Source organism: Heteronotia binoei, chromosome 11 (assembly GCF_032191835.1).
Source record: "Heteronotia binoei isolate CCM8104 ecotype False Entrance Well chromosome 11, APGP_CSIRO_Hbin_v1, whole genome shotgun sequence".
Lineage (NCBI taxonomy): Eukaryota > Metazoa > Chordata > Lepidosauria > Squamata > Gekkonidae > Heteronotia > Heteronotia binoei.
In genome coordinates this window covers 24683639-24827190 of record NC_083233.1, presented here as the reverse complement: position 1 = coordinate 24827190, position 143552 = coordinate 24683639, and the positions used below count along the sequence as shown (strand labels likewise).

Sequence of the window (143552 nt, the reverse complement as noted above, 5' to 3'; positions counted from 1 at the left end):
TATTATAACTTAATTAAATTTGTTGCGATGTTCTTCCTTGTGCTTTGACTGGAATGAAGTCCAACATTAGTCTGACCAGTAACGCAGGCAGCGTCGGCCGGCACTGCTTGCATTACTGGTTGGACTAATGTCTCAGAGAGAGTGTGTTTGAGCAGTGGTTCCAAAAACAGAGAGCGATTTGAAGAAGGGAGAGCCTCTTGAAACATGTCATTATCCGGAGGCATGTCATCACTTCGTTCCAGTCAAAGCACAAGGAAGAACATCGCTACAAATTTAATTAAGCCCTGGAAATTAACCAGATGCCTGTGTTTGGAGTTTTGCATTGTTCAATGTAATGAAATTTGTATATTAAGACTGGGCTTTTTTTTTAACAGGAACGCAGTTCCTACAAGTTTGGCATCAAGGGGTGTGCGCTAATGTGCAAATGAGTTCCTGCTGAGCTTTTTCTACAAAAAAAACTCCCTATGTAAAACAATGCTGATGCCAGGGGGTGTGGCCTAATAGGCAAATGAGTTCCTAATGGTTCTGTGTATAGTTCTTGCTGAATATATATACTTTAAGCAAGTATTTACAATATGTTTAAATGTGGTTGCTCAACCTTGACAATGTAGTTTCATGTTTCACCAGGCACCCACCTGGAGGCTGGCAACCCTAGACAATCACCCTGCCATTGCCCTGAGATTGTAGCCTTTTGAGCCCCAAAGTCTGATGCATACTCAGGCTTCCCCAAAACCCCCCTCTGGGCAGGGGACCCCCCTTTCTGGAGCCTCCTCCCCCGCTCGCCAAAAATCCGGAAGCGGGGGAAAAATGGTGGCCCTTCCCTTCCCACCCGGCCCTGATCGCAGCAGCTTCTCCTCGCCACTTCCTTCCAGCCCCATCACAGCAGCTTCTCCTCGCCCCTTCCCTTCCCACCCAGCCCCATCGCAGCAGCTTCTCCTCGCCCCTTCCTTCCCACCCATCCCCGATCGCAGCAGCGTCTCCTCGCCCCTTCCCTTCTCTTCCCTTCCCACCCAGCCCCTATTGCAGCAGCTTCTTCTCGCCCCTTCCCTTCTCCTCCCACCCAGCCCCATCGCAGCAGCTTCTCCTCGCCCCTTCCCTTCCCCTCCCACCCAGCCCCGATCGCAGCAGCTTCTCCTTGCCCCTTTCCTTCCCAACCAGCCCCATCGCAGCAGCTTCCCTTTGCCCCTTCCCTTCCCCTTAGGCTTCCCAATCCCCAAGTCCCAGCCGGGGATTCCCGGTTTTACAGGCTTTCCCCAGCCACCTGGCCAGCAGGGGATGCTCCTCCCCCACAGCAACCCTGTACCTCTAGATCTTGGGTAGGACCTGCAAACAGGTATAGTTTTAAAATATGTGTGTGGCTTTAAATTGGAGCAGGAAGTACTTCATGGGAAGGGTTAGCAACAGCAGACCTCTGAGAGTGCAGCCCCTCTGTTTGTTTTGCTTTCCTTTCGGACAAGTGAGTGTGTGTGTAAAAGAGCAGCGTAGCCTCTGTACTTTCCAGACCTCGTTGTGGAGGCACCAGAGACTCCTGCTTTTTTCTACTGCTTCAGATCAACATGGCTGCCTACTTGCACCAGAGACAGTTAAGCGTGTGTGTGAGTGAGAGAGAGAAAACGGGGGGGAGGGGAGGGAACTCTATTATTCCCTATGGAGACTTATTCTCATAGGAAATAATGGGAAATTGATCCACGGGTATCTGGGGCTCTGGGGGGAGGCTGTTTTTTGAGGTTGAGGCACCAGATTTGCAGCATAGCATCCAGTACCTCTCCCCAAAATACCCCCCAAGTTTCAAAAAGATTGGACCAGGCGGTCCAATTCTATGAGCCCCAAAAGAAGGTGCCCCTATCCTTCATTATTTCCTATGTAGGGAAGGGATTTAAAAGATGTGTGGTCCCTTTAAATGTGATGGCCAGAACTCCCTTGAAGTTCAATTATGGTTGTCACACCCTTGCTCCTGGCTCCAACCCCAAAGTCTCCTGGCTCCAACCCCAAAGTCTCCTGGCTCCACCCCCAAAGTCCCCAGATATTTCTTGAATTGGACTTGGCAACCCTATACTCACTGAGCAGGTGCCCCTCAGGAAGGAGAGAAGATTCCGGCAAACTGGCAGCAGGATCAGCAAGCTGTTGAAGTTGATGCATTTGGCTGAAGCACGTGCCCAAGCCAGTGCAGACTGAAAACACAAAAAATACTTTTTAAAATATATATATATATTTATTTACTTAAAATACTGGTGTTTCCAAAGCTTCACGAGGGTTTCCCTACAAAACAATGGAGCAAACATAGGGTTGTCAGCCTCACACTTGGAGATCCCCTGGAATTAACAACTGAGCTCCAGACTACAGAGATCAGTTCCTCTGGAGAAAATGGCTGCCCTGAAAGGTGGGCTCTGTGGCATCAGACCCTGCTGTTTGTTTGTCAGTTCTTCCCTGGCCACTGGTGGGGGACAGAGTTGCCAGATCCAGTTTGGGAAACTCCCGGAGATTTGGAGTTGGAGCCTGGAGATAGGGACCACAGTGCAGTACAGGACCTGGCAACTAGTGGAACTACTTGAGACTGGGTTTTTTAGCAGACTTTATTGCTTTTTAAGACCAAACTGCTTTGTTTTCCCTCAGGAGTCCTTATTTTAATTGCACTTTATCTATCCCGGCATCTCCCACCCTCTCCTATGTTGTCTTCAATAGCTAGCTAATTAAGACAGCAGCTCTTTCTTGGGGGAAGACAATGGCAAACCACCCTATAAAAAGTCTGCCAAGAAAGCATCATGATGTGACATCACCCCATGGGTCGGTAATGACTCAGTGCTTGCACAGGGGACTACCTTTACCTTTGTAACAGGGAGGAAAGTAGGGTTGCCAGGTCCTGCTTGACTGTCGGAGGAGGATAGGGAGTAGGGTTGCTAGATCCAGGTTAGGAAACTCCTGGAGATTTGGGGATGCAGCCTGGGGGGATGATCTATAATTCTAGGGAATCCACATTGAGGCTGGCATCCCTAATTGTGGGAGTGATATTTGACTGGAAAAGAGCCAAAGGAGGAAGGATTAAGACGTCTGTTTCCCCTGACCTTCCCATTGAAATCAAGAGCACCCTGCAGTCCATACAAAGAACTGTTTCCAGGGCTTTTTTTGTAGCAGGAACTCCTTTGCATATTATGCCACACCCCCTGATGTAGCCAATCATCCCAGAGCTTACGGTAGGTCCTGTATTAAGAGCCCTGTAAGCTCCGGGAGAATTGGCTACATCAGGGGTGTGTGGCCTAATATCTATTTGTTTGTTTGTTTGTTTTCAATTTATAGCCCGCCCTTTCTCAAATGGGCTCTGAGCGGGTAACGACAGTCAATAATATGAGGTTAAAATCAGATACCTATAATAAAACAATATACAATCTAAAAACAAATATGCAAAGGAGTTCCTGCTACAAACAAAGGCCTGACTATTTCCATTTGGAAAAGAGCTTCTGTCATTTTATTCTTTTGTTATGGTAGTACACCTTGACCTGGATGGCTCAGGCTAGCCTGATTTTGTCATATTTCAGAAGTCAAGCAGGGCTGGACCTGGTTAGTATTTGGATAGGAGACCACCAAGGAATACCAGGGTCATGACACAGAGGCAGGCAATGGCAAACCACCTCTGAATGTCTCTTGCCTTGAAAACCCTACAGGCTCACAATAAATCAGCTGTGACTGGACAGCACTTCCCACCAGTGTGCCCTCTAAGCTGAGTCAGTGAGAGCTAGCTCACAGTTTTTTAGCTTTTGACTCAGATATTTCTGTCTTTGCTCTGGAAAATATAGTCCCAGAGCAAACTTATTTATGCAATAGCTCACAACTTTAATGCCGGTAGCTCATAAAGCAGAATTTTTGCTCACAGGACAGGAGTATTGCTTCCCACCGCCATCACATAAGAACATAAGAGAAGCCATGTTGGATCAGGCTGATGGCCCATCCAGTCTAACACTCTGTATCATACAGTGACCAATACACACACACACATATATATATATACTGTGGCTAATAGCCACTGATGGACCTCTGCTCCATATTTTTATCCAATCCCCTCTTGAAGCTGTCTATGCTTGTAGCCGCCACCACCTTCTGTGGCAGTGAATTCCACATGTTAATCACCCTTTGGGTGAAGAAGTACTTCCTTTTATCCATTTTAACCCGACTGCTCAGCAATTTCATCGAATGCCCACGAGTTCTTGTATTGTGAGAAAGGGAGAAAAGGACTTCTTTCTCTACTTTCTCCATCCCATGCATAGTCTTGTAAACCTCTATCATATAAACCTCTATCACCACCTCTGCAATGCTCCTTTAGACAGTGACTGCTATTTTATCTTCTCAAAGCCTTCAAAGAGTCATTCATAGAACGACATGGAATATTTTATTCCACCCATATATCCTCACAGGTTGTAATCTTCCCGAGCAGTCGGAGGGCAAAGTGAGTACACACATGATGCTCACCCCCAGGAGTTGTCTTGTGTAGTAGTATTTTTCATCCCTGTCAAATGTCAAGAAAAATGTCACAAAGAGAAAAAGGTTCAGCCCCAGCCAAACTGCCTAGAGAGAACAAACGGAGAAAAAAACGTGTGTCATGGTCTCATCTGCTACCAAAATAAGGGGGAAGTTGTAATGACATTTTTTTTTAAAAGACATAATTTAGCAAGAAAGAAGAAAAATAAAAATCTGTGGAAATATAGGGAGTTGCTGATGATCTGAGATCAGGAATGCGTTTTCTTCCACTCAGATCAAGTTAGTGGAGTGTGTTTCTTGCCTCCTTGTAACATCTGACTATTCTCTAATTCCACTGGATTGGAGGTGAAGGAGTGGGGGCTCAGTTTCCTGAGACTGATGATTTTTAGTCTTTTCCAACTGTCAACCCTTATAAGGTCATAATTACATTCCCATTTTACAGTGTGAACCTTAAAGAGGGGGAAATGGCTACAGTGGAAGGCAGACTGACTAGAAGGCAGACTGAGGCCCTCTTCAGGGTTATCAGAAACAGAGTGGAAGAGAAATCTCTCCTTGGCACTCCATTATTCCCTATGGAGACCAATTCCCATAGGGTATAAATAGAGAATTGATCCGTGAATATCAGGGGCTTTGGGGGGGGGGGTTGGTTTTTTTGTAGAGGCACCAAATTTTCAGCATAACATCCAGTGCCTCTCTTCAAAACATCACCCAAGTTTCAAAAAGATTGGGCCATGGGGTCCAATTCTATGAGCCCCAAAAGAAGGTGCCCATATCCTTCATTATTTCCAAACAGAGAGAAGGCATTTTAAAGGAATGTGGTCTCTTTAAATATGATTATTTTCCACCTTTCACTTTGGCTCAAGTTTTAAGTCTTCCTCCACTCTAAGGAATTAAGGTTGCCAACTCAATATTGGGAAATTCCTGGAGATTTGGAAGTAGAGTCCAAGGAGGGTGGGGATTGGGGAGAGGGCCCAATCTTCAGCGGACTGCAATGCCACATAAGAACATATGAGAAGCCATGTTGGATCAGGCCAATGGCCCATCCAGTCCAACACTCTGTGTCACACAGTGGCCAAAAAAACCCAAGTGCCATCAAGAGGTCCACCAGTGGGGCTAGAAGCCCTCCCACTGTGCCCCCCAAGCACCAAGAATACAGAGCTTCACTTGCCCCAGACAGAAAGTTCCAACAATAAGCTGTGGCTAATAGCCACTGATGGACCTGTGCTCCATATGTTTATCCAATCCCCTCTTGAGGCTGGCTATGCTTGCAGCCACCGCCACCTCCTGTGGCAGTGAATTGCCACAGAATCCAAAGCAGCCATTTTCTCCAGGAGAACTGATCCTTGCAGTCTGGAGATCAGTTGTAATTCCAGGGGATCTCACGCTGCCACCTGGAGGTTGGCAACCTTATGAATCTCCCTCGAACTTAAGTTTGCCAAAAAAGATAATGATTGGATCCACTTCATCTGGAGGAAAGCTACTTATGGTTGGGTCCACCCCAGTTTCTCAGACCCACGTGCCATGGTCCCTCCTCTGTCTTGCATCCCGTACATACATACAATGGCATGCCATTAAAAAAAAAAAGTTATTTTATTTCTTTCATCTCATGAATAACCCATATAACAGTGATAGACTTGTAGCTCAAACCCCCTTCCTTCTTTCTTGAACCCTCCCTATGTTTGAACCTTGTTCATGGGCTCCCAGTTCAATGGTCTTAGACTGGAGTAACTGTTTAGGATTACACATTGCTTTCCATACTATCCAGGGCTGGCCTTAGACTGTCTGGCACCCTAGGCAAAGCTAACTTCTGTGCCCCCCCCCCCATAACATCCCCAAATCACATGGGGGTGCTCAATTCAGTGCCCCAAGAAGGTTGGCACCCTAGGCAATTATCTAGTTTGCCTAGTGGCAGGGCCAGCCAGCCCTGATACAATCTCTTTTCTCTTTTAGTGGTTTTGTCTGATTTCTTTTGGTTGTTTTGCTTCCCATATTCATTAAACCTACTGCTGATTTTCACTGTAATCAAAGAGAACTGTAGTTATAATTCTCATTGTTGCTGAGTAGTGAGATATTCCATTTAAGTGGTCTCTCTTTCCCTCCAAAATAAGCCATTTTGGGGGTCAGTTATACTTTTCTTAAAAGATGTTTTTTTGTAAATCACTTGGGAACAGATCCAAATTCCATTTTTGCCAGTGGGCAAAAATGGCTGCAGACATAAGCAAGCTTGGAATTGTTTCTTGGACCATTAGCTGCATTACTACAGCTAGTAAATATGACATAAAATGCACAGAAGTGGCAGCCTTGGGTGATGAGAGAGCTTTTTCTTCAGACTAATGTTGCAACTGTCTTCCAAACACCCCAACTTGGCAAAGTTAGTGGAAAAAATAAAACCCTGGGAAGAGGCGAATCTGTCTTGAGATGCTGTGCTTTGCTTGTTTTTGAGGAGTAATTTGCATCCAGTTATCCAAAGAAGTGAGCAATGACCAGGGCCTTTTTTGTAGAAAAAGCCCAGCAGGAACTAATTTTCATATTGGACCACACCCCCTGACATCACCATTGTTTAGTATAGGGCTTTTCTGAAGAAAAAGCCCAGCAGAAGCTCATTTGCATATTAGGCCACACCCCCTGATGCTGAGTATGAGCCCTGTGGTGCAGAGTGTTAAAGCTGCAGTACTGCAGTTCTAAGCTCTGCTCACAATCTGAGTTCGATCCCCGGCAGAAGCTGGGTTTTCAGGTAGCCAGCTCAAGGCTGACTCAGCCTTCCATCCTTCTGAGGTCGGTAAAATGAGTACCCAGCTTGCTGGGGGGCAAGCTTAGATGACTGGGGAAGGCAATGGCAAACCACCCCGTAAAAAGTCTACCATGAAAGCGTTGTGAAAGCAACGTTACCCCAGAGTCGGAAACGACCGGTGCTTGCACAGTGTCATGGGTGCTGGGGACTCTGCAGAAGGAGCGGAGCCTGCAGAGGAAACTGTGCCCCTGCCACCTGCACCAGTGCCCCTGCCTCCTGCTGGAGAAGATCCCAGCCCCCCTGCCTCGCCCTCTCGGGTGGCTCGTGTGTGTGACCGCCTTCATCAGGACCTCAGGGATCGGAGGAGGGCGGCACGCTCACAAGCAAGACGCTCCCTGAGCCCTGAGTTTTGACAGGATTCTGGCCCTTCTAAGGGCAAGGATGCTTGAGTTGTAGCAGGATCCTGGCTGCCTCTCTGAGCCAGCAATTAGCCCAAATGGGCAACAGCCAGCAGAGGGCTATATAGCTGTGGGCTTTGGGAGGAGGCTTTGTGGAAGCAACTAGTCATCTACCTGACGTTCTAGCATCCACTCCGGCTTTGACTTTTGGACTCCCTGACTTCGGCTCTTGACTTCTGGACTCCCTGACTTCGGCTCTTGACTTCTGGACTCCCTGACTTCGGCTCTTGACTTCTGGACTCCCTGACTTCGGCTTCTGAACCTCTGACCTGCGTTACCTGGACGGTGATTCGGATTTGGCGCCTCGGACCTTCTTGCCTACCGGCTACAGACCTCGGCCTGCCCCTGGACTTTGCCTGACCCAGCCCCAGCCGTGACACACAGGGGATCTTTCCTTTCCTTTCTTTATGCCCAGCCAGCTGGAACTGCGTTCCTGCTCAAAAAAAGCCCTGGGCATGACTCATGAAAGCTCCAGCCCTGCCGCAAATTTTGTCAGTCTTTAAGGTGCTCCTGGACTCTTGCTCTTTTCTACTGCTACAGACAGACTAACATGGCTACCCATCTTTTTTTGGTGTTTTGTATTTTGTGTGTTTGTGTATGCCTGGAAGTCATGGCTACCTCTGGTGACTCCTACTGGGGCCTAGAGCATATTCAGAGAAGTGGCTTGATAGCCTGTCTCTCTGCCCTGGTATTCTTTGGAGGTCTCCCATCCAAATACTTGCCAGGGTCACCTCTGTTTAGATCTGACAAGATCCTCAAATCCCACCCCCAAAGATCCACCCCCAAAGTCTTCTAACACAGACCTGGCAACCCTACCCCTACGTGGCCACCATTTCCTTCCCTTTCACAGATCCCTGTCCCAAGGACATGGGCACCTAAACACATTTACACTCTTCTAAGCCCACTGACTTCAATGGATTTAGAAGGGTGGAGCTCTGTTTCGGATTGTTTTGTTCTGCTTATTGCATTTTGCCTACTCATAAGCCAAGAAACCAGGGTTGCCAGCCTCCAGGTGGGGCCTGGACTTCTGCTATTACAATTACTCTTCAGACTACAGAGATGTGTTCCTCTGGATAAAACAGCTGTTTTGGAGGGTGGACTCGATGGCATTATACCCCACTGAAATCCCCCCATTCCCAAACCCTGCTCTCCCCCGGCTCTGCCCACAAAATCTCCAGGTATTTCCCAACTAGATTTGGCAACCCTACAAGAAGCAGTACAACTCAATCTTTCCTCTCCTCCATTGGGCCCATACAACAATCCTGTGCAGGTTGCAAGGGTGTAAGTGGCCCACACTAAAACTCTATCCTTACAATGAAATAGGGTTGCCAGGTCCGATCCAAGAAATATCTGGGAACTTTGGGGGTGGAGCCAGGAGACACTGGGGGTGGAGCCAGGAGTAAGTTTGTGACAAGCATAATTGGATTCCAAAGGGAGTTCTGGCCATCACATTTCAAGGGACCACAAATCTTTTAAATGCCTTCCCTCCCCTGGAAATAATGAAGGATAGGGGCACCTTCTTTTGGGGCTCATAGAATTGGACCCCCTGGTTCAATCTTTTTGAAACGTGGGTGGTGTTTTGAGGAGAGGCACTGAATACAATGCTGAAAATTTGGTGCCTCTATCCCAAAAAACAGCCCCCCAGAGCCCTAGATACCTATGGATCACTTCTTCATTATACCGTATGGGAATCGGTCTCCATAGGAAATAATGGAGTGCCCAGTAGACATTTTCCTCTCCCTCACCACTTTCTGATGACCCTGAAGCAGAAGATACCTGGGGATTGGCAACTTTCAATGAAATGGCAAGGGAGAGGAAAAGGAGAGGAAAGTATCACCATCCGTTGAAACAACAGCAACTTAAGCATTTCTAAGTTGTTTGCTAATTAAGATCACAGGCTACAACGGACTCCAAAACATCTGGACCACCTCTAGCATGAACCTAAGATCTGTTTCTATGTAGAACATCTAGCAGGAACAGCAGAATAGTAAAACTTGATATAAAACAGAATAGGCAGCTATCCACCTTATCAAACAAATTACCACCCAAAGATCACTATAGCGCTTGAAATGTTTTGATATTTTTTGGTCTTTATGTATTTTTATATTTCATGTGATAAACATGAACATGTAAGCCGCCCTGAGCCTGCCTTGGTGGGGAGGGTGGGATATAAGTCGAACAAATAAATAATAAAATAAATAATTAGCAAACAGAAGAAAGAGGAGAGAAGGTGAGAGCACCAAGGGGTGAGAATTAAGCAAGCAACATATTATAGGTGTTTTTCAATTTCAGCTCCAAAAACATCCATAACTAACTTCCTTTGCCTCCCAACCATTCAGAGCTGGACAAAGGAAAGAGTCACTTACAATGACCAGGGCTGAAAACCAGTGGTTGACCACCCAGTTCCCCATGTTGGACTTCTGTCAGGAGGGAGTATATATCTTGATCCAGATGGTCTTCTGTGTAGTGGATGGAGGACCGTCTTGTTGAGACTGCTTACAGCTCCTTCTGAGTTCCTGGAGAGAAACTGTTGTCTTTCACTTTTTCATTTACTCTGTGAATCAGGGAGGAAATGGGGCATCCTTGGCCTTCCCTGCCCAACCCCCTGTGCAGTGCTAGGATTTCCCCTGCTGGCCTTTCTAAAAGGAAATAGGCTAAAAAGCTTATCTCTCCTTGAAATCTACTCAGATACTTTTCACTGGGCTCAGATGAGATTACTAGGCAAACCGCAGAACAAACAGAGCAGTCATTGATCTAATTAAAAAAAAATGGGAAGACTGATTTTAAAATGATAATGCTGAGCAAGAAAACTTTACACAGGCAACTTTGGACATGCCCTAGGGTTGCCAAGTCCAATTCAAGAAATATCTGGGAAAGGAACCAGGAGACTTTGGGGGCAGAGCCAGGAGACATTGGAGGTGGAGCCAGAAACAAGGTTGTGACAAGCATAATTGAACTCCAAAGGGAGTTCTGGCCATCACATTTAGAGACCGCACACCTTTTAAATGCTTTACCTCCATTGGAAATAATGAAGGATAGGGGCACCTTCTTTGGGGGCTCGTAGAATTAGACCCCCTGGTCCAATATTTTTGAAAATTGGAGGGTGTTTTGAGGAGAGGCATCCAGATACTCACGGATCAATTCTTCATTATACTCAATGGGAATTGTTCTCCATAGGAAATAATGGAGTGCCCAGCAGACATTTCCCTCCCCCCCTCCCACTTTCTGATGACCCTGTAGTGAGGGGAGGGCCTCCATACCAGAGGATCCCCTGCCCCACCTGGGGATTGGCAACCCTAACATGTCCGGTGGCTAATTTAAACTGAGCCACCAAATGTGCAGAGCAGCTATTACTCAACGCTAGCTCAGCAGGATAATACATACTCCAGCTGTGCATCTCTGTTGTACTAATATTGCACACACTGTGCCTCAGGGCCCAGTTTAAATGAGATGCTGATGGGGTTCCCAGCCCCCAGATATTGGCTGGAGACTTGGGATTACAACTGATCTCTGAGAGACAGAGATCAGTTCACCTGGAGAAAATGGCTGCCTTAGAAGGTGGACTCCATGGCATTATACTCCACTGAAGCCCTCCCCCTCCCCAACCCCTGCCCTCCTCAGACCCCACCTCCAAAATCTCCAGGTGTTTCCCAATCTGGAGCTGGCAACCTGAGATGCTGAGCACATGTAGCAGTACATAGCTATGTTCTTCTGTTTTGCCAATGTTATGTCTCAATCTGACCTGAGCTGGAGTTACCAACCTCCAGGTGGGGCCTGGAGTTTTCCTGGAATTACAATTGATCTCCAGATTACTGAGATCAGTTTATAAGAACAGAAGAGAAGCCTTGTTGGATCAGGCCAATGGCCCATCCAGTCCAACACACTGTGCCACACAGTGGCCAAAAACCAGGTGCCATCAGGTCATCCACCAGTGGGGCCGGGACACTAGAAGCCCTCCTGCTGTTGCCCCCCAAGCACCAAGAATACAGATCATTACTGCCTCAGACAGTGTTCCATCTGTACCTTGTGACTAAATACTGCTGACAGACCTCTGCTCCATAGGTTGATCCAATCCCTTCTTGAAGCTATCTATGCTTGTAGCCACCACCGCTTCCTGCGACAGTAAATTCCATGCATTCACTGGGTATAGAAGTACTTTTTATCTGTTCTAAATCCAGGGCATATTTGGTAGGAAAAACACAGCAGGAACTAATTTGTATATTAGGCCACACCCCCTGATGTCAATGTTGTTTCACACAGGGCTTTTTTGTAGAAAAATCCCAGCAGGAACTGGGATTTGCATATTAGGCCACACCTCCTGATATCAAACCAGCCAGAACTGCATTCCTGTGCGTTCCTGCTAAAAAAAAAGCCCTTTCTAACCCTAGTGCTCATTACTTTTCATTGAATGCCTACGAGTTCTTGTATTGTGAAAAAGGGAGAAAAAGTACTTCTTTCTCCACCTTCTCTATCCCATACATAATTTTGCAAACTTCTAGTTCCTCTGAAGGAAACAGCAGCTTCAGCTAGCAGGCTGTACAGTGCCACATTCCCGCTGAGCGAACCACCCCCCCTCCCTAAATCCCATCCTCTCCAAGCACCAGGCATTTCTCAAGCTGAAGATGGCAACCCTTGCCTGAGATGATGAATCGTATGAGTTTTAATTAAATCTGCAAATTTATGAAAACAGTAGTTCAGAAGGGGGGGGGGGAACCATTGTTTTTCAGATGATGTTTCGTTTGTTTACATATGCTGCTGGATTAATTAGTGGGCTACCTTTTCATTGTTTTATTTCCCACAGAGAGTTCTCGAGGATTACTGCTTGAATTAGTTAAGCAATGCAGCCTAATAATAAAAGAGCATATAACAGTTCCCAATTAATCACTGGTAAAACCTTCATCTAAACCAGTCAGTAGCGATCCAAGCAACACAGTCTGCTTCCTCATGGGCAATTTGCTCCGCCCGGCAAACTGCACACATGTGTGCGCACATGCACACACACACACTGTCACAGGGCTTTTTTCCAAACTAAAAAAAGAGAATGTTTTGGAAGTGATATACCTACTAGTGATGGCAGAGGAATAGAGCGTGTTGAGTGTGAGGGAATAAAGTGGGGGAATGGGATAATTGCCCCATAAGACAGGCAATTATCCCAGGAGGGCAAAATCTTCTCTCCATCCCTGGACCAAGGGAGGCCAGACTGAGCTCTACAAGGGCCAAAGCCTTTTCTGTGTCAGCACCAACATTATGGAACACCCTCCCGGAGGCTATACTGGCCCCGTGGGATTTGTCTCAATTCTGCAGGGCCTGTAAGAGAATTATTTCGACTAGTCTATGACATCTGAGTGGAGAAGGCTGCCACCCTTACAACTGAGCAGATATCAGCTATGAGAAATCAGATAATTTCTCAAGGATCACCGACAAACAGACCATCTAAGGAATTAACAGAAATTGAACTGGCCCACTGAAAACATCATGAACCGCCATGTTGTGAATAGCACCATTATGTAATATTTATAATTTTATAGTGTTTAGCATTATATTGTTTTATCGATTTAATATGTAATTTTTGTTGTTGTTAGCCACCCTGAGCCTGTTCACGGAAAGGGTGGGATACAAGTTTAAAATGAAAGAATGAATGAATGAATGAATGAATGAATGAATGAATGAATGAATGAAAAGAACTGTATGTTCTGTTTACACTGTGAATGACCCTGCAAGGAGTCCACATAAAAGATAGGGTTGCCAGGTCACCCTTTGCTACCAGCAGGGGATTGGGAGGTGGGGTTAAAGTTGCCAGATCCAGGTTGGGAGAGACCTAGACATTGGAAGATGGAACCTAGGGAGGACAGGGACCTCAGCAAGCTACAGTGCCCCAGAGTCCGCCTTCCACAGGATCCATTTTCTCCAGGGGAACGGATCTGGAGATGAGCTGCAATTCTGGGGGATCTACAGATCCCAGCTGGAGACTGGCATCCCTTGTCCACAATGTGCATAAGCGGCTAAAGCTGAAAAGGCATTTTGTCACTGATTGAGAGATACAAGATCTATGGTTTGAATGATACTCAGCAGCTATATTGTGTGAGGAACAACAGCTGAACGAACACAGCAGATGGTTAGTGGTGTACAGCCTGGTCTTCTGCAAGCTTATCTGCAAGGCTGGCCCAAAGGCATTTAGTGCCCTGAGCAACCTGTGACTTTAGTGCCCCCTCCCTCAATTCAACATACATACAGAAACATCATGAAACATCAGTTGTCTCATTCGAAATGCTACAGTCCTAAACTTCTAAGTAGGCATGGTAGATGCAAATTCTAAGGGTCTTACATGGATCCTCTAAATGCAATCTTTACTGGGGTGGGTGGAGGGAAGGAGTTTTTTACATTAACAACAACAACAATAAAATGTCTTCCTGAACAGCAAGCCGGCTGATTTTTATTTTAAAAGCAAGCCCATTATTTTAAGAACTTTGCATCCCTTAAAATTTTCTGCTGGGAAACCACCCTGTTGCTTACCAGAACTGGGCAGTATTTCCTCAAGGGCTGGGGAAATGGAGGCTGTCTAGCAGGTTTTCCCTTTTTTCTCTATAAAAAGGGTACTGGTACTCATAAATAAGGTTGCATTGATTCCCCCCAGCTCTCCCCTCAGCCTTGGGAGAGCACACACACACACAAAGGCACCAGTGCTCAGTACCATTGAGTACCACCATTAAATAAAAGCTCTACTGTCAACTATTGGCATAGGCTCATAGGGTGCTGCCATTCAACTTTTGGTGGCGCTCCAATAACAGATGCCTTTAGAGTAGCTAACACTATCTCCATATTTCATCAGTCAGTCAGGCATGACAAGCCACATTCCATCAGCTAATCAGGATCCAGGGTGTTGTTGTGACATAATGTATGCAGAAGGGAACAGAAGTATGTCTTATGTCCAGCTTGGTGAGAGCCGGTTTGGTGTAGTGGTTTGGTGTAATGAGAGCCAGTTTGGTGTAGTGGTTAAGTGCGCAGACTCTTATCTGGGAGAACCAGGTTTGATTCCCCCACTGCTCCACTTGCAGCTGCTGGAATGGCCTTGGGTCAGCCATAGCTCTTGCAGGAGTTGTCCTTGAAAGGGCAGCTGCTGTAAGAGCTCTCTCAGTCCCACCTACCCCACAGGGTGTCTTTGTGTGTTTGGAGGAGGGAAGGTAAAGGAGATTGTAACTCTGAGATTCAGAGTATAGGACAGGATATAAATCCAATATCATCATCATCTTCTTCTTCTGGAATCTGCATAACCAAATATCATCATGACATCCTTACAACACAGGCTGTTGTAAGAATGCAACACAGCACGCCACTATAGCATTTTAATCCATTTGCAAAGGTATGCAGATTAATTGAGTAAAAGTTGTACAATTCTTTGACTCAGGCCCAACTGAAACCGAAAAACTAAGCCACGCGACTTCGAATGTTTGGAAGGTCTTGTTTAAATTGGGTCCACACAGCTGTTGCACATGCAACATTAGTGCACTCCAGAGGTGAACTTATTCCTGTTTACTGCTTATCTAAGTCTATTTTATTAGTTTTAATTCCAGATTGCAGGTTAGGATTAAAAGTGGGCCTGTTGATCTGGTTGATTATTCCCGAATCATATGCAGCACACTGACGACAGCCAGAAGTTTCAGGTCTGGTCATCACATGAATGGAAGACTTTCTTGGGATCCTATATAGGGTGCCTTGAGTTCCATGATGACCAAAGGTGGAATATATAAATATAATAAATAGAACGATTGATTTAAGACATTCTAGCAAGGAAATAAATGCTGACATACATGGACCAATGCAAACCACAAAGGAGAAGGAAAGGTATTTACATCATACCTTTCAAGGTACAAGACTGAGGTCATAAAATTACTTCCCATCTTCTCCTCTGGCTTTGCAGAGGTTTCAGGTTTACAAATAAAATTGCCGACTTTGAGTTGGGAAATTCCTGGAGATTCAGGGGTGGAGCCTGGAGAGGGTGGAGTTTGAGGAGGGAAGTAACCTCAGCAGGGACGTGATGGCATACAGTAGCCCACCCCTCTGAACCTGCCATTTTTTTCAGAGGAAATGACCTGTTGTCTCAAGACCAGAGATAATGCCAGAAGAACTCCAGCTCCCAACTGGAGGTTGACAACGCTTCATGAAAAGTTAAATTGTAACCACTAAACTATTTGTTAGGAAAACAAAAACCTTCTTTATGTAGTTTTTCTCAGGGGAACGGAGAGGATAAGAACCTTGAAAAATGTGAAGCATACATAAGCAAATTCAGTTATTTATTAACCCACAGGAACTCATAATCGCAGATTCATAGAAGGAAGTTGAAAATCATGTTTTACAGTGGGCGCAGTACTTTAAAAGCATTCATAACAGTGGGGGAGGATGATCCCTTTCCCACTTCCAATGATGGATGAATCCAGATGTCCTCAAATGCTACTCTACATCACTGAAACGGTCTTTTGAACATAATTTTGGGCACTTTCACGCTCACTGAATAATGCACTTTCAATCCACTTTAGCTACCATTTGGAAGTGGATTTTGCCCTTTCACAAAACAGTCAAATTCAGGTGCAAAGTGCACTGAAAGTGGATTGATAGTGCATTATTCAGTGGGTGTGAAAGTGCTTAATATGTGCCAGCATCCGGCCAGAAAACAACTTCCTTGCTTTGCTAACCCGCTTGCCCCATTCCACCCTGCCCTAATACGTGAGGTCTGGTTTGATCAAGTTTGCCAGATATGCAAACACATGCATGAACATGCCACCTTCAAAAGCCAATACGCTGAGTTTTGGAATCGTAGCTTGTTAAGAACAACTACCTCCAGTTTGATTAAGTTTCTGTAGTGGACATCATGGTAAACTGACCAAAGCCTTCCTAAATGAGCAAATGTTCAATCAAGATCTGCATTCTACAGTAGGAAGATCAAGGGGAGTAGACAAGCACAGCAAGCAAGCTGGGTTCATGCCCTACGCATCCAGATGAACATATGAAGCTGCCTTATACTGAATCAGACCGTCGGTCCATCGAAGTCAGTATTGTCTACTCAGACTGGCAGCGGCTCTCCAGGGTCTCAAGCTGAGGTTTTTCACACCTATTTGCCTGGACCCTTTTGAGTTGGAGATGCCGGGGATTGAACCTGGGACCTTCTGCTTCCCAAGCAGATGCTCTACCACTGAGCCACTATCCCTCCCCAATGTTTAATTACATCTGAATGCTGCTTAAGTCTTTTACATTTAGCACACTTTTACCAGAAGTGTATTTACCAGATATGTACATTAGAACCTGTCCTATTTGTAAATTGGATTAGGGTCGTGCCGTATATGTCACGTGGAGATGTGGAGTCGATACCTTGCAATATCAATTGCGTTGTGATTTAGCAGAGGTGAATATCGTTCCAAACTCAGAGAGAAGAATGCATTTTTTCAAGTGGTGATCAGTTTATTGGCATCATGTGTGTATGTACAATGTATGTACGATGGTACAGACTGATTCCCCCAAATCATTCAGCCCTGAGTTGCCACAGTTCACTGTTTTTAACTGAGAAACCAGGTGACATCCTTGTCAGATCTCCAACATCTTTTGTGCTGTATTTCTGTCCTTATTCATAACTGACTGGTTGCAACTTCTTTTAAACTGGAAATGAAGAGCCAGGGTGTCACTGATGGACAGGCAAAGCACTATTGAGGGTCCTTTAAAATTCTATCCCTTCTCCTTCCAGCTTAATTCTCTTCTGCGCTTTTCCACATTATGTTGGTGCCAGGCCTCAGATTCAGCAGTTCACAGGAGTGCAGCTCCAGAACCTTTATGAGGGTTTCCCCCTCTTCCTTCTCACCTACCTTGTCCATTGAATAGTAGGTACAGTTGCATAACAATCCAGTTTGGTGTAGTGGTTAGGAGAGCCAGTTTGGTGTAGTGGTTAAGTACGTGGACTCTTATCTGGGAGAACCGGGTTTGATTCCCCACTCCTCCACTTGCACCTGCTGGAATGGCCTTGGGTCAGCCATAGCCCTGGCAGAGGTTGTCCTTGAAAGGGCAGCTGCTGTGAGAGCCCTCTCCAGCCCCACCCACCTCACAGGGTGTCTGTTGTGGGGGAGGAAGGTAAAGGAGATTGTGAGCCGCTCTGAGACTCTTCGGAGTGGAGGGCGGGATATAAATCCAATATCTTCAATCCCTGGATTAGGAGAGCAGCCAGCCAGCCAGGGACCAGGGGCTTTGCCACACCCCCAGCAGCCCTCATTAACCCCTGGAGAAGCCCACACCATCCTTTCTCCACTTCTTATGTGATTTTCGGCAGTGGGTGGCTTGCTGGCCTTTTGACTGGGTGGGGGGGGGGGCAGGAGAACCCCAGACAAGTGAGGCCTGCTTGGACTGGCTGGATCTCTAGCCAGCCCAAGCAGGCTTCTCTCACCCGGGACTCTCCTTTCTTGCATCGGGTTGCTTTTGGCTGGGGGGGCAGCATATGCTAATGAGTTATGCTAATAAGCTTCACCACCTATTTTTCTACAAAACAGCCCCTGGTTAGTGCATTCATAAACAGACAATTAAATACTAGCTCTTATTACACGGGAGGGACAGGACTTAAAGGGTTTCATTTTGTAATCAGAGCAAGCCAATTATCTTTAAAAGAAAAATTTGCATCCTGTATTATCAACAGTAACTTTGACTTGCTACAACATCAGCATCAGCACTTAACCTCTTTTCCCCCTGGGAACAAGAGCTGACAATAATTTATTTATTCTTGAATGGCTAGCCGGCTGGGAGAGAACAGGAAGTAATCAATTAGGCTACAAATGTAGGAACAAAAGGAAACCAGAAGCATAGTCTTTGCTCAAAGGGACTTCCATTCATATAGTGAGAACTTGCCTGGGGGTGAGGGGTGTGTGTGAACTTTTATGGGGACTAAATCATGAGATGAAGTATCTTGCAGTCCCTCCCTGTTTCTCTTCTGGTCACAAATGAATGCAGAAAAGAGATCTTTCAGCCAGGCCAAAAAAAAAAAAAGTGTCACCTTGGCACTTTCACGCAGGCTAAATAACACACTTTCAATCCACTTTCAGTGCACTTTGCAACTGGACTTTACTGTGTGAAATGGCTAAATCCACTTGCAAATGGTCACTTTAGTGGATTGCAACTGTATTATTTAGCATGTATGAAGGTGAGAACTGTCCACTGCCGCAGCCATCAAAACTGCTCAACTGTTGTAAAAGCAGAGACTGCTAGCCTGCCAGTATTTATAGAGCACACTGCATCTTGGGTGTGTACATGGAAAGGAACAGGCTGGGCAGGCATGTGCTTGCTCCTTAGGATTGCCAGCCTCCAGGTGGGGCCTGGCGTTCTCCCACTTTTACAACTGATCGCCAGCTGGCAGAGATCAGCTCCCCTGGGGAAAATAGCTGCTTTGACGGGTGAACTCTAAGGCATTGTTCCATGCTGAGGCCCCTCCTCTCCCCAAACCCTGCCCTCTCCTGGATCCATCCCCAAAGTCTCCAGGTATTTTCCAACAACCTGGCAACCGTATTGTCCCTTCATGAAATTATTGCTGGACTTCTGTCGCTGGGGTGAGATCTGGCCCCACAGTGTCTCAAGGAGAACTGAAGCAAACTGACTCCCCAAAACATTCCTCAGAATTTGAATTCTGATATTAAACGCTCCACAAATCATTCTCTGAGACTCAGATATCTGCCAAGTCTTTGCTATCTGTATTTGACAACCTGTGGCGTTTTATTATAACATATGGTATTTGACAATCTTTGATAGCTGACATATAATTGTATTTCATACTCGACAATATTGAGTGTTTTGCATGCAATGGCATTTAGACTGTATTTCATAGAAGACAAGATGTGATATTTAGCACCCAACAAGTATTTCACAGATTGCATGCCACGGCATTTGTTTATCTGACAGCATACGAGATTTCAAATCTGATGCTTGCCAAAATGATCGAGAGACATCAAGCCCCCAAATTCTTGAATCTGGGCGTTAAAAACTGACTCTCTTAAATGCAAAGTATGAACGGCAAAAATGGAAATGTTGGTAGATGTAAAAAAGTATTTCCAAATAATTCATGTCAGCTCTGCTAGCCAGCAAAACCTCTCTGGGCCATATGGCGTGGTCACATCTGCCACCCAGTGGCATCTTTCCCTCTCTGTGTCAGCACTTAATGGCCTTAATGCACAAATAGACCTGGTGACAGCAACCTTTAATTGCAGACTACTGGAGGCCTTGCCTCATAATTCTTCATCTCCGTGAAATATAGCTTCTTCCTTTCACGACATCCGGCAACTGCATCCTGTCACATATCTTACTCCACCCTTTGCCTCTGTAGCTGCATTGTTCCATCCCACACCTCAGCCTCGATCAGCTAACACCCAGTCGCTTGCCCTTCCACTGCCTCTCAGTTCCTGAGCTAAAAACCTGACTGTGCCCTCTGGAACTGTCCTGGTTTTGTCTTTTCGCTTGCTCAACCAAAAATCCACATTACATACGTGAACGTTACCATTGGTCGACCTGAGCTTGAAATGGACCAGAACTTGCTGAACTCTTTTGGTCTCTCTTCAAGCTAGTTATCAGACGATTGAAAAGTCCAGCTGAGGTCAAACCTCTCTAGGGGTTAAAGGAACCGATCTACCTGGGCTTGCTTTCTTTCTTAGCCATTCCTGGTGACAGCCAAGTAGGAGACTTTGACTGTGTGTTTTCCACAACTCTTTGGCCTCCTAAGTTGCCTCGCATGCAATGTGCTTCTTTGTGATGTGTTGCTGCATGAGAGAGAGAGCAATAGACTGCAATTCAGTGGTATAACTACGGCTGACTAAGGCAGCTGGTCCAGACTGTTCTCTCAGAGGAGCCTGAGCAGTGTCATGGCCCTGCCAATTTGCCTAGAGCTCTGGGCACACTGGATGCTGTCCCTTCAGAGAAGTCTTGTGAGGGGACTGTGGCACAGCAAACTGGTGTGAGTGGAAACAGGGGCAAGCCAACAGTGAGCTCGGACCCAAGTTGCAATGGGAGCAACATGATCATCAGAGGCACCGTTCACAAAAAATGTGTCTGGGTACAAAAACATCTCACTGCACCAGTTCATGTTGTCTGGAATCCCTTTCTGCAACTGTTTCTGTTCTGAACTTCAGTTCTCAATGTACGCGGCGAACAAAATTATGCATATCCTCGTTATGTATATATTCCAAGGGCGGAAAGGGTTGAGTGTGTGCATATGAGACAGAGTGATTGATTACCTGAAGAGGCCAGTCAAGTCCTGAACAAGAAAGGAAGTAAACAAAAAGACACGTTTTATCAGAGGAGAACTGTCGGGCAAGGAGTTGCTAAGCAGGCAGCAGAAACCGTGAATATACAAGAGGAACTGCCTCTAGCGATCTAAAGGCAAGTCTCGACCTGCCTTCCATAACGTGTACAGTCAGGAGCAAACCGGAGGGCAGCCAAGTTCCACTTCGATGTCACACTCCAGACTATGTCTGCCCAAGCTGGTTCCACCTGGGTCCCAGTTGGCCAGATATCAAGGGACAGCCCACTCTCTGAAACACGCATCAACTGCCAGGGCTTTTTTTGGGAGCAGGAACTCCTTTGCATATTCGGCCACACTCCCCTGATGTAGCCAATCCTCTTGGAGCTTACAGTAGGCCCTGTACTAAGAGCCCTGTAAGCTCTTGGAGGATTGGCTACATCGGGTGTGTGGCCTAATATGCAAAGGAGTTCTAGCTACAAAAAAAAAGAAGCCTGACAACTGCCATTTTGAAGCACTGTGCCTGACCCCTGAAAACTGCCAGCATTTAGATATCCTGTCCCCAAACAATACTGATTTAGGACTGCTCTAATTTATTTAAAAGCTCTCCGGTTTTAAATTATGGGTTTTGGGGCACAGGGATCATTAGCAATAATGAAATTGATCGAACTGGCCTAACAGGCACAACCACTGTAATGCAGGAAGACAGTTAACTTGGGTGGTTCCCAGTTGGCTCATATCACTGCTCGCCCCACGGTAACCAACATGGCTTTCTCCATACAACTGACACATGGAGTGAACAACTCGATCCCATTTATCATGCATTAAAGTGAGCTGGGGTTCTCCTCGACCTGGACCTCTCCACACTGGTGGTCCTGTTTCACGCAGAAGAGGGCAGCGAAAGAGGCAACCCTTATCCTGACCTCTCCCGAGAGGTGGATGAATTTTACAACCCAATGTGGCGCTACTGACCATTTGGTCAGCAGAAGGCACTTCTCCTCTGATTCTGCCCCTCGCCCATGACCTGTGGTACCCTCTCGACCTTTGCATGCCCTTTGATGCCCTTCCAGACTGACACAGCAGAAAGGAGAGCCGTCAAACGAGGAGGATTCTTTTAAAATGCAGGGTACTTCCCAGCACTTTGTATGTAAAAACGGTCCATTTTCAGTTCAACAAAATAAATAAATACACAGTTATAAAGGACAGGACGGCACCAGGGCTGGGGAAAGAAGAGGTCATCTCTCGAGCTGACTTGCTAACAAAGCAAGGGCGTGTTATCAGGCCACTTGGAAATGCCGCCCCCCCTCAATTTTACCCAAACTGAGGAAGACTGCAGCATCACAACGATGCTGAGTACGAGTGGGAGCTAAACATCAGCAAGGTTCACTGGCTTTCAGAAGCGCCTCCCGTCATGCCCTCGATAAAGCTAACTGGCAGTACTTTTCCACCAGGCTCGGTGGGTATTTTGCAGCTGGGTGCAACCAGAGCAGATGGGCCAGCAAGCCCCCATCATCTAGAAGTTATCTAACAGTCCTTCTATGGCTAGAGTGCTTCTCTCTACCAAAGTCATTCATTCTCAAGTTACAGTGGCCCCTACTGCACAGGCGTGTGATGCCGACCACCCCCTGCCTCTGCAGAGAAGGGAAACTGGTCCCTTCTTGTTCGCCCAGACCTGGCCCGGTGGAGCAGTTCAAGCAATACACCAGAAGACCACCCGTTTATAAAGTTTAGCACCATAAAATCAAGGCCTGTCCCTCTGGCGTAATTAGGTGGCAAGACAGGAGGCACTGTTCAGCCCACTCGTTTGGCAGGCTTGGCTTAGGATCAGCCGAGGTCTGTCGTCTCAGACTACGCTATGCCTCACTCCAGGCTCATAGGGGGGCTCCAGCTGACTGGCGCTGGCCGTTTGCCTGCACTTGCAACAGACACACTCCAAAAAGTCAGAGATGTTGTGTGTGAAGAGGCGGCGGCACGGGTGAAAGTACTGGTAGAAGAACAGCATGAAGGTAATGGCCAGGCAGTAGACCACGATCAGCTGCACCACCAGGAAGGGCATGCAGATGTATTCGTAGAAGTCCGTCTTAAAGAGGTACCAGAGGATGATCAACGCAATGTTCTCCACGCCCCGCAGCAAGTAGTAAAAGACCAGATAATTCCAGCTTTGTGACTTGGAGATCAAGTCTCGGTCGGACAGCCTGAGCTGCACGGCCGACCAGCAGAAGACGTTGATGCCGGCGTAGAGCAATGTGATGGAGCACAGGACGGAGATGGTGCCCACCTGGCTGAAGTTCTTTTCCACCTGGTCGGGCAGCTGGGCACCACTCCGCCAAAAATGGATCCACGGCAGGAAGAAGAAGACCAGGAAGTTGGCCACCCCGACGCCCAAGGCGTATTGCTTGAAGACGCTGCCGAAAAAAACCAAAACGGTGATACGGCTCGAGATCTCCAAGCTGCGCCAGAGGATGATGCAGATGAAGCCCAGCGGACGCAGGCAGATCTTGTAGTCGTCATACTTGATCTGGATGGCCAGGATGTTGCAGACCAAAGCTCCGTAGGTGACTGACACTAAACAGATGCTCATCAGGACCGCTAAAACACAGAGGGAAACCAAATGGTGAGCATACAGGGAAACAACCACCCATCGCTGATTGCCCATCACACAGTTAAGACTTTTGGGTTTGTGCAACATGGAAATGGGAGTGTTGGGATCATGGCCATGGTTGCATGCAGGGCTTTTTTTGTTAGCAGGAACTCCTTTGCATATTTGTTAGCAGGAACTCCTTTGCATACCCCTGATGTAGCCAATCCTCCAGGAGCTTTCAATAGGCCCTGTAAGCTCTTGGAGGATTAGCTGCATAAGAGGGATGTGGCCTAATATGCAAAGGAGTTCCTGCTACAAAAAATAGCCCTGGCTGGCCGTACATCACATTTCTGTGGAAGTCCAAACATGCGTAATTGGTACTGGGTCAGAACTGCAGCTGCAGAAGGACATATCAGGGCAATACCACCTATTGAAAAAATTTTCTGAGTAGCACCATAATGTAGTTTTAAATTGATTTTAATTGTTTAAGTTTATTGTTTTTAATACTATAATTCAATATTGTTATTTTTAAATCATTGTTAGCTGCCCTGAGTCAGCTTGTGGAGAGGGCGGGATATAAATCTTAAACAAACAAACAAACAAACAAACAAATTAGGGTTTGTAGAATCTTTCAGGATCAAGTGCCGTGTTCTACTGGAGAAAGTTTTCCTTCCAGATGTTTCGTTCTCAGCTGAGAACGAAACGTCTGGAAGGAAAACTTTCTCCAGTAGAACACGGAACTTGATCCCGAAAGATTCTACAAACCCTAATGATGTTACCAGCCGTCAAAACCTGAAATCTTTGAAAACAAATAAATGTTTTCTTCTTGAATATACTTAAAGGCAGGGCTTTTTGTAAAAAAAAAAAAAAAAAGCACAGCAGGATCTAATTTGCATATTAAGCCACACCCCTGACATCACCATTGTTTCACACAGGGCTTTTTTTGTAGAAAAAGCCCAGCAGGAACTCGTTTGCATATTAGGTCACACCCCCTGATGCTAAGCCAGCCAGAACTGCATTCCTACTCAAAAAAAGCCCTGCTTAAAAGGATGGAGAAGGGAAGTTGTAGGATGGTTCCTGTCCTGGATCAGTTAACACTTTATTGACGGAGCTCTACTGCATGTGCCCTGTTGATATGCTTCTCTCCCATGCGCCTCTCCTTCCTGCCAAATGTTCTTCCCTTCGCCAGCAGGAAACAGGTGTGCTTTAATCTACTTTTTGGTTGCTGCCTTATGTTTGCAAAGGGGGAATTTACCTGTGTGGAGCCATGGATGGGAGCAGGAGGAGAAAAAGGAGTGCCCAGTCACGCTCCATTTGGCCTCTGTTTCTAATCTTCCAGGGCAAGCCGGCAGGCTGCAGCTTGCCTCAGTGTGAAAGACAATGACCACATACAGAATGCCTTTGACTCACCAAATGAATAATGTCCAGGGCTTTTTTGTAGCAGAAACTCCTTTGCCTATTAGGCCACACACCCCTGATGTAGCCAATCCTCTGAGAGCTTACAGGGCTCTTCATACCCTGTTCAGAGCCAGTTTGGTGTAGTGGTTAAGTGTGCAGACTCTTATCTGGGAGAACCGGGTTTGATTCCCCACTCCTCCACTTGCACCTGCTGGAATGGCCTTGGGTCAGCCACAGCTCTGGCAGAGGTTGTCCTTGAAAGGGCAGCTGCTGTGAGAGTACTCTCAGCCCCACCCACCTCACAGGGTGTCTGTTGTGGGGGAGGAAGGTAAAGGAGATTGTGAGCTGCTCTGAGACTCTGAGATTCAGAGTGGTGAGTGGGATATAAATCCAATATCATCTTCTTCATACAGGGCCTACTGTAAGCTCCAGGAGGATTGGCTACATCTGGGGTGTGTGGCCTAATAGACAAAGGAGGTCCTGCTACAAAAAAAAGCCCTGATAATGTCTACCAAGCTCCTGTCCTCATCGTCCTCCAATTGCTGGGATTAGGTCTAATGCGGGTCCCCAACCACTGGACCGTGGACCAGTACTAGTCTGTGGCCTGCTAGCAACTGGGCCACAGAGTGAGGCAGAGCAGCCCCAGACTAAAGAGGCCGCATGGCCTCACTCCAAGACTGCCTCCCCTTGCAGGATCCCTGGTTGGCAGAAGGAACAGCGCTGCTGTGACCTTAGCCTACCCCTCATTTATAGACCTTCACCGATCAGCTGATCAGTGGGGGGTCTTTAAGGAGGAAGGGAGGCAGAAACAGCCCCAGTCTCCCTCCCCCATTTAAAGACCCCCATGGGGGGCAGGGATGTGGCATGGGCATGGGGGGCAGCCTGGGGTGGCAAAACTCCCAGTTCCGCCCCTCCCCCACCGGTCCGTGGAAAAATGATCTTACACGAAACCAGTCCATGGTGCCAAAAAGGCTGGGGAGTCCACTGGTCTAAAGGACCAAACTGGAAATGATCTCAGGGGGATGTAAACCCCAGAACCTCTTGGAACAGAATTTTTAAAAAATCTTGCACAGCGCAGGGCCAAAGGGCTAAGGGAATGGCACACAATACCCAAGCAGTCTTCAGCCCCAGCGTCTCTTACAACAAAAGGTTTTGGGGGAGGTCTGCAAAACAGTTAAAGAAGGGAGGCCTGGGCCTAGTATTTGGGGTGAATCTCTAGGCTGAAGAGAGAGAGTTGCTGAAAGTGTCATTCTGGCATTGTCCACTAAAGTATTAGCTGATCTCCCATGTACATACACACAGGGCTTTTTTTGTAGAAAAAGCCCAGCAGGAACTCATTTGCATATTAGGCCACACCCCCTGACATTGCCATTGTTTTCTGCGATGGACCATTTTACAAATACATTTTAACCCTTTTTGCAGTCTAAGAAACTATTGCAAGAATACGTAATAGGAAAGCACACATAATTTTACAGAATATAATTAGAAGATTACCTTGACTGAAAACCTGACCTCTTTCTCAGATGTGACTTCTGAGAAGGAATTTAGAACGATACATTTCCACTTCTCCATTACTGTCATGTTTAGAGGCCTCTCAGTTCCCTGCCTTGCAGCTGAATGAAACGTTATTACTGCCACTAATGAGGCTGTGGTTTTATGTTTGCATCATGCAAAGAATTGTTCAGTCAGATAATGCTACGTTGGGCAGATATGACCTTTCTGTTTGGAGTGGAATATCCATCACTGATTGCCATGAAATCTAGAGCCTAGCTGAGCCTTCCGGCACCAAGCAGTGAAAATCCAATTTAATCTAAATAAATAAATTATGCAGTTTTAAGGGGGGGGGGCAGCTCCCTACACAAGTGACCCAATAAGCCACTTTAGGTCCAGCAATTTGAGGAGTAAAAGAGCTCGGGAGGGGGGGCAAAAGATGTGGCATGTGCTTTTACTCCCTCTCAGACCTTGGACAGAAAATGCCTTGAGTCAGCCCTGGCTTTAAGCATATTGGACTTATATTTAAGCTTTTGCTTCTTGCAATTCCCCAACCCCCACCGCAGAATACCCCCATGCCTTCCTGCTATAATGATTCTGGCTACAGATCCATACGGCTTCATTTCATGCAGGACTTTTTTTTAGTAGGAATGCAGTTCCAGCTGGCTTGGCGCCAGGGGTGTGGCCTAATATGCCAATGGGCTTTTTATACAAAAAAAGCTCTGATTTCATGTGATTATAAAGTGTGTTTGGCCATGTGTACAATGCCCATCACGTCAAGTTACAAAAACCAATCACAGTCATGGAAGACTGTCCCTGCTTATGACTTATCTCTGAAGTTCATTTTGAAGTTATGAGATAAAATGTGGAGCTCCGTGGAGGTTTCCTTCACTTCTTAGAGAAAGAGAGGGTTACAAATACATTCCAGACAGAACTTGGTTTTTCTTCTTCCAAACTGATGGATCCCTCTTCCCTTTTTGTTGCACAGTGTAAAAAACAGCTGCTGCTCAAGAGGCTTCTGGGAAACAAGGGCAAAAGGCAAACTTTGACAGATGGTGCAGGAGAGATACCAGAAAGAGACTGCTCACAACAGGTGTTGGGTCAGCTGGTGCCAGAGAGTAAGCCCTCAAATAGCCAACGTGCCAGCAGTTCCGAAAGGGGAAAAGAATTTCCCAATGGCAGAGCACTGGGCTTGCCCTGCACAACCGAGCATGTTCCTTCTTGCACACTGACCATCTGATTTCTGCCCTGCTGAACAGTGTGTGTGTGTGTGGGTGGGTGTGGGGGGATGCATTTACCCCAGGGGTGTCAAACAGGGGCCAAACAGGGACCAAATCAGGCCTCCAGAGGGTTCCTATCAGGCCCCCGAGCAACTGGCTGTCATCTGCTTTCTTCTCCCTATATTTTGCTTCCTTCTGCTTAACAATTGCACAGGAGCTACAAAGCAAAACCTCTATTTTCTCCATTGACTGAGGCTCCTCCCTTGGGGAGGAAGGGGGGAGGAATAGCTTGCTTTGCCAGGCTCTCTGAATCGCACAGCAGAGCTACTGAGTGAAGCCTCTCTTCCTTATATTGGCTCAGGCACACATACCCCCCCCCCTCCCATCCTCTGGAGAAGGAAGAAAAGAGCCAGAGCTTCCATTGCCCAGTTCCCCGGATCCCATGGGAGAAATACAAAGAAAGCATCTTTAAGATCAATGAGTGCTAACATTTTAAACATGTTTTAATTTTTAAAAAATATATATTGGTGTTTGTGTTCTTCATAAAATTTATATCTCTGCTCCCTAATCTTAAATAGGTACGCACATAGCCCGGTCTGACATGACCCGGCCCAGCAAGGTCTCATTTATGTCAGATCTGGCCCTCATAACAGATGAGCTCGACACCTCTGATCTAACTCCTCTTTGCTCTGCGAAGGGGCCATGCGCAGCAGCGAGGAGCCAGGGCCAGCCCTCCGGATCAGGCCTGCAGATCCAGCAAATTGCTATTCTCATGACTTTAGAGTGACGGAAGCCTTTCGCTTCAGCTGATCACCTGCCTGCTCTGTTGTTCCTGCCGACTGTTGCTATGCCGAGTGTTCACGCAGCGACCGTGCAAATAAAAACCAGATGTACAGGTGGTGCCTAAGGAGCGACTTTTGATCTGCGCCTTTCATGCTTCCAGCCTTTATTTATAAGGCAGTTAAACCTGTTTCCTCCTGGAGACCCAGGAGGCTTTCCTCCACATTTTTGTGAAAAACATACGCAAGCTTTGGAAACTGCCTCTTTTCCTAGCACAAACACAGAATTAATTTTTAAAAGGCAAGTCTGGGTAGAAAAAGTAATTTAAGATCAGTCGTTCAAAACTGTTCAGGCAGTGAGGCTGAATTTGTTTGGAGTTGTGGTAGATATGCAGTGTGGGGTAGAGGCTGGAGTGTTGAAAGAGCATTGGGGAGGTACACAAGTCCACTGTGCGATAAAGTTCAGTGGGTGGCCCTGGGCTAAACCCACTGAGTGCTTTCACATGTACTAAATAATGCAGATTCACTCCATTTCAGCAACTGTTTGAAAGTGGATTTTGCCATTTCACACGGTACAATCCAATTGCAAAGTGAACTCAAAGTGGGTTGAAAGTAGGGTTGCCAATCCCCAGGTGGGGACAGGGGATCCCCCGGTTTGGAGACCCTCCCCCTGCTTCAGGGTTATCAGAAAGTGGGGGGGGAGGGAAATGTCTGTTGGGCACTCCATTATTCCCTATGGAAATCAATTCCCATAGGGCATAATGAAGAATTGATTTGTGGTATCTGCGGCTCTGGGGGGGTTGTCTTTTGAGGTAGAGGTACCACATTTGCTGCATAGCATCCAGTGCCTCTCCTCAAAACACCCTCCAAGTTTCAAAAAGATTGGACCAGGGGGTCCAATTCTATGAGCCCCTCAAAAAGGTGCCCCTATCCTTCATTATTTCCAATGAAGGGAAGGCATTTAAAAGGTGTGTAGTCCCTTTAAATGTGAAGGCTAGAACTCCCTTTGGAGTTCAATTATGCTTGTCACAACCTTGCTCCTGGCTCCACCCCCAATGTCTCCTGGCTCCATCCCCAAAATCCCCAAATATTTCTTGAATTGGACCTGGCAACCCTAACTGAAAGTGCATTATTTAGTGTGTGTGAAAGAGCCCATTCCCTCAGCCTAGGCTGCCTGAGGCACTTGTGGGGATAAAACAGAGGCTGGGAGAGCCATGTGTCTGCTGCCCGGAGCTCCATGGAGGAAGGATGGGAGAAAAATATACTAAATAAATAAATAAGTGCCTCCCTGATTCAAATTCTGCACTGCTCTCAAAATGGGTTATGCAAATGGGCCACTTCTGCACCAGGAAATAATAACCCTTCTCCCTAAAGAGGCGATGCCAACTCAATGATCTCAACGTACTAGATTTGCATAAGGTTTGTCCCTGCTTTAGCACTTCTTGTAAAAAAGAGGGTGGTGGCTGAACACCTGTTTTGCCTGCAGAAGGTCTCGGGGTCAGTCCTCTCAGGGAGTAACTGCTGAGAAAGACCTTTCTCTTTCTGTCAGTCAGAGATGATGTGCTTTGGCACAAGGCAGAGGTGGTCAAACTTGGTTAATGTAAAAGCCACATAGAATAAATGTCAGATGTTTGAAAGCAGGCAGGCAGGCAGGAAGGAAAATAGATGGGGGGAGGGGGAAAGAAAGCATCTTTAAGTGCATTCTCCAAGCTGCCAGATGTCTTGGAGAAGGGATTTAAAGAGACCAACACCTTCTCCAAGCCAGCTGATGGGGCAGTGGAGGCTTCAAGAGCCACATATTATTGTGTGAAAGAGCCACAGTTTGGCCACCGCTGGCATAAGACAACTTTATATGTTTCCAAGGAACTGGAAACATATGCTTCGGAGAAGGTTTCCTGACTGAAAAACATTCTGGGTCTTAGTCCATTCATTGTTCACTGGCAGCTTTTATCTTCTTGATTTCAAAATATCTGTGAGAAATACCGGCACTTTCTTTTCCACATGGGACTTTTAGCAAGGGATTGTGAGGCATCCGGAAGAACAGGTTAGAGCACCTAAAGATGCCTGTGATTGTTTCTTTCCAAAAACAGAAGAGCCAGGACTCAGGCCTGCCTCGATGCCCAGTCTTTTAGCCCAAAGATTCCTGCCCCATTGGTAATATTAGTCTGGGGTGCAAGGAACACATGCTGCCTTCCAGAGACAGAAGAACTTTTCCACATCCCAAGGCAGATCATCCAGCACTGAAAACCGATCTGTGGTCTTCTAATTACTTCTTTTGAGGCAGCGCCACAGCCATTTAGTGGGAACGCATTGCTTCAACCACACCTGTGGCAGGCAGCCAGAGAAGTCTGTTTTTAGCAAGGTCAACACTGAGCCACTCCTAGTTGGCTCATTCTGGGCTACACAGAAGCCCTTTCAAACCACATTGAGTGTGTAAAAATCAACAGGTGTAGAGGGGAAGTAAGCACATGCAAGGTGTCATGCCAATGGGCATGTTCAAATAACACACTTTGCAACTGGATTTTTACTGTGTAAGAGTAGCAAAATTCACTTGCAAACAGTCACCGTGTGAAAGCAACCAATGTGTATGAGCATGGCATGTTTGCGCATAGGCACCATCTCCATGATCAGGAACATTTCCAAGTTATGGGAACACAGTCTAGGCATGTACACTTTGTGTATGCAGAAACACCATGCCTTTTCAGCTCTGACCACAGTCTGGTGGAACAGTCTCCCAAGTAAGATCTGGGCTCTGAAGGACTTAAAGTTCTGCAGGGCCTGTAAAACGGAGATGTTCCACCAGGCCTACGGTTGAGGTAGGCCTGGTATTGTATTGGCCTCCCCCTGCTCTGTTCTATCCACACTGTTTTCATCTGGCACTGATCTCATCTACACAGCTTCAGTTACATCTACCTGTGCACGCATAGGGACGCTAGGACTAGATGTGTTATTAGTGCCAGGGCTTTTTTATGTAGCAGGACCTTGCATATTAGGCCACACACCTCTGATGTAGCCAATCCTCCAAGAGCTTACAGGGCTCTTAGTAAGGGGCCTACTGTAAGCTCCAGGAGGATTGGCTACATCAGCGGTATGTGGCCTAATATGCAAAGGAGGTCCTGCTTAAAAAAAAGCCCTGATTTGTGCCATCAATAGTGGACTATTAGTGTAGTGTAAACTTGAGATATTGAATTTTAAATTGTTTGTTATGTTTTAATTGGGTGGCACTACGTTGTGTGTATATGTTGTTGTAACCTGCCCTGAGCCTGCTTGCGGGAGAGGGCAGGCTTGAAGCCAAATGAAATGATGAAATCAGGGCAAGCTAGAAGCCAAATGAAATTATGATGATCATCCACACGTAGGTAGTCGATGGGGCCAACCCACTCGTGCCTGCTCCCTGCCTCTGTATGTCGGTTCAGCATGCCCATGGTCATTTGAAAAGGGCTACTGAGCAGAGGATTTCCAGTCCATTTATTTACTCTGACGGACCTCATCAAGCATACAAATTGCATCCATATGGGTCCATTACAACTGGAAAGCATTGGTGGTTGCAGGGGTGGAATTCTAGCAGGAGCTCCTTTGCATATTAGCCGCACACCCCTGATGTAGCCAGTTCTCCAAGAGCTTACAAGGCTCTTTTTTGTAAGCTCTCAGAGGACTGGCTACATCAGGGGTGTGTGGCCTAATATGCAAAAAAGCTCCTGCTAGAATTCCACCCCTGGGTGGTTGAGGCGGAACACTGGCATCAACCTGAATCCCGGGATACCCTCAACCTCACTTCTGACACTCTGGTTGGACCCTACAACTCTCCTCTGCTCCCACTTCTCTCTGGGAGCTACGGATGCAGCCCTCCACTGCAGAGTTTACTCCATCTCGCACTAAGCACTTCTGTTTGCTCAGTTCCAGTGTTTCCCAGTGAGCCACTAAGTGCCTAGAATGAGAGGAAGCTCTGTACCAGAGAGCCACCTCCTTAGTGCCTTGAGAGAAGAATGTGCAGAGCAAAGGAACAAGACCCAAGCCATTCTAATGGGAAGGAGCCTCCAATGGTTTAAGATGGCTTCATTCATTCAACCCCAAATTATCTAATCTAGACCTTTTACAAATCTGTCTTTCCAGTTTACTAGGAGGAATTTGAGGACTAATGAGATTTATTGCAGAGTTCAGATGCATGATTCATACCATCCACAGCAGCTATATATTATGCTTAAAAGTTACAGGAGACAGAAGGAAGAGATTGCAGAGATGTTACAAAGAGAGGCCAGTTTGAAACAATTACCAGCCAGGGAGAAAGTAATCCATTCAAAGTAGATAAGGGCCATCTTGTGCTTGAGGCATCAACAAAAGAATTTCAAAATCTGACATGCAAGTGCTGAATGACTGTTCCTCAAGAAATTAAACACTACGTGTCTCACTAGCTTGAATAAAGACTTGGGTCCCCTCACTCACTATAGCCCACCATCAGTGTTCCCTCTAAGCTGAGTTGGCATGAGCTAGCTCACCCATTTTTGTCTTAGCTCAGGAAAAATGGCCCCAGAGCACAATAATTTATGCAGTAGCTCACAGCTTTAATGCCAGTACCTTACTCTGACCTTCTATCAACAACTGAGAGTCCCTACCCATTCTGAGAGGATTCTGTAATTGGTTATTGTTTCAAACTGGCCTTCTCTTTGTAACTCCTACCCTCCCCCCTGCCTTTCCTTTGTTTGTAATTTTAGCCACAAATATATCTGTTTGATATATGCTCCATTTATGATGTACTCTCAAAAGCCTATACCTCCCCCCTCCCCCAAAAAAATCTCTAACATGCTACTAGACTCAAATATAGCTCAGTTTTTGTATGCACATCATCTGGATGTCAGGGGAAGAGTTTGTTCTGGGAATTATGTCATAGAGAAACAAAACTTGGTTTTGTTTCTCTATGATTGGTTTTAATGTGAATTTAATATGAATTTATTGTTTTATTACTGTGTTGTTCACCTTAAATGTTGTTAGCCGCCCTGAGCCTGCTTCGGCGGGGGAGGGAGGGATACAAATAAAATTTTACATTACATTACATTACAAAACCATGTGGTCTCTTCTCTGAAGTGGCACCACCTGGGAGGAGTCTGACTTCTGTTTGCATGAAAGAATTAGACAGAGGTTGATTCAAGCAGCATCAGTCAACACAGATCAACAATGACTACCCAATAAAGACAGTTCAGGGTAGGACACCCCAGAAGCCGCCACCTGTTTTATACCTCATAAGAACATAAGAGAAGCCATGTTGGATCAGGCCAACGGCCCATCCAGTCCAACACTCTGTGTCACACAGTGGCAAAAATTTTTATATATACACACACACTGTGGCTAATAGCCACTGATGGACCTCTGCTCCATATTTTTATCTAAACCCCTCTTGAAGGTGGCTATACTTGTGGCCGTCACCACCTCCTGAGGCAGTGAATTCCACATGTTAATCACCCTTTGGGTGAAGAAGTACTTCCTTTTATCCGTTTTAACCTGTCTGCTCAGCAATTTCATCGAATGCCCACGAGTTCTTGTATTGTGAGAAAGGGAGAAAAGTACTTCTTTCTCTACTTTCTCCATCCCATGCATTATCTTGTAAACCTCTATCATGTCACCCCGCAGTCAACGTTTCTCCAAGCTAAAGAGCCCCAAGCGTTTCAACCTTTCTTCATAGGGAAAGTGCTCCAGCCCTTTAATCATTCTAGTTGCCCTTTTCTGGACTTTCTCCAGTGCTATAATATCCTTTTTGAGGTGCGGCAACCAGAACTGCACACAGTACTCCAAGTGAGACCGCACCATCGATTTATACAGGGGCATTATGATACTGGCTGATTTGTTTTCAATTCCCTTCCTAATAATTCCCAGCATGGCGTTGGCCTTTTTTATTGCAAACGCACACTGACTTGACATTTTCAGTGAGTTATCTACCACGACCCCAAGATTTCTCTCTTGGTCAGTCTCTGCCAGTTCACACCCCATCAACTTGTATTTGTAGCTAGGATTCTTGGCCCCAATGTGCATTACTTTGCACTTGGCCACATTGAACCGCATCTGCCACGTCGACGCCCACTCACCCAGCCTCAACAGATCCCTTTGGAAATCCTCACAATCCTCTCTGGTTCTCACCACCCTGAACAATTTAGTGTCATCCGCAAACTTGGCCACTTCACTGCTCACTCCCAACTCTAAATCATTTATGAATAAGTTAAAGAGCATGGGACCCAGTACCGAGCCCTGCGGCACCCCACTGCTTACCGTCCTCCACTGCGAAGACTGCCCATTTATACTCACTCTCTGCTTCCTATTACTCAGCCAATTTTTGATCCACAAGAGGACCTGTCCTTTTACTCCATGACTCTCAAGCTTTCTAAGGAGCCTTTGATGAGGAACTTTATCAAAAGCTTTCTGGAAGTCAAGGTAAACAACATCTATCGAGTCTCCTTTGTCCACATGTTTGTTCACCCCCTCAAAGAAATGTAACAGGTTAGTGAGGCAAGATCTTCCCTTACAGAACCCATGCCGAGTCTTCCTCAATAACCCATGTTCATCAATGTGCCTACTCATTCTGTCCTTGATAATGGTTTCTACCAACTTTCCCGGTATTGAAGTCAGACTGACTGGCCTGTAATTTCCCGGATCTCCTCTGGAACCCTTTTTAAAGATGGGGGTGACATTTGCTACCTTCCAGTCCTCAGAGGCTTCCTTTACACAAAGCATTGCTTTTCTTGTTTATACAGGAACTTGATCAGTGCAGAAGTGCTCCAAGGAATTGGCTGTCTGGGAATGTACAAAGGGCTGACAACCTTAAGGGAAAGTTAAATGACAATTTGCACTCTGTGGCAGAATTTGACACCAAACAATGCTGCATATTTGTTAGGCTTCTTCTGGTTTTAAGTTTGTTTCTAAATCAGTTGCTTTTAAGAACATAAGAGAAGCCATGTTGGATCAGGCCAATGGCCCATCCAGTCCAACACTCTGTGTCACACAGTGGCAAAAAAAAAACACCAGGTGCTATCAGGAGGTCCATCAGTGAAGCCAGAACACCAGAAGCCCTCCCACTGTTGCCCCTCCCAAGCACCAAGAATACAGAGCATCACTGCCCCAGATAGAGCGTTCCAACAATACACTGTGGCTAATAGCCACTAATGGACCTATTCCATATGTTTATCCAATCCCCCCTTGAAGCTGGCTATGCTTTATTTGTAAGGCAGAAAGGAACTAGACTCAGACATGGCTGCCCTCCTTACAGTCTAAAGTTGGAGTAGTTTTTTCCATGCTAACATCCAGTGCAAAGTATAGAGGGAGTGTCATCATATTGAAATGCTAGAATGATGCCTTGTACACCAGTTTGGTGTAGTGGTTAAGTGTGCGGACTCTTATCTGGGAGAACCGGGTTTGATTCCCCACTCCTCCACTTGCACCTGCTGGAAAGGCCTTGGGTTAGCCGTAGCTCTCGCAGGAGTTGTCCTAGAAAGGGCAGCTTCTGTGAGAGCTCTCTCAGCCCCACCCACCTCACAGGGTGTCTGTTGTGGGGGGATAAGATATAGGAGATTGTAAGCTCTGATTCAAAGTCTCTGATTCATATAGAAGGGCGGGGTATAAATCTGCAATTCTTCTTCTTCTTCTTCTACACAAGACAGACAGGTAGAGAGGGGGAGTTGGAACATGTCTTTGCAGCTGATCCTGCCCCTCCAACCCACATTCATCCGAACATGACTGATGTATGCTGGCTCCACCCCCATGACCGGGAACATATGTCCCCAACTAAAGTGACGGATGCCAGTATCCATGCAGTAAATAGGCACTGTGCTTACCTTCAGGCAAACACATAATTAGAGGGAATGGGGCCAACGCATTCACACCCCATTCCCTCTCAGTGACTATCAGCCCCTTTAAGCAGCTGTGTCATTTGTACTAAGCTTATGACAGAGGAGAAAGACGAAAATGAGATCACCCCCACCCACCCCCACACACACACATATCCTGAATTCCATGGAAACAGGGTAGGATATTAAGATCAGCAGTCCTATATTTGCAATAGTCTTGAAGCGTGTGAGAGAAAAGGTGGGGAGGAAGAGAATCCAGGGGAAGTTTTTGGGTTTGTTTTGATTTCTGTAAGCTTTGGAACCTCCTGTTGAAAGGTCACTTTGCTAGTTTTTCTGGAACTGCAAAACATATGATTCCCCACGTAATTGTGTAATTCCATGCATTGCAGTTTGGAGATAAGCACTGAAGCACGCTGGGTTTGTTGAAAGCGCAAGTTGATGTGATTGGCGCATCATATTTTCCAAGACTATTTTGGAAAAAAAACCAAGGCTGATGTTGAACCCTCCACCTCCCCCTTCTTGCACAACATCTCTTTCTAAATCCTGACTCAGTAAAATTCTGCATTTTAAAAAGAGTATGTGCATGCAGGCAAAGCCCTATGAAATGTTAGCGATAATGGTTTTAGTGATTATCACTGCTGTGTATATACTGGATTCTGATCAGATATGGCTGAGCCACATCTGGTAAATTGCACAAGTCCTGTTCTAGGTTATCAGAGAAGTTCGAGACAATTTCTAGCAACCAGACACCTTCGAAGCACCAACACAGGCTGTTTGTTTTCATTTGGACAAAATGACAGATCAGAATTTTCTGTTATTCCAATGGTGCTAATCCCAGAGGGGTAGCTATATTAAATCTGTAGCAACCCAAATAAACAGGCGTTTATAGCACTTTAAAGACTAATAAGGTTTCACAGGAACTCCTTTGCATATTAGGCTACACATCCCTGATGTAGCCAATCTTCTTGGAGCTTACAGTACGCCCTGTACTAAGAGCCCTGTAAGCTCTTGGAGGATTGGCTACATCAGGAGCGTGTGGCCTATTATGCAAAGGAGTTCCTGCTACAAAAAAAGCCCTGGGTTTCAGCATCAACTGGAAGCCCTTGAAAGCTTGAACAAGAATACAATCTTGCTAAGTCTGTCAAGGGCCCAAAGGCTCCAGTTTATCTTTACTGTTTGTTCAGTATTATTATTAGGGCTCTTGGCATAGTTTCAATCAGGATCTGAAATCTGAGAGCAATCACATAAAGTCAGTCTTTCACACAACTTCCACCCCTTGCTTGTATTCAGCAGAAAGGCTGTGGCTCAGTGGTGGAGCATCTGCTTTTCACGCAGAAGGTCGAGATTCAGTTCCCAGCACTTCCAGATCAAAGGATCAAGTAGTAGGGTGATGTCAAAGCCCAAGATCTGCCCAAGATCTTGGAGAGCAGCTGCCAGACAAAGTAGGCAATACTTTTTGGCCACTGTGTGACACAGAGTGTTGGGCTGGATGGACCACTGGGCTGATCCAACATGGCTTCTCTTATGTTCTTAATACTGGTCTTGACAGGCCTGATCTCACTCAGTCTAAGGCAGCTTCACACGTTCGCCTGTAAGTGTCAAATCTGGACCAAGGCAAACAACCCTAAATTAAATGAGAAGTGGCCCAAACTGAGCACTACAGACAATATGCAAGGGGGGGGGGAACTAAATCTCTTTTCAAACTCCTCCACCCCACTCCTTTGTCTACGGAACAAAAAATAATTACACAGTATTTAATTAGTTTCCAGATTTCAACTTGATTTTCAATTTGGAACACACTAGCCATGTCAACTGCTAATTTCATGCTGGGCCATGTGATTTGTTTTGAAACATCTGCTTCGCCTCCAGAAGCAACACTCTTCCTTTTGCAAGGTGCCAGCTGGAGCAGAAGCTCTCTCAACACTCCACATAGGCACTTGCCTACCAAGGATGCTATTGGTAGGACAGCAAAGGACAACAAAGGGGTTTCAAGTAGGAAGCACTGGAGACTCTTCACACTTGTAGAAGAAGACTATCTTGAAGATTTAAAAGAAAAGTGGAAATAGAAAACCCAAAATAGCCGATGAAGATGCAGCTTTGCCCTCCAGAAGGCAGGGAATGTTGAAGGCAATTGAGCATCACTTTAAAAAAAAAAAACAGGGAAGAGGAGGGGGAGTTGGCCTGATCCAGCCCCTAAGTATTTACAATATTTTGGCAATTTGGGTCACTTGCACACTCATGTACATGCACAGTTCCTTGTGGGGCATATAACTTGTCGCAAATAGTAAGGAAATGCTGACTGAATTTGGCAGGAGGGGTTGCTAAAGTGAAGCACCAAGCAGCTGACAAGAGTGCCAATTTCCTTTAAAAAATGATCGCATTTCTGTACCTTCAACAGCAGCCTGTCTGGCCGAGTTGAAGAGTGGAGCTTTTCCCTCTCAGTGCTAGGAAGCGTTTCACCTGCATATGTTCAATCATGCTAGCTGGTGCTAAAGCATAATCCACTGTGCAGGGGGAAACAAAATTATACTTCTGAGTGTAAAGACTCCCTGCAAAAAAGAACAGGTGAGTAAGGCTAGAACCTTCAGCCCTGCTGGAATAGCACATTTGCACTTGCAGGCAGTGTTCCCTCTAAGCTGAGTTAGCGTGAGCTAGCTCACAGATTTTTAGCCTCCAGCTCACACATTTTTGTCTTAGCTCAGGAAAAATGGCCCCAGAGCACACTAATGTATGCAGCAGCTCACAACTTTAACGCCAGGAGATCACAAAGTAGAATTTTTGCTCACAAGACTCTGCAGCTTAGAGGGAATGTTGCTTGCAGGCTGTTTTTGCAAAACAAGACTCTGCCCAACCTTTAGTAACGCATGATTCCACCACTTCCTTCTGCTGCGTTATGTCTGCCGTACACACAGCAGGCCTCATTCTGATAGGACACTCCAAAATCAGCATCCTGTCCTGAGACCAAAAGCTGTTACTTTTAAAAACACCATCTGATCTGGTTTCCAGGTTAAAAATCAAAGCCACCCAAGCTTCTTTCCATCCCATTCCATTCTACTCGTCCTTTACCTCGGGTGGTAGGTACATACTGCTCCACGACGCTGATGTAGAGCTGCAGCGTGAGCTGTGGGGTGGAGCCCAGGAAGGCTTGGATCACAGCCATGCGCTTGAAGGCGTTGCGGTGAGTGACCAGCCTGCGCAGCGACTGGCCGACCTCCTGTTCTACCTCTGTCTCCGAGTCTTTGCGGAGCCGCTTCTTGCGCGTGATGGTGACATACGGCTCTTCTTCTATCCCCAACCGGCAATAAATCATCAAGGCCTCTAGACATCTGCAATGAGAGAGAATCCCCACATCAGCGGAAAGGTAGAGCACCTGCCCTGCATATCAAAAGGTCCCAGGTTTGATCCCTGGCATCTCCTGGTACAGGACCTCAAATAAACAGGTATCTGGAGAAAGGTCTCTCTAGCTTTCTCCCCGGGAGACCTATGGCTAGTCCAAACCAACAATACAGAACTAGATGGATCAGTGGTCTGCTTTGATATCGTGCAACTTGGTGTAACCTCAGTCCTTCTCTTAATGCTGTTTCCTTTTTAGACAAAAGCCATCACACTCCGTAGTTAACTGAACTGGAATCCAGCTGTCACAAGGGAAGGAATGATTAGCTCCATTCTCCATGGTTTGGAATTGCCATACACTCTTTGCAGGTCTCTGATCAGCATTTGGGGCACTTAAAGCCTCCCAAAATGTTGACTCTGGAAAACTTTATTGCTGGTTAGAATCTGGAAGGTCAGTGCGGGAAACAGGATGGGGAAGTAGGGGACCTCTTTGGTTTGTTCCAGCAGGAATCTTTCTGTGTTTTTCAATAAGGGGAAAGAGGAAATTAGAGGAGCAGAAAGGGAGCACAGTAGTTTTAATGCAGGACACTTTACATGGGAGATAATCTGCCGCTGGAATGTTCTTATGGGCACAGTTACTACTTTTGTTTTTTCTACAGATACACACAAAATGCTTTCCATGCCCCTGTTTGTTTGTTTTCACGAAAAGTTCTTGAGACAATCCAAAGTTCCTGAAGACAACTAACACCTACCTGCACGTAATTTTAGTATCAAACCAAGCAGGATTTTGAGCTGTTGGGCACAGTTTTGGAAAGACTTGCCAACACTGTACAGGGTTTGTATTCCTTATCAGCTAGGATTGTTATTTGCTTGTAATCTCTTGCATCACTTAAGTTTATTGAGTGTTCCTTTAACGACATGGCCGGGGAAGGAAAGAGAAAATAAAGAAGATTCCCTTAGGAATCCTGAGAAATGTAGTGAGTGTACTGAACATTCTGTGTTGGCAGTTGGGGGGGGGGGGCGGAAATAACTATTAAGCTCTGTGTGTGTATGTGTGAACACAAATGCTCATGTCTACAGCCACTTGCCCACAAGTGTCGAGTGTCTGAGATCCGTGTTCTGTCATCTGTAACACTTGCCTCCTACCTTTGAACATGATGTACTGATGTGTAAGGCATCCCTGAGCCTCCCTCACCCCCTACTCCCCTTTCATGTTTAAAGCATGAGTAGGGGAAAGCGGCACTTGACGGTCTTATAAAATGTCAGAAATCCAGAGTTATGAAAAAGGGTGCCTCGATCAGAACATACGCCTGGGGCTCATCCTGTACAAGGATGCAAGATGACTGTAAAATATAATAGATTCAGGTGGGCAGCCGTGTTGGTCTGAAGTAATAGAACAAAGTAGGAGTCAAGCAGCGCCTTTAAGACCAACAAAGTTGTGTTCAGAATGTAAGCTTTCGTATGCATGCATACTTCTTCAGACAAGGGGCTCAAAGGTGATACTTGACTCCTACTTTGTGAAATATAATGTACTATAATGTAAAATATTCATTAAAATATATGAGGCCTGCTTTTCAGCATGGAATAATTAAACTGCTTGGGCAGAGGCTTAGTAGGGGCAGCAGACCAGGCACACAGTTGTGTTGGTCTTGTTCCTGCAGCACACAGTAAATAACACAGTAAAACACATTCAGCTACTAAACAGCGCTGGTGAGAAAGGGGAACATCAAAGACCTGTAAAATTAGACAGCAGTACCCACCAAATGTGTTGCCCCATGAGAAAAACCCACCTGAGCAATGAGAACTAAGAACTTCAAGAATAGTACCTTGCAAGTTTGAAGGTGTGGACCACTCTGATTGAATGGGCCCTAAAATGTCGCCAAAAAACCCCAAAACTTCTCTATCCCAGCCTTGGAGAACGTTTTGCATTTTTAAAAGTTTTCCCTTAAAGAGGAAACAAACTGGCTGCTCATGAAAAATGGTGGAAGGGAAGAACAGTTTGTACATTCCACACACACACACACCAACCAAATCTCCCTCTCTCTGAGATGCCATAAACTCCCAGAGCTTGACCAGGCTGATTTTTCCCCCTTTATCAGATTCTCACCTGCTCAAGCACTCCATGTCCTTAGTGTATATTCAGTACCCATCAGGACAATGGCTTCTGGTCCTGCCCTCTTCCCAATAGCTTGCGAATCCCATATATCTAGAAACCCCTGCCCTGACCGCGGGTGACCTGGTTTTCTGCTTTCCTGACTAGCAGTGGAAGGGGAGCCATTTTACCATGAAAAACAAAGGAACAAGAAACCCTGCCAAATAATCCCTTATATGCAAAAATAGCATACTTTTAGCAATATGTAGTGTCTGTAAAGCAGGGGTCGTTTTGTAGAAACATAGGTGGTGGAGCTCATCCAGGGATTTGGTATGCAGCTGCACCTACTATTCAATGAACAAGGTGGGGAGGAGGAGGGGGAACCCTCAGAAAGGTTTAGAAGAAGATATTGGATTTATATCCTACCCTCCACTCCGAATCTCAGAGCGGCACACAATCGCCTTTATCTCCCTCCCCAACAACAGACACCCTGTGAGGTGGGTGGGGCTGAGAGGGCTCTCACAGCAGCTGGCCTTTCAAGGACAACCTCTGCCAGAGCTATAGCTGACCCAAGGCCATTCCAGCAGGTGCAAGTGGAGGAGTGAGGAATCAAACCCATCCGCACACTTAACCACTACACCAAACTGGCTCCTGCTATGCTCCTGTGAGCTCCTGCTGAATCCGAGGCCTGTTGTAAAGTCTTTGTATAGAAATGTGTAATTAATAGCTTGGTGATTGTTATTTGTGTGATTTGATTTATGCAAATGTTAAGAAATTATTAATTTAAAAAATACAATGATGGAGTATGCCTGTGCTTTCATATAGAACTTTTTAAAAAACAACAACAAAACCTGTGACTAGCCTGCCAGAAGCAGAATTCTGATAGCTGAGTCAGCTATCTCATTTCGGTTAGAAAGCCAATCTTCCCCTCCAGCTGAGAAAACGTGTGGTGTGTTCTCTTTATCTACAGGAGAGCCAGAATGGTGATTAGCATGGGGAGAGCCGGGTCGAAATCCTTACTCTGCCGTGAAGCACACTGAATAACCGGAGGGCTAATCGCACTTCCTCACACAATACTCATAGGACTGACAACTCATAGGTTGGAAGATGCCCGGAGATTTGGGGGTGGAGCCTGGGAAGGCAGGTGTGGGGTGGGGAGGGGAGGGACTTCAGCAGCATAGAGTCCTCTCTCCAAAGTAGCCAGTTTCTCCAGGGGAACTAATCTCTGCCACCTGGAAAACAACTGTAATCCCAGGAGACCTCCAGGGCCCACCTGGAGGTTGGCAACTTTGCTAGGTCATGGGATAAACCAGGGCAGAGAGGATGTACGGCACTTTCAGCTCCTGGGCAGAAGAGTGGGATAAAAATATGATGGGGTTTCATACTCAGATTGACTCTAATTGCAGCAGCAATAAAATCGATCCTGTAGATCATATTCTCGATTGCCTCAAATTTCAGCTCCAAGAGACAAATTGATCTCCCCTTTTATTTAATCAGGACTTCCTCTCTCCAGAAGTGCAATCTTCTGAGTTACTTAGAAACGAAGACAAACTAACTACCCTGCATGTGGCAAAACTTCTAGCAGCTGTTGTGAAACCACACAAGTTTTGCAGTGGCAATCTTTACATTCTTTCATGTTTTCCTGTGAAACTAGGTTTACTGTGGGACAAGGGTTTGCGGTTTATGACTGTGGTTGCAAAAACAGTCAAGGCAATACATAAATTTTTAAAAAATGTGACCCATAGTTACTCCATCTGTCTTCAGCCTTTAAAGTTTTTCAAGAATTCCTACTCAGCCAGATGGGAGGCAGGCTCTCATATCAGAAATCTGCCTAGGGTTGCCAAGTTCAATTCAAGAAATATCTGGGGACTTTGGAGGTGGAGCCAGGAGACTTTGGAGGTGGAGCCAGGAGACTTTGGGGTGAAGCCAGGAGACATTGGGATGGAGCCAGAAGCAAGGTTGTGACAAGCATAATTGAACTCCAAAGGCAGATCTGGCCATCACATTTAAAGGGATCGCACACCTTTTAAATTCCTTCCCTCCATTGGAAATGATGACGGATAGGGGCATCTTCTTTTGAGGCTCATAAAATTGGACCCTCTGGTCCAATCCTTTTGAAACTTGGGAGGGTATTTTGGGGAGAGACACTGGATGCTATGCTGAAAATTTGGTGCCTCTATCTAAACAAACAGCCCCCCCCGACACCCGTGGATCAATTCTCCATTATACCCTATGGGAACTGATCTCCATAGGGAATAATGGAGTCTCCAGCAGACATTCCCCCCCACCCGCTTTCTGATGACCCTGAAGCGGGGGGAGGGCCTCCAAACCGGGGTATCCCCTGCTCCACTTGGGGATTGGCAATCCTTAATCTGCCCTAGGAGTGGGAGCATTGCAACAACCTGTGGCTGTAGAACTCCATGGGCTTTGGTGCTCAGTTTGAACATTTCTTTCCCATTCATTCTCTCTACAGGGTGTGCAAAGGCAGCCACCATGACAGACTTCCTGAATCTTTGAGTTAAACGTTAAAGTACGTGATCCTCTCTAGCCTTCCAGCTTCCTAACTGATGCACACGAAGGTTCCCACAGGCCCGAATGCAAGAACACGCCCACAACTGTCCTCCCAGGCAAACTACGAGATTGCAGAGCACACACCCTTCTCAAGAAAACCAAGGCAATAGGATTTCTCCAGAGCTTGACTCAGACTGAAACTAGGCTGAAATGCTTGGTGAGCATTCTCGCTCAGGCAAGGCCCTTCCAGCTTGACTGCAATTTCTGGTCTCTTTCCCTCTGCAATTCATTTTTTTTATCCACCTTTGGTGGGAGCTGTGATGTCATTCCCTAAGAACGAAGCATGCAGCTCTTCCCTTAACAGCCCTGGACCCTCCTGCTTGCACTCAAAGCCTCTGCAATGTGGGTTCCTCAAAGCTGCTACAAAATAAAGTGTTTCCATTCCACTCAAATTAAAATGTATGTCCCTCTGAGCTAGGGTTTCCAATCCCCAGTTGGGGGCAAGGGATTCTCTAGTCTGGAGGCCTTCCCTGCACTTCAGGGTTATCAGAAAGTGGGGGGGGGGGGGTTGAATGTCCACTGGACAATCCATTTATGGAGACCAGTACTTATAGGGTATAATGGAGAATCGACTGGTATCTGGGACTCTGGGGGGCCCCTGTTTTTTGAGGTAGAAGCAGGCCTCAGATTCAGCAGGAACTCACAGAAGCACAGCTCCTGAACCTTTCTGAGGGTTCCCCCTCTTCCTTCCCACCTACCTTGTCCATTGAATAGTAGGTGCAGCAGCATAACAATCCCTGGATTAGGAAAGCAGCCAGCCAGCCAGCCACCAGGGGCTTTGCCACGCCCCCAGCAGCCCTCATTAACCCCTAGAGAAACCCACACTGCCCTTTCTCCACTTCTTATGTGATTTTGGGTGTTGGGTGGCTTGTTGGCCTTTTGACTGGCGGGGGGCGGGGAGCCCAGGAGAGTCCTGGGCGAGAGGCCTTTTGGACTGGGTGGCCTCTAGCCAGCCCAAGCAGACCTCACTAACCCAGGGCTCTCCTTTCTTGCACTGGGTTGCTTTTGGTGTGTGGGGGGTTGGCATATGCTAATGAATTATGCTAATGAGCTCCACCACCAATTTTTCTACAAAATGACCCCTGGATAGAGGTACCAAATTTTCAGCATAGCATCTGGTGCCTCTCCTCAAAGAATTCGCCAAGTTTAAAAAAGATTGGATCAGGGCTCCAAGTCTACGAGCCCCAAAAGAAGGTGTCCCTGACCTCCATTATTTCCAATGAAGGGAAGGCATTTAAAAAGAGTGCGGTCTCTTTAATTACGATGGCCAAAACTCCCTCTGAAGTTCACTCGCGCTTGTCACAAACTTGCTCCTGACTCCACCCCCAAAGTCTCCTGTCTCCACCCCCAAAGTCCCCAGATGCTTCCTGAGTCAGACCAGGAACCCTACTTCATGCACTCTTCCCATCCCATCCCTTCAAACAGAAGCATTATCCCTGGGAAATATTAAAACCCCGTTTGGAATCCCCCATTCCTAGAGCAGGGGCACTGGGGCTCAAGCTCACCTGGGCCCAAGGGCTGCCAGGTCCAGGTTGGGACATACCGGGAGATTTTGTGGAATGGAGCCTGAGTAGGACTGGGTGCGAGGAGCAAGGGACTTCAACGGGGTATAATACCATAGAGTCCACCTTCCAAAGTGGCTGTTTTCTCCAGGTGAACTTAATTGGGCCCACATGTCCCTGGGAGACACAGAACTTTACAACATTTTTCTAGAGTTGCCAATTCCAGGCTAGGAAATACCTGGGGATTACTTTTTTTTTTGGGGGGGGGGGTGAAGCCTAAGGGGAGGGGTATGGGAAAGGGAGGGACTTCAATGGGGTATAATGCCATCGAGTCCACCTTCCAAAGCAGCTATTTTCTCCAGGGGAACTGCCTTCTGTCACCTGGAGGTCATTTGTAATCCCCGGAGATCTCTAATAATTACCATCTGGGGATGGTAACCCTAATTGGCTGCCCTGCTTTCTAATTCTAGATATGCTACTGCTGGTTAGGGAAGAAAAGGTACTCTGCACTTTCTCTGAGGCACATTCATCCCCCTGGCTACTACACCTATTCTGAGCCTGAACTTTGGCATCAACAGCACGTTTCATGATTAAAACTAGGGCTTTCTTTTGTAGAAGGAACTCCTTTACATATTAGGCCACACAGCCCTGATGTAGCCAATCCTCCAAGAGTTTACAGTAGGCCCTGTACTAAGAGCCCTGTAAGCTCTGGGAGGATTGGTTACATTAGGGATGTGTGGCCTAAAATGCAAATAAGTTCCTGCTACAAAGAAAAAGCCCTGGACCAAGCCCTGAAAGGAACAGTATCAATGGGTGTCTTGTTGTATTCTGATGTTTTGGAAGCCTCACATGGCTTGAAAGGAAAGGGAGGCACAGCCTGCAAACACAGACACTTTGTTGACTTCCAGATGCTGAGAATAGAACTGAAGGCACATACATGCCTTCCATCCTCACCAATTACGGGGGATGCTGGGAAAACTTAAAATTGAAGGGCAAGGCGGGCAAGTAAAGGGGAAGGAAGAAAGGCAAGACCAAGGAGGTGGAGAACTGGTCTTCCTCTGCTTGTTCCAATCAGAGGAACGCAAATAATAGTTGAATGGGGGGGGGGGGGGTGCTGCTTCAGGAAGAATGATTTATGTCCTAAAAAGTTATGCTGGGGAAAGGAACAGCAACCATATGACCTCGCTGTACACTTTTATAAGCTGGCCTAGCCAAAGACATTCTGGCGCTTGGCCTGGCAAATCAGAACGATGACCCCTCTAACAAAAATCTCATGACCCACCCTTTGGCACAACTCTGTAGGCCCCAGTTCCACTGGAAATTAAATCTAAACATGCGTGTGAAGTGAATGCACCATTTTACACCGCTTCCTCCTCCCTCCCCTTCCTCAGTCTTCTCCCGTGTGTTCAATTTTAGATCATAAGCACTTGAATGGGAGGGCCCTGCTCTCTTGCACTCAATAAAATGCTATACATATTAATGCTGCAATAAAAATAACAATAACATTTACATATTGCTTTGAAGCATTCCAGGCTATTCATATGGCTTGCTGCCTCTCCCTTCCGGTTACCACCTTCTAGCTGTTCCCCCGCTTAAGGCTTGGCATCTGCTACAGCCTGTCCCCTCTATACAGTCAGGACTGGCCCTAGACTGTCTGGCAACCTAAGCAAGGCTAACTTCTGGCAACTCCACCCCCACCCCCACACTGATGTCATCAAGTCACATTGGGGGCACCCAGGGGTGGAATTCTAGCAGGAGCTCCTTTGCATATTAGGCCACACCCCCTGATGTAGCCAATCCTCCAAGAGCTTACAAAAAAGAGCCTCGTAATCTCTTGCTACTAGAGAAGAATCTTGAGAGTCCCTTGGACTGCAAGAAGATCAAATTAGTCAGTCCTAAGGGAAATCAACCCAGACTGTTTCCTGGAAGGTCAGATGCTGAAGCTGAAGCTCAAATACTGTGGCCACCAAATGAGAAGGGAGCACTCACTGGAGAAGATCCTGATGCTGGGAAAGACAGAAGGCAAAAGAAGAAGGGGGCGGCAAAAGATGAGATGGCTGGACAGCATTACTGATGTAACAAACACGAATTCAAGCAGGCTTCAGAGGATGGTGGAAGAAAAGAGGGCCTGGCGTGACTTTTTCCATGGGATCACAAAGAGTCGGACTCGACTGTGCGACTGAACAACAACAACAAAGCTCTCGGAGGATTGGCTACATCAGTGGTGTGTGGCGTAATATGCAAAGGAGCTCCTGCTAGAATTCCACCCCTGGGGGCACCCAATTCGGCGACCCCTGAAGACTGGCGCCCTAGCCAATCACCTAGTTTGCCTGGTGGCAGGGCCAGCCCCGTCTACAGTGGTTCCCGGTTTGTGGCGTGGAAGCGGCAAGCGCTGTCTAGATGTTTTTAGGAGACGCTGCAAGGCCATTTTATTTGCAAGGGCTTTTAACAGGGTTTTAAGCGGCAAGCATTTTCCTGGAGCAGGTGCCTAATGGAGCGCTGTCATATTTTACAAGCTTTTAGTCTTGGAATTGTAAACCATCTCGAGCCACAAGGGGAAGGCAGAGCATAAGTATTTCAATCAGTAAATGAACAGCCTTTACAACAACTCAGTAAAATTGGCTAGTGTTATCCTCTCCCTCTTGCAGACAGGGGAGCGGAAAAGAAGCAGAGAGACCGTGGCTTTCCTAATAATAAATTCCTGGCAGAGACAAAAACTGACCGACAGATTTCCTGATTCGTTTCTCATTCTCTTAATCATTGGGATATTCATCCCATAGCTGCTAAAATGCTTTAAAGCTCTTCATGCCTTCATGTGGAAGTTCTTTGCTGGAATTCTGCATGTTAATGTTCAGGAAGACCATAATTTTTCAGCCTCATCCCCTCATTACAGATGTGGGAGGAAGCTCCTACTAGCCTATCTTGCAGCATTGTTGTAAAGCTATGGTACATATTATGATGATTATGATACTGGATTTGTATCCCACCCTCCACTCCAAATCTCAGAGCGGCTCACAATCTCCTTTATCTCCCTTCCCCACAACAGACACCCTGTGAGGTGGGTGGGGCTGAGAGGGTTCTCACAGCAGCTGCCCTTTCAAGGACAACCTCTGCCAGAGCTATGGCTGACCCAAGGCCATGCCAGCAGGTGCAAGTGGAGGAGTGGGGAATCAAACCTGGTTCTCCCAGATAAGAGTCCATGCACTTAGCCACTACACCAAACCGGCGCTCAGTTCCCCTGGAGAAAATGCCTGCTTTGGAGACTGGACTCTATCACGTTGTACCCTGCTGAGGTCCCACTCCTCCCTAAACCCCGCCCACCCCAGGCTCCACCCCCCAAATATCCAGGTATTTCCCAACCCAGAGCTGGCATCCCTATTGAGATCTTAAAATATTTGCCAAGCCTGGACCAGGTCTTCAAGCCTTAAAGAAAATATCAGACATTCAGATGAAGAATCTTACAAGTAATGTATAGGTTCACTTTCAGAAATTCTTCCCCCACAATGGAGACCACCCAAGGATCACAGTAGACATGTGGGGGCAGGGAAAGTAAAGCATATGTGAAGACTGCATTAAAAATGACATCTGCTTTGTTTTGTATTCCCCTCCTTCCTTCCCCCACCCCCCAAGCATAAAAGCAGTTGGCTTGGACTGTTGTAATTGCTCTGCTGCCTGATTCGGCATTAAGGAGGTAAAGAGCAGCTTCCTGCCTCTCTGAGAAAACCCACTAGGGAACAGTGAACTGCCGATACGACAGGGAGAGTACCCAAGAAAAGTTGGCTCGGGTGCACCCAGAGTGCCCTCCCCAGAGCCTGAATCTACAGGAAACACCCCCAGGGGACTCAGGGTCCACCCAAGTTTACAGCTGATCCTCCCACACTATCTCAACAATGGGAGGATTCCAAAGCTCCCCCCTCCACACACACACACATTAGCAGGGCTCTATTTTTAAGCAAGAACACACAGGAATGCAGTTCCAGCTGGCTTGGTGACAGGAGGTGTGGCCTGATCTGCAAATGAGTTCCTGCTGGATTTTTTTTCTTTCAAAAGCCCTGAGTGAAACAATGGTGACATCAGGGATGTGGCCTCATATGCAGATTAGTCCCCACTGGGCTTTTTCTACAAAAAAGAAGAAGCCCCACACACTAGCATCCTCATGCACAGATCCTTGGGAGGCTGACAGGAGCAAACCAGAACACGGCCTGTGCCTCTCCCTGCCTCCTCTCATGTATCTGAAGAAAGCTTTGACTTTCGACAGCTTAAAAAGGTAGTCCCCTGTGCAAGCACCATTCATTTCCAACTCTGGGGTGATGTCGCATCATGATGTTTTCAGGGCAGACTTTTTACGGGGTGGTTTGCCATTGCCTTCCCCAGTCATCTACACCTCCCCCCAGCAAGCTGGGTTATACCCCTTAAAATTGTGTTGATCTCTCAGGTGCTACTGAACTCAAATCCAGCTGTTCTACTGCAGACTGACAGGGCTACCCGCTGAAACTTTCCCCACCTGCAACCAGCAGACTAGACTTCCATTTGCATCTCAAACTTCGATGCTCATCTATCTTCTATGCGCTCCTCCATATACTTGCGCCTTTGCAACGCAACGGGTTCAGAACAGACTAAAGAAAATTCTTTACTCAATGGGTAACTAAATTGTAGAATTCACTGCCAGTGGAGCTAGTGACGGCCATAAGCATAGATGGCTTTAAAAGGGGTTAGACAGATTTCACGGCTACTAGCCCAATTTCCACATTCAGAGGCAGTAAACCTCTGATACCCAGCACTAGCAGTTGAGATCACGGCCCTCTGTTCCATGTTTCTTGGCCCTCCACGGCAACTAAAGAAACCCCTGCTCTGATCCAGCAGGGCTCATCCATTTAGATGGAAAGCCACCACAGGTTCATATTGCTCGTTAACAAAAAATCCTACATGGAAAATGTTCTTGGGTGGGTATTAGTATGAAATGTGCACCATCATGCAAGACTGTTCACATGTATGCATTTCACAATGCACACATCCATTGACAAAAGAAATGCACAATGATCTAATTCATACACCAAGCGCTTTCCTTGTAGGAATTTTGCAATGCTTGGAGCAGCCTGTAGAAGCTTAAGACGTAACTCCTGATGTATCCTTTTCTCACCACCATAAGGGACCCAACTGAAAACACATTCTCCTGGTGGCTGGGGTGGGGGTGGAAGAGAAGGCTGCCTCATTTTAACTGTCCTGTTGCCAGTCACACACTGTCTGTACCCTCTTAACTCTACTGATTCTGATCACATATCTGTTGTAAATCCCAAAGGTAGTGGAAAGCACCATGATGCGGAACAACCATGTATCTACTTTATGCTTCTGGAATCACAAGACGGAAGTTCAGCTTCTTGTGAGAAATCTCAACCTTTGGCATTTTTGTAAAGTAACTTTCTAGCCATTCTGCAGGTAAATGTTCAAATGCAAGGGGAGAGAGATGCCTATGGAATCCCTCCTGAGCCAGTCTAGTCTGTGTGTGTGGCAGGGGATGGTTTATTCTACTGAATTAGTACTTTGCAAGACTCTTGATCTATAGAAGCATAGGGTTATGATGCAGGTTGCTTAACAGCCTTATTTAAGCAGAATTCTGATTCCCTGGTCTCCCAGCAGAAAGACTCCAGTTTCACTTTCTCCCTTTGAAGTGGGTAAAGCATGGCCAGCCCTTCGCATCTTACGGTGCCTGATGTTTCCACAGAGCACTGTTAGCAGTGGCCCCTCTAGTTAAGCAAAGAAGAGGAACACTGTGTGTGTGGCGGGGGGGGGGGGAGTGACACCAGTCAGCCCCTTCTCACCTGATGAGAGGGCCCAGTAAGAGGAGATGCATGCATAAGATCATGGGTTTGTCGCTGGTCAAGTCTCGGTGGACAAAGATGAGGGTGAACTGGTCCATGATAGAGGGCGTCAGCATGAAGAAGAGCGTCAGGAGTTGCCAGTATTGGTCGTTGGAATGACCGTAGGAGGCGGTTAAGACAGCAGCAGACACAAACTCCCCACAGTACAAGAGGGTGGTGAGGATGATGCTGTAGGGCAGCTTCACCTGGGAGAAAGCCTTCGGTTCCAGCTGGAGCACGATGCTAGGCGGCGGTAACTTCACCTCCTTGCCGGAGGGCGGATCGGAGCATTCCCCAATGGAGCTTTCACACACAGCATCCATCCTGGAGTCCAGCAACCTTCCAGCTCCAGGAGAGTCTTCTCTGAAGAACACTTTAGATCCCAAGTGTGGGGAGGGGGTCTTAGCAGGCCACATGCCAGGGTTCCACTTTCCGCTATCTGCTGCTCTCTCCAGAAAATCCCCCTGGCTTTTTTTTCCCAGATCCCAACCTACAAAACCCCATCCAGAGCTCTAGCAAAACAGCCAGTCCCATACCACTGCATGGCGCAAGGGACTCCCCACCCTTTGCGACTGGGTCAGTCTCTAGATAGAAGGGCCAGCTAGTTCTTGCAAGTTTCTATAGGAACGAGGGTGCAGCTTCACTTTCTCCAATGCAAAGAAAGGGCCTGCAATCCCTCCCCCATCCTACCCAAGTCAAAGCGCAAAAGCTGGAGGGATCCGGAACAGAGACCCAAAACAGAGCAGGGAGGATCCAGAAGGAACCAGAGGACGCCACCATGAGGCAAAGCAGTTCCAGATCCGCGCCCGGTTCTAGGGTAGTTTCTGCAGCACCGCTCCTGCTCGGGGGGCCTTCTAGCTCCAGCGTCTGGGAAGGACTCGCCCCCTTGGTTGCAGCGCGCGCCAGAGCCGGGATTTCCCGGGAGAGTTTCTGTTCCTTCGTCAGCCACGTGGGGCCTTGCAGCGACCCAGCGGGGCTCTCGCCTTCCTGCCTTCCTCCCCGGGCTCTTTAGGGCCACGGCCCCGCCGCCGCGCCCCGCTTGCTGGGGAGGCGTCTCCTCTTCCGATCCGCCGGCAAGTCGGCAGCTGGGTGCGGGGTCACTCGGCCGGAGCGCGCCACGATCGCGGCCGGGGTGGCATCGTCGTCCCCTCCAGACCGAAGGGCGGAGGTCGGCGGCTCTGGAAGAAAGGGCGAGAGAACGGAGAGGGGATCAGCGAGGAGGGCGAGCCGAGCGAAGCGGCAGCCCCGATGCCAGGACGAGGGGCTCTCTCCTGCAGCTGCCCCCGGCCGCCGAGCGAAGCGCGCCACTTGGCGCCGCCGCTGCCAGAGCCAGGCACGCTGCGGGAGAAGCGGGAGCCGAGGGATCGAGGCTGCCGCATGGGCTCCAAGGGTCGGCCGCCGCCACTGCCAGGCAGAGCCTTCTCGCTCCGGCCGGTGCGCCCTGTCTCTTTGGTCTGAGCTGGAGGAACAGGTGTGTCTGCTGGCGCTGCCGGCGGCCGCCCCTGGGTCCCAGCGCTGCCGGTTGCTAGCAGTCGGGTTGCCACTGCCGCCTCCCTCTGGGCCGCTGGGGGCTCCTGTGCCGCAGGAGGTGGCGGTGGCTACAAGCACAGACGGCTTCAAGAGTGGATTGGATAAGCATATGGAGCAAAGGCCCATCAGTGGCTATTAGCCACAGCCTGTTGTTGGAACTCTCTGTCTGGGGCAGTGATGCTCTGTATTCTTGGTGCTTGGGGGGAGGGGCACAGTGGGAGGGCTTCTAGTGTCCTGGCCCCGCTGGTGGACCTCCTGATGGCACTTGGGTTTTTTGGCTACTGTGTGACACAGCATGTTGGACTGGATGAGCCATTGGCCTGATCCAACATGGCTTCTCTTATGTTCTTAACAGCACTTGGGCAGGCGGAAATCCAAAAGCGTGGCTTGGTCTCAAAATGTGGACGGGCTCACCTAGTCGCTGCCAGGCCTAGTGGCCTTAGTGGAAAAGGAGACGCCTGCATTTTCACACCTGCCCACTTTACACTCCTTCCAACACTGGGGAAGCCGTTTGGGTTTCCCTTCGATTAAGGTGGGCTAGCAAGCAGAAGAGAGCCAGTTCAAAGGCAATGCATGTACAGCCTTTTTTTTTGGGGGGGGGGGTTTCCTTGGGATGGGACCCTAAAAAGGTAAAGGTAGTCCCCTGTGCAAGCACCAAGTTGTTACTGACCCATGGGGTAACATCACATCATGACATTTTCTTGGCAGACTTTTTAGGGGTGGTTTGCCATTGGGACCCTAGTAGCCAGCAATTAATAAAGAGGCCTGTCAGATTCATATCTCAGTCACCAGCCACAGAATTCAGCATCCAGTTTGGTATAGTGGTTAAATGCGTGGACTGTTATCTGAGAGAACTGGATTTGATTCCCCACTCCTCCATTTGCAGCTGCTGGAATGGCCTTGGGTCAGCCATAGCTCTCACAGAGCTGTCCTTGAAAGGGCAGCTTCTGTCAGAGCTCTTTCAGCCCCACCTACCTCACAGGGTGTTTGTTGTGAGGATTGTGAGCAGCTCTAAGACTGAGATTCAGAGTGGAGGGCGGAATATATATCCAATGCCATCCTCCATTCTGTTTTTTGAAAGCATGTTTCCAGTCCTCAAGGCGTTAAAAATAGCCTTGCCTGGAAAGTGTGTGAGCAGTGCCTGGAGAAGTTCATTTGTTTGTTTGTTTTAGCTTTTGAGATATCTGTCCTGCCACCTTGGCCTTCAGGGCAGCTTACAAATTCAATTAAATAGAATACGAACATTTCAAATCCGGTTACAGCAGTACAGCATCAAAGGAACATAACAGAATACAGCCTAAGCTAAAAGCATTTCAGCATCCACTGCCCAAAATGGATCTAGAATTATCCATGGTCTGAAAAGATGGGCAACAGTGTGCTGTAGTCCATAGTCTGGAAGATGCAAATTCAAATCCCAGCTCTGCCATAAAGGCTGCTCGTGACATTGGGCCTGTCACTCCTTCTGTCAGCCTAGCCTCCCTTGGCCTCTTTTCCTGATCTAACCTACCTTGCTGGGTTGTCCATTAATCATAGAGAATGGTGACTGGGGTATTTCTGCAAAAACTCCCTTGGAAAGAGCAAAGGAATGATGAAGGCCGTTAAGGGAGGAAGGGTTTTGCTTATACACATCAAGCATACGCTGTATTCCGTAAAGCAATTACAAATAAATTAAAAATATCAAATATGTATGGTGAAATAAAAGCAAATAAAATTGCCCAATCAAATTCATAACCAGGTAGCCAGTCCCTCAAACCTTATCCACATCTTTACAGTTTAGCATGTTTGGGGCTAAAAATGCCAGTCTGCCTTTTGCAGCAAGAGCCACCCGTGCCCTTTGAAAAGTTTTCTCCATTTAAGGCATAAGTAGATTTGAAACTTTGTAGATCCATCTTGAAAGCAGCCCCACAGAGGACAGTCCCTGCTTGCACCTAGCAGCTGGAGAGAACAAACAGAACCCAAGAGGAAAGATCATTTTAAAGAAACCTACCAGCAAGCAAACAGTCGCCTGACTCCAATAGCAGACAGTTTTGCAGCAGTGGTCACAATCTGCACCAGAATTTTTGGGAACAGTTTAATTAAGGGCACGCCAACGACACAGCCAGCCTCACGCACGGTCTCTGTTCCGGCCACTGAGTGGGATTCAAACCAACGACCTTGAAGGAACTAGCCAAGCTGTGAGCTGAAGCCAAAACCTACGTACATCTAAAGCGATGGCAACGTTTCTACTCATTGGCTGGAATACACTGCCTGAGAAGAAGGCCTTGAACTTCCATCTCGGCGCAGAGTGGAACAAACAGAAGAGCCTATACCAGCAGAGAGAGTCTGCAGAAAATGAAACAATAGAGAAGCAGGAGCTACATCTCAAAAGAGCAAAGTTTTCAGCTGCCTCCAGAATGAACGAAGAGGCTGAGGATGTGGCTGAGACAGCCCTTCATCAGGTCTGCACAACTATTTGTCCAGAAATCAAATACATCCCCCATCAGCTATTGTTACAGCTCTCCAAGTGCTTGACAACCTCCGTATGTAGTTCCAGGCTAGCCCTCAGTGAGGAGACAATCTCATCCCCATGGACAGACGGCCATTAATCACCAGTGGGCTGTGTTGCCTTGATGGGCCACAACTTGAATTCGGAATAACTTTGTTCCCTTTAAGGTCCTTGGAACTCTCTACCACAGGATGTGATGATGATGGATAATGTTTTCCCAGTAGGCGCTGTGGCTGGCAGGAAAAAAATAAATGTAGTGCCATTATGAGGTACTCTTTAAAAATAAATTTTAAATGTCCCCAGGAAAATTGCATAGAAGGGGCAAGGAAGAGAACTGCTGTGATTTTTTTTAGGCTTTTCCCATATTATTTGTCCTAGGTATACAAAGCACATAATTTTCCCTGTTTCAGTTATTTTTGGAGGCATAATGAGATTTCTTTGTGCACAGTAAAGTTTGACCTGAGCACGAGGGACAGACAGACTGTGCTTTCCAGCCATGCATCTGTTTCAATATCTCCTGCCCTGCAATTAATTTGTTTCCCCTAAATCAGAGACACTGTCTCTAGGACAGAAATGAACCCACCAAGATGCTCTTTAAAGCCCAAACATCTCTTTCCTCCTTTCTTTCTGACAAACAGACAGCACTAGGACCCAGAAGAAAGGATTGCTTTGGGAGGGCTTCTACGGAACATGCCAAGAACCTTAATGGTCTGTTTCCCAAATATAGTCATGAGCTGGGTTGAGAGGTAGCCCCACTGCCCTCAAATCTATTCACAAACCTTGGTGTGCTAAACAGCAGACAATTCGTCTTTTGCCAGGGTCTGAATTCCTGGAAAGAGAATATCTGATGAGTAAGAGAAAGCAGCTCTTCAAAGGATTCATTTGTAAAATGCAGTCTTCACACCCCTTCTCCTGGGACAACTCCAGTTCCCGAAGTGAAACTGACTGGCTAAAAGTTTAGGACTGATAAAAAGCAGAACTTCTTTGCACAACATTTGTGGGTTTCACTACCACAAGGTGTAACATTAGCCAGTGGCGGACTGGGTCTAAAAATACTGGTTGCCAGGAGACATAGGGGGCCCGCGCACAACTATAAGGCTATTGTTTAATTTTTGGTAAGAAATAAATAAAATTTTCAAAAAATACATCAGTGGAAAAAAGGTACAATTAAAACTTTTGCAAGATATATATATATTAGTAATTGCAGTGTACATATATTGTGCATATTACTGGCAGTATGCAGTAGATACTAAATGTAAATGCAGATTGCATTTTCTCCAGGGGAGCTGATCTCTGCCAGCTGGAGATCAGCTGTAAAAGTGGGAGATCCCCAGGCCCCACCTGGAGGCTGGCAACCCTAAATACAACATGAATTTTAGCTGCATTACAGTAATAACACTGGAACATCTATTATATTTTCAAGCTACAAAAAGATCATTAAGATTTTCAACATATTGTCTAATGTTTAAGGGGGCTCACTTCATCAGGAGTCCACAGGGCCCACTTGCAATGGGGCAAGCTGACACCCTGGCCAGTCCGCCATTAGTCACAAATACGTATGGTCAGGGCTTTTTTGGGGGGGGGGTAGGAGTGCACAGGAGTGGAGCTCCACCTGGGCTGGCCAGGGCTGCAGCTGGCATGCTGAGGAAGGCACAGGGAAGCATCTTTAAATGCCTCCTTGATGTCTTCAGCCTTCCCCAGCGTGCCCGCTGCAATTGGCGCTCTGGGGGAGGCACGAGGGATCTTCTGCTGGGCTTTTTCTACAAAAAGAGCTCTGTGTATGATATATTAAAAGCAAATATAAATTGCCCGATTGAATTCACAACTAGGTCGCCCACCCCTCAGATTTTATCCATGTCTTTACAATTTAGCATGTATTGGGCTAAAAATGCCAGCCTGCTTTTAGCAGCAAGAGTCATCTGTGCCCATTGGAAAGTGTTCTCCATTCAAGGGGGTTGGACTAGATGACCCTGGAGGTCCCTTCCAACTCTGTGATTCTACGATAAGGCATAAGTTGAAATTCTAGCGGAAGTTTGTTCCTTAGCTGACAGTTGCTGCTGTTGTCACCTTTGCTTATACTTGCTTTTCCTACACTAAATACGTAGAAAGCTCTTTAAAAAGCACAAGACAAATTTAGGATATTTCAAAGTAGGTAACTGGAACCTCCGTGTACAGACGCAGCGCTTTGCTGGCAAGCTCACAGAGACTCCACCCCACCTGGCTACTTCTTGCAAATAGCAAGCTGCTTGCAGTGGACTTTGGTCGGCTGCAGCCAGGCAGCTCTTGTGTTCTTGTGCAAACTCCACTAACAGCTGCAAACAAAGGGGGAATAAAAGCTGGCATTTCATGATGAAGGCAATTTAAGAAGCTGCGGCAATTTAATTGGCTGGCTGGCGCAAGAAGAGGAAACAGTTCTTTGACTCTAAGAGCGACATTGCTGGTTTTCTGTGGACCACTGTATTGCTTCAAGGATGTGTGAATCCAGACAAGGAGCTTTCTCCTGGAACTTGACTTATATTCCACCTTTCTTCCATTATAAGACTCAGGAAGGCATACAACAGCTTCTCGGGGATTTTCCCATCTTAAGCACTTATTGGATCCAGGCTTGTTTCAGCAGAGTTGGAGTTTCATGTACTTTTCAGCCCTGAGCCCAGAATACAGTAGGAGCAGCAGCCCTGAAAGTCCCATATATGTTGACTTTTAACAGTCATTATGTACTGATCATCAAACACGAACCGGCTGGATATTGTTTGCAGCTTTTGCATTGAACCTTGCCCCCAAACGTGCCCTGAATTCCCAACAGGAGAGAGATTTGTCTGAATTCACAGGCTGTCCTTTGCAAATACATATGTGCATTTCTACCTTTAGCCCCATGCACATGTTCCACTGAACGCATGTACGATCAGAAGCCCTATTCACATGTTTCATCCTGCACGTACACACTTATAGCTCTTTGTAAGAATGATCCAATGTGCATTCACTTGCAATATAAAACCAGGGCCCAGTAAGAACATGAGAAGTCATGTTGGATCAGGCCAATGGCCCATCCAGTCCAACACTCTGTGTCACACAGTGGCCAAAAAACTAGGTGCCATCAGTGAGGCCAGGACACTAGAAGCCCTCCCACTGTTGCCCACCCAAGCACTAAATATACAGAGCATCACTGCCCCAGACAGAGTTCCATCAATACTCTGTAGCTAATATTACCTGAATAAATGTGGACTAAATCACACCAAGAGCCAGTTTGGTGTAGTGGTTAAGTGCATGGACTCTTATCTGGGAGAACCGGGTTTGATTCCCCACTCCTCCATTTGCACTTGCTGAGATGGCCTTGGGTCAGCCATAGCTTTTATAGAAGCTGTCCTTGAAAGGGCAGCTGCTGTAAAAGCACTCTTAGCCCCACCTACCTCACAGGGTGTTTGTTGTGGGGGTGGAAGGTAGAGGAGATTGTGACCGCTCTGAGACTCTGAGATTCAGAGTATAGGGCGGGATATAAATCCATAATCTTAATCTTCTTCTTCTTCTTATGCATTGATTACAATGTTAACAATTGCTCTGTGAAACATACAAAGAAAAATAAAGTGTAAGCCTCTGCTTTGCATGCAGAAGGTCTCCGGTTCAATCCCTGGCATCTCCACGTAAAAGGGTTCAGGCAGTAGGTGATGCGAAAGACCTCCACCTGAAATCCTGGAAAGCCACTGCCAGTCTGAGTAGCCAGTATTGACCCTGATGGACCAAGGGCATTCCATATATGGCAGCTTCATATGTTCACTGTCTGTACATACTGTTCATCAGTGCAAGAGACTCACGTACAAAATCCAGATTGGCAGCAGTTCTCCAGGGTCTCAAGCAGGTGGCTTTCAAATTGCCTGTCATCTGATCCTGTTTAAATGGAGATGCCCAAAATTGAAACTGGGACCATCTGCATGCAAAACAAAGGCTCCACCGTTCAGCCACAGCCCTTCCCACATACATGCAAATATTCACCTTGAGCCTTCTGTTAATTCTACACAGTCACAGATCTCTATGGCTTAATCTCAGCCACCACACTGGCCCAGAAGCTGCGTTTTTTTGATCATTACCTTTCTACATCAGCCCTTAGCTCCAAAATGCATGAATTAAAAGTCCAGTGAAAGTTTGCTCCTTAGCTGATAGTTGTTGTTGATGTCACCTTTGCTTATACTTGCTTCTCCTACATTAAACAGAACTCTGGTGTTTGAAATGTTAAAAGCCGACTTTCTTTTTCACTTCCTAGACATTTCCCCCCTACACACACACTTTTTCTATTTAAGAAATTGTATAAAAACACATGCTGTAGTTCACTGAGCTATAGTTCAAGGCAATAAATCTGCTGCCTTAGTTGCATTGGGGGCTGGGCTTTTTCTTTTCTTTTTTAGCAAGAAGGCACAGGGACACAGTTTCAGTTGGCTTGGTGTCAGGAGTGTGGCCTAATATGCAAATGAGTTCCTGCTGGGCTTTTTCTACAAAAAAAGCCCTGATTGGGGAAATCTTTTTTTAGGAGCAAGTAGCAATTCCTTTTACAACCTTTTTGTGTAAAAGGATTTCACAGCAGGCCAGCATCTAATCTGCCGCAGAATTGGTGTTCATAGTCCAGAAATATTCCCGCCTCTGACAGATTTGATCAAGAGCATGGGGTATAAATATTTTAATAACTAAAAATGAATATAAGTTGGAGGCCAGCATAACCATCTTCCCAAGAGTGTTCTGGGAACTCTATTTGGCAAAGGTTCGGAGAACCATGAGACTGCCAACAGATGGGTACAAGCAGGACTAGTCTACTTGGCCTGAAGTCTGGGTACTCCAGCCAAATATCCAGAAAAATGGTTCACTTCCAGAGTTGTTATACCTGCCACACTGGAATACCACAACATGCATTTAACTAGCATTTTACAAATAACGGGGAGGTGACCAATATTCCACCATCCCACAGCACTGACACCTAAACCACCCCAGTACAAATCCAGAGTGCCAAATAACGTCTTATAATATCATTATACGAGGCGCTCAATAAGAATTAAAACCTGTCATCTGGATCCTGGCGAGTGAACCTGGAACCGTACTACATATTTTAAATTGTACGAACTGTTGAAATGTTTTAATGATGTTATTGTACTTTGATTTTAACACTCTGTTATTTTAACTGTTGTTAGCCGCCCTGAGCCAGTTAGGGGAGGGTGGGATAGAAATGCAATAAAATAAATAAATGGCCAGCAATTTCCAGCTGCTTGCCCCAACCACCTACAGGAAGCATTCTCATAGCACCAAAGACAAGGGAAACAACTGATTTCCCAAAAACTACCAATAGACACTGGGGGTACTTCTAGGTGACTTTAGGCAGTCCGGTTTCAGAAATTGCCCCAAATTCCTTTTTTATTAACAGAGGCTAGTTCACCAGCAGCAGCATTTTCTGGAGAAGGCTGACCTGGCCACAGTTGCACATACCGTGTAACATCTGTACTTGACTACTGTAATTCAGTCTCTGTGGGTCTGCCCACAAAGATAGTTCAGTAATTAGGGTTTGTAGAATCTTTCAGGCTCAAGTGCCGTGTTCTACTGGAGAAAGTTTTTCTTCCAGACGTTTCGTTCTCAGCTGCGGAGAACATCCTCAGTGGCGTTGCAGCCGGAGCAGGCGCTCTGACCTTCTTGGCTGCTAAGGTCAGAGCGCCTGCTCCAGCTGCAACGCCACTGAGGATGTTCTCCGCAGCCGAGAACGAAACGTCTGGAAGAAAAACTTTCTCCAGTAGAACACGGCACTTGAGCCCGAAAGATTCTACAAACCCTAATGATGTTACCAGCTGTGAAAACCTGAAATCTTTGATAGTTCAGTAACTTCAGCTGGTCCAAAATGTCACAGCTAGGTTCCTCACAGGCACCTATTGGAGCAAACATATTATCTGTGCTCTTGCATTATTTAGTTTACAGAGTTCACCACCAAACATGGCCTCCCCATCACTACCGTATTGTGCCACATTTTGCTACTAGGAACAAAACTGACCTATTTCCAAAAACTGGTAGATCACCCAAACCAAGCTGGGAACCAAGGACTCCTTTTTATGTTGCTATTTCTAGCAATGTGTGATTCCACACTCTGCATCCAAACCCCGCCTCAACATCAAAGCCATCTCTTATTGGTAGTAGCCTAGCCAACTCAGTAGGCATGGACACCAGCACTTCCTCCTAAGGAACTACATATCACAATTTTTGTTGTTTTTGAGTCATAATGCAACACAATGTTTTCTGGGGCACCACTAACTTAAGGAAAGAAAAAGGGGGGGAAACAAGGGGGTGAGGAAGAAAGAATAGTTTATTTGAGCTTTTGAGCTAAAAGGTCAAATAAATTACTCTCCTTTGCACCTTGTTCCCCACCTTTTCCCCTTCTACTTCTTGTTGCGGCCTTATTTTCTTCCCCGTACCACTAACTTAAGCCATCTCCCTTTTCCTGTGGTTATTCAAGAACCCACAGCCTGTTCTTCTAACACAGGAGAAGTCCAAGATGAGAAACAAGTAGGGTTTCCACCCTGTTTCTCTGGTAGAGCTACTGCACCATTTACAGCAGGGCAGAAATTCAACAGTTGGAACTTTTTCCTCAGTAGAGAGATACTCTAAGGGGAAAACCTTTCCCCCTTTTCATATCTACTTCACACCTGTCTCAGAGAGATGCAAGATTATTGCTAGAAAAACACAGCAGTGACCTCGCAGAAGAGGCGTCTGCCAACCTTATTGCATGAGAGAAAGAATAATTAGAAATGGATGACATAAGCTGCAGCTAAAACTTCTGTCTTTCAGTGAAGTGTTGCCACACCAGAGTCTATGCCACAAGAAACCAGGATTCGGCGCTTGCACAAATGCCAGGCTAAAGTTTAACTAGGCTGTTCCTCATGGTTTTCTCCTGATCTGCCTAAGTGAGCTGCTACCAGATCGCTGCTTTCGAGAACCACCCCACTTATCAGAAGCCTCCTGCCTCCGGGTTTCTGACCTTGTCTTCATTTCCCCTCTGCAATGAGAAGCAGCACTTATCTTCTGATGACTGTCCCACGCTGTCTACATAATCAATCCTAGAGAGTTATCATTAGTGGCCAGCGGGTGGAAGAGGGAAGCATTTAAAGGGACCAGTGCCCCTGTAATACAGGCACAAGAAACATTCAACAGGGGCAGCTTTCCCTAGCATGAATGCAGTCATAGCAAGATCATCATCTGTTGCATTTCTCCTTCTTGTGTATCTGCTTAAAACACAGGAACACTGACAGTTAAAAATGATAACAATCTTGGCACTTAAGAGATTTTGTAGGAAACTCACGCTTTGCCATTCAGCTGCTTGTCCCTTCTCTTTAACTCCTGCTACAAACCATAAACCTCAGTTCTCTCCACTGAATACACGCTACGCAGATGATCTGTGATGAGATCTCCTGACATATAAATTAAGGTTAAAAAGCAACTACAGGGAAGGAGAGCAATTTGGATCAGGGCTATTTTTCCAGTAAAATTCCCCTTCACCTCTGCTTTTAGCCTTAGTAGAGAAAAAAATGTGGGTGCCTGCATTATGTCTGTCAAGCCCCCTTCAGCTACTTTCATATATATATTAGTAGATCCAAACAGAACTCTCCAATAAAACAAAGTTCAGTTCTCATGCAAAAAGCAGAGCCTCACCAGAGACAAGACACCATTTCAAAAAGTAAAATCTTACAGATCCTTAAGACATAAAATGGATAATCTGGAAGGAAGGAAGGATACATTAGGGAACTGGTGCTAATTACACATATTTTGGGGTGTTTGTGCGTGGTTTATGTTAATTTCAAGAGATTTTACATTGAAGGGGACCTTTCCCCACTAAACATTCAGAGGAACTAATAGATCACTATAACCTCAAAAAGCTATAGCAGTCTGTCAATTTTTTAAAAAGCTTTCTGATGATGTAGGGAGATGAAATGGTAGCTTTGTGGACAAAGCAATGAATATGAAGGAGAAACTGCCACATGAATGCTTGCAGTGGCAATAAAAACTACACAGAAAATAATTACAGTGTGAAAGCAGCCTGAATCCACACAGGGCATTATTACACCGCTTTTTCAGTTTCTCTCTCACACTAAGGTAGCTTTGTGAAAAACCAATGGCAGTTTAAAAGATCCTTGTAGCAGCTTTCCAAATTGGTTGATGGCCATGAAGGATGGCTGTTGCACTATCCCATTACAACCTTTCCCATGTATGCCTGAACTGCAGTCTTTTGGCTTCTACCAAAAAGACAAGACCTTAGGAACAAAATTCCAAGGGCCTTGGTCAGTCTGGTATCCCTTGGATCCAGAAAAGTTGTATGATTTTGCTTTCATGTGATGTTTGTGTTGTATCTGGGTGAGGGGCCACAGGGAAACCAGTTGCTTTTGGGACCTGATAGCTCTCTGTTTTCAGTGGCCAACTTCTGAACAAGATCCTGTAGCTGCAGTCTTCAGCCAATTTCAACCCTCTCTATGTTTGCTGTCTGAGATAAGGAGGGGTCTTTGGGTTGCCAGCCTCTAAGTGATAGCTGGAGATTTCCTGGGATTACAACTGTTCTCCAGACTACAGAAATCAGTTCACCTGAAGAAAACGGCTGCTTTGGAAAGTGGACTCTGGCATTATATTCCATTGAAGTCCTTCTCTTCCTCAAACCCCACCCTCTTCAGGCTCCACCCCCCCCCCCAAAAGCTGGGTACTCATTTTACCAACCTCAGAAGGATGGAAGGCTGAGTCAACCTCAAAGCCAAAGGAATATACAATGGGGGGGGGGTATTTTTTGTATTTGTGTAGGTGGGTGCGCGCGTGCACCTGGAAGTCATGGTGACCTCTGGTGACTGACCTCTACTGGAGACCTGGAGGATATTCAGAGAGGTGGCTGAATAAAGCCTGCCCTTGTCCTCCCGACTGCTGGTATTCCAAGGAGGTCTCCCATCCAAGTACTTGCCAGAGTTGACCCTGCTTTGCTTCTTCTGAGGAGATCAGGCTTGCCTGGGCTACCTGGGTCAGGGTGGATATACAATTTTTACACAAGAAAGCAACTAGAGAGAGAGAGCGCGCACTGGTCCATTTCCCCTAGGATTTAAAAAAAATGTCTGTAAAAAAGGAGGATATGAATGGAAAAACTACCTTGGCTAAAATATGCATTCAGTTGTAAAGTGGCTCTCTCTTCCACTCTGTACTCCAGAATAAGGTCATGCCTAAATGTTCCATATGAAAAGGTACAATTGTAACTTGATTTTAGAACAAGTTTTGGAGGAAGCGTCCCACTTACAGGGCCTTTACTTCCCTGTAGGGATGCCAAAGCCTTTGTTCTCAAAGAGGGCCACAGCTAGGATTCCCAGTGGTTTTTACTGCCCCAATCCTGTGCCTTTCATTACAGCCCCACCCCCACACAGAGAAAGAAAGCAGGTGACGCTTTCCTAGGATGGAGATGAAGCGCTGGCAGACATTTGGCCTTGGGAATTACTTTGGGTCAGGCTGCTCGCATAATAGCAGGGTTTATAAAAGCACTGGCAACCCAATAGCCAGATTGATCATAGCAAGTTAATTGATATCCCCTGCAAACCTCAGCTTCACCCCCTCTCTCCAAAACAGTGGGTCTACCTTTAAAGTGATCCTAATCAGTCGTGGCTCGTTCCAAGGCATTTGAGAGGTTCTAATTAATTTTCACTGTCCTGAGGCATCAGCACAGGAACAAATTGTCAAAGCTCTCCTGTTGTCACCAATCACCCTTCTATCCTCAGTGGCTGGGGCTGGCAGAAGAAGCCTTTGCTGACACTGAAACTCTTAACTGGTTCTGCGCAATCTTAAAAAAGTCGAGAACTACCCTGTGACATTACCCACTTCTGTGAATCATTTCATAGCAGGTAGTCTCCTGGCCAGGATGCCCACGGGAACAGAAGAGAGATTCTCCATTTCATCTAACCTTCTGTTATCAACCATGGGAATAAATTCTACCATGGAGCATCTCCCTGGGCAACGGTTTCCATAGAAACCTGGAACTGGTCCTGCAACATGTCAAGTTGGAAGGGCCAGAATCTTTTCTGTGAAGTCCACAGGCCAGATCTAACTTAATGCCCACGTAAATAAGAAATTAACCAAGCTGGCTTTTGTGAGGCTTTTCCAGAAGTTTGTTATGAGTAAAGCTGAGCCTGGATTATAGCTGTCCGTTGGGGAAACCAGAGCTGAATTGAGATGGGTATCTTGTTTGTTCTTGGTTAAGAGGTTCAGCTGTGTAACTTAAGGCATATTCTGCCTGCAGTCCAAATGAGAGTCGCAAGCAAAACTAATCATACCAGTTTTAATTTGCTAAGTGCTGGACAGTCTTGATCACAAGAGAAACAAAAAAAAAAACCCAGGTCAGGTAATGCCATAGAACAGTGGTCCCCGATGTTTTTGGCACCAGGGACTGGTTTTGTGGAAGACAATTTTTCCATGGACCGGGGGGATGGTTTCTGGATGATACAATTGTACACTTTATTTCTATTAGTTTAGTGCGGTGGATAAGTGCACGGACTCTTCTGGGAGAATTGGGTTTGATTCCCCACTCCTCCACTTGCAGCTGCTGGAATGGCCTTGGGCCAGCCATAGCTCTCGCAGATCTGTCCTTGAAAGGGCAGCTTCTGGGAGGGCTCTCTCAGCCTCACCTACCTCACAGGGTGTCTGTTGTGGGGGAGGAAGGGAAAGGAGACTGTGAGCTGCTCTGAGACTGTGAGATTCGGAGTGGAGGACAGGATATAAATCCAATGTGGTGGCGTCGTTGTTGATACTACTACTATATTGTAATATATAATGAAATAATTATACAACTCACGGCCCAGTTACCGGGACCGGTCCACGGCCCAGGGGTTGGGGACCCCTGCCATAGAAGAACCCCCAATATTGTGGCATGAGCAGTGCTTTTTTTGTAGAAAAACCCCAGCATATTAGGCCACACCACCTGACTTGGGAGCATTTGGGTGCCGCATGGTGGGCTGGGTCAGCTGGAGTCCTGGCCAGCTCAGGTGGAGCTCTTCTCCTGTGGGCTCTGGAAGAAAAAAAGCCCTTGGCATGAGCATGAGGGGGCTGGGAGTACATTGTGTCAGATGCACAAAGGGATCTCATCAGGTTTGGAGTGAAAAAATAAGAAGAAGAAACCAACCAGATTTTTATAGAAGGATAACCAAACATGTCTTTCTCTCTCTTACAATTGTATATAAAATGAAGACATTTACCCTGGCCAATGTTCCCTCTAAGTTGCAGAGTCTTGTGAGCAAAAATTCTGCTTTGTGAGCTGTTGGCATTAAAGTAGTGAGCTACTGCATAAATTAGTGTTCTCTGGGGCCATCCTTCCTGAGCTAAGACAAAAAATGTGTGAGCTGGAGGCTGAAAATCTGTGAGCTAGCTCACGCTAACTCAACTTAGAGGGAACACTGACTATTAAAAGCCAGGGTAAACAAGATGGTCTTCACATGCTTCTGCAAATTGTACAAGCTTTAGTAGACCTCTAGGGCAAAGATTTTCAGGCGGTGGATCACAGACACCTGCAGAGCTACCCTTTCTCAAGATGGTTTTTGTAGGGACCCAGTACAAGTTCAAGAACACCATACACCACCAATATCTCTCTTTACATGAGATGCTGAGAAAAAAGCAATTGAGTGATACTATCATTCAGTGATGGAGAAGATTATCCTGCAGTACAGACAGAGCTCTGCTTTCTGTCATTTGATTGTGATGCCATGTCACAAGTGATTCAGTGGATCCTGTGTTGTTTTCTGGGAATTAAAGGGAAAGTTCTGTGTCTGGAAGGGCTGAGAGCCACTATTCTACTGGATGGTGATTCTGTGGTTCCTGTTTAGTACATTTTTGTGTTTAAACAATAATGTACTAAACAATAACATATGGTAACAATTTCCGTTAATAACTTCTTTTCATCTATCCCATATGCTTCTTTCTAATCACCCCTCCCCCCGTTACTTGACCCCCGCTAGTGTTGTTTACTCAAAATCCTAACATTAAAAGGTACCCTTAATTACTAAGAACTAAAATTAATATTCTTCTTTCTTTTAAAGTTTAATCATTATAAAAAATTGTCCAAAGTCCTTTTACTTTCCACTCGTCTTCTACATAACTTCTAAATTTTTTCCACTCCCTTTTAAAAATCTTCTAAATCATAGTCTCTTAAAGTTCTTGTTAATTTGTCCATCTCGCTCCATGTCATAACTTTTACAATCCAATCCCATTTTTCTGGTATTTTTTCTTGCTTCCATAACTGCGCATATAGTGTCCTAGCAGCTGAGAGCAAGTACCAAATTATAGTTCTATCTTCTTTTGGAAATGTTTCCATTTGTAATCCCAACAGAAAAGTCTCTGCAGCTTTTTTGAATTCATATCCCAAGATCCTAGAAATTTCTTGTTGGATCATCTGCCAATACTTCTTCGCTCTTTCACAAGTCCACCACATATGGTAGAAAGAACCTTCATGTTTTTTGCATTTCCAACATCTGTCTGGCATCTTGTTATTCATCTTTGCCAATTTTTTTAGGAGTCATATACCATCTATAAATCATTTTAAAACAGTTCTCTTTAATACTTTGATATGCTGAAAGTTTCTTAGAGTTCTTCCATAAATATTCCCATGTATCCATCTGTATTTCTTTATTTACATTTATTGCCCATTTAATCATTTGAGATTTCGCTACTTCATCTTCTGTAGACCATTTTAAAAGTAACTCACTTGTCATAAGGGCTGGATCTGACATAAATGAGACCTTGTTGGGCTGAGCCGTGGCAGGCAGGGCCATATGTGTACCTATTTAAGATTAGGTAGCAGAGATATAAACTTTATAAAGGATACAGACAAACACACACAAAAATTTTTAAAACTTAAAATAATACATACTTAATACACGTCAAGAGCCCTGTGGCGCAGAGTTGTACAGCTGCAGTACTGCAGTCCTAAACTCTGTTCACGACCTGAGTTTGATCCCAGCAGAAGCTGGGTTTTCAGGTATCTGGCTTGAGGTTGACTCAGCCTTCCATCCTTCTGAGGTCGGTAAAATGAGTCCCCAGCTTGCTGGGGGGGAAGTGTAGATGACTGGGGAAGGCAATGGCAAACCACCCCGTAAAAAGTCTGCCATGAAAATGTTGTGAAAGCAACGTCACCCCAGAGTCGGAAACAACTGGTGCTTGCATGGGGGACTACCTTTACTTTTGAAAAAAAACATTAGCACTGGTTGGTCTTAAAGATGCCTTCTTTGTATCTCTCTCATACGATTCAGGGAACTGGGTAAAGGAAGTTCTGGCTCTTTCCTTCCTTCCCCAGAGGACCAGGAGGAGGCGCCTCAGCCAAAAGAAAGGAGGCTTGGCTCAGTAGCTCTGCTGTGCGATTGAGAGAGCCTGGCAGAGCAAGCTCTCCCTTCCCCCCTCCCTCCCCAAGGGAGAAGCCTCAGCCAATGGAGAAAATAGTGGTAGCTCCTGAGCAATTGAGCAAGTCTTGCAAAAGCAAGCTGCTATGCAGAAGGAAGCCAGAAAGAGGGAAAAGGAAGCAGATGACAGCCAGTTGCTCGAGGGCCTGATAGGAGCCCTCCGAGGGCCTGATTCGGTCCCCAGGCCGCATGTTTGACACACCTGCTTTATACAATGTGTTAAAGAGACCTTTCTGTTCTTGGGACCTGTGATTCTTAGCTAGGTGGACCAATGGTTTGACTTTCTGTATGAGAGCTTTGTCTAAAAGTATTTATATCTTGCACTTTTTATGTGCATACGAACCCCAGAGAGCACTGAGGTCAGCTGGAAAAAACTTGTTGACCACCCCCGGACCGAAAGAGGTGAAGCTGCAATGCACCCGTAACCGGGCCTTCTCCTCTGCAGCCCCGAACCTATGGAACCAACTTCCAGAGGAAATGCGGGCCCTGCGGGACCTTGAACAATTCCGCAGGGCCTGCAAGACCTTCCTTTTCCGACTGGCTTTCGCTGACGAAGAAAGAAATTGCTAATGATTACCGCCATTATAAAAGCACAATTAGCATTAGCACTTTTATCAACTTAATTAAGTGATTTTAAACTTATCAGAATTTTTAATGTTTAATGTTAATGTAACCTTGTCTTTGTATAAGGGAAAGATGTTGTTAGCCGCCCTGAGCCTGCTCCGGCGGGGAGGGCGGGATATAAATAAAATTATCTATCTATCTATCTTATCAGAACTTGGTTGCTGAGGCAGTTTTCCACTCAAAGACAAGCTTCGAATGTTCAGAGCAATCTCTGAGGTACCGTGGCATTTGAGTTGATAAAGGCTTTGTGAGTCAAACCCAAATTATATCTGGAAGGACTATGCAGGGCTGATATTACAGTATATGTGGAAGTAGCCAAAATTAAGGTAAGGTTAGGGAACATTGGGACAATGGGAGTGGGGGAGGGCTGGGACTCTTGGACAGGATTTAGGGATGGATCCTCTCTGTTCCTCCGACCCTTTGTAAAGTAAGCTGATAGGCTATTGACTGTTTTTGTCTTATCGTAAGAAAATACCCTTTGTTCCCACAACTATACTCCAGTGCAAGAGATATTTCCGTACTGCTTAAATCTTGACTTCCTATAGTTTTCAGGAGATGCTTTTAAATTTCTTGTACTTCTGAGGACATACTTGCAAAGTAGCTGCAGACTACTTTCCATTTCCATAAAATGCAGGAATCACACATCAGCTGGCAGTAAACAACTTTGTAAATAGGGAGCAGCAGGATTAGTTCACCGTCATTTTGCACCCAATGCAGAGCCAAGCTCAGATTTGCTAGCAAAACGCTTTCCTGCTGGTAACCCTGCTCCTCCTCCTTCTCCTCCTCCCTTGTAATCATCTTGTGAGAGAGTCACAACTTTGGGGGGCGTTTTAAGTACTGACCCATAGTTAGATACTGCTGCTTCAGAATGTCTGCCTCAAGTTTTGTGAAGGTACAGCATGATGAGGCATCTGCTGGTTTTGCTGGGCTCGGGCTGGCAGCAGCAATCTTTAAATGCAAAGGCTGTTAGTCTGTTGCAAGTCCAGAAGCACCTTAAAAATTAGCAACATTGATTTCCATATTAGATAGCTCATTTCTTTAGATATGTTCTACATGGTAAATAATCTAGAGCTTCCAAGCCCTGAAGTTTGATTAAAATAAGGGTTTTCTTCCTCTGTACCCATCATTCTATACAGGCTTTTTTTGAGCAGGAATGCACAGGCTTGGTGCCAGGAGGTGTGAAATATGGTGACATCAGGGGTGTGGCCTAATATGCAAATAAGTTCCTGTTGGGCTTCTTCTACCAAAAAAAAAAAGCCCTGATTCTATATAACAAAGGAGGTTATATAGACGGTGTTGTTCATTATGGTGTCCTTCAAGGCTTGGGGCACCTTTCATCTGTGTGCCTAAAGTGGGTATTCTTGCCCAGAATATGTGACTGATGCATCTTTACCCCATTGTGTCTGGATGACAATGCATTCATACAGACAACAGTGCCAGCACACTGCTGCCTTGATCTGTTGTGGTCTGTGAGTCACCTTAATCAGTCTGTTCTGCTTTGTATGTGCAACAGGAAACGTACCCAATTGTGCCACTTGCAGTATAAGTTCCACATGCCCAGTGCTTCCCACTTCCTCCCCTCCTCACCTGATCTCCTCTGACTAAAATAGCATGGCCTTTAAGCCTCTTAAAGGTATCATTGTGATCCTTCTCCTCCATCACTTCTGCCTTTTCTGCTGCATTATCTGCCTTTTTCAGCATGAGAGGCCATAACAGCAGCAGCATAGATTGTCCCAGGCAGGCACAGGAGCCCTGCCGAAAGAAGAAGCAACAGCTGGAATTGTTTATGTGTTTCCCCTCTCTCTTGTAGCTCCAGCACACCCAATTTCACATGTGCCAGTTTGAGCACTTGGGGGGCCTACTTCCTGCTGTTGTGTGTATGTGTGAAAGATCAAAAATGCAGCATTAAGTGTGAATCCCAGCGCAGTTTTCCTAGCCTGAAAACCATTTAGGCCACTGAAATACTGCATGTACTATCCATGAAATGTCCAGAGTGTGGATTACATTTGAACTGACCGCCAATGAAATTGATGATGATAGTGGATTTATAGCCCGCTCTCCACTCCAAATCTCAGAGTGGCTCACGATCACCTTTATCTTCCTCCCCCACAACAGACACCCTGTGAGGTGGGTGGGGCTGAGAGGACATACATGAAAGTTTGATGGATGGTGCAGTCCTTTGAGTGTTTGCTGTGTAACTGTGGTCTTTGTATTAATTGAGAAGTTGTGAAATATATACACTATATGAAGTTATGAAACATTGACAGTATTTAAAGTAAGGGAAAATGGTGTACAGTTTTGTGTGTGTGTGTGTGTTTAAATCCATTTGCTGTAGTTTCCTTGAGTGTTTACACAATCCCCAGGTGGGGGCAGGGGATCCCCTGGTTTGGAGGCCTTCAGAGTCATCAGAAAGTGGGGGTGGGGGAGGGAAATGTCTGCTGGGCACTCCATTATTCCCTATGGAAAATAATTCCCATAGGGTATAATGGAGAATTGATCCATGGTTATCTAAATACTGCGGTCTGAACTCTCTGCTCACAACCTGAGTTTTATTCCGGCGGAAGCTGGATTCAGGTAGCCGGCCCAAGGTTGACTCAGCCTTCCATCCTTCCGAGGTCGGTAAAACAAGTACCCAGCTTGCTGAAGGGAAAGTGTAAAAGACTGGGGAAGGCAATGGCAAACCACCCCATAAAAAGTCTGCCGTGAAAGCAACGTCACCCCAGAGTTGGAAACGACTGGTGCTTGCACAGGGGACCTTTCCTTTCCTTTCCTATCTAAGACTCAGGGGGCTGTTTCTTTAGGTAGAGGCACCAGATTTGCAGCATAGCATCCAATGCCTCTCCTCAAAACACCCTTCAAGTTTCAAAAGGATTGGGCCAGGGGGTCAAATTCTGTGAGCCCCAAAAGAAGGTGCCCCTATCCTCCATCATTTCCAATGGAGGGAAGGCATTCAAAAGGTGTGCAGTCCCTTTAAATGTTATGGCCAGAACTCCCTTTGGAGTTCAATTATGCTTGTCACAACCTTGCTCCTGGCTCCACCCCAATGTTTCCTGGCTCCACCCCCCAAAGTCTCCTAGTTCTACCCCCAAAGTCCCCAGATATTTCTTGAATTGGACTTGGCAATCCTATCTCCAAGAATTTGCCAACTGCAGCTGGAAAACAAGAGGAAAGAAGAAAGCAAAGGAGGGGGTGTCACATGCCTTGGTACTGGCTTTTCCTTCCTGCTGTGCACATAACAACTTCTGGCTTCAACTCTTGGCCTTAGAGGATTTAGCAGCAGGTGTTGGGGGAGATATTTATCTGGCTGAAACCCCAGAGCATTGCTGCCAGTTACAGCAGACAGATAGCAGTGAGCTAGGTGATTCAGAAGTGTGACTTGGTATGAAGCCACTTCCTATAAGGGGGGCAGACAGGTAAAGCAGGCTGTGTACCATAACTGCACTGGAATCTAATTGTAGGGCATTTTAAGGCTAGTGTTTGAGTTAGACAAGTGAGTTTTCTCTTGCATCAGTGGGAGGAATATGGTCTTATTTTAACCAAGAAAAGCAGAACTCTTGAGTGGTGATAATGAACATTAACTGAGGAGTCAGTTTTTAATGGATACTTAAAAAGGTAAAGGTAGTCCCCTGTGCAAGCTCCAGTTGTTTCTGACTCTGGGGTGACGTTGCTTTTCACAGCAGACTTTTGCCATTGCCTTCCCCAGTCATCTACACTTCCCCCTCAGCAAACTGGGGACTCATTTTACCGACCTCAGAAGGATGGGAGGCTGAATCAACCTTGAGCCGGCTACCTGAAACCAGCTTCCACCGGGATCAAACTCAGGTCATGAGCAGAGGGCTCCGACTGCAGTACTGCAGCTTTATCACTCTGCACCATGGGGATACTTAGAGTGCTTTAAAAATGGATGTCTGACTCTTGGCCTCAGCATCTCCCTTTCTCGTGCCGTTGACTCACTGCATGCCAGCCTAAGATTGACAATCAGCCAGTCTGTAGATCAGGTTGTCTTCTCTTCACTCTGTGGCTCTCTCCTTTGGCAGGAATCGGGCAGTGTGGTGCCATGAGGTAGTTAAGGATCATACTCCTCTCTTTTTTCTTGCTGGAGGGGGGAACATGAGTCCCTTTTTCTCACTGACCAACCTCTTGCCAGTTGATTAGTAAATTGCATTTCTCATCTTTTCACATTTGTGCACTGTTTCACCCAGAAATGGCCCAAAAAGAGTGAGACTTTCTTTTGCATTGCTTTCTTGGATTGTGCAGAAGTTAAAATGCAGCACTGAACTCCATCAAGACCTCCTGCTTCCTAGGCCTGGTGAAACCGTGGTTATCAGGAATGAAGAGCACTACCCATTTACATTACTGTTTTATCATATTTGCATCCTTCCCTTATTCTAAGGAGCCATTTATGGACTTATGCAAGCCTGTGTGGTGAATTAGAAACTGGGATGCCCAGTTTTGGAGACCCGAGTTCAAATCCACCCTCCCCTTATTCATGAACCTAGATCCTGTTGTTCTCTCTTTTGCTATAACCTATTTTGCGGTGTTATAAAAATGTTTGGAAGAACCAGATAAGTCGTCCTGCACTCCTTGGAAGGAAGGTAGGACAAAAAACTGATAGACTAATGGTCAGTGTTTAGCAATCTCATTGGAGAGCTGAATAACATCTCAGGTGATCACGCTAATTGCAATAGATCTTACAGCAGTTCTCAGTAATCACTTGTGACCAGGGCAGGCTGTGGACTCTCTGGCACCCTTGGCAAGGCTAACTTCTGGCATCCCCATTGCACTGATAACGTCACCGAGTCATGTGGGGAGCAACCCTTTGGCACCCCCAGAAGGCCAGCACCCTAGGCAATTGCCTAATTTGCCTAGGGGCAGGGCCAGCCCTGCTTGTGACTTGTCACATCTTAGAGCCTTAACCAACATTACACGGAGACTCCCTCCACTATTATTAATGATAATATTATGGAGTGAGTTGCCCTATTTTAGCCTCACAACAATTCAGTGAGATAAGGTGGGCTTGAGAGCTCTTGCCCAGCTTGAGTGACCTAAGCACAGAGCATTGAAGTCAGTGGGCTAAGAAGGTTATAACTCGATTTTTAGGATTGCACTGTTAAAGAGCTTTGTGGGAATTTGAACCTAGGCCTTCCCCATCTAGTTTTCCCACTTGTGCACTGGGTTTCAGTTTTCTGCTTGTCCGCAAAATAACGGCGGCGAACGCTTATGCTTTTCAACCAGTGCCGTTCAGTCAATCCCAAGATTATGCCAATGCATGACTGCTCCATGAGGTGATTCATTACAGGAGATTTACTACCCTGGCCAATTGGCATAGTCTGTTTTTTCAAGCCACTTAAAACCGGTGACAGATCTGATTGCTGCTTTTGCCTAGGCACCTTAGAGATCGCCTTTTCGGAAATGTGGTTGTCTACTCTCACACACCTCGACATTTATGGCTGGAGTTTCAGAATCTACAAAATGACAATTTGCTCTTTTCCTGGCTTGAACCCAATCTGGGATTAAGGAAACCACAGGTAATACTTTAAATCCAGATTAGTTTTAGTTGAAGGAAGCAGAACAGTGATGAGAGGAAGAAGAATGTGATAGCAAGAAACTGGTGAGATTCTCTGTTTAATTTAATTTAAGCCAATGGGCTTCATTTGGTTGGTTCCAAGGCCAGGAAGACTGGCCCCAAAAATTACCTGAAAGGTCAGAGGGCAGAGCCTTTCTGTTAAACCTGATTGTCTATAGTGGGGATGTTTTCATTGTCCTAGAAAAAAGGGTACAATCGCGAGAAAAAGGAAGAGTTCTGGAAACTAAGGAAACGTGCATCTCTTCTCTGGCCAAATCCTGAATCAGTAGCTCAGGAAAGAGTAGAAATGTACAAGAACAGAGTTGTCAGGCCCTGATTTGGAGATAGCACTTGCATATGCACTAGGACAGGGCTGGCCAAACTTGCTTAATGTAAGAGCCATATAGAATAAATGTCAGATGTTTGAGAGCTGCAAATAGATGGGGGGAGGGATGGAGAGGTGGAAAGAAAGCAACTTTGAATGCATTCTCCAGGTCACTGACTGGCTTGGCTTATAGAGAGAAATGCCTTTTCTAAGTTGGCCAACGGGGCAGTGGGGGTGGGGGGAGCGCTTTGAGAGCCACACAATATGTGTGAAAGAGCCACAGTTTGGCCATCCCTGCACTAGGAGGACAGATTCTATTTATTAAGGAAATCACTGGACTTATTTCTCCCTTTAGAGAGATGTTAGGGGTAAAAATTTTGCAAGCATGCATTAGAATTGTTTAGGATTGCATTGATAAACTCCTTCTCTCAATCTTTAGAAATTAAATCCCCGGGGTGGGGTGGGGTGGGGTGGAGTGGGATGGAGGCATTCATCATGGGTCCAGTAAACATGTGTGCAAACACAAAAATATACCCACAATGGGGCAAGTTCATGTTTTTCCTTCTGTCTTGCTTTGGAATGCCTATCAAGTTAGTAAATGCCACTGCACATGTTAGAGAGCAATCTGAGACGCAGCATCTACTCAGGTCTACTCAGTGGGTCTTCTTAGGATGCCATTGTTAAGGGGCAATCTGTATTTGATGCTGGAGTTTTATGATTGGGTCTCTGTGTTTTTGGCCCTAAAAGCAGCCTGCTAGTGCTTCTGCTACAAAAGTAAGTTGGGTTTAATGTAACACAGTTTAAAGTCAGCTGTTTAATGTAACAAAGCAAGATCTTTAAGACCAACGACGTTTTATTGAGAATGTAAGCTTTCCTGTGCTAAAAGCACACTTCATCAGATAATTGTATGGGATGGAATTGGCAGTCCTACATCTAGAGAGAGTGGGCAGTGAATTAGTATGCAAAATAGTGAAGATGTTTTTGCCAGATTAAAAGAATGACAAGTTGGGGTCCAGAAATCGTTGATTTTGGTTGACTGGGTGGAAAAAAACAGCAAAGGCAATAAGCGTCAGAATTGAAGATTGATGTCAATATCATTAGGTCTCTTAAATGAGAAGAGTAATACATTAGAATCTGTTGTAATGTTTATCTTTATGTTTAATTTGATTTATACCCTGCCCTCCCCGCCGTGGTGGGCTCAGGGCGGCTGTTCCATTCGTCTCCTCTAAAGCATGGGTTAAAATAGCAACATTTTCCTGTAGAATGAAGCTGGAGTCTGCTCTGTTGAAATGCTAATACAAAAATACATTAGAATACAGTGGATGTGTACCTCTCAACAAGTATGGGTTAAACTAACAACATCTTTTTCTAAGAGTAGTTCTGACAGAGGGATTTCTACTCTGTTATATTGCATAGTATCACAGACATTATTCTGATACACTATTCTAAAAGAGAAATTCAGTGGAATACAGTAGATGTATACTTCTACTTGGTGACTATGGGTTTAGCTTATGTAATGAGATAAGAAACCAATATCCCTGTTCAGTCCCGGGGAGGTTTTTGTTCCAAGTTTCATAATGGGTTTAATGTGTTCAGTACCTGTGATTTTTAGCCCCTATCATGGGGAGAAAAAGTCCAGTCCAGAGGGGCCAGCATAAATCTAGGAAATGGTACAGGGGGAAGACTTATCTTCTTCCTCAACTTTTCCCCCAACCCAGCTGCCTTTGAAGGCGAAAAACTTAATACTGAGTTGGCAGTTTTCAGGAAGTATAGCCAGGTCCTTGGAAGATTAGACTTTTCCTTTAAGAACTAAAACTGGAGAATTCTTTGAGGCATTTTGTTGACACTCTCCAGTTTGAAAAGCTAGTGCAGAACTGTGTATTTCAGAGTTAATCGGGCCTTGAATTCAGCAGGAGCTCACAGGAGTGCAGCTCCTGAACCTTTCTGAGGGTTCCCTCTCTTCCTCTCTATTTACCTACCTTCTCCATTGAACAGTAGGTGCAGCTGCATAACAATCCCTGGATGAGTTCCACCACCTATTTTTCTACAAAATGACCCCTGGAGTTAATGTCGGGGAGGGACGGTGGCTCAGTGGTAGAGCATCTGCTTGGTAAGCAGAAGGTCCCAGGTTCAATCCCTGGCATCTCCAAAAAAAGGGTCCAGGCAAATAGGTGTGAAAAACCTCAGCTTGAGACCCTGGAGAGCCGCTGCCAGTCTGAGAAGACAATACTGACTTTGATGGACCAAGGGTCTGATTCAGTATAAGGCAGCTTCATATGTTCAATGAACCGCAGGCAGCAAAGAATCTTCAACAGTGTTCAGCAGTGGGAAGGCAAAAGTTCAGGCAGGTGCTGTATGTACCTTAAGGTCTCTCTGTTTACATCTGCGCAGCATTGGCGTGCTGTGTTGCTTTAACGTTTTCTAGGGCAGCAAGACAGCATGCAAGAAAGATGACTCCTGCCCCAGTGGGCCGGTGCTGTCAACAAAAGGCGCTTCAGGGCTGCTTTGCAAGCAGGAAGAAGAAAAGCATGGGAAAACGGACTGCTTAGCAGTGGTATTAGGCCTGGCATCACTTGGGAAAAAAGAAAAAAGAAAGAACTGCTAAATCCCCTCTGAAGATGGATGGATGGTTGCTTATGCCTTGCCTTTGTGCCTGACAGCAAGCCTCTAATTAATAAGATTTTTTAAAGGCTATTCTGAAAGACACTGGGTGATGATGCTGTGAAATGCCCTCTTCCTAGGTCTCTTTCTCCAGTGACTGTTCTTTGCATCTCTTTTAAGATGCCACCTGTAGGCTGAGGAATAGCAATCCGAAGAACTAGTGATGGTTGCCCTATGAACATTCCCTGTGTATTAAGTTCAGCAGGGATAGCTGTAGCTAACCACCTAAGCAAGTGAAGTTCAAAACACACACACAAAATGCACCTTAGGTGATTAGACCATGGGATATGGTGCTAATGTGGTGGGGGCCAGTAAGACAGGGATGTTCCATCAACGTGGTGGCCAATTTTGCAGCAATCTTTGCAAAAATTATCATGTAAAGCAGGTTTTGGAAAGATTACAGAAAAGATCTGAAAAATTCAGGAGATGCATCAAAAGTACTGTGACGCTCTGTGTGCGTGCGTGCGGAATCCTCGCTTCCCAGTAGCATCCAAGCCATGAGAAACAAGCTCTATTCATATTCAAGGCACTGGTGGAGTTTAGGGAAAGGCCTGCAGCTCTGTGATAAAAGGTTTCCTTTCCATGCAGAAGTTTAGATGAAGGGCTGTGGCTCAGTGGCAGAGCATCTGCTTGGCATGCAGGTCCCAGGTATAATCCCTGCTGCCGGTCTGAATAGGCCATACTAATCTTGAAGATGATTTGATTCAGTACAATTCGGATACATATGCAGGCAACAAGAGGTCTTTCCAACAGTACATTTGTTTGCGCTCTCTTGCCAGCATGAATCAGTGGAGCGGAACTTAGTTTTTGTAAAAAAGATTTGTATTGGAGTCATAACACTACCTGAAGAAGTATTATGCAAACAAAACGCTGTAAACCTAGGGACAGTCTTGGGATTTGTGGACTGAATACAAAGACTAACAGAGCCGAAAACTAAAGATTGGATTCGTTTCCCCTTTGAACTCACAATGGAGGAACGTTTGAAGACCTTTTCAGGTAACCAAGTTGGTCACTCCCGCCCACTCTGGATTGGTTTCCCTTTAAGAACTTTGGCATAGCAACTTGGACATTCCATATACTGTTTGCAGCTGTATGTGTTTTCTGCTCTGATTGATATTTAATCTTGAATGATTGTTCTGTTATGAATATTTAATATAGACATAAGCACACATTGTTGTTTGAGATAAATGATTCATAGCATTTCAGCAGCAGATTTTGTGCCTTGATGTTGATTCAGTATAAGGCAGCTTCATATGTTCATGTGGATTCCTGGGTTGAAACTCCAGTTAGACAACAAGGCTAGGTTGTTCTGTTCATACTGTTCAGACTGTCCACTCTGGCTGCGTAGCACTGCAGTACATAAAACACTTTCATGTATCATAGTGACCTGCTTAAACCACATTTTGCATACCATTCGGCTATCAAATGAAAACACAAGAGCCAGTTTGGTGTAGTGGTTAAGTGTGCGGACTCTTATATGAGAGAACCGGGTTTGATTCCCCACTCCTCCACTTGCACCTGCTGGAATGGCCTTGGGTTAGCCACAGCTCTCATAGAGGTTGTCCTCGAAAGGGCAGCTGCTCTGAGAGTCCTCTCAGCCCCACCCACCCCACAGGGTGTCTGTTGTGGGGGGAGAAGATATAGGAGATTGTAAGCCACTCTGAGTCTCTGATTCAGAGAGAAGGGCGGGGTATAAATCTGCAGATTTCTTGTTTCAAAAAATCTCTTACTATTTATGCCCTGCTGTGTTTCAAGCTATTTCTCCAGTTAGTAGTAGGATTTTGTTTCCCATCTATAAACTTCTAGAGGTTGGTTGGTTTTGTTTTGATTTTATCTTGCCTTTTATCACTGGGATTCTACTCAACCAGGATTCAGTTGTGTTTTATGGATGGCCACCAGGGATCTTCAGTTGGGGCTCTAGGCATGATGGGAGACAGGAGAGAGCATCAGAGTCCGAGGTTTAGTGGCTCGTTCACAAACAAATTGTGGTTTGTTTGTGGACATCTGATATGGCCTCTGTCTCTTCTCAGATCTTTTGTGCCTGTCAGGCAACAAGTCTGAATTCTTGGCAGCTAACCTAAGCTGGCAGTTGTAAATCCAGGGTTAAATCAGTCTTCTTCACTTGTGGATGCTGGAGGTAATGTATTTATGATTATTAATGCTTCATGATTTTATCCTGCCTTTTTGAAATAAAATCCCACCACAAATTTCTTGGGTTTTTTTAAATGTTTCTTCAGGCATAGAGACATAGCCAAGTTCTGTGGTTAGACGGAGCATGTTTCATCTCCTCGCCTACTGCTGGTCTTGGCTGCAGGCAATTCAAGAGCCCATCAGGTAAATGGAGCTGTTACTTTTCTTTTCTTTGTGCCTCATTGTTTGGCATTCCCTAGTCTGGTGTATTGGTTAAGTGCATGGACTCTTATCTGGGAGAACTGGGTTTGATTCCCCACTCCTTCACTTGCAGCTGCTGGGAATGGCCTTGGGTCAGCCATAGCTCTTGCAGCGCTGTACCTGAAAGGGCAGCTTCCGTGAGAGCTCTCTCAGCCCCACCCAACTCACAGGGTGTCTGTTGTGGAGGAGGAAGGTAAAGCTACTCTGAGATTCAGAGTGAAGGATGGTATATATCCTCCTCCTCCTTCTATGTAACATACAGCTCCTTGTGTTATCTGTTGCAGCAGCAGTTCACAAACATTAGCAATCCTGGGACCTTATTTTGATTTTAAACATTTTCAGAGGTCTCTAAGCCTTCTCTTTCTCCCCCACTGACCCTGTGCCAACACTGGACAGCTTCAAAGCTCCTTTTATTCCCCACGGAGACCTCCATCCCCTGAGATTCTCTTAAAATACAGTGAAAATATATCAGCTGCACTCAAAAAGCAATTTCCAGTACAGTGTTCTCAATGGGAACTGATCTCTGTCCTCTGGAGATCACCAATCCCCACCTGGGGGCCCTCAGCCCTAGCTTCTGGTCCTAATGTGCAGTGGGCTGGTTTGCTAACAGGCTGGGAAAAAAGTCCTGGCTCTGGGCTAGAATAGGCTTGATGGGGTTTTTACTTCCACAAATTGAAAAGCTTCAGCTTCCTGTTTCCACCCATTAAGCTTTTTGGCCCTGGCCCCAACCTGGTGGAATCAGCTCCCCAAGGAGATTTGGGCCCTACCGGATCTACTACTATTCCGGAGGGCCTGCAAGAACTGTTCCACCAGGCTTTTGGCTGTGGCAGGCAGGCATCCTCATACCATCTCACTGGCCACCCTGCACTGGCTGCACTGACTACCATCCTGATAACCAGGGACCGGCCCAACACTGTTGATAATTGACATCCAAGACACCTATGATTCCTGTCTCTCAATCTGTGAATGATGTTTATACCACCGACACCGCCTTTTTTTGTTTTTATTTAATGGTTTTAACTGTTCAATTTTTAACTGTCTTATTGTTCAATTTTAATTGCTTAATTGCGTTATAATCTGCCCTGAGTCCATCCTGGGAAAAGGTGGACTATAAATTCGCAAAAATAAATAAAAATAAAAACAAGCCTCTAAGAGAGGACCGGGACATGCTTCCTTAAGCCTGTTGACCTGGCCCCGGCAGTGTGATGTGTTCTCCTCCTCCCAGCATAACAAACTACAGCCAACCTCCAGCAATTTGAGAAATAGGTGAGGTTTCAAGGTCAGAGGATGTGGCTTTTGGGAGACTCACAGACGCTGCAACACCTGTTTTAAAACAACTGCTTTTACAGCCTGGCGAACTGGAGCACTGTGGGCAATTAGAGGCTCCTCACAACTCTCCGTGCCTCCTCTGACCACAGTGGTCTAGTAAAGTTTTATTTGCATGCCGCGGAAAGGTTGCCAAGACTACAAACTGAAGCGTGGTTTGTTGCTAAGCAATCTCCTCCTCTCCCCTACCCTTTTCTTTTTCAAGTATATTATGCCCTTTTAGCCAGGGTTGCGCCTCACAAAAATCACCATGGCAACATAGCAGCTTCTTTGACTTACTCTTCAGCAGTCCCTATTCACCAAGGGCAGTTCCTGTTTTCTGATCTCCCCATCCCTGTTATTTTATTGCCATCTTTGGAGGATGCTTTCCCTCCCCGCCCAAGAAAAAATGGCAGGGTGAACCTGCTTTCCTTTTGTTGTGTTTTAGGCAGCTCGCCACAAAAAGGACTCCATAACAATTGGTTTACTAACACGCCTTCCTCAGGCACCAACATGCAACAGGCTATTGCAGAGCAAAGGAATCCCTCCAGCTAGGGGTGGCCCTCTTTTCAACCACCCCCTGGAGTTACGGCTCTGATCTGTGATCTGCAGCCACAAGGAAGCAATAACATTGGCTCCTTTCACATTACCATTCTAAACCGGATGTTATTCGTTGTTGGCCCAATTTCAAATAAAAGCAATACGAGGATGGGGAGTTCATACAACAAATTTCCTTCCATTAATAAGCTGTCTCTGAAGTGCTACAGTCGTTTCCAACAGCGCTGCTTTTTTGCCTAGGGTTGCCAAGCTGAGGGCGGGGGATCCCCTAGTCTGGAGGGCTGCAATGGGAATCCCTGTGCCCAAAGAGCCCACACTGGGGACACTCTAGGAATCGTGACAAAACTCTATAATACCATAGAATTTTATCATGAGTACTAAAGCATCCTTGGCCCAACATCCCCGGAACGATGACGTCACTTCTGGGCGATGTCATCATGTCATGCATGCTTTGCATATGAGGAAGAACAGTCACCCACAGAATGGCAGAGGGATTTGGCAACCCTATTTTTGCTGTGTGATCTTCCTCTGATTTTTTTTCTTTTTTAAAACATTCTAATGTGAACACTGTAGCCTTAAACCCGATGTGCTATAGCAGCACAATTGAGATGCATTGACTCAGTGAATCTATAGCACTCACATTAAAATGTTTTCAAAAATGGTCCAAGATGATCAAGGATGATCGTGCAGCATACAGCCCTTTGATTCTGTTTTTAACAGTATCTCAGTGTGCATATGAAGCAATGTGATGTGTAATGGATGGTCCCTTTAATTTAGTTTTGAAACTGTGTGTCATAGGCTATGTCTTGCACATGTGGGAAGAGATAATGGGGATATGGTTGCTTGCCCTTTGTGCACAGTGACAGTGAAGAGCACTTTCAGTGCTTCTTCTTTGCACAAGGACCTCTTTGGAGGGCTGCAGCCCGTTGTTCTTTTTTGGACATTCCTGCTGAGTGGAGTGAACTAGGGGTGCCAACTCTGGGTTGGGAAGGACCTGGAGAGTTTGGGGGTGGATCCGGAGAAGGGCGAAGTTTGGGGAGAGGAAGGCCTTCAGTGGGGTATAGTGTCAGAGAGTCCATCTTCCAAAGCAGCCATTTTCTCCAGGTGAACTGAACCCTGTTGCCTGATAGACCAGTTTTAATCCCAGGAGATCTCCAGCCACCACTTGGAGGTTAAGCAAACCAAACGGGATGAACACACCAAAGTTGGGAAGCAGAGGAGACCCCTGTTCTACAAAAGTCAATTTCAGTGAAATTTACAAGACTATGCTGTAGTTGCTGGGTACAAAGAATTTTGTTAAAGACACACTATTAAAGGAATATCTCATGCTATTTATAACATAATGTATATGTTATAAATGTTTTTTCATTGTTTTATTGTTTCGTCTTGACTGTTGTGAGCCGCCCTGAGCCTGCTTCGGCAGGGAGGGCAGGATATAAATCCAAGGAATAAATAAATATATCCAAAATTATAAATCAAAATTACAATAAAGCATTTGCCTTTTTTCATCATGAAAGACTCCGTGTAGAGTAAAGACTCCAAGGAGTGCAAAGTCCTCTCCTGATGGATGACGATGTTGTCTGCAATGTCAAAAGCTATTCTTCAGGACACTGAAGACTTAACACATGAGGCAATGTCTTTATAATGAAGTGTAAATGATAACACATTTCCTAGGTTTAAAAAGCCGTGTTTCGATTGTAGACCTTCATCTTGATCAATTCACTTCATATCATCTGGAACCAATGCTCACAATAATATGCACGCGACTAGTCAGTTTCTTTATCTGGCATTAGCTACAACTGAAACAGGGCTTTTTAAACCTAGGGAACACGTTATCATTTACACTTCATTATAAAGACATTGTAATTTTGATTTATAATTTTGGATATATACATTATATGTTATAAAATAGTATGAGCTATTCCTTTAATAGTGTGTCTTTAACAAAATTCTTTGTACTGAGCTACTACAGCTTAGTCTTGTAAATTTCACTGAAATTGACTTTTTTGTAGAACACGGGTCTCTCCTGTTTACCACCTGGAGGTTGGCAACCCTAGCAGTGAACATGTGGTGGGGGGGGGTATGACAGCTAGTGTATACATGGCTTTCTTTATACATTTGGGAGTTCTCTCTTTCTTTTTCTCTGCACACCAATGCCACCTCCAGTCTGCACATGGAATGCTTATAGGGTTTATCAGAGAAGAGCTTGCCACTGTTACCCCTCTCTCTCCTCCCTGCATGCATTCTTTATAATCAGTTAAAACATAAAAAGATGGCTTCAGGGACCCAGGGTGAAAAAATGCAAATGCACACCTGCTTTCATCTAACAAATATCAGAGGGTATGCTCAGCATCTGCCTCCATTTAATGGTCAGTGTTTCTGTGTCTTTATGACTTCCCGGCAGATAGAGCTCTCTCCTCACCCCAGAAATGTAATGGGGCAAAGTTGGCCTGCAGAATTTCTACCTTTCTCAAAGCTGCCTCAGGTACCCATCCTCTGCCTAATTAAAAAAGTTAGACCCCAGTGCTGAGGGGAGGAAACTGTGGGCAGTTTGGTAATTTTACGCATTGTTGGTGGCACAGCCCTCATATCAAACATTACTGGCAACAAGCTTTAAATCATATTTATATCATAACAGGGTTTAAAGTTCCAGTCTCACCAGAAATTGCTTTTTTATTTTGTTGGCCCTCTTCCACGTGGAATAAAATGACAAATATATTAATCATAGCAAGAATTGTTAGCCATAGCAAGAATTGTTATAACCTCTAAATGGAGAGATAAATCACCACCATTGCTACAAATGTGGCAGAACAAATTGTGGAAATATTTTATACATGGAAAAATCACAAATAATTCCTTAATGCCTAATATAGAAAAGTACCAGGACATTTTTATACAGTTTGGTTTCCTATTGTAGAATACCTTACTAAACAAGATATTATTCCAAAAATTCCACTTTATTGAGATCTTTTATTGTTTTAATACGTTGCTTTAAAAATGAACACAGAATTTTGCTATTGCTACAGATGCTGATTAGCCATGAAGTGATGGTAATGTATTGCTATTTGAAATTTTTATTTTATAATATTTTAAAAAGTTAAATAAAATGTTATAATAATAAACACACCATACAGTGATTTTTTTTTTAAGTTAGACCTTGTTTATGTCACTGATCATTAGCGTTGCTAACTTACAGGCAGAGCCCGGAGATATCTGGCCATTACAACTAATTTCCAGGCAACAGAGATCAGTTCCCCTGGAGAAAATGGCTGCTTTGAAGGGTGAACTCTATGGCATTGTCCCATGCTGAAGCCTCTCCCCTCCCCAAACCCTGCCCTCGCCTGAAGCCATCCCCAAAGTCTCCAAGTATTTTCCAACACAGACTTGGCAACCCTACGAAGGCTGCTCTGTAGCCTGTGCCCCAACCCTAAACTGCAGTGGGGTTTTTAGGGGGGGGGGGTTAGGAGACCATGAGATGGTGCCTGAGGAGACCATCTCATCTTAAAAAATCATCTTAAAAAATACAGCAGACTTGACACCATCACGTGACCATCACAGGGTCTCCTCAGTAACCAGACCGGGGATTCCCTTTAAGTGGAAGGACTTTTCTATACATTTCCAGGATTAGACTGTTTATATACTTATTTTTGTCCCTCTTTTGCACTAAGTATGGGTGTTTGTCAGGGTACGACTTGTGAAATAATTTGTTTGAGAGTGATAATAGAATAATTGAGATTTTCTTAAGTCACTTTGGAAAAAATTTTCTTTGTGAGGCTGGTTGTCATGGAACTCTTTTGGGGTTTTCTTTTGCCACCCGCCTGGGAATTGGCAATCCTAGGGGTATAATGCTGTAGAATCCACCTTCCAAATGGCCATTTTTTCTGATCTATGTTACCTGGAGATCAGTTGTAATAATTTCCAGGAGAACTTCAGCCACCACCTGTAGATTGGCAACCCTCTGTAGGGATCATTCATCTCTCTGGGTCCTCCCAGCTTCAGATTGTGTTTTGCCAAACAAGCACAGTATGATATTTCTGGAAAGACTGTGTTAAAGTGAATTTGGGCAGAACACAGACAGGAAGGTGCAGATTTTTAGACTGCTCCACCCACATCTGGAGCTATTCATTTTTATTTTTTTCTATTAAATTTAATCTCACACAAAGAAAATAGCTTGCAATATTAAGTAATGAAGAATTTAAACAAGTATTTTATAGCAAAAAAACCAAAACTCCAGTGGGACAACCTGTCTACACATTATTACGGCAGCAATCTACACAATTTCATATCTGCTCAGTTCACCAATGCAATTAGAACATGAGAACTTAAGAGAAGCCATATTGGATCAGGCCAATGGCTCATCCAGTCCTACACTCTGTGTCACACATTGGCAGTGAATTCTTCCACATGTTAATTACTCTTAATTAAATACATTCAAGCCCAACTGTAGTGCCTGATTCCAATAATCATAAAAGGCTTCACCCACAAGCAAAATGGAGCTTCGACAATCTCCCATTTGTGAGTCTGACTATTTCAGTAAGTTCAGATAATTTCACCATCTGTTATTTTCTTTCCATTTCCCTTTATGCCCACTATCCCGCCCCCTCACTGGCACCCGTTTGTACTGCTTTTAAAAAATCAGTAGTAGGCACCTATCAGATATACTTACTAGTGGTTTTTTTCTCTTTAAACTGACAAAAAAAAATCCCTCTGGTGACCACTGAGAAGAGAAATGGCAGGGGGGATGTGGGGAAATCGAGGGAAAGCACAGAGAATATACCCACATTACCACTGTGGATGCCTTTGCATTAACTCACAGTGGTGTAAGAGCAAAATGGGGAATTGTTCCAGAGGGGAGGGGGGGAGCAACTGAGAACAAGCTATTGCACAGCCAATGAATACCATCTATAGTGAGTAAAATCCTCAGCAATGTGTAATGAATGGGCAGGACACAGGTGGTGACCTTTGGTGTGAGAATTTGTTTGTAATAAACCTGTTCCCGAGTCTGTCCATTTTTGTCTGTGAAATGTTAGAGGCTCTGTGAAGAGAGAGACTAGATTGCACCATAACACCATGTTATGTTCTCCTTCCTCCTTGCTAGAAAAGTGACTATCCTTGTCCTTGGCCTAGACGGAGCAGGAAAAACTTCTGTAGTCAGAGAAATCCAGAGAGGTGAGTAGCTGGACGGACATAAATTTCTGGGCTTCCCTTTCTGTTCTGTGTTCAAGTGCATTAAGATTCCCTATACCAGGAATGGTCAAACTGTGACATGAGAGCCCCACGTGGCTCTTTCACACATATTAGGTGGCTCTTGAAGCCCCCACCACTTCATAGGCTTGGCATGTCTCTCTTCTCTAAGCCAAGCCAGCTAGCAGCTTGGAGAATGCATTTAAAGTTGCTTTCTTTCCACCTCTCTCTCCCATCTATTTTCCTTCCTTCCTTCCTTCCTTCCTTCCTTCCTTCCTTCCTTCCTTCCTTCCTTCCTTCCTTCCTTCCTTCCTTCCTTCCTTCCTTCCTTCCTTCCTTCCTTCCTTCCTTCCCCCTCTGTGGCTCTCAAACATCTGACATTCATGTCTTGTGGCTCTCAAGCATCTGACGTTTATTCTGTGTGGCTCTTGCATTAAGTAAGTCTGGCCACCCCTGCCCTATACTAAGCCAAACCCTTGGTTTCTCAAGGTTGGTCTTATCTACTCTGACTGGCAGCAGTTGTGCAAGGTCTCAGGCAGAGATCTTTCCTGTTACCTGCTCCCTGATCCTTTCAGTGGAGATGCTGGGAATTGAACCTGAGACTGTATGCAAGGCAGGTATTCTGCTAGTTGGCCACACTCACAGCTAACAGCAACACTAAAGAGCAAAGAACAAATGCAGCCGATTTCATATAAAAACAGCCAATTAAAAACATACTAGCAAGCTGGCAAAATAACCACATTTGGAAAATGTTATTGACACCAGAATTCCCCTGGAAGAAAATTGTCTTAAGTTCATATCCAGAAGTCAGCAAAGAGGTTTGCATTTAGGCTTGCCAATCCCCAGCTCCCAGCGGGGTTCTTCCGCTTTCCCAGGCTACTTCCCGCCCCCAGTCAGCTGGCCGGAGGGGGACAGGAGCCATGTGTGTTTCCAGCTCCAGAGGCTTCAGTCTCAGATTGAAAGGCTTCCTCTTGGGATGGGGTGTCTGTGTTACTTTGAAAAAGTTGGCAGCAACTCATGAGTAGAGAGGCCAATCCCTCGCTTCAGTCGCCAGAAACGGGGGGGGGGGGAGGGAAACGTCCGCTGAGCACTTCATTATACCCTATGTAGAGATCAATTCTCATAGGGTATAATGGGGAATTAATCTGGAGGTTTCGGGGGCTCTGGGGGAGCTGTTTTTTGAGGTAGAGGCACCAAATTTTCAGTATAGTATCTAGTGCCTCTCCCCAAAGTACCCCCCAAGTTTCAAAACGATTGGACCAGGGGGTCCAATTCTATGAGCTCCCAAAGAAGGTGCCCCTATCCTTCCTATGGAAGGAAGACATTTTAAAAGGTGTGCTATACCTTTAAATGTGATGGCCAGAATTCCCTTGGAGTTCAATTATGCTTGTCACACCCTTGTTCCTGGCTCCGCCCCCAATGTCTCCTGGCTCCACCCCCCAAAGTCTCCTGGCTCCACCCCCAAAGTCCCCAGATATTTCTTGAATTGGACTTGGCAACCCTATTTGCATTGCTAGTTAGTTTTGGAATTCAGATAGTTCTACCACTTAAATCTGACATACCAGACTTAGCTGATGAAACATAAGCTTTACAATGCCCTTTGCTACAAACGGGGGGGTGGGGGTTGTTAGAAAAAGTCCAGCAAGAACTCATTTGCATGTTAGGCCACACCCCCTGACATCACCATTGTTTCACACAGGGCTTTTTTGTGGGACTCCCTGACACCAAACCAGCCGAAACTGTGTTCCTGTGCGTTTCTGCTCAAAAAAAAGCCCTGGCTACAAACCTAAAAAAGATTAGGGGGAAGCTAGTGGTGTACAGTCCTGATGTTTAACCCTATCTATGTAGGGGGGACTGATGACTGGTTGGGTCTGATTTTCCATCTCCTCTGTGCAGTACTCTCCTGTGAAGTTCTCCCCACCACGAAGCCAAACCAGACAGATCTCAGAGTGGACAGGTTTGAGATATCCCTCATTGACCCAACCGGGGGACAGCGAACCTGGAGGAACCACTACGGCAAAGCTCACGGGATAATCTTTGTGCTCGACTCTGGTGACATGGTGCAGATGGAAGAAGTCAAGAGGACCCTCACCCGTGTCTTGGGGCAACCCAAGGTTGCAGGAAAGCCTCTGCTACTGTGAGCCTGGTTCTGTTTGCATCATAGTTTCTTTTTTGTGTCCCCTTTGGATGACCACGTGAGTGTGAATAAATGAAGAAATCAGGAAGAAGGGGCCTAAAGCAGAGGATTCTCTTCTTTCAAAGAATTTCTCTTGGGGAAACAGTGCAACGGGAGGGAATATTTAAACCCCTTATCCTCTGTGCATGGGGTTCCAAAGAATGGGTTCCCGTTTAACAGAGATAGAGAACCCAGCTCTTAGAGCCAGTATGGCGTTGTGGTTAAGACCATAGACTTTAAAATGGGAGAACCAACTTTAATTCCCCGCTGTTCCACATGCACCTGCTGGCGTGATCTTGAGTCTGTTCTCTCAGAGCTGTTCTCTCAAGGACAGTTCTGTCAGAGCTCTCTCAGCCCCATCTACCTAACAGGGTGTCTGTTGTGGGAAGGGAAAAGGAAAGGAGATTGTAAAGCACTCTGAGACTCCGAGTAAATCAAATTTCTTCTACTTGAAGGCAGGCCTTGGTAAGATGATTTAAGCACTGAATTGCATGAGATGTCACTCCACAAACTAGGTTGCGGTTGTACCCATCTCACCCAACTCATATTCCTCACAGACACTCAGAAGCATGCAGAACTTATTTTCCCAAGCACTTCAGGGTTATATTCAAATCAGGACCCTGGGGGAGAAGGGTCTGCACCCTCCCTGCATCACTTTCCTGATTCAAAACACCCAGCAGGAACTCATTTTCATATTAGGCCACATCTCCTGATACCAAGCCAGGCAGAACTGCTTTCCTCTGTTTTCCTGCTTTAAAAAAGCCCTGAAAACATCCCTAGGAGGACATACAGGACAAGGTACTTTTTGAAGATCAGTTGCCTTCTCCATATTGTGTGGCTGCAGGGTGAATGGACAACTACGTTTGCATGGTTTGCTAATGGGGTCTTGATGTTCTGTTTTCTGATTTCTGTGCGGGTGTTTCAAGGCTGGCAAACAAACAGGACACACTGGATGCGCTCCTGCCCTGCGAGATCATTGAGTATCTGTCTCTGGAGAAGCTTGTGAATGAAACCAAGTCACCGTGTCGCATTGTAAGCATGGGACAACCTTCTTTGCTCATATTGGCAGTTCCTCTTGGAAGTCTTCTTCTTTACTTTATTTATACCCTGCCTATCTCTCCCTGTGGCGCAGAGCGGTAAAGCTGCAGTACTACAGTCCTAAGCTCTGCTCACGACCTGACTTTGATCCAGTGGAGGCTGGGTTCAGGTAGCCGGCTCCAGGTTGACACAGCCTTCCATCCTTCCGAGGTCGGTAAAATGAGTACCCAGCTTGCTGGGGGGAAAGCGTAGATGACCGGGGAAGGCAATGGCAAACCACCCTGTAAAAAGTCTGCCGTGAAAACGGTGTGAAAGCAACGTCACCCCAGAGTCAGAAACGACTGGTGCTTGCACAGGGGACCTTCCCCCCACACCATCTCTCCAATAGGAGCCCCATGGAGCAGAGTGGTAAGCTGCAGTACTGCAGTCTGAGCTCTGCTCACAACCTGAGATTGATCCTGGCAGAAGCTGGGTTCAGGTAGCCGGCTCAAGGTTCACTCAGCCTTCCATCCTTCCGAGGTCATCGTGATAAGATGTCATCCCAAACAGGGGACTACCTGTACCTTTTTTCCCCTCTCTCTCCAATGCATCGTTCTCTCCTGTCCTCCATTTTTGTCCTCACAACAAAAACCCTGAAAGGCAGATGAAGCAGAGAGTGAATGACTGGACCAAGATCATGCAACAGGTTCCTATGGCAAACACATGAGGGCTAGATCTGATAGAAATGTCACTGTCAGGCCAAGTCATGTGTCCCATAAAATGCAAAGCCAGGTACTGGAGATACAAGTTTTATAAAGAACACAGGCAAACCCAGTTAATGACATTATTTTTACTCAAAATACTATTGATTCTTAGCAGTGAAAGCAATTGGTTTACTGGGGAATTCACAAACCCCCAATAAATATATTTAATCATATGCAAGACTAGTCCCCACCCCCCACCCCTGCAATGAATGCCATAAAAGGGGAAGAACCTTACATTTCCATACATATCAGTTGCTTGCAGGCTGGGTAAAAGCCCTGAATGGGCTGGTTCTAGCTCTCAGGCTTTAAATTTGACACCCCTGCTCTAACTGCTCTAACCGCACTGGCTGCCACAAAGGAATGAAGAAAGTGTAAGTCTCTGCCATCTTTCTTGGTCATTCTCATGGGGCTTTATGGCAATGTTTCTTCTGCTTGCCTGCCACTAATCAGATTGCCTGTTCCATTTTAATGTTGCCCCCCCCTCCCCCGCAACGCTGAATGGAATCAGAGAGTAGTGCTGGATTAGGATCCGGGAGCCTCAGGTTCGAATCCTCACTTTGCCATGGATGCTTGCTGGGCCAATCACTCAGCCAGTTGGCTGTAGTGGTTAAGAGTGGTGGACTCTACTCTGGAGAACTGGGTGTGATTCCCCACTCCTTCACATGAAGCCAGTTGGGTGATCTTGGGCCAGTCACCGTTCTCTTAGAGCTGTTCTCTCAAGAGCAGTTCTCTCAGCCCCACCTACCTCATAAGGGTGTCTGTTTTGGGGAGAGGAAGGGGAGGAGACTGTAAGCTGCTGAGACTCTGGGTGAAGGACAAGGTATAAATCCAATCTCTTCTTCACTCACTCTCTGCTTAATTTGCCTTCCAGGGTTTTTGTTGTGAGGATGAAATGGAGGATGGATAAAAATGTTATAACCAGGGGGAATCATTTGCATATTAGGGCACAGCCCCTGATATTACCATTGTTTCACATAGGGCTTTTTTGAAGAAAATCCCCAGCACGAACATATTTGCATATTAGTCCACACCCCCTGACACCAAGCTAGACGGACAGAACTGTGTTCCTGTGCATTCCTGCTCAAAAAAAGCCCTAGTTATAACCATTTTGTGTCGCTCTCAGAAATGGCTGGGGGGGGGGGGAGAATTAACCCTTCCATAGTCCTGGTTGAGATCAATCCCCTCCCCACAGCTGCTTTTGGCAGTTTAAAACTTAGAGATTTGAATAATAATAATAATAATAACATTTTATTTATATCCTGCCCTCCCCGCCGAAGCAGGCTCAGGGCGGCTAACAAATGCTGATCCCTACCTTCAGCCTAGCTTTCTTCTGCTCTCTTGCTCACACTTTCATTTCCTTGTTTTTTTCTTATCTTTTTGAATCCCAGCTAAAGCGGTGCTTCTGACATACCTCTTATAAATCATGGCCAGGCTCCTGCTTGAAGATCAGTGCCTTAGCTGAGCTTTCATAGCCTTTGAGGCTTCCATTCAACTTCTGGATACCGCGGGTCTTGATCTTGTGTGGGGAGGGGTTTTTTGTCCTGGTCCTGCAAAGGGCGGGGTTGTCTTGATCCTGTGGGTTTCAGTCTAAACTGTCTTCTGTACCATTTTGCAGGAACCTTGTTCAGCCATCAAAAAGCTTCCCAAGCCCCAGTGCTGGACCCTCGTCCAAGGGCTTCACTGGCTCTTGAGCACTGTTGCTGTCGACTATGAAGTCCTGTGTGACCGCGTCCAGGAAGATGGCCTTGAACTACAAGCATTACCAGAGCGGGACATACCTCGGAAGGCACGGAGACCCCGGAGCAAGACCCGGGAAGACAGGTTCTCTTTCCTGTTGCTACCTGAACTTTGAATTTTAAAAGTTTTATTGATTTAAACTACAAAAAAGAAGCATTGCAGAAGATACATAAAAAGAGGGAAAAGGAACCTTGACAGAATGGGGAAAACAGAAACAGAAACCAGTACAAATATATCAATTATAATTCCACCTCCCAATAAAATGCTCAAATCATTCTACCTACAAGTATAAAAATCTCCTTAAATATTACCTTCCTTTCTTCTTTTACCAGAATAAAAAAAGGAATGATTTCTTTTAATAAACTAGTAAAGCAATGTAAATCTAAATAATTCTTCTTAAACACAAATTACCCGTATTTTTCGGTCCATAGGATGCACCGGACCATAAGACGCAGGTGCCTGGCTGGGAGACAAGCGGTGACTCCCTCCGCCCCCACCGCAAACCCAGCACTTCGCAGGGAGCGATCTCGCCGCTTGTCTCCCAGCCAGGCACACAGGCGCGAGGGAAGCACGCCTGGCTGGGAGACAAGCGGCGAGATCGCTCCCTGTGAAGTGCTGGGTTTGCGGTGGGGGCGGAGGGAGCGATCTCGCCGCTTGTCTCCCGGGGGCTGCAGGCCCCTCCCCCCTCATCTTTTAGTATTCGGACCATAAGACGCACGCACTTTTCCCCCCAGTTTTTTTGGGGGGGAAGTGCGTCTTATGGTCCAAAAATACGGTAAATATAACCAGTTGAGAAAAAAGATTTTTTTCTTTCAAAACTGTCTCAACATCAATTTTATCTAATTTAATTTATGCCTATAGTAAGCACAAATTAAGTTGCTGATTTAGCAAAATCCTTATTAAAAGAAGCACATAAAAATCATTTATTTGTCCATAGCAAATTACATAAAATACATAAAATACAACTGAATAATTTGTCTATCTCCGTCTAAACCATTTCTCCTGATAACATATTAAAAGTAAGTCTGCCAAATTACCAAGTCTACCAAATTCCACAGCAATTATGCTATTTGCCTTTCACCCTTGATTCTATTCTTACATAATTATAAGCAGTCTCACTAAATAGGCAAACTGTCAATACATCTATTATATAGAGAAATATGTTAACTACACTCATTAACGTTACTTCTTCAAGATCTCCCTTATTCTTTTAAAGTTTAACATCTGTTCATTATTAATGGTTACATGTTTATTTATTCACCAGGAAAGGGAAAAAAACAAAAAATCCAGATTCCAGAGTCCTTCTTCCCAAAGATTTAAAACTTTTAAATTCCTTTGATTTCTGCACCCAAATTTTATCCTTGGCAGCCCGTTTAATCACAGTTTATCTTTTGATATCACATTTCACTTCTTAGTCAGAGTTCCTTGTTCAGCCATTCACCAAAGCAGAAGAAAAGAATCCAAAATCCTTTTTTCGAATGACCTTTCAAATCTTGATTTGTTGATTGGAGTGCAGCTTTTCTCTTCTCAACATGACCTGTCCCCTAAACCACAGGGGGAAGAATTCATCACCATTTTCCCCTCTCCGCTTGATTTTACTGCATCTTGATTTCCGGTCTAGTTTTGAAAGTGTGTTACAAGACGCCATCTTACTTTTCCTTTGTTTGCTTCGCAAAATATCAGTTTCCCCTTCCACTTTCACTGCCATCAATACACTCTCTTTAGTACTGGACCCCTGTAGATTTACCATTTAATTAGCTGTTGGATCTTCTTCCCTCATCATTAGCTGTCAGCATAAAATAATCTCTAAGGAGCTGCATAAATGAGATAAGATCTTCCTTCAGAGATATTACATTTGCGCAAATATCTTTTCCATGTGACATTTCATTAAACGGTGCCATATCAAAACTCAGTCTCTTAAATCAGATTGTAAATTCGCTTCAAGCTCCTGTTAATCCCCGTTCTACAACAGCTTCAACTGAAATTTTAGAAACCATTCTTTCAGATACAGACAGACAGAACTCTCTACTGTATATCTCCTTTGTGTTCAGATCGTATTGCAAATTCTTGGTAATCTCTTTGATATATATCCAATTATAGTCCGGGTCAATTTTAATGATTATATTCAATCCAGTTTAAATAGTTAAGACTGCTCGTAGCTTTTCAAGGCCTTTTGAGCTTTTGAGCTAGTCTTTTGTTGTTATGCAGAGTGACCCATCGGGGAGTAGAATTAGAAAAAACACCTACTTGTTAAGTAGAGTCGTCACTTTAGAAGTGGGAAAATGCTGCTTTAAAGATGTACTGGGAAAAGTGAAAGCATAAAAGCGGTCAGGCGTTCATCTTTTTCTGCTGATATGCCCGCTTTCATGACCGCGGAGCTTCAGGACACATGGAGAGCACAGAGGGCAGTTGATGTTAGTCCCCTCCCCCCTGTAAAAGTCCCATGCTGAAGAAAAAGCCACTCTGGGCTCCCCTCCAAGTGCCAGACTCAGAGTTGCCGCAGGTGACGGATCCCAGAAGTCAGCTACCTGAACTTTGGAATGGCATCATTAGCCACCACCAAGGCTGCAGCTTGGATGAGTAGGAATTAGGCATAGAAGGAGGTAGGGCTGCCAGGCATCGTTTTCCACTCTGGTGAGAGACCTTCTGCTAGAAGCCCATGTTGCCCACCACTGCTTTAAACAGCAGCAGGAAACAGATAAATAAACATTGGTTTTCTGTGTGCGATGTCATTTCCAGGTAGGGTTGCCAGTCTCTAGGTCCAGCTGACCAGCAGAGGAAACCCCTCCCCTGAACAGGGATGTCACCATGCAATGTCCCTGATGCAATGACATCAGTGACATCATCGCATTGGGGACGTCACACAGGGATGCTCTGGTTTTTGGGGATGCTGTATGGTTTGAGGGCAAATTTACCACTGAGTTTCACCCAAAAACCAGACCATTGCCCTTGGTGTCACCAACACTGTGATGTCACTTCCAGGTAATGTCAGCATGTTGTGCAACATCATGCAACATCTCCTTCCACCCCTGTAATGCCCCTCAGTCCCCCTGCCGGAGTGCCAAGGGGACCTCACAAGCCTATTTCCAAGGGGAACCAAGTAGCGATGTAAGTTACCTCTAGGAATCAATGGCTGTTCCTAGACTTACGTTACTTCTGTCCCTCTCCCCGCCCCCCGGAAGTGACATCACAGCACATTTGCTGCTGTGTCCCTTGTCCCTCCACCCCCAAAACTCCCACTGGTTGTCACGGCCTGGTAACTTTAAAAAGAAACTAAGATCCTGACAATGTTTTATAACTGCATTGCAGCATGATATGTGTCATGATCCTTGTATTTTTCATGCTCCTACAAAGTTTATTTTATAGATGGTCAACTCAGGCTAAGAAAGAGTTGCCCTAGACTAGAGACTACTCAAGTGCGTAGGGATTTGAGGACAGGTTTTATTATTTCTTTCCTGCCTTTCTTCCATCATGGAGCCCATAGAACTGTATGAACCAGACCCCTTCCTGCTTAGCTCCAGCATGATTGCGATATTGTGTGCTTTTCAGCCAAGTTGTTTCAGAACCTCATCTTGCATCACATTGGTATTTTGCCTCTATGATTCCCAAGGCACCATAGAAGACAGCAAAGCTTGAGGCTGGAGGTTGCTAGCTTAACTGGAGTCCTAGGCTGTGGGAAGAGGAGAACCTGTATATACGATGCCTTGCAGTTTTAACTAATGTCTTACGTCTGCCTCCTATCCTTCAGGGAGCCACCGGCTAAGAGAGAGAGCTCCCAATACAGAAATGCCAAGCCAGAGGAAAGCAAACCACCAAAGCACTCCCAGCACATTCTCTCACAGGTAACCTGCTCCTTTTTGCAGAACACTTGCCTGCCGGTGTTGCGGTTGTTGCGAGTTGCAGGGCCAGAATACCCGTAACAGGGATCACTATTGTGTTTCATGGGTTGTTCTGTTCATGTCATATGCCCATTAGGAGGAGTGTCACTTGAAAAGAAAGAGGGAATAAGAGTACGTCTTTTGATGAGAACTCGCTAGAAGCAAGGTGCCAGGCTTAGACCAGCCACAAGTTGCAGGTGTTTCTACGCAAGACACAGAAAAAAATAAATGTGATGTTTTTGTAGAGTTAGTATGTTCTGCGGGGATCGCATCTGAAGAATAAAAGGTCTGTGGGTTCTGTGTGCTGTTTATATTCTATTATTTTATCGTTGCAAATGCAGAAATGAGCACCAAGTGCAAAATAGCACATTTCCATTAAAACAAAATATCCATCCCAAGTTTCTAGTTCTCAAGACTGTGAAGTAGGTTTGCCAGCATGTGGAGAATGCCTGGGGAAGTCTCAGGTGTAGAATGAGATCTGCAGGGTTTCCACTGATGGAATGTAGAGTTTTGCCCCCCTTCTCAATTTTTGCAATGAGCAGAAGCAGACTTAATAAGCAACCGTATGTCAGGTTCCCCGATATGTTATGATTTTCATGTATTCACAAATTTATACAACAGGTGTTCTAGTGTCTATCTTGCGTGCTTGCTTGTAACCATAATTTTCCAAGCTGTGGAGGATGGTGGCTATTATGGGGAACTGGCTATCTGGTAGTTATGGCAACGACTTAGAACAGCAACAGAGAGAATGTATTGTAACCTTGAAGACCCAGGGAAGATGTCTCGAGTTTACTCCAAACCCTGGGAACTATAACGAACACTGGGGGCAGCTTAACTTTCACACGTTTTTTATTTGCTATAATAATCACCACTGTTTGTACTCAAACCATTCTTGGCAATGGCCTTCCAGCAGAGGGTCATTGCTATGTATCTGATTTCCATTAAACCTTGACCACATTCATATCTGCTTGGATACTTTTGGTCAGTAACTGACAAAACCTCATACCATATGCATTTTTGCTAATTTTATGAAAGTTGCAGGGCTGAGATGCTTCTTGCCACAGAACTTTGACTTCATAGAATCATAAGAGTTGGAGGTGGCCATACAGGCCATCTATTTTATTATTTTATTGTATCTATCTAGTTGATCCCCCTGTTCAATGCGGGATCAATAAAACAACAAAAACATAATCTCTGTTTTGTACAACCAAAAAGTTGTTTAATTAGAAATGTCAGCGCTTGAATGCGGGCTGTGTAATACACACAGACTCCATCCACTACTGATGAGCTGCATTCCCCATTGCTAAGCCACTGTCTGTAATGAGGACAACATGTGATGATGTGGTTAGAGGATTAAATTCCCACCCTGCCCTGAGAGTTTGCTGGATGACCTGGGACCAGTTACTGATTTTCAGCCTAACCTACCTCACAGGGTTGGTTTGAGGATAAAATGGACAAGAATGATGTAAGCCACTTTTGGATCCCTATTGCAGAGAAAGGTAGGGTAAAAGCAATGTAAATAAAAGTATCTTGGGATGGCCATCTTTTCTTGGGAGGAGATAGTACCCAGCTGAAAGTATAGGAAGCTGGTCTCCCGGCATACTCAAGTATGCTACCTGATGTATTGTGGGCAGTGTTCCCTCTAAGCTGAGTTAGTGTGAGTTAGCTCACGTTTTTTTAGCCTCTGGTTCACACATTTTTGTCTTAGGAAAAATGGCCCCAGAATAAACTAATTTATGCAGTAGCTCACAACTTTATACCGTAGGAAGCAAATATGAGCAAAACGTTTTGGACGGTAAGCGTCTGAAAGCGCTTTCATGGATATATGCTTGCCCTTCCTTGGTCTTTGTGCAGAAAGAGGAAGGAACGACGGCTCCCAAGAAAAAGAAGAAGAAAGTAAAGCTCAAGATGAAGAAAGGTTTGGTGCAGTCAGACAGCACATTGGCTGCCGATGACAAACACAAAATGGAAGTAAGTGGAAGCAAAGTCGGAACCATCCTTGGCCTCATCCAGAAAAACAGGGTTGCCCAAGAGAATCCCAGAATTCATGAAACATCTCCAACTCCAGCAGGTAAATATGAACTAATGTTAAACAAACATTTGAAATCACATACAGCAGCAGTGATACTTGAAGTTCTTACCCCAAGGTCTTTTCTATATGTGCTACAGCCATTTGTAGGGAGCCACAACTTTCCCCAAAAGTGCAGGCCGCAGTATTGGAACATAAGATGAGTCCTGCTGAACCAGAGTTTAGTCCAGCATTACCTTTCAGGCAGCATTCAAACCATTTGCCCAGAAGGACACAGTTGCCAAGGCCTGCCCAGATGTATATTCTGAATGCTGGGATTCAAAGGTCTGCCATCTCTACACATATCAAGACCTTAGTCATCATGGCTAGTTTGGTGTATTGATTAAGTGTGCGGACTCTTAACTGGGAGAATCGGGTTTGATTCCCCACTCCTCCATTTGCAGTTGCTGGAATGTCCTTGGGTCAGCCATAGCTATCACAGGAGTTGTCCTTGAAAGGGCAGCTGCTGTGAGAGCCCTCTCAGCCCCACCCACCTCACAGGGTGTCTGCTGTGGGGGGAGAAGATATAGGAGATTGTAAGCCGCTCTGAGACTCTGATTCAGAGAGAAGGGCAGGGTATAAATCTGCAGTCTTCTTCTTCTAGTAGTCATTGATGGACAGACCTCTCCTCCATGAATCTGACTAGCTCCCTTTTAAAGCCATCTGTGTTTGTGGCCATCACTGGCAGTGAATCTCACAGTTTAATTACTTGTTGAGTAAAGACGTATTTCCTTTTGTCTATCAGTTTCTCCCTCTATCCACTTTTTCCGCCTCGTGTATGATTTTATAAACCTCTGTCATGTTCTTCCCGTGTCACCTTTTTCTAAACTGAAAAGATGCTTTTGTTCATAGAAAAGATGCCCCAAGCCCTTAATCATTTTGGTTGTCCTCTTCTGTACCTTTTTCCTGCTCTGCAGTATCCTTTTTGAGATATGGCTTACCAGGGTTTCACAAAGTATATCAAATGCGGCCACACCGTAGCTTTATATACAAAGACATTACACATTGGCATAGCATTTTCAGTCCATCACCCCCAGCATGGAGTTTGCCTTTTCCACCACTGTTTGCAGAGTCAACATTTTCATCAAACGACAACCTTATCTCTTTCACCCTCAAATGTCTGAACTCCAGTGTTAGGAAGCACCATCTATGGAAGGGCCTGGTGTCTGTGGCCTGTTTATTGGCCCTTAAAGGCAACTGGTTGGCCCCTGTGTGACACAGAATGCTGGCCTAGAGCTTCCACTGGTCTGATCCAAAAGAGCTCATGTGTAACAGTTAAACAGTGGACTCGTTTTGGGCTGTTCCCAGCAGCATGGCTTTAGCATCCATTTGGAGACTGTAGCAGTTTAATTGGATGAGGTCTCTAGTGAGAAGAGGACAGGAAGGAAGATGAATGGAGGGAAAGAGAAAGAATTGCTAATCACCTTTGCCCTCCCTGGAAATGTCTTGTTACAAGAATTCTGCAGCAAATACAGAATGCTATGAAAGGTTTGCACATAAAGTTTCCATAAGCTGCTAACCAAATCTATTTCCTTTGATTATGTTGGCAAGACAAACCTACTGTTAATTTCCAGAATGGTGACAAATACTGACATGGCAGCCCAACTCTTATTTGTTATTCCTCAAACATGCTGAACACTGCTGCTTTTGCAGGGTCAGCAGGTGCTTGGAACAGCAAACTGGGCTTCTTTTTGCCTCTGGTTCTGCTGGATGGCTGCCTGGAAAAAGTCCAAAGAGACAGAAGGACAGATATTAATAATGTTCAGAAGCTGCAACAGATAGCATGTGCACTCAAGCGTTCTGCATGTTTCGTGAGTCTAGGGTTTCCAGGCCCCTGGTCCAGCCACGGGATCCCCTGTTTTGCAGGGCTCCAATCCACCAAAGAACACCCGCCCCCCAACAGGGATGTCATTGCGTGTCTTCCCTGATGTGATGATATCACTCAGAAGTTAAATTTGGGACGTTGCATGACAACACTGTTTTTTTTAGCAAACTCTATGGTTTTGTAGCTAAAAGACCATAGAGTTTTAACCCAAAGCCTAGAGCATCACATGCAACATTGGCAATGTGATGGTGTCAGTTCTAGGAGATGTCATTACACCACACATGCAAAGCATGCAGGGCAGAGGACTCCAGAAGAGGCTCCAAGATCCCCCTGCCAGGAGCAAGGTAGGACCTAGCAACCCTAGGATGTTTTAGTTCTCTACACAGTACTCATTACCTTGCAGCTCCTCAAGCTCTTTTGGATGGTAACCTTTTGGATGGTATTCTTCAGGCCACCACATGGTTAATGGCTACCTGCTCCAGTCCTCAGTTAAGAGTTCTGTCTGCTCTCTTGAGTTTTCTCACCTTTCTATTCCCCTACCCTCTGACCAGATCAGGCTAGGTCAGAGAAACTTTTCCTGGAAATTCTTCTTAATTCCTTCAAATCTCTGTTCCCTGTTTGGAGGGGGGACTGGACTCCTCCCCCATTGTCTCTAGCTAAACCCATTATAATTTCTTAAGAGGTAGCTGAGATGAGTCAGGAAAGCCATTGCCTGACTTCCTCCTCTTTGCCTGGTCTCTGCCCAGAGACGAGGGCAAAACTTTTAAAAACGCAAAGTGAAGGTTTTGCTCATTCCAGCTGGCAAATAAAAAAAGCATTTCTTGGACTCAGGCCTACTACTGGGTAAGCAGCTGTCACCAGGAATGCCTTTTAACCAGCTTTGGCTGGTTAGCCAGATGCGGCCTTTGTGGACTGAAAAGATCTCAATTAGATTACCGCAATGTGTTCTGCAGAGGGATGCCCTTGAAAAGTGTTCAGGGACTTCAATTAGTACAGAACACTGCAGCCAAGTTGTTGACTGGAGTAGGTCATACTGGCCATCATTACTTCAGTCTGGGCCTGCCCATCTACATTGGCTCCCAGTCTGGAACTCTCTCCCCAGGGAGAGTCATCTGCCCTTTTCCATTGAATTTTTAAAAAATATCATTTGATATTTCCTCGGTGATCCTGTCTCCCTGTTCTATATGCTTTAATGTTTTTGTACTGTGGCACAGAGTGGTAAAGCTGCAGTACTGCAGTCGGAGCTCTCTGCTCATGACCTGAATTTGATCCCAGCAGAAGCTGGGTTCAGGTAGCCAGCTCAAGGTTGACTTAGCCTTCCATCCTTCTGAGGCGGTAAAATGAGTACCCGGCTTGCTGTGGGGGAAGTGTAGATGACTGGGGAAGGCAATGGCAAACCACCCTGTAAAAAGTCTGCCGTGAAAACGTTATGATGCGACATCACCCAGAGTCGGAAACGACTGCTGCTTGCACGGGGGACTGTCTTTACCTTTATATGTGTTTTAGCTTTTGGGTTTTTAAAAAATATATATTTTGTTTTCTCTTCTTACAGCTTCTGATGTTATCTTAGTGCAATTAATTAATATAATAACTACACTACGCTCAAATCGACAAAAGTATAATCAACAAAAATACAACATCAAATTTAACATTTAGAAGTAAAACATTGCTCTATACCAGTGTTTCCCATTCGTAGGGTCGTGACCCGGTACCGGGCCACAGAAGGCTCACTACTGGGTCACAAGAAAAGCCAAAGCTAGCTCCACACCCAGCAAAGCATGACCTCTGCTCTGCTTCCTTCCTTTCCCGTCTCTCTGTTGTGCAGAGAAAAGCTAGCCTTGAAGACTGACACAGGCTTCAAAGCCTGAGCTCCATTTGGCTTCCTTCCTTCCCCCATCACTGTGTTGTGCAGAGAGGATCTGGGCTGCCTCTCCTTCCTTCTCCCCCCCCCCCCCCACCACCACAGTGTTTGAGAGAAAAGCTGGAGTCCACTGGCACTTTAGACCCATGAAGTGTTCTTCAAGGTATGAGCTTTCATGTGCCTTGCAGTATGTTCTTTTGGGGAGATTTCTCCAGGAGGCCTGAGTGGCAAAGAAGAGGGATTTTTTTTTCAGCTGGGAGGGGTGGGGAGTGGGCATTTCAGTAGCTTTTTTTTTTTACCAAATGACCCCTGGGCAGAATTGTTGCGGGCTGGAGTCATCTGATGGTGAGGAAGGCTTTTTTTCTTCTTTGTCCCCTTCTTTCTTTCTTTCCCTGCAAGTGATGCTCTGTCTGTATTCGTGGTGCTGGGGGAGGCGGGGAAGCAACAGTGGGAGGGCTTCTAGTGCCCTGGCCCCACTGGTGGACATTCTGGTGCTTTTTGGACATTGTGTGAGATAATTTTGGAATGGATGGTCTACTGGCCTGATCCAACATGGCTTCTCTTATGTTCTTTTTTCCATATCTTTATTTTCTTTTCCTTCCATTTCATTCTTTCCCTTTGTTTCCCTTCTTCTTTCTTTCTTTCCTTTCATTTTTACTGGATGAAACTTTTCTGTTCATCATACTGTTGTTGCAGACATAGGAGCTCTGCCAATGAAAAGTTGGCACCCCCAGTTGTAACCAGCTGGCCTTTCTATGAGATTTCTGTGTGAGTGAGTGAGAGGTGTGGGGCAGAGAGAGATTACTGGAGATTACTGCTGTATATCTTAACAGCACTGGAATTGATGGTACTTTGAACTTGACACCATTTTACTGGTCCTGCTTTTAACAGCTGTATGACACCAAAATTAAACTCCTCCTGTAGATATTTAAAAGTATGAAAGAAGTTCACTGGCTAAATATCTGCAGAACAGGATGCTTTTAAAGGCATGGGAAACACAGCCAGTAAAAAGCTGCAAGCCCCTCATAAATATATTTTTGGGGATAACTGCAGAAAAGCTTGTATGAACTTCATATAGCTTGAAATTAATTAATTAATTGCAGTATAATTCTCTGCTACCTTTCTCAGCAATTTCCCAATGTTTCAGCCAAGGAAAAGTATGAAAAATAGCTGTCAAAAGATTTTCTTGAAATCAAGCAAGCTTGGCTGTAGCTTGAGGCAGGGTTCCAGTAGCAGCAGCTGAAGGAAGGGCCTATTAAATGTGGCAGCATATTTTGAGGTAGAGCAGCTGCAAGGGCCCAGTGTGGGTGATACACAGTGCTGGCATTCCTGATGGCAATGACAACAGCACTCCCAACTGCATACACTGGCTAGTGCTGTTGAAGAAGGGATGTGCCCCGGAAGTGACATCACTTGGCCCTTGACCTGGAAGTGACACCACAGGAAAGGACATAATTTCTGTCTCCCGGTTCCACCCCCAAAGCCTCCTGGCTCCACCCCCAAATTTTAGTGGGCCACAAAAGAGAAGTGTAAAAATAACCGGGCCACGGGAAAGAAAAGTTTGGGAAACCCTGCTCTATACTAAGGGTTCTTTGGGATTATACCGTTTTCAGACATATAATTCAGTAGAGGATACCAGGTTGCTACAAATTTAGTTCCATACTGATCTGGGGAATCACTGGAGGAAGAATGTTTAGCTTTGGTTTTAATTGTGACGATGGTGTGAGAGTTTTGGGGGTTGATATCAATGCTTTGTAGGGTATGATTTCATTGTGTTTTTAATTTGTTTGCTACCATGGTGGACAGATTTTGTAACTGGAATAAATTAATTGTTTCTTGTTTTTTATTTTTTTTAAATGTCCTAACAAACTGATAAGGTCACAAAATAGGCTTGCCGGATGATTAAACCATCATTTGTTCATTTCTGTTCTTCCAGGACAGAACACAAAGAAGAAAAATAAAATACTGAAAAATAAAATCAAAACCAAAGAGCAAATGGAGACCCAACCGGCTGAGCCCCTGTCGAGCACTTTTGGTAGGAAAGGTGGTTGGGGGGGGGGGGCGTTCTAGATTTTGCACAATGCTTTGTATACCAACCATCTTATAGATATAAAAGCCCTATGGAATTGGCCCAATCTAGCTCTCCCATTAGCTGTGGTGTGTGCTGTATCAACCATTGGTTCCTCAAAATATCACTCAAGTGCACTTGTGTGGCATTAGCTGACTCCAGTCCTGTGCCCTGCCCACTGCCGGACCCAGGACAGACAAGGATTGGGCCATGGGGGAACTGCTAGGCAGTGGCTATTGCTAGGCAACTGACATTGGTTTTCTCAGTAAAAAGCAACCAAGCTTGATTCTGTCAGTAAAAGGCTGGGGGAAGAGGCCCTTCCAGGCCTATTTTGGTCTTTGAGGGACCATTGGACCCACTTCTGACTAGGGTTGTCAGTTCCAGGTTGGTGAGAAATTCATAAAGATTTTCTGGGGGAATCTATGGAAGCCAGAGTTTGGGGAGGAGAGAGGCCTCATCTGAGTATAATGCCACAGAGTCCATCCTCCAAAGCAGTTATTTTCTCCAAGGGAAGAGAGATCTGTGGTCTGGAGTTCAGTTGTGATACCAGGAGATTTTCAGGCTCCCCCTGGAGGCCTGGTTGCTTGCTACTGTTCAGCAACCAGCCATTTCCTCCTGGGGAACTATCATTGGCAATCTCGAGGTGAGGGCTGGAGATCACTCAGAATTACAGTTGCTGTCCAGATGGCAGAGATCAGCTCCCCTGGAGAAAATGGCTGCTTTGCAGGGTGTGTCATTATACCCTGCCAAGGTGGCTTCCCTCCTGCTTTGGTCCACATTGTGATTTCAGACCACTCACAGTGGTCTTGTGCAGAACAAAAGGGGGGAAAGGAGAATGCTGTAAGCTGCTTTGGTCCCCACTGTGGAGAAAGACTGTACTTTTCCTAGATAGAGGCTGCAGGGAGGAGGGAGAAGATAAAAAGCTGAAGTCAGATCACTTCCCCTACAGAAAATGGCTGCCTTAGGTGGGTGGGAAGACAGCTTGGCGTGGAGAGCACTTGCCCAGAGCACTTGCCCAGAGCCGCTTTCTAAAGCCCTCACAATGGGCTTTATTCCTATTTAAAACATAAGAAGAGCCCTGCTGGATCAGACCAGTGGTCCATCTAGTCCAGCATACTGTCTTACACAGTGGCCAAACAGTTCCTTTGGAGGTCCAACAATAGGGCACAGAGCCCAAGGCATTACCCTGATGCTGCCTCCTGACTCTGAGATTCAGAGGATAAGCGCCTCTGAATATGGAGGTTCCCCTCACTCACCATGGCTAATAGCCACTGGCAGACCTATTCTCCGCGAATCTATCTAATCCCCTATTAAAGCTGTTTATTCCTGTGGCCATCACAATGTCCTCTGGCAGCAAATGCTACATTTTAATCACTCTCTCTTACATTCTTATTGTAAAAGAGGTTTGCAAATCATACATGATGTGAAGAAAAGGAATAGAGAGGGTTTGCTTCATCTCTCCCAAAATGCTAAAACCTCATGAAACCTATGAATGATATATTCAGGACTACTGCACTCAACACATTGTTTACTTATGTAATTATCTGCCATAAGGTGTAGTTGGATAGCTGGGTGGTGGTGGCGATGGTTGAGAAATACCTAAAGGTTATGTGTGTGGTATAAAGTAGGAGTGAGCAGGGAGGAGATCTGAGTTCAGATCCCCATTCAAGCATGACACTAAGGGAGTGACTTTGGGCCAGTCACACTCTCAGTGGAACCTACCTAATCCAATTATTCTGGATATAAAACAGAGGAGCCACGTATGTGGCCCAGAGCTCCCTACTCCTGTGAACCCTGATAGCTAAATGGAACCTGGGGAGCAAGGGAGAGCTGTTGCCTTCATGCCCCACTTCTGGACGTATTTGAAGTGGCAAGCTGGATGATGAACAAGATGGACCTATGGTCTGGCAGGGCTGTTCTTGGGGTAAAAAGGTAAAGGTAGTCCCCTGTGCAAGCACCTGTCATTTCCGACTCTGGGGTGACATTGCTTTCACAATGTTTTCACGGCAGGCCTTTTTACGGGGTGGTTTGCCATTGTCTTCCCCAGTCATCCACACTTTCCCTGCAGCAAGCTGGGTACTCATTTTACCAACCTCGGAAGGGTGAAAGGCTGAGTCAACCTTGAGCTGGCTACCTGAACCAGCTTCCGCTGGGATCAAAATCAGGTCGTGAGCAGAGGGCTCCAACTGCAGTACTGCAGCTTTACCACTCTGCGCCACGGGGCTCTTGCTCTTGTTCTTGGGGTAGGGTTTTGTAAAACGTGAAAACCTTGGTATCTTATTGGCCAAATATGAGCAAACGTGAAGTACCATGACTGGACCACCATGATCAGACAGCAGCTATTGGCACTTAAAGAAAATATGTGTGTGTGTGCATGCGTGTGTGCAAATGCTGTACAACTGCAGGCAAGAACCTTTTTCTCATTGTGGCATCCTCAGAGTGGGAAAGTTGCATCTGTTCAGTTTCTTTCTTTTTCTGCTATGCCTCCTTCCCAAGCCACTTCCTCTTCCAGAAAAGGAAGTGGTCAGGCTATCAGGAATATGCTATAAATCGCCAGTTTGGAGTAGTGGTTAAGTGTGCGGACTCTTATTTGGGAGAACCGGGTTTGATTCCCCACTCCTCCACTTGCACCTGCTAGCATGGCCGTGGGTCAGCCATAGCCCTGGCAGAGGTTGTCCTTGAAAGGGCAGCTGCTGTGAGAGCCCTCTCCAGCCCCACCCACCTCTGTTGTGGGGGAGGAAGTTAAAGGAGACTCTGAGACTCTTCAGAGTGGAGGGCGGGATATAAATCCAATATCTTCTTCTTCTTTATCAAAACCATATTGCTTCCTTAGAGATGAGGATGTAGAGTTGTTGCTTTTTTCTCCTTGCACCTGTAGCAGTTAGGAAAAAGTGCCAGCTATATGTATTACATCAGCTGTGTGTTTGTGTTCCCTAGATTTGTATCGGAGAGCCATGCTGGCTCTGAAAATGCAACAAGAGGGGCAGAAGAAGATGCAGGGATTTAGCATTTCCTGAGCCAGTCAATAACCTGAGGGTAGGAGTCTCAAACTGGTACCGCCAAAGCTAAAAATAACTGCAGTGGAGACTAAGCACCTGATCTGGAGATGGACCAAAACACTGCATGACATTCAGAAAGGAGACGTTGGTGTACAGCAGTCAGTCAGCTGCCTCCAAGCAAATCTCTGAATGAGAATGGGAAGGAATGACTCTGGGGATTGTACTTCCACATCATCAGAATCCAGTGCAGATTTGCAGCCTCATCCTCCGGAGACTTTCTTCTGGATTCATTTACAAAAAAGGACAAATCGTTTGAATGCTTTAAAACCATGTCTTCCTTTATACTGGCACTGCCCCATCAAGCACCCTTGTAGTAGCACTGCCTTCATATCATGCTCAAATAAGATGTACAGTGAGGGTACTTCTCAGAGACTGCCTCACTCCTTTAGAACTCTGCAATGTGGGAAAGATTCCCATGTCTGAAGACTGTGCAATTTCCAGATGCACCATAAAGCTAAACTGGCTAAATGTTTGTTAGACTGAACTATGATGTACATTTTTTAAAAAAATAAAGTCTCTGGTTTTTTTTTTTTACCAGAAATTTAAAAATAAGAACAGAAATTTGCATAAGATGACAGAACTAAGGTGGTATAGGTCAGCGGTCCCCAACCTTTTTGGCACCAGGGACCGGTTTTGTGCAAGACTCTTGTTCCACAGACTGGGATGGGGGGCACGATGGTTTAGGGATGACACAATTGTGCACTTCATTTCTAATGGTTAAGTTTGCAGACTCTTTATCTGGGAGAACCGAGTTTGATTCCCCACTCCTCCACTTGCAGCTGCTGGAATGGCCTTGGGTCAGCCGTAGCTCTTGCAAAGTTGTCCTTGAATGGGGGGCAGCTTCTGGGAGAGCCCTCTCAGCCCCACCCACTTCACAGGGGGTCTGCTGTGGGGGGAGAAGATATAGGAGATTGTGAGCTACTCTGAGATTCGGAGTGGAGGGTGGGATATAAATCCAATGTCGTCGTCGTCTTATTGTTGTTACTACATTGTAATATATAATGAAATAATTATACAACTCAGGGCTTGGTTGTTAACAGGCCATGGATCGGTACTGGTCCACAGCCTGGGGATTGGGGACCCTTGGTATAGGTGGTAGCGCTGGATGTGACCTGGATTCAAATCCCCTTTGGCCATTTACTCAGACAGCTGAACCTGGTCGTTGATACAACTTGGCAGTTTTCACGTATACTGGTCTGAGCTCTCTACAGAAAAAGTGGCCTTCCTCTGTGCCTTCATGCCAGTCTCTAAGCCGTGGCTTATCCCTAACCTGACAGCTGTCAAGGAGCTTGGGGAAACTACAAGGGATGTAATGCTCATTTCCTTCAGTCCTCCCCAGGCACGCACGTCTCTGTCCTCTACCAACACTGACAGGTTTGCAGCACTGTGAGGTTCACTGATGAGATTTCTTCTAAGCCCTTGATTAGGTTTCCAAGCTCAAGGTTGGGAAATACCTGGAGATTTTGAGGGTGGAACCTGTGGAGGGCGGGGTTTGGGGAGGAATGGACTTCAATGGAGTTATAATGCCATAGAATCCACCTTCCAAAGCAGCCATTTTCTCCAGGTGAACTGATAAGAACATAAGAGAAGCCATGTTGGATCAGGCCAATGGCCCATCCAGTCCAACACTCTGTATCACACAGTGGCCAAAATTTATATTATATATATACACACACACACACACACACATACATATATATATACACACTGTGGCTAATAGCCACTGATGGACCTCTGCTCCATATTTTTATCTAACCCTCTCTTGAAGCTGGCTATGCTTGTAGCCGCCACCACCTCCTGTGGCAGTGAATTCCATATGTTAATCACCCTTTGGGTGAAGAAGTACCTCCTTTTATCCGTTCCCCAGGAAGAAGAAGAAACTGGATTTATATCCCGCCCTATACTCTGAATCTCAAAGTCTCAGAGCAGCCACAATCTCCTTTACTTTCTCCGCCTCACAACAGACACCCTGTGAGGTGGGTGAGGCTGAGGGAGCTCTCCCAGAAGCTGTCCTTCCAAGGACAACTCCTATGAGATCCATGGCTGACCCAATGCCATTCCAGCAGGTGCAAGTGGAGGAGTGGGGAATCAAACCCGGTTCTCCCAGATAAGAGTCTGTACGCTTAACCACTACACCAAACTGATAAGAGTCCGCACACTTAACCACTATACCAAACTGGAAGATATATGGAAGAATTTAAAGCAGAACCATATGGAGGCTGGCAACCCTTTAACTTCTTTCAGAAAGCAACAATTTTCAGTAGTTTTCTTGTCACTGCAGCCGCTGGTTCAGCATAGTAGCAGAGGGGTTCTACATGGCAGATTTTCCTTGCTGCATCCTATTTTCCCCCTATTACTGGTGGCTGCAGGTTGGGGGGAGGTAATCAGTAGATATATCTATAACTGATTTAAAAAGCAAAAGTTCCTCTGTTGTGTGGGGAGTGTGGGAAATGGTGCTGATGAGGAAGGAACTGGGAAGAACCAGATTTTCCTGTTCACATAGCAGCCAGCCTGGCTTTGCTACAGTCTTTCGAAAAAAGATCACAGTGAAGCGGGTTTTGAAAGACTGCAAAGGACAGAGAAGCTAGAAGGTGCATGCATGGACCGCAATGCTATCGGGTGGGTAGGAGAATCCTGCTTCCCATTAGCAGGCTTTGAATTCAGCAGGAGCTCACAAGAGCACAGCTCCTGAACCTTTCTAACAGCACCCCCTCCTCCTCCCCACCTACCTTGTCAATTGAATAGTAGGTGCAGCTGCATAACAATCCCTGGAGTAGGAGAGTAGCCGGCCAGTCACCCGGAGCTTTGCCGTACCAGCAGCCCTCATTAACTCCTGGAGAAGTCCGTGCCACCCTTTATCCACTTCTTATGTGATTTTGGGCAGCGGGTGGCTTGCTGGTCTTTTGGCTGTTGGGGGGTGGGTGGCCAAGGAGAGCTCCGGGTGAGCTCAAGCAGGCCTCATACGCCCGGGGCTCTCTTTTCTTGCATTGGGTTGCTTTTGGCTGGTGGAGGTGGTGGTATATACTAATGAGTTATGCTAATGAGCTCCACCACCTATTTTTCTACAAAAGGACCCCTGCCCATTAGCATCCAACCTGAGCCATACAACCTGTGTAGAAAGAGTCCTTGTCAGTTTCGCTGCTATGAGCAAAGGAAGCAAGGGGAAAGAAATGGTGGTGGGGCAATGTGGCAGGATAACTGCGATTCTCTTCATCCGGCCAGCACACAAGCAGCGGAATGTCTTCTCAGGCACTAACTGGAAGACATATGGAAGGATTTAAAGCAGAACTAGCAGAATTTCTGAGCTTTTGAATAGACTCCAAAATGGCAATGTAGTTTTTAAATGTGTGGGTGATCTGCAGCTTCATCTTTCCTTGGAATGAATGCAGTTTACACTGTATAATGAGCATTAGCGGAAACAGTCCAAAGAAGTCTACAGTAAGCAAGGAAAAAAGTTCTATCCTTGGACCCCTTGAAACTGAAAGGACCCCCTATTGGTACCTCCTTTCATTCCTCACCAGAGTTTCACTACCTCCAGGGAATGTATGATTGCTAAAAGATATCTTGCTCTACAGCCTTACATGATCAGACAAAGTTCCCTAACGCCATAAAATCTCATGGAATAGATACTACAGCCAGTCTTAGTTCTGCCAAAAGCCACCCCCAAGAATTTCCAAAGTAATTTCTTTCCCTGATCACTTGACAAAAACGAATAAACAGAATTCAGCAAATGAATTGCCTATACTTCCAGCAAACATCTGTGTTATTCAGTATGAGAAATCCTCTTTTTTCTTCCTGACAGTTCTTAAAGATCCCCACTAGAGGCTGAAATCCAGTAACCAGGGCTTGTTTTGAGCAGGAACATACAGGACTGCAGTTCCGGCTGGCTTGGTGTCTGGGAGTGTGGCCTAATATGCAAATGATTCCTGTTGGCTTTTCCAAAAAAAAAAAAAAAAAAGCCGTGTGAAACAAATGGTGACATCAGGGGGTGTGGCCTAATATGCAAATGAGTTCCTGTTGGGCTTTTTCTACAAAAAAAGTCCTGACAGAGAACCTCTTCTCAGATAAACAAGGGGTCATGCTACCACTGATCCAAATTAAAATCCTTGCCTTCTGTGGAGAGTTTTACCACAATTTCAGTATTCTCAAAGTGGTTGCACAGAGCGAATGAGATGTTATCTTTCATTTGAACCAGTTGGTGTTCCCTGTGCAAAACTGTCAGCTTTCAGGTTACCCAGAACTCTATCTGGAAGTGCGACAGTGCTGCCTAGGGAATGTTATCTTGTGTGGCATCAATTGACTCTTTTATCTAGCCTATCCGATGAAATCTCTCAATACCATTAATATAAGGCCTATTGCATTTTCCTCTCTGCTGTCAGCCTTTTAAGGGACACATGTTGTTCTACCTGATGGTGGAGAGAGATGCCAGCTTTTTGATCTCCAGATGTTGTAACAGCAGGTCTCCAGCCATCACCTGGAGGTTGGCAATCCTAGTAGGACCAACACAGCTGGTCAGTGCCATTATAACCCTACTGAAGTCCCTCCCCTTAACAAACCCCGCCTTCTCCAGGCTCCCCCCGCCCCCCCCCCCCCATCTCCAGGCTCACGAACAAACTGCTTCTGAAGGCAGTCTGTATTCACTGGCTCCATGTTTTTTATGCAGAAAATCCCAGCCTGCAAGAAATATTCGCACAATGGAATTGCACACAATTGCTCCATGAGAAATCGCGGCCAAGTTGCCGCTCATCAAAGAACACTCCTCTTGCCTCAAGGGTGGCCAGGCGCAGTAGCCCCTGGGGAATGTTTCTGTCTCTTTAAAAAAAGGAGGCCTCCTGACTAGCTAGTCACGGGAGGGGGCTGGTCCTAGATTCAAGCCTTTCTGGGGAAGCAGGAAACATAGAATTTAGGAATCACGAGGTTTCGGCTGCAAAGGGAAAAGTAACCAGGTAAGAGACAGGTGTAGATTGGACTCTTCCCTGCATCGCTGCCGCCCCCCAAATACCAATGGGCGGAAGCAAGCACGCAGGCGCGGGAGCTCTCGCGCATACCTCCCCGGATCTCTCTCCCCCAACCCCCATCCGCTGTTGGTAGTCTGGCAATGCTGAGTCGTCTGGTTCCAGCCATTGAAAGCAGGGGTAGAAATTATTTTAAATAAAAAATTAATCAAATCGGAGCATATAGCAACCAAGGCCCCTTGAGCTTAGCCTATTTGTTGTGGCATAAGCGGCAGCGCGCTGCTTTGTCAGAGGTAACATCCTTAGCTGTTTTATCTTGCACCGGATTGCGTCTGCTGCTCCTTTGTAGTTCCTGAAACGTTTCCTTCGGAAAGGAGGTGACCTGTGGAGCCACTCTAAAGCTAGCAAGTGTATTTGCAGATCCAGAAGTGTTTGCCCCAGCAGATGAGTGCTTTCCAACACTACATGGCTGCGGATGGCACGTGGGCCCCTGTTGGATGCTGCTGATATTGCTCGTACAGATGCTTGTCGCTTTTTTGCAAGGATTCTTCAAAAGGCTTATTTAACTGACTTGTGTAGAACAAAAACGTCTACACCTAGAGAGGGATTGTAGCATACACTTTTTTGGAAGGGGGAGTGTTGTCGAGACACAAAAACCTTGCAGATCATGTGGTCAGCCTGTATCTGGACTGTATCTTTTCAGTTTGTGGAGTGAGAATGCAGATAGTAGGCTGCCCCTTTGCAAAATAAATAGATATAACTAACCCCACATACATATTGAAAAACCTGTTATCTCAAAAAGAAGGCTAATTATTCTTATGGATGTCTTTCATTCTTTAGGTAACTTTCTGTACCAAACAACATTCAGTCAATGGGAATCCCCACCTGTGGTGTTTAGTGGGAAACTCCAGATGCAGGGTTAGCACTTCACCTACTCTTTGTAGAATCTAAGTTGTGTATGGTTACCAGATGCCCTCTTTTTAGAGTAGGGATGTTGAACTCATTTGTTGTGGGGCCCAGATTTGACATGAATGAGATGTGGTTGGGCTGGGCCATGTGTGCTGTAAAATGTAATGCCAGGTAATGGAGATATAAACTTTATGTAGGACACAGACAAACACAATTACAGATTTTTTTTAAAAAAAGAAAGACTTAAAATATGCTTAAAAGAGTTGCATTTTGTCTGTTTAACAGCCTCTGGTAACTGACACCTCTTGCTCTGAATTATTGCACCAACATCTGAAGACTGTGCTGTAACAATCTTAAGTATGCTGTTCAGGTTAGTTCAGGTGTGTATCTAAGTTGCAAACCTACTTTTGATTTATTGACATAACAGAAGTTGCATGGTCAACGCTCAGACCCAGAGGAAAAGATGAAATGTCTGGGCATTGTGAGCTTTTGTACATATATCGCTTCATGTGCTGGTCAGCCAATGGAGAAAATAAATGCTCTGTAGCTTAACTGAGCAAGCCTGGCAAAGCAAGCTTTGATACAGAAGGAAGCAAGAGAGGGTGAAGGAAGCAGACAATGGTCCTCTTTTGGAGTTGAAAGGTTAGGAACATTCCTAGTTAGTAGTAACTGTCACAGCTTAAATAGGAGGGGTATTTAAAATGAGATTTGTCATAGTGATCACTTCTTTGAAGTAGTCAGTTGGGAAATGTTTCCTCTTTTTTTGTTTTTCAGAATATTATAACCCTAAGGTTGTATGAAGCAGGAAGCTCCAGCAGAGATCTCACCTCTGCCATGAACTTGCTAGATAGTCTTAAGCAAGTCATCTTTCTTTCCCCCAATACAATATGAAGGAAGATATACCAACTAACATTCCAGGGCATGATTTCTGATATCATATGCACTGTGCATTTTTGTCATACTAAAAGCAAAGTATATTTATTGTTCATAAGTATTTCATCACAGTGCCAAACTATATTGGCTTCTCCTTTTCTTGAGGGCTACAAAGGAGTCTGATCGATACCTACAGGATCATAAATATGCTGGTAACCCCTGACGACTAGAAACTTTGGCAGATTTGATTACTTTAAAAGCAACATGTAACGAGGTTCCAAAAACTTTTAACCTTTTAAAATTATTTGATGCCTTTTGTGACCAGTGGAAGCTGTCCTGAATTCAAGATGGTGTGACCGTGGGACCTAAAAGTACTGTTACGCTGCCTGGATGATTCCAGTGTTGCTCTCCAAGGATGGCCACTTTCTATGGACAGAGATTGCTGTCGCGTTTGCAATCTTGCCAGTCTGCATGTCTTAGACAAGCATTTCTGACCTCTGCCCCTGAGGACAGCAAACAAGTACTTGGAAGGAATGAACCAAGGAGGAAAAGATGGAGGGAAAAGAAACTGAAGCACTGGTGTGGCTCCCTAGACTTGGATTCTTCCTGGGAAGAAAGGTAAGGAATTGTCTTTGATGGCAATGTAGTTATTGTGGGCCAGTTCTCATGGTCATGGAAATGGGCGTTTCCTATATGCAACATGGCACTGGAAGACTGTACTTAACACCAGGTGCATTGCCTGTGTGGCAGGAAGCAGCAGCTTATGGGTCCTGGACCACTTTAGTTCCCTGCAGGCAGAGCCACAGCTGGGGGTGGGGGTGGTATGGTGACCTGGCCTCTTGGCAGTTGATCCAAACTCCTTCCCTGATTTTTAGCAGTATCTTGGTAGGTTTACAGAGATTTGGCTAGCCCAATCTCATCAGATCTTGGAAACTAAGCAGACCCAGCCCTGGCTAGCATTTGGATGGGAGCTCTCCAAGGAATACCAAGGTTATGATGCAGAGGCAGGCCATGGCAAACAGCATCTGAACATCTCTCGCCTTGAAAACTGTACAGGTTGATAGCAAAAAAAAAAAATTACAGATTGCTTTAAAACTTTTAGCAACGCTTTTGAAGCTGTGCACAACCCAGCAATTAAAAAAAAATCTTAAAAGCTAGGTGCTAAAAGTATTAAAGTGCAATCAAAATGGTAGGCTCTAGGAGAAATCCAGCAGTAAAAACAGTTCCTCAGTTATAGGGGGGGAAAAGATGGTTTTCACCTGAAGAAGAGACCTGGGTCAGCATTGTAGGTTAGAGTGAGGTGTAGTGGTTGGCACGCTAGACCAGATTGTGTGATGAATGGGCACATCTCTGTGTTGACACATGCACATGAAAGGATGCCTTGGTTAGCATTTACATTCATTACATAGTAGCGCATGATCAGTTTTCCGAAGCAAAGATTTGCTGAGTCTGGGAAGCAAGAAGTTATTTATCAAAGATTTCAGGTTTTCACGGCTGGTAACATCATTAGGGTTTGTAGAATCTTTCGGGATCAAGTGCCGTGTTCTACTGGAGAAAGTTTTCCTTCCAGACGTTTCGTTCTCAGCTGCGGATGTTCTCTGAGGATGTTCTCCGCAGCTGAGAACGAAACGTCTGGAAGGAAAACTTTCTCCAGTAGAACACGGCACTTGATCCCGAAAGATTCTACAAACCCTAAAGAAGTTATTTGTTTGTTTGTTTATTTATACCCTGCTTTTCTCTCCAATGGGGACACAAAGCAAACAACACATTCCCCTGCTTCCATTTTTATATTCACAGCAACCCTTAAGGTTGGTTAGGCTGAGAGGGAGTGGCTGGTCCAAAGTCATCCACTGAGCTTGCGTGTCAGAGTAGGGGTTCGAACCTGGGTCTCCCAAGTTACACCATGCTGACCTACATCCATGTCTAACTGTGGTATCTTGTGTCTGGCAGACTGTCCAATGCGGCTACCCCTCTCTGTGGACTCCCATATGAGGAACAGCTGAAGGTATGATGTGTATATGGGGGAAGTGCTCTGTATAGAACCACTGTGGTATAGTGAACAATGGTTCAGCCTTGAGCCAGAGAAGCCTGGATTCAAATCCCTTTTTGACCCTGAAATCTGCAAACTTACCATGACCAATCTACCTTCTCTAGAACTGCTGTGAAGATAAAAAGGCAACACACCATGTTTATGCTGCCCTTATATCCTTTTTGTTAGAATTAAAAAAGCCAGGTCAAGAGCTGGTTTAGTGGTTGAAGAGATGAGCCAATCTCTGGAAGATCCAAGTTCGAATTCCCACTCTGTCATGAAAGCTTGCCAGATGACCTTGGGCCAGTTACACTTTTCTTACCTAGCCTATCTCAGAAAGTTGTTGTGAGGATAAAATGGAGAAGGGCAGAATGTTGTAAGCCACTTTGGATCCCCACTGGGGAGAATAGTGACCTAAATAAATATCTCTTCCATACTTCATGGTCTTTTGTAACGTAAAGGGTCCTGTATAGCAAGGTTGGGAAAGAACCATTCCTAAAATTATGCCTGTCAGACAAGACAATGCAGGGCCTAATGGATAGGGTTGCCAGACTACAAGTGGCACTTGGAGATCTCTCACTATACAGTTGCCCTCCAGACGACCAAGATCAGTTCCTCTGGAGAAAATGGCTGTTTTGGAGGGTAGACTCTGACATCACACTCCTGCTGAGGTCCCTTCTCTCCTCAAGCTCCACCCCCAAAATCTCCAGATGTTTCCCAAGCCGAGAGCTGGCAACCCTACACCTATGGTTCCCCTGGTTTTCGAGGCTTCTGCCCACTGCCAGCCAGGAAACCCTGCCCTCAAACAGCCCCTACCCCAAATCATACCCTACCCCAAATCTGCCCACTGCCAGCCAGGAAACCCTGCCCTCAAACAGCCCCTACCCCAAATCATAGAGTTTTCCCTTCAAACCAGAGTATTACCAAGCAACACTCTGGTTTGAGTTGCTTGGTAATACTCTGGTTTGAAGGGAAAACTCTATGATTTGAAGCTAATTGTACCATGGAGTTTTGCCCAGAAACCAGAGCATTGCTGCAACATGATGATGTCACTTTTGGGTGATGTCATCACATTGGGACGTCCTAGAATGCCCCTTAAATTCCTCCCATCAGTGTGATGAGGGGACCTGGCAACCCCGCCTACACCAATGGTGCCATATTTGATTTTAAAACAACTTTCTTGGCTCTTTTTTACTGTGTGCTCACGCCAGGTGAAATATGAGAAGCTGAAGTCTGTTTTGCAGATCCTAACAGCTCATCTTAAGGCGCTTGACGCAGATCACTTGAAGATCACCCAGATGCCAGATGAGCTCTGCTGCCCGCTGAAGCCTGTAATTCCATCGGTGAGTAATGTGGAGCTCTTGTGTGGACCGTGTATCTAGTGATGGAAGGATCAGCTGATATGCCATCTCATGCCTCATTAGACTCTTGGTCCACCTAGCTCATCGTAGTCTAGTCTGATTGGCAGCAGCTCTCCAGGGTCTCTGGCAGAGAAGGATCTTGCCCAGCATTCTGTACATGAAGATGCTGGGAATTGAACCTGGGGCCTTCAGCTTTCAAAAGCAGCTGTTCTACCACTGAACCACAGCCCCTCCGTTATTGCCCTGTGCTGACCCTGTCAAGGTTGGCTTTTCAACCAAAGTGAAATAAATAGGCCTGTCACTCAGTTGACAAAATAGCAGGGCTTTTAATGGCGTGAGATCTGGATATATTTGCATATAAATAAAATAATTGGAAGAGAAGAAACTTCTCTTTGATTTCTGGTGAGGAATGCATGTGCTGTAGGGCTGCCAGCCTCCATGTGGGGCCTGGAGATCTCCCGCTTTTACAACTCCAGCTGGCAGAGATTAGTTCCCCTGGAGAAAATGGCTGCTTCAAGGGTGGACTCTATGGCATTGTACCATGCTGATGCCCTTCCCTTCCCCAAACCCTGCCCTCTCCTGGATCGATCCCCAAAGTCTCCAGGTATTTTCCAACACAGATCTGGGCAACCGTGCCACAGTGGAAGAGGCATTCCCTCTGCTGTGAACAAGAGAGATGTGTCTTTTCTAAGAAGAATTCTGCCACCCCTTGCCAGGAAAAGACTTAAGTTGAAATATCTGCTCCCCATTCATAAGAAGAGTATCCTAATTAATGAATCAAAAGAAGTTTAGTTAGTCTAATGGATTTCATTAACTATAAAAGATTCAGCTTCAAAAATAAGTGAGCAAGAACAGTCTGGAGGCTGTTGGGGGAAGGGGCCACAGTGGTTAACTTTTATTGGAGAGACCAAATTCAAATCCCTACTCCACCATGCTGTTTAAAGAGTGACTTTGGGCCAGTTGTTCTCAACCTGCCCTGGTTAACGTGTTTATTTCAAATGTTTTTAATATATAAATATATTTATTCTTTTGATCATTTACATCGAGCTTATCCTTTTTCTCATACAGAGTATCTGCCAAAGGTACAACTGCTCTATATGCTGCTTTTATTGATTTAAAGGCAGCATTTGATTCCATTTCAAGGCAACGATTGTGGCAAAAACTAGCGGCTTCTAATATTGATAAAAGGCTGCTATTTCTTATTCGTGGACTCCATGAAGAATCATTTCTTAGAGTGAGATGTAATATGCAGGGATTACTTACAGAACCAATAAAAACTCAGAAGGGTGTAAGACAGGGTTGCCTTTTGGCCCCCATCCTATTTAACTACTATATCAGTGATATGGTGGAACATATGACTGATACTAAATTTCACCCCCCAAAGCTGGCTCTTCGCCATCTTTCAGTACTGCTATATGCAGACGATGTGGTACTGTTATCTAGAACACCTATTGGGTTGCGGAGAGCATTAGACAGCTTTGTTAAGTACTGCGAAAATGAACGGTTGGTAATAAACTTTGAAAAAACAAAAGTGATGGCATTTGGCAAAAAAGCCAAGAAGAGGTATTGGACTATGAAAGGGAAAAAAATAGAACAAGTAACAAAATTTACTTATTTGGGAATGGTAATTCAGAATACAGGTGCCTATACTGAACATTGTAATATGAGGGTGGAGAAAGCGGAGAAAACAATGTACGCTATCCTGAGATTTTTTTGCTCTAAGGGGGCCTTCTATGTTCCGGCAGCACTGAAACTGTTCCAATACAAAGTGTTAACACAATTGCTCTATGGTATTAACCTGGGCATTTCGGCTAAAAAACTGAAGGCTCTCGAGAAAGTGCAATCTAAATTTCTTCGTAACGTTTTGCAGCTTCCGCCAGGTGTGTCAAATGCCCTTTTGCGTTTAGAAACTGGGCAAATGAGAATTGAGGCCAGAATTATGTTATCTTCGGCATATCAATGGCTAAGGATCCATAAAAACAAAAAAGGCCTCTTCCCTTTAATAACTCAAGACCCCTATAGGCCAAGGTGGCTGCAATTGGTCAGAAGCAACTTAGAAAGTATAGGATTCTCACTTGAAAACCTCTTGGCGCAGAGCTATGCCAAAGCAAAAAGTATTATCCAACAAAGAATCTGCGATATAGAGAGACAAAGGGATCTAGAACAGGCCCCCTCTTTTTTAGCATCTACTGAGACCAAATATGTTATGAGGACGGCCAAGTACTTTTTTTATTTGGAGGTACCAGCCCACAGAAGAGCCTTTACGTTGGCTCGATGTGCAGCCATGCCCTCAAAGGTGCTAGAAGGGAAATATAGAAAAGTCCCGTATGAAGACCGACGCTGTCCTTGTGCTATGGGAGAGGTGGAGTCGATGACCCATATGTTTTTTCGATGCCCTTTCCACCAAGTACAGAGGAATAGGTTTGTTTCCCCGTTTGTAGTTAAACCAATGGCAGACGCGGATGAGGCATGTTTGGAGAAACTTTTGGTGGATGCAAGTCCAACTCTCTCTAGACAGATAGCCAAATTTTGCCATTATCTTGTGAAGTTCCATACTAAGAAACAAGAAACTGCATGTCTTGTATGACCTCTTGGAATTTTAGTTTATAAATGTTTTTATATACTCTGATTTAAAGGATTTATATAAATTGGAACTGACTTGAATTTTAAAATCGGTTAAATTATATTTTAGTTATCTTGGATTGTATAGGTGGGGAAATGTTCAAGTATTTTATGTTTTTTTAGGAGGGTATTTTATACTATCTTAGGTATTTTAGGAGGGTTTTATATGATGTGTTGTAGTTTTTATATTGGTCTATGACTGTAATAAAGTTCATTCATTCATACAGAGTATACATCTAAATCTCTATCCCCCTTTACAAGGTATTCTTGCTCGGTCCTTTTAGTCCATATTGAGGCCTTCTCGCTTTCAGGTTGTACAGTCGCTCTTTAGTCTTCTTCCCCTTCTAGGCCTTATTAAGTCCATTTTCTCTTTCACCTTCATATTCTTGTCACTTCCGAGCTTTTCCTGTCCTGACGGTAGGGATGAGAATGTTTTAGTTCCTAGGATTTGATTTCCTATTACAATCATCAATCTATTTTTCTTCCCTAATCCCTCCCTCCCTCCCTTGCATACTCAACTTTCTAACCAGGGGCACAAATTAAGAAGTTTCCACCGAATGTCCCGCCGTTGACCTTCTAGTGACCACTTTAAATATGGATACCATTTCTCCTTTATCCTTTTTGTTTTTGACCGCCATTGCTCATCTCAATTAATCATGGCTATAATGTCCGACTGAACATATTCAAATAAATAATTATGCCAGTTTTGCTCCGTCCATTTGGTTTTATCCTTCCAGCCAAAGGCTATTACAGCCTTGCCAGCTAGCTCCATTGCTTTGAATAGATCCAGCCCTTCTTTATTGACTCCAAGTTTATTTAATATGCTCCCGAACGTTAAATCTAGATCTATCTTTGGTCTTATAGCAAAAAAGTTATGGATATGCTCTATTACCTTTTCCCAAAAGGATTTAACTTCTGAGCATTCCCACCACATGTGGGAATACCATCCTTTTTTCTTTCCACAGTGCCAACAGTTAGAATTCAAACCCTGGAACATATTGGCTAACGTTGCTGGCGTTCTGTACCATTTTATGAGGAACTTTAACTCCAGTTCTCTAAATTTATGTGTTTTGAGCTGATGTATACCTTTCTTGAGACTGTCAAATACATTATCTGCTTAGTTTCAGAGCTCCATGTTTTTTTAACTAAATTTTTTATCTCCTCCTTATCCGTCGTCATTTTCCTATATATCCTTCCTACTGTCCCCTTCTTTGTTTTTATCATCCCTTTTAACAACTCCTCCATTGGTTCTCCTTCAGTCACCAATCTGTCTTCTATTGTCTTCCTAATTCTGTTATATAACCCTGTTATTTTCAGCCAATATCTCCTGCCTATTTCATTGTATAACGTTTGCAATGGTTTGAGGGTCCGCCCACCTAACATATCTTGTAACCTGTTATACCCTTTTTTACTGAGTAATCTCCACCATCCCTTATCTTCACTCTTCTCATCAAAGGCCTCTAATGGGGTTTGTCTAGATGTTCCCTTTAACCATTTTAATTGCCATTTTCTCCAGATCATTAGCGCTGTTTTCCTCGGTCCTGTTTCTAATATGTTAACTTTGATCTTGCGTCCAGTGAAAACCCCTAAATTCCCTATTCCATTATTTGCCTCATTCTCTACTCTTACCCACTTCCTCTCCCTTTCCTCTCCTATTTCCATTAATGCTTTTAATTGAAATGCCTCATAATAACTCCTCAGATCTGGGGCCCCCCAACCCATGCTTGTATTATGCGCATATATGAAATGCCTTGAAACTCTACTTTTTTTGCTACCGAATATCCATTCTTCTATTTTCGCGTTCCAACTATCGAGTTTTTGTTTTTTAATTTCTAAAGGTATCGTTTGGAATAAGTATAATAATTTCGAAGTCCAAAACATTTTCGCTATATTAATCTTAGTTGTTATGTTTAACATCTTCTTGTCCCATCTCTTCATATCTTTTACTATTGTACTCCATATTCTGTTATAATTCTTTTCTACCAACTTTTTAACATTTTTGACTAAATCTATTCCTAAATATCCGATTTTCTTGACCCCTAGTCCTATCCCCGTCCGTTCATGAATCGCTTTCCTTTCCTCTCTGTTTACATTAATGTATATTATTTCTGATTTTGCCATATTAATTTTTAGTCCCGAGTTTGATTCAAAATCCTCTAATATAATCTGTATCTCCTTTACTGTTTCTTTTGGGTTAACTATAACTATAATCAGATCGTCTGCAAACAAATTCAACTTAATTTCTTCCTTGCCTAGATGACATCCTTCAATTCTCCCCGAATTTCTAAGATGTTGGGCTAACTGTTCCATTGCCATTATGAAGAAGAAGGGGGAGATCGGGCACCCCTGCCTAACTCCCCTCTGGATTGCAAATTGTGCCGTGTGTTCTCCATTAAGTCTAACTACAGCCATACCTTCTCTCTATATCTCCTTAAATACCCTTATTGTTGATTGACTTATCCCATATTTATCCATAATTGTCCACAAGAAATGATGTGACAATGTATCAAAGGCTTTATAAACATCTAACTTCAATAATGCCAATTTCCCGGACTTGTTATGGCTCAAAACATTTATTATATTTCGGACTGGGTGTGCAATGTTCCTACCTTCTACAAAACCATATTGATCTTCTTTTATGACTTTTTGTATAATATTTTTAAGCCTATTGGCCATTACTGTGGCAAAAATTTTATAATCCTGATTCAATAGGCTAATCTGTCTGTATGATCCTACCTCTTGAGGATCCTTTTTGGGTTTTAAAATCACTGTGATTTCTGCCTTTCTCCACGTGTCTGGAGCTATGCCCCCTTTAAGTATATTATTAAATACTTCTTGCAATTCTGGTGCTAATATTTCTCTCATTTCCTTATAAAATTCTGCTGAGAATCCATCCAGACCAGGAGATTTCCCTATCTTTAAACTATTTATCACTCTTTCAATCTCTTTTCTTGTTATATTGTCCTCTAATCCTCTCTGATCTGTATCTGTCAACCTTACTCCTATCTCTTCTTCAAAATCTTTCACTCCTTTTTCACCATATAAATCTTTATAAAAAATCTCAAATGCTGCTTTTATTTCCTCTGAATTCTGTGTTAGCTTTTTATCCACTCTGATACTTCTCACACTTTGCCTTTGTTTCTTATTTTTTAGAAAATTTGCTAGTCTCTTAGCTGAGTTAAGAGTATTTCTGTGGTATTCATTTTTTACCATGACCTGTTTCCTCCATAACCCCAAAGAGTCTAGATCATCTAGCTTTTTCTGTAAATCCCTAATTAACTTGTGTCTAATGGGGCAAAACTTCTGCGCTTGGTCTTTTTGCAGTTTACCTAGTTCTTGAAGCCTGCCTTCTCTGTCTGCATACCATTTTTTCTTTATCTCCTTCTCTTTCATGATACATTGTCCTCTGATCACCGCCTTAGCTGCGTCCCATAAGATATTTGTTCCCACTGTGCCTCTATTCTCTTGAAAGTATAGCTTCGTTTGTTCCATAATATGTTTTTTATCCTTATCCTTAACCATAACCATATTATTGTATCTCCATATTCTTTTGGTTTGCTTATGTGTTGTTTTGAATTCGACACTTATCGGGGCATGATCCGGTTTATTTCAAATGTGAGATCGGGACAGAACTCAGTGTACACAGCCCTTTACTCCTTAGTGGAAGGGTGGCAAAAACTGTGAGGTAAATACTTGTTAGGCAGTTGGTCTTGGAAATGGGACTTTGGTATAGCTGCTTTGATTTCCTATCCTTGGCAATTATGGCGACTTGCCTGGAGTTTTGATCTCCCAATAGAGAGCACAGAATGTTTGGCAGGCATGTGAAGGGCAGATCTGTGATAAGGGTGTGCAGGGGTCATTTTGTAGAAAAAGAGGCACCAAAGCTCATTAGCACAACTCATTTGCATATGCCACAAACCCCTGACATCACTGGAAGGTGTACTAAATTACATCAGCTCAGCATGTGCTTTAAAATGCCTCTTTTAATTTGATCCACTTAGCGAAATCTTCAAACTTAACATCTTTGATTTTGTCTTTAGACGCGGAAAAAGCTTTCGATAAGGTGGAAGTAAATTATTTAAAGACTTTACTTAATTTTATGAATTTTGGTCCATGTTTTATGAAGGCTATTTCTGCTATTTATAGTTCGCCATCCACACAAATTAATACCAACTTTTATAGATCAGATGATTTACTTTTAGGTAGGGGGACTCGTCAGGGATGCCCTTTATCCCCACTATTATTTGCCCTAACAATTGAACCTTTTGCTTACATAATTCGGAATACTTCGGAAGTTTCAGGTATCTCAACTAATGATAATAATGTATATAAAGCCAGTCTCTTCGCAGATGATATGGTATTTTATCTTAGTAACCCTCTCACGTCATTAATGTCTCTGAAAAGTAGATTAGACGAATTTTGTAAATTTTCAGGTTTTTCAATCAATTTCAATAAATCTGAAATTTACCCAATTAACATTTCTCAGGAATTGCAGGCATCTATTAAGTCAAAATTACCATTTAAATGGGTCACAACTACGTGGAGACATCTAGGTATTTTGTTTCCGTTAAATTTATCGGATTTGTATAAAGTTAATTACGAGTCAATAGGTAAAGATATGACCCAAACATTAGGAGAATGGTCAAAACTAAACTTCTCTATTTTGGAAAAAATAGACCTTATTAAATCTTTTCTTCTTCCGCGTCTTCTTTTTTTATTTCAAAACCTCCCCATTCCGGTTCCACGTAAAGATCTAGTAAATTGGCAATCTTTGTGGACTTCATTTTTATGGAATCACCGAAGACCAAGAATAGCCCTATCATTGTTAGCGAAACCTAGAAAATTGGGAGGCTTGGCCATCCCTTTGATTGACAAATACTTCCTTGCAGCACAATTAAGACATATTGTTTCTTATGCTTCCCCATATGAAACTCCAGCATGGACGCAAATTGAAAAAAATGATCTAACAGAGGCATTATTACAAGAGTTCATTTGGAACTCTAAATCGGATAGAGGGAAAACTACTCTCTCCAATCCCTTTCTTAAACATACCTTAAGTCTATGGGACCAATGGAGAAATACTCTTTCTCCTGCATCCTCGCCGTTGATGGCTTTTCTGGGACAATCATGGTTCCCCCCAGGTCAGAATATAAACAATTTTAAGGTATGGAGAGATAACAATATTTTCAAATTGTTAGACATTACTACCAACGGTAAATTGAGCACTCACAGCCAGCTAGAGCATAAGTTTAAAATTCCTATCCCCTGGTACCAGTACACCCAAGTCCATCATGCTCTGCATCAAATTATTCCTATAGTCATGGCCAACAGAGCACTTAACCCATTGGAAAAACTAATTAGCAAAGGCAGTACATCAGCAAAAGGAGTAATTTCCATTATATATACCCTATTGAATCAAGCAGCGTGGGCAAGCAAATCATCTCAACAAATTGCATGGCAGAAAGATTGTCAGATCACAATAAATATAGACCAATGGGAACAATTATGGATATCACCTTTATTTAATTCCAAATCTTATTATTTTCGGCTACAAAACTATAAAATCTTTGCAAGGTGGTATATGACTCCATATGGGCTCTTCAAAAGAAAAGTGAAAGATAATCCATCTTGCTGGAAAGGATGCGGTCAAACAGGTTCTTTCATCCACTGCTGGTGGGAGTGTATGCTTATCAAAAGCTTCTGGGAAAAAATATTAAGAAAAATAGCAGAGATAACAGGAATTACAGTTCCATTCACTCCCGATTCAGTCTTACTTAACATATGGCCAAATTCTGATTGGACGGACCTGAAAAAGGAGCTATTATCTTTGTTACTACTAGCAGGGAAAATTGTTATTGCAAGTTGTTGGAAAAAACCCATTGGGCCAAATTTTAAATCCTGGTGTAACAAAGTTTGGGATATACTAATTCAAGACAAGTTAACCATCAATATTTTGCTACAGGATAATGTCAAAGCTGGTGATTGGTTTATTGAAAAATGGAACCCTTTTCTTGAATATATAAATAACAATGAGACAATTATTGGGAAAATTCCCTCCAAATTTCTAAGTATTATGATTTATTAACTCTGCAATGGAATACCTTTAGTAATTAGGCTAGGACCTGAGAAAAAGGCAATTTTATGTTTCTTAAAGTCTCAGCCTATTTGATACGTGGCATGGGATAATAGGTTAACAGTGACATATATTTTATAGGTCACTGATTTTTGTTAAGTTTAAGGTTTATTCAGGGTGATTTTTGTTTTTTTGTGTATGTAAAGAGAAAATGATTATATATATAGGCAAATATATTTATATACATATTGTAAAAGTACTTGTTGTATACTGTTTAAAGATAAAAATATTTAATAAAAATTTAAATTGTAAAAAAAAAAAATGCCTCTTGAATTATAATTGTCATAATAAAACCTTACTCCCATCATACTTTTTGAATTACTTTCTTCTATATGGTCACAGTGGCATGAGGAAGATTTCCATTTGTTTGCTTTATATGTTTTGGTTATTTTCCCATTTTTTTGTGGGGAAAAATATTAGAAAGTTTGTCAAATCTTTTGAGTGCAGCAAAATTCTCACAGGGGGTTTGAACAATGGAGCCCAGACGCAAATATATATTTTGGGGTGGTGGTGGTAAGAAAGAGCACAATAAAATTTAGAGGTTCTGTGAGCTCCTTTCCAAAATGAGGCCTGGTTGTATGTGTCTATTATACTTGTGCAGGATTAAGAAGCCTGAAGAAGAATGTACTGGCCCTGTAGTCGAGTATTAATGTGTGGGAATGAGTGATTGAAGCTTTTCATGGCATTGAGGTAACCTGGTAATTAACATTTCAGTAAGCCTCCAGTAAAGGAAAGGGCATTTGTCTTCCCTCCAGGCTGTTGGCAATGTTACACCTGCTTTTTGAAATTGGTTAATCAGCTGAAATCATTTTTTAAAAAAACTTTCATTGGCTAAAAAATGATTCCTGATTAAGCAGCAGGGTTTTAAAAAAATATTAATGTCAGTCTTTAATAAGGTCTGCAGATGGCAAACGCTGGTTTACAAGAGGTTTTCACCCTTGCTTTCGCATACATCTCTGATAAGATTATGCCTGAATCCATCATCAAAGAAATGTACCTCTTGCTTGAAAATAATTTTTTAAAAATTTTTCTTCAAGCGATTCCTTGTCTAGAATTCATTCTCTTCAACCTTTTATGTCTTATTTAACTGGGTGACGGCCTCAGTCAGAGCTCAAGATAGGGTGAAAAGCCATACCTTAAGGCCTCACAATATGGCAAGTGAAATAATTGAAGTGAATATTAAAAATTAAAATCATGTCCACCTGACTCCTGACCAGACTCTGACTGACTGCACCACTAATCCATTGGGCAGCTGCGAGAAGGAACCAGAGGAGAGCCTGTGAGGAGAATGAAGTATTTTAATCTCATTGGGTCTTCTGTTGTAATTTGGCCTTGACTCTAGTATGACTCCATAATATACAAATTTGGCTCCTAGAAGATCCTGGAACTATTTACCTGGTAAGGTTCCTTCGTTCCCTTTCTCCCACTGGGTACTGCAGCTCACCGGCCTGTGTCCAGACTGGCTTTTCTCATCAACATCTGCATTGATCTGTCAGAAGGACTTTGCTGTTTGTCTGGCACCTGATACTCTTTCTCTCTCTCCCTCCTTTTTGCAGCCCATTGTCAATGGCTACAGAAACAAGTCCACGTTCTCCGTAAATCGCGGCCCCGACGGGAACCTGAAAACTGTGGGGCTGTATGTAGGAACTGGCAAAGGTGAATAATGAAGGGTGCGCCACAAGTCTGAAAGCTACTGCTTTTGAGCTGGTCTGCAGCCAAGTCTGTAACAGAGAATACTGTGTGTGCCTACTGAGATTCTGTAATACTTGGAAGGGCGACCTGTGATGCCTGAAACAGTGGCCTTTGAATATACTAAACAAAGAAATGTCAAGCATAATAGAAGCAGCAGCCTCTAGAGTCCTAGGGCTAATTGTGTTTCTGGGTGTTCAATTTTGCGCTCCTGTTTAGAATGACTTCCTTTAGCTCAGACTGGCATCAACCTTATCCATATGCATAGCGTTAATTTGAGAGCTGCATTTTAAGCTTTGTTAGGGCACGTTGGTGGCGAAAAGCGCCATCAAGTCACAGCAGACTTAAAGTGACCCCATGAGGGTTTCCATGGCACAAGATGAATTGAGGTAGTTTGCCACTGCATAGCAACCCTTCAGTGGTCCCTCATCCGAATACTTACCAGGGTCAACGCTTAGTTTCCAGGATCAGACAACATTGGGCTAGCTTGGGCCATCCAGGTGTTCCCTGGAGTTCCTCAGCATCTTATTGAGATTCTTCAAGTAGAAGGTGCATAATCATGGAAACACTTCCCTGGAAAAGAGCTTGGTTGCTACTTCTGATATTCTTCTGCAATGTGTGGATGAAGAGGAGTATTGTGCAGCCTGGACTTTGGCTCACACACTCATGATCAGTTGTGTACCGAGTGTGTGTCACAGGAACATGCCAGGGAAACCAACTGAGATAAGCTCCCACTGACTGAAAACCACCAATGTACCCCAGCAGCCTGTGTCCCACAGCAGGTTTAGCCACCTTTTTTGAAAAACCCACAAAAGTGGAGAGATTCTTTGTGGTTTCTTAGGCGCTTATTCCATTAACAGTAATGAAAACTGTGCGCTGTCAAGTCACAATCAACTCACAGCGACCTCAGGGGTTTTCAGGGCAAACAGAAGTGGTTTGCCATTGCCTGCCTCTGTTGTAACAACCATGAACTTCCTTGGTGGTCTCCCGTCCAAGTACTAACCTGGGCCAACTCTGCTTAGCTTCCAAGATCTGACAAGATGAGGCTATTCAGGACTATTCCATTTGGGAGTAATTTGCAAAGGTGTTTGCAAATAGTTCTAACTTTTCTGTTATTCTTGCAAAAGATGATGAGTCACATTGTGAATTGTTGTCTGGTTGCTGGAGGCTCTGGTGCCAAAAGATCCTGTTGTTTTTTCTCCCTTCTGCAGGTAGGAACATTGTCTGTGTACGGGCCAATCACTTGCTGAACATGCCTCAAGCCCACCTCCAGGTAGCCCAGGTAATGACAGAAGCATTCCGGGAAAGGACAGTCCATTTTTGTCTTTATTACAGTCTGCCTTGAGTTTCAGCAAGAAAGGAAAACAGTGAAGTAAATAAATAAATTCAGAATGCAGACCAAACTGTGCTGTTGTAAGATTGTTGGAGACTCTGCTCTGTTTGGCCCCACCTCCCAAGGAGAGTGGATGGTCACTGGAGACAGAGTCTTCTCTGTTGTGGCACCTTGACTATGGAAGTCTTTTCCCACAGTTGAATATTCAATTCCATTTAAAGACACTTTTTCCTGCCCAGACTTTTTGCTAGTTTTCTGTTAGACCTTTAAAATGCCTGTTGCTGTTGCTATGGCCTTTTTATCCTTCTAAGCTGTCTAAGATGTTTTAGCATTGTCTTGGTTTCTACTGGCTGTTTTTAAATTGTTTCAATGCTGGTCTTATATGTGACTTTAGTGGTTGCCCTTTTTTAAAGTGTTGCTTCTGTCTGCATATTTCTTTGATGGTGACTTGAGTCATAGTGGTCTGGACTTTGGTTATCTTGTTGTTACTTAGAACTTATACTATAAAATATTTGTAAGAAAGAAAATTATGGCTGAAATTTTACTGAGGGTATCATTATAACTTAATTTTAAACCCCCTCCCCATGACTGACCTACTGCAGTGCATTGTTCATAGGGCTGTCTTTGAAGTCTATTGGAAATTAGTACACACTTCGGTGATTGGGTTGACAAATCCCTGTCAGCAAATAAAGTGCATTTTACCAGTCTTATTAGCTTGCTGTTTACTATGGAGTGCCCTTCTAAGTGCTGGTTTTAACCTTTGGACACTCTGATGAGTTTTTAGAGTAGATGAACCACCACCAGCTGGCTCATGCATCTTGAGGTTTTTGCAGGGGTGGTAATCTGAGAAGAGGGCACCCTGCATGCCAGACACCTTCCACAAACACAACTGTGTGGTGCCAAGTTGAGACATGTTCATTCTTCCAGAATAGGGTTGTCAGGTCTGACTCTAAAAATATCTGGGGACTTTGAGGGTGGAGCCAGGAGCAAGGGTGTGACAAGCACAATTGAACTCCAAAGAACGTTCTGGCCATCACATTTGAAGCGACTGCGTGCCTTTCAAATGCCTTCAGTTTGGAAATAATGAAGGATTGGGGCACCTTCTTTTGGGACTCAAAAGAATTAGACCCCCTGGTCCAATCTTTTTGAAACTTGAGGGTGTTTTGAGGAGAGGCACTGGATGCTATGCTGAAAATTTGGTGCCAATTTCTACCTCAAAAAACAGCCCCCCTGGTGCCCCAAATACCCACAATCAATTCTCCATTATACCCTGTGGAAATCAGTCTCCATAGGATATAATGGAGTGCCCAGAAGACACTTCCCTCCCCCACCCTGCCTTCTAATAACCCTAAGGTGGGGGAAGGGCCTCCAAACTGGGGGATCCCCTGCCCCCAACTAGGAATTGGGAACCGTATCCCAGAAACTGACAATTGACATGTTTGTTTTTAACTGTTTAGCACTCTTGTTTGCTACAGCAACCTAACAACGGCTGGAATAGTGTTTCTATATTGGCAAGTTTATTTGAGTGTGTGTATTTATAGGCTTTAATTTTTAGTTTTATAATATTGATGTTATTTCTCTTCCCCTTTCCTGGATTTGGCACAGATAGTAGTGAAGAAACAGCACAGGTGATAGCACTGATTCAGCCTTATTTTTAATATAGTGCTATGAAGAATTTCTCCATCAGTCCTCTCTGGATCCTTGCATTCAGTTTCACACGGGTGGACACTGGCGTGAGCTCATCATACGCAGTAATCGGAAAGGAGACACAATGGCTATCGTTACCTTCCACCCCCAGCAGTTAAACCCTGTGAGTAGTCTTTAGGATTGAGGGATTGTAGATGAGGAATTGGGGCAGGAGTGATATGCAGTCATGGGACTGTGTTTGACTGCTGTGGTGCTTTGGCGGCAGCGTCTGCATGAGAAGCCATGTAGCCCTTTCAGAATTCCAATCCAAACAGGATAGATCCAAATAGGCAGCCGTGTTGGTCTGAGGTAGTAGAACAAAATAGGAGTCAATTGCACCTTTACGACCAACTTAGTTTTATTCAGAACGTAAGAAGTGTGCATGCACACGAAAGCTTACGTTCTGAATAAAACTAAGTTGGTCGTAAAGGTGCAATTGACTCCTATTTTGTTCTAATCCAAACCAGAGTTTGCTTTTACCTTACTGTGGACAAAGTACTTGTATGTGCAAAGGCCAGTTATGCTAAAGGAAGGCATAAAGAGACAATTCACCTTACCAGCTGTGGCCAGTTATCCTGATACTTACCCATCTGGCTTGTGACTCTTCTTTGGTCTTTAGAACATAAGAAGATCCCTGCTGGACCAGAATAGAGATTGATCAAGTCCAGCATCCTGTATGACAGTGGTCAAGCAGCTGCCGTGGAAGCAAAAAGGGCATAGAGGCCAAGGCCTACCTCTGGTACTACCTTAATGCACTGGGTGGCCAAATCTGTTTAATGTAAGAGCCACACAGAATAAACATCAGATGTTTGAGAGCAGGAAGGAAGGAAGGAAACTAGATGAGGAGGGATGGAGAAGTAGAAAGAAAGCAACTTTAATTTTAAATGTATTCTCCAAGCTGCTGCCTGGCTTGGCTTGGAGAAATGATTTAAAGAGGAAAAATGCCTTCTCCAAGCCAGCTGATGGGTGATTGGGACTTCAAGAGCCACACAATATGTGTGAAAGAGCCACATGTGGCTCTTGAACCGCAGTTTGGCCACCTCTGTTATAGCACTTGGATTCAGATGTTTGGTACCTCAGGAAGAGAAGCATCCCTTTAGTTATCCTGGCTAGTAACCTACCTCATCCCTTTTTCAAGTCTCTTATGCCAGTGGCTATTTCTGTGTCCAGCATTACTTCCTTTTGTGTGTTCTGAATCTATTGCTAATCAACTTCATTGGGGGCCCCCAAGTTCATGTATTATGGGAAAGGAGAAGTTCTCCCTAGTATCCACGTTCTCTGTCCCTTGCACAATTTTATCAACCTCTGCCAATCTTGCCATCCCTGTCTTTTCTCCAGCTTTTAGCATTTCCTTATGGGGAAGGTGCTCCCTTAACCATTGTGGTTTCTCTCTTTCTCCGCCTGCACAAGCCTGCAAAAAAAAAAAAAGATTGTTGCAGTAAAAACTAGACTTCTCCTGGTCTATATGAATGTGCAGTGCTGAGACAGATTGAAAACAAAAATTGGGGAAATGCCTCCCAGATCCCTGATAGAACGTTTGTCTAATAATAGCAATGTTTTCCTGACTCTCTTGAATTTTTTTGCTCATATACCAGGAGGAACTCAGCCTTCAGAAAGAATTGGTCAGGGATTTTTTCATTCATGGACCTGGAGCAGTCTGTGGCCTGGCTTCCCTTTATTTCCAGGAAAGGTAAATGCTTCTGCCTTGGAAAGCATTGTGAAGTATGAGCATGAAAAGCAAGTGAAACGTGAGGGAAGAAGAAATAATCCCAGAGCTGCCTTCGATTTTTGCACTGTCTGCAACCTGACACAGCAGCTCCATATTTATGCTCTCGTTCAAATGATGTGTTTGGATTTAAGCTTGTTTAGTCCTGTGGGAATAAAGGGATTTGCATCTTAATCATAAAAATACATATTTGGGATGAAGTCCCTCTAACTGCAAACTTGTTTCAATGCAAGCAGCATAAGCTATGGCCCAAGTCGCCTCAGCAAGGCTCTCAGTCATGCTGAGTGAGTCAGCACCTGGATTCCACACACACAAAGCTGCCAGTTTAGAAATGGAAGCAAAATCTGTAGCAGTAAAAGTTTTGGTCAGGCCAAATCAGAAAGGAGGAGGTTGAGGCTGTGGCCCACTGTCACACCTTTAGTTAGCCAGTAAGGTGTAGTGGTTAAGAGCGGCATACTTCTAGTTTGGAGAACTGGGTTAGATTCCCCATTCCTCTACATGAAGGTGACATTGAGCCAGTCACAGTTCTTTCAGCCCTACCAACCTAACAAGGTGCCTGTTGTGGGGAGAGGAAGGGAAGGCAACTGTAAGCCACTTTGAGACTTCTTAAGGTAGGGGAAAGCAGGGTATAGAAACCAACTCCTCTTCTTGGTTCTTGATGTGGCCATTCATAAAAACTAGTGATTGATCAGGCCTCACTGTCATGTGGTTTTTTCTCTAATCATCCTGCAGTAGTAATATGTCCCATCCAGGGCTTTTTTAGTAGAAAAAGCCCGGCAAAACTCATTTGCATATTAGGCCACACCCACTGATGTCAGCATTGACCACACAGGGCTTTTTGAAAAGGCCCAGCAGGAACTCATTAGCATGTTAGGCCATTCCCCCTGGCACCATGCCAGCCGGAACTGTGTTCCTGTGTTTTCCTGCTCAAAAAAAGCCCTGGTCCCATCCAAACAGAATAGAAGGGAAAGGGGCATGCCCTCTGTGTGGCTAGCATAAAGAGTAGATGGGCTGCTTTAGCCCATTCCCCTCCTTTCAAGTTTGGATAATATCTGTTCTTGACCACTTGTGAAAGGATGTACAGAAGGAAAGCTACACAGAAGCTGGAACTGGCTCTTCTGTGGACAAAAGCTGGAGATGCGCCTTCTTTATTTCACCTCACATCCGGGTGTGGTGGTGGGGAGGGTGAGCAAAAGGACTGGTGGCACTGTTAGCAACATGAGGTGGGCATGGTAATGGAGGAAGCATTATTTTCCCATTGTCCTCAGTGATAACACAGGCATTAACCAGTCATGCTGTATTGTAGGCTGTGCTTTAAAAAGCAGCAGTCATGCTAGCTGGGGAGAGGAGATGAACATTTTCCAGCAACCATATTTTGAGTCAAGCAATAACCGCACACTTTCAAACTTTCCTCTGGATCCATGGGAACTAGGAGCTTGTTGAGAACAAACAAACCAGCAAGAGAGCTGAGATTCTTGGGTGGCTGAATTTTACATCCAGTACAAAATCTGTGCTTGAGTGGTAATGTTTAGCCTTGGTTTAATGTTTCCTTCTCTTCTGTTTCCTTGAAGCACCATGACTCGCTGCTCCCACCAGCAGTCCCCCTACCAGCTCCTCTATGGAGAGCCCCATATTTTTGAAGAGTTGCTGGGCCTGAAGTTCCGCATCTCCCCGGATGCCTTCTTTCAAGTCAGTACAGCTGGAGCAGAGGTTCTGTACCAGACCATTGGGGAAATGAGCAGAGTTCATAAGGACACCATTCTGCTGGATATCTGCTGTGGAACTGGTACATATTGGCATGCCAGTGGCATAATCTTGTGGCTTAATAGGAGTCTAGATTGAGTCAATGGGTCTAGGTTTCCCCTGTGAATTCTCCTTTTGTTAGTAGCCCTCAATGCCTACAGGAGCCCCGGGGCCAGAGTAATAAGCTGCAGTACTGCAGTCTAAGTTCTGCTCATGACCTGAGTTCAATCCCAGCAGAATCTGGGTTCAGGTAGCTGGCTCAAAGTTGACTCAGCCTTCCAGCCTTCCGAGGTTGGTGAAATGAGTACCCAGCTTGCTGGAGGAAAAGTGAGATGATGGGGAAGACAATGACAAACCACCCCGTAAAAAGTCTGCCATGAAAACGTCATGATGTGACATCACCCCAGAGCTGGAAACAACTGGTTTCCAGGGGACTACCTTTACCTCAATGCCTACAATCATTGCTCCATCTTTTTGTAGGTGCAATTGGTCTCTCTCTGGCTGACCGAGTCTCCAAAGTCATTGGTGTTGAATTGGTGGACCAGGCGGTAGAAGATGCCAGGTGGAATGCGGCATTTAATGGTGCGAGTTTCATACCTTTGACTGAGTGGCTGTATATAGAATAGAAGTTGCATCCCTGCAGAAAGGAGAGTATCTTAGCTAGAAGGTCCTGCTAGAATAGCTACAGCTTTTCCCATTTCAGATGCTGACTAGTGTCACGGGCTGGGGCCGGGTCAGGCAAAGTCCAGGGGCAGTCCAAGGTCTGTAGCCGGTGAGCAAAGAGGGTCCAAGGCGCCAAAACCAAATCACAGTCCAGGTATCGCAGGTCAGAGGTTCAGAAGCCAAAGTCAGGGGGTCCAGAAGTCAAAGCCAAAGTCAGGGGGTCCAGAAGCCAAAGTCAAAAGCCGAAGTGGAGGCTAGAACGTCAGGTAAGTGACTAGTTGCTTCCACAAAGCCTCCTCCCAAAGCCCACAGCTATATAGCCCTCTGCTGTCTGTTGCCCATTTGGGCTAATTGCTGGCTCAGAGAGGCAGCCAGGATCCTGCTGAGACTCAAGCATCCTCACTCCTAGAAGGGCCAGAATCCTTTCAAAACTCAGGGCTCAGGGAGCGTCTTGCTCGTGAGCATGCCGCCCTCCTCCGATCCCTGAGGTCCTGACGAAGGCGGTCACGCACACAAGCCACCCGAGAGGGCGAGGCAGGGGGACTTGGATCTTCTCCAGCAGGAGGCAGGGGCACTGGTGCAGGTGGCAGGGGCACAGTTTCTTCTGCAGGCTCAGCTTCTTCTGCAGGGTCCCCAGTACCCATGACAACTAGGCCTATTATCCACAAACACACAGGAGAAGACAACCAATCCCGAGAGTGGAGTGTTAAAATGTAGCTGATAAGCGTGATTGCACCATCTATATTAATTATAGCCAATGTTGAACATTTAGCGACAATATTAAAATGTAATGCATATAATATGCATTGGATGCTGGCTTTTTTTATAGTAGTGTGATTACATTTATTAGGGGCTGTTTATAGACCCCCCCCCCACTTCTTTTTTTTAGGCATGAGATCCACCCAGTGCAACTGCTGTGATCACCAATTACAGTTTGCATGAGAATTTATTGTAGAATGAAGATGGGCTTCATTTGGTCTTCTTTATCCATGACAGTCCTGCTACTACAGAGAGCAGGATTTCCTTATTTCTCTGTCCTCATACAAAGTGTATTATATTGGGAACCGATGTAAATCTTAAAATTATACAATTTGGCTATGGGGGCGGTGTTCGTGGGTTTATTTCTGAGCTTTGCACTTTGTTTGCTGATCAGAGTTGCACAATGAGAGCCAATGCTTATTGGTAAGCGTTATTGTCTTCGAGACAACAGTTCTCAGCATCCGATCTTTCAGATTCAGCTCAACTGGAGGGCAGTTTTTTATGTGCCATGTGACGCTTTCATTGGCCAACCACTCTCTTTGCACAGGTGTCTCCAACTGTGAATTCCACAGCGGGAAAGCAGAGGTTGTGTTGCCCCAGTTGCTGATGTCCTGGCCAGAGACCCGACCTCTCACTGCCGTGGTGAACCCATCCCGAGCTGGGCTCCGTAAGGCAATCCTTTCTTCTCAGATCAAATCTGGTGCAAAATTGCAGAGTATCTTTAGGACCGAGAGGGTTTTTTCCCCCCTCTGTGTGAGTTTGATGTGGCTGCAGTTGGTTCTCAGGTTTGGGCTCAGTTGAAAATTCCTCTGGAGCTGTCTAGACTGGAATTTCAGCAATGTAGGCTAAAAATATCAATATATGTGCTGTTTTGGGATTGATCAGCCAGTCCCCAAAGGCAATAGATCTGGAGTTTCTCCATGCATCTTCCTGTTATTCTGAGGTTCAAAAAGATAGTTCGAAAAATGTTCAAAACATGCTGTGTGATACCTTGGAGAAAAATTCATTTGCTGCGGGCAGTACAAGTTTTCATAGGCAACAGCCTACTTCCCTGGATGTAGGATGCAAGCCTGGAACTCAGCAAACATTAGTGGCCTGGAAGCAAACTGGATTTAATAATTCTGTGTGATTCTACTTAGCATTTATGTAGCACTTCAGAGTGTCCCCCAAGCACTTCAGCTACATTCTTAGCAATCATGTAAGGACAGCTGTGCTGGGTTGAGGCTGAGACAATAATGGTTCCTCTAAGGCCCACCTATAGGAATGCCAATTTCTAGGTGGAACCTGGAGTGTTGTTCCATATTTACAACCAGTGTTCCCTCTAAGCTGAGTTTACATGAGCTAGCTCACAGATTTTTAGCTTCCAGCTCACACATTTTTGTCTCAGCTCAGGAAAAATGGCCCCAGAACAATCTAATTTATGCAGTGGCTCACAACTTTAATGTTTCTAGCTCACAGCTTTAATACCATTAGCTCTCAAAGTAGATTTTTTTGCTCACAAGACTCTGCAGCTTAGAGGGAAGATTGCTTACAAACAACGTTCCCTTTAAGCTGTGCAGTCCTGTGAGCAAAAATTCTACTTTGTGAGCTACTGGCATTAAAGTTGTGAGCTACTGACATTAAAGTTTTGAGCTACTGCATAAATTAGTTTGCTTTAGAGCCATTTTTCCTGAACTGAGACAAAAATAAGGGAGCTGGAGGCTAAAAAATTGTGAGCTAGCTCACACTGGCTCAGCTTAGAGGGAACGCTGCTAACAACTGATCTTCAGACCACCACTGCAGGTGGGTGGGAGAAGGAGGGAGGTTAGAAACTGCCACTCTTCTCCCTGTCGCTCCCTGTCAAGCAGCAGGGAGGAGGGCCAGGCATATGTCCAGAAGGAGAACTAAATTAGTGGGATGCCATTCTGGGTTTTAGAGTTTATTGGTTTTATTTAACTTTCTGAAATGTTTTATTTGGAATTTTGATTGTATATTGCAGGGGTGGCCAACGGTAGCTCTCCAGATTTTTTTTTGCCTACAACTCCCATCAGCCCCAGCCATTGGCCATGCTGGCTGGGGCTGATGGGAGTTGTAGGCAAAAAACATCCGGAGAGCTACTGTTGGCCACCCCTGGTATTTTGTTTTATCTGTTGTACATCACCCAGAGCTTGGCCTTGGGCAAGATGGATAATCAAACAAATAATGATGATTATGATTATGATTATGATGATGGCAGAGCAGCAAGGAAGGAGAAAGGCAGGCAGAGCAGGGAGGAGAGGGCAGGTGAGATATCCCCTCCCCTGTGAGCTTAGCAAATTCCAGGGGAAGAAGACCACAGATTTATACCCTGCCCTTCTCTCTGAATCAGAGTCTCAGAGCGACTTACAATCTCCTTTATCTTCTTCCCCCACAACAAATACCGTGCAAGGGGGGTGGGTCTGAGAGAGCTCTCACAGCAGCTGCCCTTTTAAGGACAACTCTTGCAAGAGCTATGACTGACCCAATGCCATTCCAGCAGCTGCAAGAGGAGGAGTGGGGAATCAAACCCGATTCTCCCAGATAAGAGTCTGCACACTTAACCACTACACCAAACTGGCTCTCAGTGGGATCCTGGGAGTAAACAGGTGAATGGGAGAACAGAGAGAGGATGGGATCCCTCTCACGAGTCTGGCAAATCCCCCACTCTTCATGTGGCTAATTTTGACCCTGTGTGGATCACAAAACCCAGAGAATGGGGCCAGGAACAGATATGGGGTAGTTCTCTATAGACCTGGGGTGTGGGAGGGACAACCCCTGGTTACAGAAAAATACAAAAAAAAGTTTAAAATATAACTTTTTCGGAAATTTCCAAGATCTTGCTGGAACCCAGCATTGCAAGAAGTCAGCCACCTTTTTAGAAAGCGGAGGAGCAGCCATTATAACATTGTGTGAGCTAGGCCGGCGAGAACAGAGGAGGAGCTGGGTGGGTGAGGAAGAGCAGGAGCTGCCAGCATCACCACTCTGCTGCCGGTGGGTGATGGGGAGTGGCAGCCATCACCGCCACCCTCTGTGTGAGCCAGGCAGGTGGAGGTCCTGCACATGGGAGGGAGGGAGATGCAGGAGCCTCCTGCTGCCATCGCAGCACCTGTGTGAGTCAGGCAGGTGAAGGCAGTAGCACCACAGGTAGGTGGGTTGGCAGGTGAGTGGCAGAGCAGGAGGTTAGGATTCCCCTGCAGATCTTAGGATTCCCCTGCAGGGTAAATGTCTCGAGATGTGTGAGTCTGATTCCTTAACCTTCCTTTTCCAGATCACCGCGTGGTGCGAGCCATTCGAAACTGCGAGGCCATCCGAAGACTGGTGTATGTTTCTTGCAAGCCTGAAGGAGAAGCCATGAGAAATTTCCTTGAGTGAGACACTTGGATTCTGTCTTTCTGTACCTGCAGGGACATATATATGAACATATGAAGCTGCCTTATACTGAATCAGACCTTTGGTCCATCAAAGTCAGTATTGTCTTCTCAGACTGGCAGCGGCTCTCCAGGCTCTCAAGCTGAGGTTTTTCACACCTATTTGCCTGGACCCTTTTTTGGAGATGCCAGGGATTGAACCTGGGACCTTCTGCTTCCCAAGCAGATGCTCTACCACTGAGCCACCGTCCTTCCCCTAAATATGCTAATGCTTACTGGGAGATCACTCAGCAAATTGATGGAATACACTTAGGGTGTTTTTTTACTGACAAATAGCTTACAACAATAGCAAGAAATACAGTTTAGATTTTAAAAAGTAAACCAGCTGTACCTTGGGTTGTGTTTTGGGCTGGTTCTGATAGCTTGTCCAAGGCCACAAGGCGCAGTGGAAGAGTCAGGAGCTCAAACAGTAAGGAAAAACAAAATCACAGCTCTGATATTCCTCCCTATCTTCCCTTCCAGAATGGGCTGTCGATGCATGCATACATCCCTCCTTTCCCAAGTGCAATTTCCTTAGGGTCCAACTAGGAGGTGCTCTTCATACATTCCAGGGAGCTGCACAGGTAGCCCATCGATACATGTGCAGTACCTCACTAAGGCAAAGGACACCTCCCCAAGGCCACTCAATGTCAGGAAAATGGTGCACAGTGAAGGCTGAAGCCCTTTCTTCACTTACACCATGGTGCCCATCCTAGTTGGGGTCTTGCATGCATGGGGAATTACTTCCCAGTAGCTTGGCTTGAGGCTGATCTGAAAGGTGGATCTGAGAACCCAGACCCAATCTTTGAAAAACTATCTGATCAAGTTTGGCCTTCAGTGTGTACTCAGCTATGCCAAATTTCCCACAGTGTTCTGTTGGGGATTTTTGTTGTTGTTGCTTGTTTTGATGGGCAGAGTTTCTTCCACAGCAGGTCTAAAATGATGAAAAATGTCTGCAATTGTCATTAAGACCCTGCTTCTCCCTGTTTAAGCTGTAGCACTGAAAAAATAGTCTCTCTATATTTACCCAGTTAAATAAATACAATTAAATAAAGTATAATACAAACAAACAAACAAACAAACAAAGGATGAGGTTGAATAAGGTCTAAGTGCTGGAGGATGTAGTGATAGCCAGAGGAATAAACAGCTTTCAAAGACTAGTAGCCATGGCAACTGAAGGGAACTGCCACATTCAGAAGCACTAGACCTCTGAATCTCAGAGCCAGGAGGCAACATTAGGGGAAGGCCTCAAATTCTGTGCCTTGTTGTTGGCCCTCCAGAGGAACTGTTTGGCCACTGTGTGAGACAGGATGCTGGAGTAGATGGGCCATTAATCTGATCCAGCAGGGCTCTTCTTACGTTCTTATTAAGAGTTAAAGCCAAACAAAATCCTGTGAATTTAGGGGGAGGTTATTTGTGAGTTTCCTGCATTGTGCAGGGGGTTGGACTAGATGACACTGGAGGGCCCCTTCCAGCTCTATGATTCTATAAAACAACAAAGTCTGTCACTTGCTGGTGGAAGACAACGATAGAGGAAGACAGACAATCTCAAGGAATTCCAAAGTTTTGATGCCACTACCAAGGTGTTGTTTTTCAGGCTGCCACCTTTGTACCACCTTTCCCTCACAGATCCTCCACACTGAACTTTCTCAGTCAACACGATATCCCATCTGTTATATGTTTTAAATCCAGAATAGCCAGTAAAATAGTAAATATTCTTTACCTGTGGCAGGAGTCGTTACACTTTTAAGACCAACAAAGTTTTATTCAGAATATAAGCTTTCGTGTGCTAAAAGCACACTTCTTCAGACGAGGGAATGTGTGCTTTTAGCACACGAAAGCTTACGTTCTGAATAAAACTTCGTTGGTCTTAAAGGTGATACTTGACTCCTGCTTTATTCAACTGCTTCAGACAAACACGGCTGCCCACCTGGATTTAACTGTGCATCACCCTAATTAGCATCACCCTAATTAAATAAAGGTATTAAAAGGAGAAATTTGTCATGCCATATATTGTACAGTACTTTCCAGGGCCTTGTGACAATCCAGTCTTGTCTTCTTCACAATGGGAAGTGAGTGTGAGGGGAACTGCCAGAGATTGTTCTGGGACTTCACCTCTCTCATGTATAAATCTGGTACCAATTCTGGAGCAGTAGGAGCATTAATCTATCACAACACAAACAAGGTAGAGTCTTTTGGGACTCTGAAAGACAACAGATTTATGTGCCATAAGCTTCTGTGGATCAGGAAATTCTATATTGCAATAAGTCCTTAAGATGCCTCAGGATTCCTTATTTTTACCGTCTGCCGATTGTCACATTGGTTCTCAGTGGTACAGCTGTGCCTTAGAAGACGGGTGTAGTGCAACGCTTCGAATATCAGACTAGACTTGGGAAATGCTGTTTCAAATGCCCATACACTGGGTGAACTTGGACTCGTCACTCTCTTTCAACATAACCTCCCTTACAGAGTGGTTGTTGTGAAGATAAAATGAGAAAATGACAACTACCTTCAGCTCCTTGGCGAAAAGGAAGGATAGAAATATGATGAATATATTTATTTACTTTGTTTATCCCTTACTTGTTTTGCCAGTGTAGACCCAACATGGCTTATTACAACATTCTCCATTTTATCCACACAACAGACCTGTGAGATAGGTTATGTTGAGAGAGGGGGGCTGATGAGCTCAAAAGATTGTACAATATTTTTGCATCAGTTTGTTTTGTCCTAGTAAAATGGATTTAATTCTTGTCCAAGGTCATCCTGAAAGGTTCCAGGGCAGATTAGGGATTTAAACCTGGCTCTCCCAGATCCCAATCTGAAAGTAACCACTATGCCATGCTGGCTGTCATATATAGTAAGCACTATGCCATGCTGGCTGTCATATATAGCTGTAAAGTATTACAAAAATGGATAGCACCAGGGCTTTTTTTAAGCAGGAATGCACAGGAACATAGTTCCGACTGGCTTGGTATCAGGGGGTGTGATCTAATATTCAAATAAGTTTCTGCTGGGCTTTCCCTACCAAAAAAGCCCTGGATATCACAACATCTGTTTCTGTGTTATATTGGTATCAAGTGTCTCCTTTATTGTCTGCATAGGTTTTGCTGCCCACCGGATACTGGGAAGAAGCTGAAGGGGGAGGCCTTTGCTCCTGTCTTGGCTGTTCCAGTAGATCTCTTTCCTCACACGTCTCATTGTGAGCTGCTCCTGCTTTTGGCCCGTTGATTGCCCTCCCAGCATTCCCGGAACAGCTGGAGAGAAAAAGCTGCATTTGCTAATGAAATTGCTATGACAGTTATTGAACCTCAGCCGTTATTGTTATTTTTATTTTTACAAAAAGTGGATGGAGAATAAAATATGCTATTTGTGCTGTAACATTTCCACCTGCATGATTCTCATGTCTCTTCTCCAGATGCTGTCAGAGTTTCCAGCGTGAATAATCAGGAGGAAATTTGTTTGCCTGCTTCGCCTAGACACTCATTCCTGTCCGTTTCACAGGGTTGATCTTGCTTCTGCCACTTGGACATGTCTGTGCTACTCAGCCGTGCTTTTCCTATTGTCAGCTCCCTTCCGGCGCAAACTGCTTAGATGATGATCTA

The 143552-nt window shown here is 45.0% G+C and overlaps 3 protein-coding genes across 4 annotated transcripts; 2 read left to right on the top strand and 1 right to left on the bottom strand.

The window, feature by feature from the left end:
- Window positions 1–22020: 22020 nt before the first annotated feature.
- XKRX (XK related X-linked) lies at window positions 22021–52010 on the bottom strand. The gene is made up of 3 exons (XM_060250004.1): window positions 51527–52010; window positions 39276–39535; window positions 22021–23500 (listed from the first exon to the last, which is right to left on the bottom strand). The coding sequence occupies exons 1-3, from the start codon at window positions 51979–51981 to the stop codon at window positions 22755–22757; spliced, it is 1461 nt and encodes a 486-aa protein (XP_060105987.1). The 5' UTR covers window positions 51982–52010; the 3' UTR covers window positions 22021–22754.
- A 23028-nt stretch (window positions 52011–75038) lies between these two features.
- ARL13A (ADP ribosylation factor like GTPase 13A) lies at window positions 75039–108076 on the top strand. Its single transcript, XM_060249706.1, has 10 exons — window positions 75039–75150; window positions 80412–80508; window positions 87527–87597; window positions 89509–89749; window positions 90715–90820; window positions 93185–93390; window positions 97055–97148; window positions 99039–99255; window positions 104875–104973; window positions 107944–108076. Exons 2-10 carry the CDS (start codon window positions 80450–80452, stop codon window positions 108021–108023), a joined length of 1173 nt encoding a protein of 390 aa, XP_060105689.1. The 5' UTR covers window positions 75039–75150; window positions 80412–80449; the 3' UTR covers window positions 108024–108076.
- Window positions 108077–114977: 6901 nt separating this feature from the next.
- TRMT2B (tRNA methyltransferase 2 homolog B) lies at window positions 114978–143328 on the top strand. Of its 2 annotated transcripts, XM_060250006.1 has the most exons (12): window positions 114978–115420; window positions 116753–116807; window positions 118043–118174; window positions 128504–128603; window positions 129848–129918; window positions 131633–131779; window positions 133251–133345; window positions 134953–135167; window positions 135605–135706; window positions 137094–137213; window positions 139812–139911; window positions 143052–143328. In XM_060250006.1, exons 1-12 carry the CDS (start codon window positions 115218–115220, stop codon window positions 143176–143178), a joined length of 1467 nt encoding a protein of 488 aa, XP_060105989.1. In that variant the 5' UTR covers window positions 114978–115217; the 3' UTR covers window positions 143179–143328. The 2 variants fall into 2 exon arrangements, with proteins under 2 accessions (XP_060105989.1, XP_060105990.1); XM_060250007.1 differs by lacking the exon at window positions 116753–116807 and having other exon boundaries at window positions 115212–115420.
- Window positions 143329–143552: the final 224 nt, after the last annotated feature.

What these genes read in the sequence shown, in the direction of transcription:
- ARL13A (XM_060249706.1), top strand. Translation starts at nt 80,450, where the DNA reads ATGTTTCATCTCCTCGCCTACTGCTGGTCTTGGCTGCAGGCAATTCAA. An exon ending in AGTCAGAGAAATCCAGAGAG is followed by an intron (nt 87,598 to 89,508) that starts GTGAGTAGCTGG and finishes TCCTCTGTGCAG; the next exon opens with TACTCTCCTGTGAAGTTCTC. An exon ending in GCAGGAAAGCCTCTGCTACT is followed by an intron (nt 89,750 to 90,714) that starts GTGAGCCTGGTT and finishes GGGTGTTTCAAG; the next exon opens with GCTGGCAAACAAACAGGACA.
- XKRX (XM_060250004.1), bottom strand. Translation starts at nt 51,981, where the DNA reads ATGTGGCCTGCTAAGACCCCCTCCCCACACTTGGGATCTAAAGTGTTC. An exon ending in TTACTGGGCCCTCTCATCAG is followed by an intron (nt 39,536 to 51,526) that starts GTGAGAAGGGGC and finishes CTCTCATTGCAG; the next exon opens with ATGTCTAGAGGCCTTGATGA. An exon ending in GTATGTACCTACCACCCGAG is followed by an intron (nt 23,501 to 39,275) that starts GTAAAGGACGAG and finishes TCTGTGTTTTAG; the next exon opens with CGGTCCTGATGAGCATCTGT.
- TRMT2B (XM_060250006.1), top strand. Translation starts at nt 115,218, where the DNA reads ATGGCCACTTTCTATGGACAGAGATTGCTGTCGCGTTTGCAATCTTGC. An exon ending in GATTCTTCCTGGGAAGAAAG is followed by an intron (nt 115,421 to 116,752) that starts GTAAGGAATTGT and finishes TGTGTCTGGCAG; the next exon opens with ACTGTCCAATGCGGCTACCC. An exon ending in CCCACCTCCAGGTAGCCCAG is followed by an intron (nt 129,919 to 131,632) that starts GTAATGACAGAA and finishes TTTTTAATATAG; the next exon opens with TGCTATGAAGAATTTCTCCA.